The following is a 140,319-nucleotide window of genomic DNA, read 5'->3' as shown; positions in this document are numbered from 1 at the left end:
AATTTATTTTTATTTATGTTTGTTACAAAATAGTAGTTATTATAACAACATAAGTGTTTAACTTAATGTGCCTCATCTGCATAAAGGTTAGTTCATAAATGAGTGCACTGTTAGTCCAGTCAATGAATGCTTTAACGACGGTGTAGAGAGAAATCTGTGGAACATAATATCTGACCGCGGGACTTTATTTAGACTAGTTAGGAGGTGAACATAGCAAAAGTCCCCGCCCTTAGCCCTTGAGCCGCCGGGGAGAGGGGGGTTTAATGGTACTACTTTTCGGTTTTTCTCTTAATCCTCGGAAACTATGCGTCCTAGTGACATGACTACTATGAACCAAAAAAAGCTTATTCAATTTGCTACAGGTGAGACAGTCAAGTTTTTCTATATCGTTTATAGTTTTCACGGCATCTGCTCTAGAAGGTCTGTAATTTTGGAAATTTTATTTTTGTCTTACATGTTCCCATCAATAGAAAATCGACTAAATCAACATTAAGCAAATATTTTAGATATGCGGGAGCACGTTAAGCCTAGTTCTAGGGAGGGGACTGCACCGTGCGTATATTTAGACGACCCAATTGGAGCCACTTTTGACTCCTCATCACTTAAAAACTACTGTGCATTAACACTTCAAATTTGGCTCATGTGTTGAGACTTGCAGGATAAACATCAGCTTCAAATTTCATAAATATACCTCAAACGGTTATTTAGGTATTGACGTTCAAAAATCGACATTTAGAACACTAAAATCTATCTAAAAATTTAAAATGTTAAAATTTACTGGTTTTTTATTTTTTCCTTTGTATTTACACATCTACCTATCTGTATGCCAAATTTGAACCTTCAAGGTCATCTGGAAGTTGTTAGAATTTGGTCTATAGGTCAGATATGTAGATTTTTGGACGTCAATACCTAAAGAACCGTTTGAGGTATATTTATGAAATTTGAAGCTGATGTTTATCTTGCAAGTCTCAACACATGAGCCAAATGGCAATGCCAGATTTTGTATGGAAGGTGGCGTCTTTTTTTTTTCGCGCGGCCATCGACCAAACCATGTTTTTTTATTACAAAATAGTGTAATAAACCAAACTTACTATGACATGTATACCTCTAAACTCAGTCTGAACTGAGTTACGAGCATTAGAAGTTTGATGATTTTCATACTAGATTTGCTTTTTGCGCGCAAGTTTTGTAAGAAATTGCAACAAAATATTGCGCTAATTTTTTATTGCGCTGATTCTGCTGCAAACTGATGTCTGGAGCCTTTAATGGATGGTACGAGGGCTGCACTAAAAGTATCGGGAATGGAATATTTCCACTGTTCCAGTCATATTAAAATCTATTTCATTGCAAACTCCAGGGTTTTAAAAATCGTATACCATTTATTTATTTAAAAAAAGATTCTCGGTCGTATCACAAGATCTTGTCAAACTTGTTTAGTCGTTGAGAAAATGGAATTGACTTAAGAAAATTCAAGAGCGATGATTTATTATGACTTTTGAAGTGGTTTAACACAAAAACAGTGTGTTGACCGGATGATTTCTGCATTTGGTAATGAAGCCCCATCCAAAACCACAATTTATCGCTGGTTTCCTGAATTTCAACATGGACGTGTCAAGCTCAGTGATGATCCCCGTCAAGGTCGTCCAAAAACTGCAGTCACCTAAGAAAACGTTGATGCTGTGCGTAAGCTGATTGAAGAAGATCGACATGTGATATACCGCGAAATTCAGGCAACTTTAGACATTGGCATGAGTCAAATACAAATAATCTTGCATGAACAATTAGGTGTAAAAAAGTTGTTTTCCCGATGGATACCGCATTCGCTCTGTGAAGAGCAAAAAGCTTTTAATACCATGGCCGTGACAATTTGGAACGTGTCCGATATATCCAAAAAACTATCTGTGAATTAGCAGATCTTGTGCAATTATCTGAAACTATACTGCATGAGGTACATAATTATGTTTTATACAATAGCGTGACATTGATACCTACCTTTAAAAACCGTACACGGGATGGACGTGTTATGGTTGTCCCTTTTTTCAAATAAATAGGAAATAATTTTTTGCGGCTCACTCACTACGTTCAGCCATTTGCAAATCTAATAAGATGACAATGTTACTGTTCTAAAAAAACTTAGCAAGGGATGTCAATATCAAAGATAGTTTTTTACCGAGTTACGCATATTTAAAGTGGCGCACGTGGTTGTGACACAAAAACTGCTCACACAATGTTTGGTGTTCAAAATCAAAAATGGTAATTAATTATTATTGGTATAATTTTTTAATAGTCTTATATAACATGTATTAATCTTGCATAATTACTGTAATATTTATCAAAATAACATAACATCTCTTCAGAAAAAAATATTGTATGTCCAAATCCGGGAATCTCACACTACACGGTCCGTGACATTTTGGACTTGTAACTTTTTTTTAATATTCTTCTAATAGTTTTATGATAAAAATTATATTGGGCCTAGTTAATAGAGGTATTTTACTAAGTAAATTAATATACAGTGCACTGATTTTCTTTAAGAACATATGCTATTCTTACATCTCACACAAAAATGCGTAAGAATAAGAATGGCCCTAATGCACAGTAGTTTTTGAGTGATGTGGAGTTAAAAGTGGCTCCAATTGATTCGTCTAAATATCCTACACACAGTGCAGTCCTCTCCCTGGAACTAGGCTTAACATGCTTCCGCATGTCTAAAATATTTGCTCAATGTTGATTTAGTCGATTTTCTCCTGATGGGAACATGTAAGACAAAAATAAAATTTCCAATAATACAGACCTTCTAGAACAGATGCCGCAAAAACTATACAAGATATAGAAAAACTTGACTATCTCACCTGTAGCAAATTGAATAAGCTTTTTTTGGTTCATAATAGTCATGTCACTAGGACGCATAGTTTCCGAGGATTAAGCGAAAAACCGAAAAGTGATACCTTTAAACCCCCCTCACCCCGCCGGCTCAAGGGCTAAGGGCGGGGACTTTTGCTATGTTCACCTACTAACTAGTCTAAATAAAGTCCCGAAGTCAAAAATTGTGTTCCACGGATTTCCATCTATAATGCTTTATTGACTGGACTATGTAAAGTACAACAAAATTATGAATTGAATTATTCAAATTAGTTGCTAGACTTGTAAGTTTACAGCAGAATTCACAAAAGGTTCAGCCACAGGGGAACATTAAGTTTGAAACTCAGTTTTCTCGTGTAAGAATGTTTATTTAATTTATGTTCAGTCGTTCGCAACGCACTGTTTTTATGGTTTCAATGATTATTTCGCCCCTGAGGGCTGCTGTTACAAAGCAGTCTGAAAAGGTTACAATTATTTGTAAATGTTGTAGAGCTGACTGCATATCAGACTTTATCTACTACATTTACTTGTAACATCGGACCTATTAGTGTTTTACAACTTAGTTTACTTTTATTTCCTTGTAATATTTAGGTATATGCTATTTGTGTCTTTTTTTCCGTATACCTTCTTTGTCCTTAACTAAGTGATGTTCATCGTAATAAATGTTTCTTTCTTTTATTTCGATGTGACTTAGGCTTATTATTAGGTGTTGAAAAAAGTGTATTTACTAATATTTTTTATATTTGTAACGTAGCGGAAACCTATGCTCTATAAGAGTGCCTATCTACCCTTGTTTCATAGTGTCAGTTATCTAAACACGGCAGTTTTGGCTTTGAAAGAAAGAAGGAAAGAAAAATAATTTATTGGTTCAGACATACTTTACTTTGCACTGAATATGTAGTCTGTCAGTCTGTTATTATGTTATGAATTTACATGCTATTTTTGTTTTACCAATCTTGCATGATTTTTAGAAAAAAAGCAGATTTATGTAGTGGCGTACTTAGTGGGTGCTTTTGTATACGATACCTGGAGTTCCAAACTTTCTTGTGAAGTTCCGGATACAATGTACCAAGTTAACTGCCAGAACTGCGTTCAGTATGACCGCTAATTGAAGTAATTAATTGATTAAATCGATCTTAACGAATTTCCGAGAAACAATGGAAATGTGGCGATGTCCTTTAACCGCCACGAAACTAATTAAGTACAGTGCAGAAACTCTCGTGGTTCAGTTACAAGAGCCTTAAGTATTTTAGGGCAGCCCATGACGTCAGGGCCGGATTTAGAAGTCTGGAGGCCTCGAATACTTGACTGAAAAAATTTACTATTATATTTGGAAAATAATTTCAGGCCAGGTAGTCTTTGGGGACCCAAATCATTTTCCAAATAAATGGCATTTTTTTCCAGTCGAGTATTCCAATAAATAATTTTCAAAAAAAGCGTAAAAATATCAAAGGAGTAGTTAACTAGTGTTTGCTAATCTGAATTTAATTTGTTTTACCCCGTGGCTTTGTCCTCCCCTAAATCCAGCCCTGCTTACGTTGAAACTCGTAGACAGGCTCAAACAACCCTTAAGTTTAAGGTGTTTTAATTACGAGTGTTGATTGATACGAAAACTTTGTTTTGTACTTCAAAAATAAACTCCCATTTGTGCATCATGTTCCACGATTACGAATATATTAAAAAAAGGTTACAAGCTTTGCAAGGTTTTATGTTTAACCGTTAACCATTTCTGTGAAAGAAACCTCATACAAAGCATTTTCATTTTTTCTTGTGTCAGCAAGAAAGTCTATAAAATAGTATGGTAATATCGAATTGACGAGCTTTCTTTACCCACCATGTAACGTGCGTAGGTACTTTTTCTTCACTGTCTAGCGATATACAAACAGTTAATATTATAGTTGTCGTATTCACAAACGCAGCAAACGTACAGCGTTGAATAGAGCTCTGTGATTGGTTCGTGTGTCACCCTGTGCGTCCACGCGCACTGTGTGACCTCATAGTAATGTTTGTGAATACGGGCGTTAGTCGTGCTCTCTTTTGTAAAAACTCAAACATCTAGTCGTTCAAAATTAGTAGGTAAGTAAGTGAAATGTAAACGATCCCGCAGCGAGTCGTAGAGTTCATCGCTCAATCAATTGAATATCCCTCGGGGCTGTTTACTACAAAGCGGGGAACTATTTGGGTTATCCTAATTGTGTGGTCAGTTAGAAATACGACTTAATACGTTTGTTTCNTTTTAATACCATGGCCGTGACAATTTGGAACGTGTCCGATATATCCAAAAAACTATCTGTGAATTAGCAGATCTTGTGCAATTATCTGAAACTATACTGCATGAGGTACATAATTATGTTTTATACAATAGCGTGACATTGATACCTACCTTTAAAAACCGTACACGGGATGGACGTGTTATGGTTGTCCCTTTTTTCAAATAAATAGGAAATAATTTTTTGCGGCTCACTCACTACGTTCAGCCATTTGCAAATCTAATAAGATGACAATGTTACTGTTCTAAAAAAACTTAGCAAGGGATGTCAATATCAAAGATAGTTTTTTACCGAGTTACGCATATTTAAAGTGGCGCACGTGGTTGTGACACAAAAACTGCTCACACAATGTTTGGTGTTCAAAATCAAAAATGGTAATTAATTATTATTGGTATAATTTTTTAATAGTCTTATATAACATGTATTAATCTTGCATAATTACTGTAATATTTATCAAAATAACATAACATCTCTTCAGAAAAAAATATTGTATGTCCAAATCCGGGAATCTCACACTACACGGTCCGTGACATTTTGGACTTGTAACTTTTTTTTAATATTCTTCTAATAGTTTTATGATAAAAATTATATTGGGCCTAGTTAATAGAGGTATTTTACTAAGTAAATTAATATACAGTGCACTGATTTTCTTTAAGAACATATGCTATTCTTACATCTCACACAAAAATGCGTAAGAATAAGAATGGCCCTAATGCACAGTAGTTTTTGAGTGATGTGGAGTTAAAAGTGGCTCCAATTGATTCGTCTAAATATCCTACACACAGTGCAGTCCTCTCCCTGGAACTAGGCTTAACATGCTTCCGCATGTCTAAAATATTTGCTCAATGTTGATTTAGTCGATTTTCTCCTGATGGGAACATGTAAGACAAAAATAAAATTTCCAATAATACAGACCTTCTAGAACAGATGCCGCAAAAACTATACAAGATATAGAAAAACTTGACTATCTCACCTGTAGCAAATTGAATAAGCTTTTTTTGGTTCATAATAGTCATGTCACTAGGACGCATAGTTTCCGAGGATTAAGCGAAAAACCGAAAAGTGATACCTTTAAACCCCCCTCACCCCGCCGGCTCAAGGGCTAAGGGCGGGGACTTTTGCTATGTTCACCTACTAACTAGTCTAAATAAAGTCCCGAAGTCAAAAATTGTGTTCCACGGATTTCCATCTATAATGCTTTATTGACTGGACTATGTAAAGTACAACAAAATTATGAATTGAATTATTCAAATTAGTTGCTAGACTTGTAAGTTTACAGCAGAATTCACAAAAGGTTCAGCCACAGGGGAACATTAAGTTTGAAACTCAGTTTTCTCGTGTAAGAATGTTTATTTAATTTATGTTCAGTCGTTCGCAACGCACTGTTTTTATGGTTTCAATGATTATTTCGCCCCTGAGGGCTGCTGTTACAAAGCAGTCTGAAAAGGTTACAATTATTTGTAAATGTTGTAGAGCTGACTGCATATCAGACTTTATCTACTACATTTACTTGTAACATCGGACCTATTAGTGTTTTACAACTTAGTTTACTTTTATTTCCTTGTAATATTTAGGTATATGCTATTTGTGTCTTTTTTTCCGTATACCTTCTTTGTCCTTAACTAAGTGATGTTCATCGTAATAAATGTTTCTTTCTTTTATTTCGATGTGACTTAGGCTTATTATTAGGTGTTGAAAAAAGTGTATTTACTAATATTTTTTATATTTGTAACGTAGCGGAAACCTATGCTCTATAAGAGTGCCTATCTACCCTTGTTTCATAGTGTCAGTTATCTAAACACGGCAGTTTTGGCTTTGAAAGAAAGAAGGAAAGAAAAATAATTTATTGGTTCAGACATACTTTACTTTGCACTGAATATGTAGTCTGTCAGTCTGTTATTATGTTATGAATTTACATGCTATTTTTGTTTTACCAATCTTGCATGATTTTTAGAAAAAAAGCAGATTTATGTAGTGGCGTACTTAGTGGGTGCTTTTGTATACGATACCTGGAGTTCCAAACTTTCTTGTGAAGTTCCGGATACAATGTACCAAGTTAACTGCCAGAACTGCGTTCAGTATGACCGCTAATTGAAGTAATTAATTGATTAAATCGATCTTAACGAATTTCCGAGAAACAATGGAAATGTGGCGATGTCCTTTAACCGCCACGAAACTAATTAAGTACAGTGCAGAAACTCTCGTGGTTCAGTTACAAGAGCCTTAAGTATTTTAGGGCAGCCCATGACGTCAGGGCCGGATTTAGAAGTCTGGAGGCCTCGAATACTTGACTGAAAAAATTTACTATTATATTTGGAAAATAATTTCAGGCCAGGTAGTCTTTGGGGACCCAAATCATTTTCCAAATAAATGGCATTTTTTTCCAGTCGAGTATTCCAATAAATAATTTTCAAAAAAAGCGTAAAAATATCAAAGGAGTAGTTAACTAGTGTTTGCTAATCTGAATTTAATTTGTTTTACCCCGTGGCTTTGTCCTCCCCTAAATCCAGCCCTGCTTACGTTGAAACTCGTAGACAGGCTCAAACAACCCTTAAGTTTAAGGTGTTTTAATTACGAGTGTTGATTGATACGAAAACTTTGTTTTGTACTTCAAAAATAAACTCCCATTTGTGCATCATGTTCCACGATTACGAATATATTAAAAAAAGGTTACAAGCTTTGCAAGGTTTTATGTTTAACCGTTAACCATTTCTGTGAAAGAAACCTCATACAAAGCATTTTCATTTTTTCTTGTGTCAGCAAGAAAGTCTATAAAATAGTATGGTAATATCGAATTGACGAGCTTTCTTTACCCACCATGTAACGTGCGTAGGTACTTTTTCTTCACTGTCTAGCGATATACAAACAGTTAATATTATAGTTGTCGTATTCACAAACGCAGCAAACGTACAGCGTTGAATAGAGCTCTGTGATTGGTTCGTGTGTCACCCTGTGCGTCCACGCGCACTGTGTGACCTCATAGTAATGTTTGTGAATACGGGCGTTAGTCGTGCTCTCTTTTGTAAAAACTCAAACATCTAGTCGTTCAAAATTAGTAGGTAAGTAAGTGAAATGTAAACGATCCCGCAGCGAGTCGTAGAGTTCATCGCTCAATCAATTGAATATCCCTCGGGGCTGTTTACTACAAAGCGGGGAACTATTTGGGTTATCCTAATTGTGTGGTCAGTTAGAAATACGACTTAATACGTTTGTTTCATTGTAGTTTTAAAACTTTATCACTTCCTAATTTTAGAGGATAATTTTATTATACCTAAAGAAGAGTAATCCTTATTTATCTTTTGCTATAATCTGCTACGTATAAATCATAATACATTCATGATCATCGTCAGGTCATAGTGTCTCTATCTAATTCTATCTAATTTACCAGCAAATGATGGATTTGCACCGTGGGACGTCCACCCACAAGGTGGACCGACGACATCGTAAAGGTAGCAGGAAAGCGCTGGACGCAGGCCGCTACCAACCGGGCAACATGGAAAGCATTAGGGGAGGCCTATGTTCAGCAGTGGACGTCCTATGGCTGAGATGATGATGATGATGATGATGATGAAGGATTTGGCACCATCATATCATAAATACCTACTATCAAACTTTGAAATGGGATCAATACGAATAAATATTCGAAAACATTTTTGCAAATCATGCATAAATAATATTCTGTAGTATTCGTAATACCTCAGTATTTTCCTCTCTTTGAGTCCCAGAAGTTGAGAAATTTTGCTTGACTTACAAAGTCAAGCAAAATTTCTCACCTTCGTTCGTTCCATTAATACATGTCAGCTTAGTAGGTATTTTGAAATACTCTACCTTTTAGTACGTGTTTTATGTAAATCGTTCGAAAAAACTACATAGTCACTGTAGCTTTAGGTTTGGCTTCGTAGCGATATTGACAAATGATAAGCTTTTTGCTGGGATCTTGAAAAATGTACTTGAGATATCAGAAAATACCTTTACAGTAATCAATTTCGATTGTGGACTTTGCATAAGTGTCCTTTCATACCACCAGGCGAGATACAGGCCAAGAGCTTCCTCGTTTTGGATAGAAAAAACCATTAAATATTAAATTTTGTTAGCATAAAGTTTGGTATACAAGTACTCGTAGTAGAGTAAAGGTAAGCAGGTGAAATGTGAAACTGGTAGATACTTATTTCCTTATTCTATGTGCAAATCGGATCAACACATACATAAGTACTTTCACAGTTTCGTGAGAAGGATAAATCTTTGTAAAAACAAAATGGTGCCAAGTACTATACCTATTACTTTTTATTTTTTTCAGGAACTAACTACCATCTCGATAAATAAGTAAGTACCTGTTTACTTTACAAAACTGCATTCTCGTATATCTTTGGTAGGTCACAACCACAAAACTTTCGAGTAACCAACTTCATTTTCATAAAACAAACCTGAACCCGTTATGGAGCATCCATACATGCTGATGATAGCCTTAAAAAGCCTAGCACCAACCTAGCAGAGCTCCGGAAAAGTAATTTTCTCCCTTATAACTCTTTTGAAACCAGTAAATAAACCTACACGACAGGTCAGCACTAATTGGTTTTGTCGTTATTGATCGCTGGTTGTCAAAGTTTTAGTACCTACCAAGTTTACATAAAATAATAATTGAAAAAAAACCGAAAGAGTCAAGAGTTTTCTCTTGATGCTTAACAAAATCTTCGCTTGAAAAAATCATGCGTAAGGTAATAGGGTTGTGGTAAAGACAGTTTAAATCAGGAAACTAGAACTTTACCTATTTACCTAGTTACTTTCTAAGTTAATTGAGTGTTCTAATTTAAGGCTGAGTTGCACCACCTAAATTTAACGGTAACTATGACGATAACCGGTGCTATTTATATGGAATTTGACAGATTTTCGAAGTTTGTCAAAGTTAAAGTAAGATGGTGCAACCCAGCCAATGTTTCGTTTGTATTTTGAGTAGTCTACTCGTGATTTATCGTTTTACATAAATTAATGCTAATAAGAGAGTCTGTTGGCATAATTAAATAATGGAAGATTGAATTACGCGAAATTGGCAGAAGATTTTATACCTGGTGGACAAGAAGACCTCATAAAGGTTGCAGGTTGTAGGAATTAAGGCACTGGGCTGGGTGCAGGCCGCGACCAACCGACCAATCTGGAAATCATTCGGGAGACCTATGATCAGCTGTGGATGTCCTGTGGCTGAAATGATGATGATGATCAAATAAAAAACAGTAAATTGGACTTTTTGATAAGCGCCGACTAGAACGGAGAAAACCCTACTAATATTATAAATGCGAAAGTTTGGATGTCTGGATGGATGTTTGTTATTCTGTCACGCAAAAACTACTGAACGGATTTTAATGAAACTTCACAGTATTATTCTTTATAACCCAGAATAACATATAGGCTATAATTTATGACGATCTGTGACAAACTAAATTTCACGTGGGTGAAGCCGCGGGCAAAAGCTAGTTGTATTATATTTGCAGTTTGAGGACCAGTCATATAGATTCACCGCGGTCGGTCTCCATTAGGGCGTCCATTCGCCTTTAATTACTTGATGTGGACGTTGCAATGCCTCCGGGAGGGACGGGACTAAATGAATTCCAGGTTTGTCGCGAAGTCTGTTTTTTTTTACTGGAATCAATGGAATGAGCTCAACTGCTGTTGGTCTCTAAGAAGTTTGCTCTTGGAAATCTATTGAAATTCTGGATTGGATTGGGAATTTATTTCATAGAACATTTACCCATATTTACTGAGGCTCTGCTCTAGTTACGTCCATTTGGCTGTCTGTATAACTATCAGAGGGTAAAAGGGTTGTATCTTTGAAGCCGTAAAAGGTTGATGTTTGAATTTTCCACATAATATTTGTCTGCTATATGAAATATCGTAACTCTTAACATAGTTAATAATTATAACCCTCTCTGTCTCTGAATCCTATCTAACAGTCTATACATTTTTGAAGAGTCAAAGTGCTCAATGTTCTGATCAATAAATCATCAGAAGTGTCCATCTGATGAGATACAGTCCAATAGCTTATCCGTTGTGGTTTCCAAAAATAATGTGTAAGTCGACGTAAACACGCTTCCATCAAATTCTAAGTAAATTGATGTCGAGTGTACCAAGATAAGACTACCTTAAACCCCTGCCCACTGACTTCGGCACATCTTAATGAACTCTGTAGTTCTTACGTCAATAGATTTAGGATTACGGCAACCCCGCCAATACCCCTCAGGTAGATGCAATATCCCTGCCTGAACCGTAAATATCAACTAATTTAGTTGACACGAGCGTACATAAGTAATAGGCGACACCAGCGATACTCTCAATTATGGGATCAGAGGGCAGGGCGTGGTTTTAGAGGGTATGCCGCTTGGGTTATGGGACTTACTTGTAGAGGTCTGGCTGATGTTATTGTTACTGTTGTGTACTATATTTAGTACAGGATCTTAGAAAGCATCATAGAAGAGAAGTGAAATCTGTGAGATTTTTTTTATGTGACAGTAGGCAAACGAGCAGACGGATCACCTGATGATAAGTGATTACCGTCGTCCATAGACAACCGCAGTCCCAGGTGCGTTACAGGTGCGTTGCCGGCCTTTAAGGTGAAGATACGCTCTCTTCTTGAAAGCTTGCAGGTCGTATCCGTCCGGAAACGCTGTAGACGACAGTCCATTCCACAGTTTGGTTGTACGTGTTAGGAAGTTAGAAGAAACGTACTGTTGTGGACTGCCAACCATCTAGATGATGGGGATGGAAGTGCTGTCGGGTAGATCGATGGCAAAAAGTGGTGGCAGGAATAAGTCCGGCTTACTTGGCAGAAAGCTCTAATAACCCTTTATTTAGATCACACTTCAAGTCTATGCTCCACCAGTAACTGCAGTACACAGTATCCAAGATAATCCCAGGCCGAGTTTTAATAACTCGCTCTAAAGTCTGACCAGGATAATAAACTTAACGCTCTATAAAAAGAACAAACAAGTTCTGCCAAACTCCCTTAGTGTGGTTTTATATGACCATAATCGAGATGTCTAATCGCCGAGACATCGATTACGTCGTGTAAACAGCTTGTATCGCGTCTGCACAAACAGGACGGTCCATGCTCCCGTCTCGGGATGGTGGGAGACTTAGCTAATTTGTTTTTACTGGGGATAGTAAACGGCGATGGTCTCAGTTTTGTCAGTATCGGTAGGTATTGGAAATAATTGTGTGAGGCCTTTGTCCAGCAGTGGACGTCATTTGGCTGAAAAGAACGAACTTAAGAAAAGCGACAATAGCTCACGTAATAGGCAACGTAATGCCAATTTGAGAGGACACTAAACGTAAGCGAGCTATATTATAAGTCTATCCAAAATAGCTTGATTAGAATGACAGCTGTCAAACGAATGTGACTAGTGCTGGGTATGTTTCGTACGGTTCACATAGATGTATCGATAAGTTTTCGAAAAAATGATATAAAAAAATGCACCCAATTTTTCTTCATATCTTTGTTCATAAAAATGACAATTATAATTTAAATTTAAAGACAGTAAAATTTAAAATTCATGTCAAGGGTGTACAACCTAAGTCGTAGTCATTATCATCAGTGTTCTTCAGTGGTTTTTTCCTCTCGCTAGAGGGCGGTGGGCATCTCTTCTAGAGCAACGGTGCTATGAATACCCAAAAAATTACCGGTGATTAATTTCCGATGTTTGATTATTTAAGAATGAAATGTTTTTAGGTTTTTAATAGTGAACATTTAGAAAAACGTATAACTTGACTTAAATATGTTAAAAAAATTGTTAGAAAAAAATTTAGTTTAATATGTTAAAAAATTAGTTTTAATTTAATATGACATTTGTCGATATGTCCCATCATTAACATTTTTGTAACTCGAGATAACCTTGTAGAGACGTCGTTAATACTATAGCTTGTTTTTTATAATTTCGAATTACTACTTATTGGTGTAATTTAACGCTGCATTTACACGAAATTAACATTTTTATTGGAAGCACTGTCGTCGAAAATATTGTTTGTAGGTCAGACGTGAATTATTTCTTGTCTGCCAATATTTAGCTCTCATTGATCGCTACTACAAAGTTTTGTCGTTACTTTTGATGGCAGCTGTCATTCTAATCAAGCTATATTGGATAGACTTTAGTTTTCTTCATCATCATCATTTTAGCAGGATTCCATTAAATTGGGAAAATTGCCATGAAAATTTTCAGGCATTATTCAAAATCCTCGATTTTATAAGTTACGTCTAGGAATTATTTGTGAATAAAACCCGATATCCTCACGTGTGGTCCATCATAAAAGCGGTTATAGAGCAGTTACAGCTCCACGCTGCGGTAATTGTTAATATACTGCGGTTTACAGCCGGCGATGCGGCTTGACTTCAAACCGGCCGATTATTGCTCGTAATTTGCGTGTGGTGCGTTGAGGAATTGTGTAATCTAGGCACATTTGTGGCATAGTCACTTGAGAGCGAATAGTTCACTTGAGAGCGAATAGTTCAATTTGTTTGTGCCTATCAATATTTAGGTATGGCATACCGTGGTTGCGTTATGGCCTACACAAAAAGTGCGAAGTAGGTACTAACTACTGGCCGCCAAAACTTCATACCACCTACACTTTAAATTACATGCAAGGCCACATGATAGCCCACAATTTAATTTGTTTGTGCCAATCAATATTTAGGTATGGCATACCGTGGTTGCGTTATGGCCTACACAAAAAGTGCGAACTAGGTACTAACTACTGGCCGCCGAAACTTCATACCATACTTTAAATTGCATGCAATTTATTAGAAAGAAAGAAAGAAAGAAAGAAAGTATTTATTTGATGCGAGTATTAAAAGCGTTACAAATAAATAACAATTCTATTATTCAATATTATCTATAGGACTTGGAATTATTCGTTTTAACTATTAAAACTGCAATCAACACCATTATCACCATTATAACAGTCCACTGCCTGATTGTCACATAAAAAAAAATAGAAAAAATATCAATGATAATACATATTTTATGAGATTCTGATGAAATAGCATTTCTGAGAACTTTATTTTGAAAATTGCAAAAGCGTGGTACTAAATTTTGAAGGCTAGTGTACAAACAAACCAATATCAGAGATATTTGTTGAGCTGTAAACTTTTAGTGTAGCCAAGAGAGCACTGGAAGATCAGTAGTAGAACAGCACTCGAACTACCAATCAAGCGGTCAAAGTATTTGATACTATAATGACGCCAAAAAGGGAGGTGTCACACAATCAGAGCTTACATTGGTACTAGTAGCTCGTAGGGTAAGTGCGCTAGTTTTCGTCCAATTATCGGAGTTGCCAACTTTGTGATGCGAAATGAATATCTTAAAATACCCTTACTCATATGTATCATATGTCATTTTAGTCCTTATATAGTCTACTTTACGTTAATATTATATGACAATATGTAAATACCACGGGTTTTTTTATAAAAAATATTTTATGCAAAAGAGGCGATTTCACTAGTTTTCGTCCAAAAAAATCAGTTTTCGTCCTAGTGTACGCTAGTTTTCGACCACTGTGTAGAAAAAAGGGTGCAGTTGAATTATTAACTTAAAACCAATTCTACAATACAGTAACTATGGATTGTGGTATATCATTTGAAAGGTAATTTTGTTAGCTTTCAAATGATATCAAAAAGATTTAAATAAGTTTCTTACCTAAATTTAGGAACGTATTTCAATAGGTCGAAGGACAAATGGACGAAAACTAATCTACAGGAATAGCTAATTTTGGTTTTCGTCCACCCCAGTGCTTGCTCATGACGTCATGGACGAAAACACAACAACGTTTAAAGCTGTTTTTTGTTTTCGTCCACATCTTTTTAACGGTTTTTATGGGTTTATCACTGTTAAAAAGTGGACGTAAACTAAAATGTTTAATGTGATAGCAATAAAGATCATATTGGAAGAAAAAACGTAGTATTTTGTAGGTCCATTGAAGTAAAATGATTATTAAAAATATTAACTAGGTGTCAGGGTTTCCGTCCACGTGGACGAAAACCAAAATCTTGCAAAATTGTTATGCTAGTATTAGTCCACTTAATTATCTAAGATTTCTATACAAAAACTTTAATAAACCCTTAAAATAGTGTTTATTATGCTAATAATTAGACATACGTGCCCAAAAACATTACGTAAAGTAGCTAAATCAGTAATTAAACATACCATGAAAGTTCCCTACCGGCACGTTTTTTTATAACTTGACGACGTTTTCCATTCACCTGTGTGCAGCAGCAACTTCCGTAGATTTTTTTGGAGTTATTACTTGTCAAATTACATTTTCATGCATGCAGAACTGTTACTTAGATATTATAGATTGTAACAAGTCCAAACTTGCACGGATAGTTAGGTTTGTATTCTAATTTTCGGTATTTGTTTGTGGCAAGTCGGTCAAATGGACGAAAACAGGAGCTGGACGGAAAACCGGCGCAATTACCCTACCATCGCCATTCAAAGTCTAATCTGCTCATTATTTGTAATGTGTCGACCGTTAACCCCTCGATCACATGTCCCGGGTTGGTATCGTAATCCTGAGCCAGCCGGTGGACAGGAAAATTGCTTCATATATGGTTCATAGGTTAACGGACGCGTTCGTCTTGATTAACCCCAAAATAGGGCTGGCACGGCTATTGTTTAACACTGGATTAACGAGAATCTACCCTTTTAATTCTTCCTTTATATGATAGCTTCAGTAAGCATTTTATTAATTTTGTTTGAAGACTTTTGATTTTGTACGTACCTACCCACTTTTTATGGACATGACAAGGATTTTCTCAGCAAAAATATTGAATCACAGCGACGTAAAGTTACTACTTTTTCAAGGTAGCTTAATGTAGGTACTTACAAAATTTTTCATGATTTCAAGGATATTACAAACTTCTCTAAATTCATTTATATGAAACATTATTATAGTAGACTAGCTTTCCGCCCGCGGCTTCGCCCGCGTAGAATTTTGTCTGTCACAGAATAACAATATCGCGTGCGTATTGCTCACCGTTTAGACCTACCCTGGACTACGACAAACATTTTAAAACCAAAATCAGCTCAATCGGCCCAGCCGTTATCGAGTTTTAATCAGACTAACGAACATCAATTCATTTTTATTTATATAGAAGATAGATTTCTATTTTGAAAGAACTGTACCTCTAGTACGAAAAACTTTCGAGTTCGTTTCGTTGCATATTCAAAGTGTCATAAATCCTAGCTTATCTACTTTATAAATTAAATGATTTTCATGAAAGAGATAGCGTTTCTCTCATCTTTGATATATTTTTGGTTTAATTTTGTCACGCCAGTACCTCTAGTAGGAAAAACTTTCGAGTTCGTTTCGTTGCGTATTCAAAGTGTCATCGAAAAATTTTGTATGAAAAATTAATCAGCGCCCCCTATATTATAGCCGCCCTAGGGGGCGCTGTTTAATTTTTCATACAAAATTTTTCGATGACACTTTGAATACGCAACGAAACGAACTCGAAAGTTTTTCCTACTAGAGGTACTGGCGTGACAAAATTAAACCAAAAATATATCAAAGATGAGAGAAACGCTATCTCTTTCATGAAAATCATTTAATTTATAAAGTAGATAAGCTAGGATTTAGTAGCAGCCCCTACCGAGAGATATACAAGGACAATATTTCATGCGGCGGTCGACATGGGGTCGTGTGAACTGGGAAATATTTTAACTTGAGCTTTTTTGCAAGCTTTGATAATAAATCTATGACCAAATATGTCAGTAGTTCTTGTATCATTTTATTTATATCCCTTTAAGAAGTTACTAAAACTGACACTGTAGCTTATTATGCTTTTCTCGTATTACAGACGGTGTCATGCGTATGTAAAGAGGCATACAGCAGTACTTATTCGTTGTTTGCATACAACTGAAAGTCGCATAGAATGATCGTACGAAACTAATTCGATTAATCGTACACATAGTATTTGGTATCGGCTGAACATATACAGGGTGGAATTTTGCAATGCCGCCTAAAGGGAAAGTACTCTTATACTTACTGTAGGATTCAATGATTTCCGAACCAAAAATCAACCAACCAACTACACTCAACATCAAATAAATCGCACCTTCCGCGAACTTTCAAGATTTTCTTCTGACACAATCATGGTGCCCCAACAATATTGGTGTTATTTGAAAGACCAATAAATAAACTTAAAGAAAAACACATTTGATTTTTTTATAAACAATTAACAGGTACCATAAATGTGACGTGAAAAAAGACCTCAGTTGGGGCTCACCTCTGGGACCAAATAGACCAATTTTTGTGGTTGTAAAACAAAATAATGATCTTATCTTACGTGTCCTTTTTAACAGATGGGTAGCGATTAATCCTAATTTTACAGTTTTATTTTTTAAATAGGCGTAAACCTATTTTCTGGATCCTTCTAAAAACACATTTTTGGGGTAAAAATCTTTCCTTTAATGAAATTAAGTTTAGAACTAGGCTTTCAAATTGTACCAATGTTGGTGGGAAGTGGGGATGCATACGTTTGATAAGTGCTTGTCGCGGGAGGTGCGATTTATTTGATGCCGAGTGTAAAATAAAATCTGTTAAGTTACACTCTGTACCGTTTCAGCTTGATTCAAACCGGTTTATACTAAAATACAATGACTATTAACACGTTGAGTGCGAAACCAGGTCTATAGACCTTGTGCACGTCTCGCTTACCGTGCGGCTAAGAAAATTATAGTCTTCCTTGTCGTGCGAAAGGCATAACTTCAATTGGGTCCGGTGTAGGAAAGTGATGAATATATTTCTATGATGTATTCTTAAAATAGAATCCAATGATGTACCTACCTTAATACCAGGTTTTTAGACCTGGTACCGCACGGAAGTAATAAAATGTCTTCACAATGCGAAACCAGGTCGAAGCACCTTGTACCCTGCGCACCTGGTACCGCACCCCACGCTAGCTTCGTGCAGCCAGTGTTGCCTCGCATTCGTAAGAAACGCACATGTCGACATGGCGTCAAGAGAAACAAACAAAATCAAAACTGCAAATTGATTATAATTTAATTTGCTACACGATTTATTGCTAATTTAAATAATGTTTTTCGTGACAAACATTTGAAGTTGTAACTTAATGTTATTAAATAATATGTTTTCTTTAAATAAAGCTTATTTAAGTATTTATGCACGTATTTATCTTATTTGTAAAATATTTAGACTAAATTAATAAAACATCTTTGTTTGTTACTTTTTTAAATTTTCATTATAACTTAATTTAAACTATCGATATTTGTATTTCACATCCCTAGAATACCCACCAGACTTCCCTAATTCAGTGCGGCACAGGATGCATAAGCCTTGTATTTTGAATATAGCTATAATTTTTATACTAAACAAGTTATTCACGAACGGCTTCAGGTGTATGTCAATAAATGCATTATTATTAATATTCGAAGAAAAAAAACACAATATCTATTAACATGAAGCCAAAAATAAAATTAATATATCTTAAATATTACAAGGTCTTTAAGCCTTGTGCCGCCACAATGTAAGTTTTAATACCAGGTTTACTGACCTTGTACCGAAGGAATGGAAAGTATTAGAAAGTTACTGCCGCAGCAAAGGTGTTAATCAATACCTACACCTACACTTTACGCACATTATCTCCAGCGGTCTCCAGTGACAAGTTAGGACGATTTATTTGTATTACAGACGACTAATTCCGAGGAAATAAATCTCTCGCGCTTGTCACGTCGAGGACAGTGACTGTCATACGGTTTCGCCTGTTGTAAGTGAAATATAACGCGTGGGCTTAGGAACGTCAAGTATTTTTTAAATCTTCATATTTTATTAATTTATGGAAGGCTGCCCTTTACGGTACGTGGCCTCCACTCCAGACCCTTGCTACGCCAATCATTTGAACCTTGCCCACCCGCAAGGGGCACCGACGACCTCTTGTATAGCAAGAAGGCGCTGGATGCAGGCCGCTAGCCGCTACCAACCAGGTAATATGGAAATCATTGACCAGTGTACAGCAGTGGACGACGTCATATAGCTGTAATGATGGTTCGTTCGTTTCAGCCGAAAGACGTCCACTGCTGGACAAAGGGCTCTCCCAAGGATTTCCACGAAGACCGATCCTGTAATGATGGTGGTGATGATGATTAATATAACTAAAAAGCATTAAGTTGTATTCAATAATATCACCTCTGTCCTATAAGTAAACTTGTTTTCCTTAACGTGTTCAGAAAACAGACACCAACTCGGATTTATTGCAGTTATTATACCTAGTTCTAGTTCAACTATGTACAGTCGCGGAATGAAAAGGTTCGTCACCTTAGTGTCGGTTTTCGCTTGCACTAGGTACTGTAAGAGTCAAACCTGCCAACATAACAGTACAAGAAGCAGTGCTGCTAACATTTAAATAAATATGACGTTTGCTAACGAATAAGGTTTTGCTTGTTTATTTTTCTATCCCATCAGTGCAATGCAATGATGACATTGACCAATTGACAATAGTTTTTTTTATTTAAAAGAAATAATAATGGCAGGTTGAACCAACAAGAAGGTTTTAGTTTATCAATCATAATAATCTTCTTGACAAGATGAATTGTCAAACAACTTTGATCTGAATAATTTTGAACTTTACTGACGAACAGTTAAAGATTATTTCCTCTAACTCGAGATTATTCTGTAACATAGTTTCAAAAGGTAATATGTGCTCGCGAATCGTTGAAGGAATCAATTTGAAAACTGACGAACCTTTTCATTCCGCGACTGTACCTACGTATAGTTCAGCAGACAATGCTTTTAGTTAGCTAGAATTTTTCAAATATCTAGACGGTATGCGATGTTGATGCTCTCTCGAACAATTGTAATAAGAATCGACTGTCAGTCTGGAAGTGTGCGTTCGTTTTCAGTTGAGTACAGACTGTTGAAATAATGAATAGTTACTGCTTTCTTCAAGATGCTTCTTGTTTGGCTTATTTATTTTGTTTTGCTTTTTTGTTCTATAAAAGTCTAATTCTCACTTTTTGATTTCAATTAATGGGGAATTTTGCCTAATATTCACAATATTGCTTGTAATAATACGTAACACCAGTTTTGATTTTTATTTATAAATTAAGATGGTGCAACTCAGCCTTAGAACTATAAATAAAAAAAGTATTTTAAATCATGAATATTAGGCTAAATGCCCCGTTATTTGAAGTCTCCCTTCTGCCAAACGAATCTATGACAAAGACGGGCTGTCGATACCTAATCGATGATGTGTCGCGCTCTGCAAACTAATACACGTTAGTGGACTGTCTCTTCACCTTTTATATGATTAAAGGTCGTCTTTCTGCAAGGTTATCGCAAAAGTACTATCTATCTTAGTAGGTACGAAACAAAAATATTTCATAGGGTATGGTTTAAGTAAGTTGGTCTCTGTACCCATAGATAAATAAGGTTATCTATGCCATAGCTCAGTAGTTAGAACAGTCAGTCATCCAGGGATCAAGCCCAACCTAAGGGAGCGTGGAATTTGAGATAGAAAAAAATAATTTACAAATTCAAATTCTTTATTGAGATGTACTCAATAAAGAATATGTTAAGGTAGCCTCTGGAAATTTATATAGAAAGAAAGAAATGCAAATTAGTATTTGTATGTAGTTAGGTCCTTTTGAGAATGAAAGAAAAATGTTTTACCTATTCAGTGACTCAAAATACAATAATAGTAACAAAACTAAAAGAACTAGGTAGTTTTATTTTAATTTTAGTAGGTACTACTACTCGCAAGTGTCTCAAGTCAAAAATATTTGACCAGTGTGTGTTGCCAGTGATGGTGTATGGCTCTGAGACGTGGTCGCTTACTATGGGCCTCATAAGAAGGCTCAAGGTCACCCAAAGAACGATGGAGCGTGCTATGCTCGGAGTTTCCCTGCGTGATCGAATCAGAAATGAGGAGATCCGTAGGAGAACCAGAGTGACTGACATAGCCCGCAGAATCGCTAAAATCAAGTGGCAGTGGGCGGGGCACATAGCTCGAAGAGCTGATGGCCGCTGGGGCAGGAAGGTTCTTGAGTGGCGACCACGAGCTGGAAGACGTAGCGTGGGCAGGCCTCCCACTAGGTGGACCGACGATCTGGTGAAGGTCGCGGGAAGTACTTGGATGCAAGCGGCGCAGGACCGGTCTTTGTGGAAATCCTTGGGGGAGGCCTTTGTCCAGCAGTGGACGTCTTTCGGCTGAAACAAACGAACGAACGAACTACTACTATAAGTGGCATCTGTCTCTACACATCTACAACTTTTATTTTTGAAACTAAATAATTCCATATTACATCCTGCATGCACTGGTGTCAGAATTTATGAGCTTCTAACATGACGCAGGGTTTTACGATGTCCGCTTCCTGACTTTCTTACATAAAATATGGTTGAAAGCGGTCCATTCAATTGCAAATGTGACGTCACGATAATATCTATCCCTTTCTTCGTCCACTCGATTTAACTTTATTGAATTTTCCAGGCAATAGAATGGCGGAAATTATTAAAGTCTGGCTGTAAAAGCGCACTAGGTATTTCAGATTTAAAATCGACAAGAATATTATAGATATTGCATAATTAAATTCCTACAAAGATTAAAAATTTATATGCATAGTTAAAAACTAATTAGGTACAATTATTATATTTTATTCTAATCCTATACGTACGTAGGTATATTTTGTTCGATAAAAGCTAATTCTGCTGCTGAAATTTGTATAGGTGATTAATAAGTAATTTCGCAATGGTCCCTGAGGGTTAATAACAGTGGTTGTGGTAAATTTATTGTCAACATAATTATTATTATTATGTTATCGCAAAGATTATTGAAAATGTTTGCTAATGTAAAACTTTTAGAAAAAGCTAGTGAATCGATGACGAAGTCCAATCTAACTATTTGAAATTTTATTGTCTAGGTTTTCATTTTACTTCATGTAAATTATTTAGTTTTTGGTATTCTGCCTTTTACACAGTCCTACTCAAAGCAAGTACGTACAAGTGGTAGGTAAATGAAGCCTTTACAGATAAATTGGAAATGCAAAAGTGTGATGAATTTTCCGAGTCCGCGCTGGATTGATACTTTTGATACAGATTTAACTGAGAAAACATTAATAAACATACAGAACAGAGGATTCCTGTACCGTTATTGTTCACTAAAATTCAGTTCGTACATTATTCATTTTCTTTCATTCAAAATTAAGATTGAATTAAGCAATTTTTATTAAGTTAGTAACATTAATGTTATGGATGTGAAGATAAGAATGATTGTTTATGTTTTGTTTAGGTGTAAACAGTTATTTATGAATAACGATTTAAGTTTCAAAGACTGTGAAACTTGTCTAACAATTTGTAAGTTCAAAGAGAAATAGTTAAACTTTCCCATTTTGTTAAAAGAAGCTTAAAAGTAATGTAGAGAAGATTTTTTTATCTTATGCCGTGGATGAGGCTCTGTAAAAATATTTTCTTAGTTTTATATTCTAAAGCTTTAATTATATTATAGATAGCGCGTCCTAGCTACGACCCTGTGAGAGCGTTCTACTCATTGTCGAAACCTGTACTCGTATTACCATGTGACAAGCAAATCCTACTAATATTATAAATGCGAAAGTTTGTATGGATGTCTCGATATTTGTTCCTCTTTCACGCAAAACGTACTGAACGGGTTTTAATGAAGCTTTACAGTATTATTGTTTATAACCCAGAATAACATATAGGCTATAATTTATGACGATCTGTGGAAAACTGAATTTCACGCGGGTGAAGCCGCGGGCAACAGCTAGTAATTAAATAAATAAATGGGTGAATANGGGTATTAGCATCATATTAAGTATTATTATGTTCAATACAAACAATCATTAGTTACACTCACCCCAACCGCGTCTCCGCATTGCATCGAATCCTATGAAAATGTGGTTTTTGGACATAGCAATAATTACTGGTCGATAGGTTACTTTATTTTGAAGAATAAATGTTATTAAAAGTTTTTTTCTAAAACTGATAGTTTAGCCGGAAAAAAATATTTTCCATCCCATTAGTACGCCGCACGGTGGTCCCGATTTAATAAAACATGGACATTGATGCTAGAAGCACGAAATTTTTTTTGATGGTTACTGCTATGATAACTAATAAGGCAAAAAAATATTACAATCCTACGACGTCTATTTCGTAGTAAAAAAGTACGCCGGCTGCGCTCGATTCGGATATAATGACGTCACGCGGCCTTGCGTACGTTGACTTTTAGCGGCAAAAACGGCCTATGTTTATTACTTAATATCTTCGTAAGTAATGGTCCGATTTGGATAATTCAAAAAGATATATCTTTCTTATGTCTTAAAGATTAACGTAGATACTAGTTTTATTGAATTTTCTACAACAGTACTGATCCTCATTCCAGGCTATTAGAGAGAGACATTTTTCTGGTTACCCTATGTGTGTGGGAGGTCAATGCGCCCCGATGCGCTTGCGTTCCCCGGCCCGTTAACGCGCCATCCTTACACTCACCTGTCTAAAGAGTCTAAAGACACTTACCCAGCACATGTTAACTACATTTTATCATTAATGAAAAAGGATACATTTCCTGGAAAAAGTCGAGGCTTGGCGGCTGGAGGATGTCTAACGCCGATAGTACCTGGAAAGATGAAAGATACTGAATTAACTTGTTTACCTTCGTAATTAAACATCAGTCGTGTATATTTATTACACTGTCAGTTGACTTTATAACGTTAATTACTTTAAAAAGGATCTCATTCAATCAAAGCTTCGTAAGGTCGGCAAACTCTACGCCAATAAGCAGATTAAAAAGCTTCATATAAAATTCATCAAATATTTAATTACGTTAACAGTTAACGTAAAATATCTTTCTTGGAAAAATATTTTTGAATGAGTAAAGAGTTCGTGACCTCAACATTTTTTTATGAGAACTAAAGTAATTGAATGAAAACTGCGTGCGTTTAATTGTGAAATGTATGTCCCAACCGGCTAGAAGGAATGGACGTTTAAACATAATTAACTTTTAATAACAAAAGATGTTCGCTAACGATCTACAATTTGGTTCATATTTTATTGACTAATTAAAATATAACGAGAGCACAAAGACACTTCTACGAGACAGCGAAAAAATATAAAGTGCTGCATACCTACAAATCAGTTTGTCGGTACACTCAGTCCGGCTTGGATGGTAATAGGTTCGAAAATTACTTGCAGGCAAACTTTTCATATTACTAATGATATTTTTGATTGTTTAGCATGACACCTCGCAGCAGAAGCGATTATTATGGTTTTCCCACCTATTGGTTTTCCCGGAATTGCTAATTCGATTTCAGTTATTTATTAATAATAATCTGTGTTTCCAATCAAACTAGAAAACATGGCCAGTATTGGCCAGCGCATTGGTTTTTAAATATTATTTTAATGAGTAAAATAGCCAGATATTCTCTGGCCTTTCCGAATTTCTTCATGACAACCCTCAACGCGATTAACACATCATTCAGCAGACAATACCTCCGATCGGCCATAACACAACAACGGATCCAATTTGCCGTCCGAATGTATTATCTGTGTTTATACGCGACACAAACCGCTAACAATGCACCGATCGATAAAACACGAAAATGAATTAATTATGAGAGCGCACGGCGCATTATAATTACTCGTGATAAATGATAATGTCCAATCTGACTCTATTTCCATAAAGGATTTGCAACACTGGATGCGTTCTGCGGTATGCGGTCAGCTCAAAGTGAACGCAGCCCGCATCATGTATGAACAACATTGTCGATCAGCGATTTGGGCAAGACATTCTGATGTCAGCGGTCGTAACAAAGCAATCTGTCAGCGTTCTCTCCTCGTACCCACACGGCCAGATCGCGTAGTGCAAATTGTATGTAATATGTAGGTATTATGTAATTGTAGAGACCGACAATGTTGTTTATTCATATTGCGGGCTGCGTTCGGTTTAACCTGACCGCAGATCGCATCCAGTGTGATAAATCCTTAATGGTGCAACGGCTCAAGCGGCGCGTATTCTATGACACGCAATTACCAAATGACACCCGTTTTTGAATGGACACGAAAATTAGCTGTACCTACTGTAATTGACTGATAAACCTGCCAATTCACTACTAAAGCTCTACCGTAGATTACATCGGCGATCGGCAACACTCGGGGGAGATTGTTATCAAATGCAAGCACATTCATCATATAAAAAACTAAATAACTTGATAAGGAAGCTCATTCAGTCCACTGATAAATTCAGTCGCCAGTAAGTAGGTAAAGGAATAAAAATAACCTATTCCGGTCTGATTCTTGTAAGAACTCGCCTTTTTGGGTCACATAATAAATAAACACACAGAATCAGGCTACGAAAATAGTGGTAGTAACAGTGTATTTATAAGCTAAAGTTCGACATCACAACAGTTCTTTTGATAAAATCAGTTCAAGCCGTGTACTAAAAGCTCAGGCATGTTGTTAGGTATTTCAGTAATCTGGTCTTTAATTATAGTTAAGGACTTAATTAACTGGCATTACAACTATCATATATTGGGTTTGCCAACTTATTATGCATACGTTTTTGTGTGTGTTGTTAAATACTTTTTTGTGTACAGATATCGGCGCTAGTTGAGTCCCGGAGTCATCCAGTGACTTGGCCCACTTTTAGCTTGGTCCACGGGCCAAGTCGCAGGTTTGAATTTTTAAATAGTTGTTCTTCCAGTGAATGAGCCCACCTTCAATGTTTTATTAATAAATTAAACACCAAATCAACAAAAATCTACTCTAGAATCTTAGAGGTTAGCCCAGTCACTGATGAAATAAAAGCTATTTAAAAATTCAAACCAGTGACTTGGGCCTTGGACCAAGCTATAAGTGAGCCAAGTCACTGGAAGACTCGAGTCCCGGCGGTTCTCTAATTAATAATGTAAATAAATGTGTTGATAAGCTGCATCAATTTGATCGCCGCCTGCGTTCGGAGCGCGGGAATAACACCCGCGTTAATTGACGACAGTTTCCGTAAATGAACAACATTCAGCCGATCCGGCGGAATAACCATTTATGCTGTAAATAAATCATATCAATTCAAATATTCCAACACGTTTAATGTTTACTAATTGGGAAGGCTTTGCGACTTACATCGTACAAACAGAATGAACAAACAAATTGCAACTTAGTATCTGTTTTTCGTTCGTATTTCCACTGAAATTCTTGCCAAAAACAAAAGCAATATGGAGCTGTTTTGGCAGAACACGAATGCAAATAGAAATGCCCTTTGAATTAGATATTTGCCAACGAAATAGGACCGAGTGTACTTTCGTAATTAGAAAGATAAGCTAGTCCAATGCATTAACTACATCTTAAAAGTAAAATATGTGTAATAAAGTCAGCCTTGGTCGGGCATTCGCTTAAGATGATAGGTTTACGCGATGTCTGTGTATAATAAAATATTTACTGAGACATTCCACCAGACCTCTTCCACCTTGGTGGACCAAGACGCAGGTTGGCGTGCCATTTTTATGTTTTCCAACAACCCGCACAAAGTTTTCTCTGAATTTTTTGTCATGAACAGCTGGGTACTGTACTGGAACTCAATGACTGCCGATATTGTCCCAGAGTACGAACTTCTTCAAGATAAACAAGCACCTAATTACGCGGTGAAATACTTATCTATAGAGGTAGTGTACTTCTCTGTAGTGTTTTATCGGTCAAAGAAAATACCCAAGAATTGCGTATGTAGAATGTTCGCTTCATTAGGTTTTAGTCGCTGGCCACAGACTTGCGCCAGAAAATAAGAGAAGTGCGCGCGAAACGGCCAACTTAATTTAGCTCAATATGAAGTTTGCAAGCAGGAGTTTATTACCGCTACAGCATTCAAAACATAGGTGTTTTTTTAATCACATTTGTTTTTTCGGTAAAGGCGTAGTGTAGTAATGAATAGTAATGACTAATTACATTCTTCATAATTACAGTCTGGCAGCAGTTGGGACCTTGAGTCTCTATCCAATAGCCTTGTGTGGGCTGACTACAAACGACCTGGTTTCCGTGGATAAAAATCACATTACATGAAACTTGGGAGTTTCATTTGATAGCGGTTTGGTGTACAATATCCAAACATAAAAAGACCAATTTTCATTTACACGCTTAATAAAAGTTATTTAATGAGTGACTCTACGTAAAGTTACAAGCTACTGTTGTAGGCTTGGTGGTTGTATGCTTTGAACTACTTTGAAGCGGCCTACATCCAGCTATAAAGTTGCCTGATGATGATGACTCACATAGAACAGATGTTTGTAGTCACTTACGTTTTCATGTTTGAAGAAGCAGAGCATTTTGAGCTCGCGGAAGACGCGCTTGGATGACACGAGCGACTGGAAAACGTTGGGCAGCTTCTTTAGGGCGACACGCCGGCCATCGCGTGGGTCTGTTACTGCCCTGTGAACAATAAAAGAAATAAGTGTCTAAATAATACATCAATTTAAAAAAAAAAAAATAACACTTTATTACCAACACATACTCGTAACATGTGTTCAGTATAATATTATTTTTACGCTACATTAAATATTTTCTTTAGCCTATCAATCTGAATTGATCGATTTATTCGTCGATTCATCGAATATTTCAATCCCCAATTTACACATTAGACACACTATGAAATGATAATCCCATCCCAAATCCCAAATAATATTATAAATGCGAAAGTAACTCTGTCTGTCTGTCTGTCTGTCTGTCTGTCTGTTACGCTTTCCCGCTTAAACCTCGCAACCGATTTTGATGAAATTTGGCATAGAGATAGTTTGAGTCCCGGGAAAGAACATAGGATAGTTTTTATCCCGGTTTTTGAAACAGGGACGCGCGCGATAAAGTTTTTCTGTGACAGACAAAATTCCACGCGGGCGAAGCCGCGGGCGGAAAGCTAGTGTAAAATAAATGTTTTGTTGAATCGAATCTAGAAAGTGGCCCATACAAAATCCTCAACTATACCTATACCATGACAACTTTGCTTCACAAAGGAAGCCACGCTAAGCGCACTTAGTTACGAGGCTCAGTCAGAGAATTATAAACTCTTCAGACCCTAAACGCATTACCATGACAATGAAATAAGTTGGAAACTATCAACAATCGCTGCTACCAGGATCGTGACGTATTGACACAACTGCGAGCCCAAAGTTCATAATTACCATATCGATTGTTGTGATAGACACTACTTGCGAGCATCTTCGTGCGTGACTGAACAAGTAAACGAATAGTTTTCTATTGAAACTGAACTAATATTGTTTATTTTCGCCGTGTACTCAACTACAAGTTTCGTTAGACGATAATTCTATTACAACTACCTAACTTGAAACAAGATAGTACAGTGGTAACCGCCACAAGATCCCTAATATCCAAAACACATAATGGCTCAGGTAAAAGTATCTTGAAAGGAGTTCACATAACAGGTGTCTTATTAAACTAATGGCAAGCAAGAGCTGCTATGAATGGAGACTCAAGAATACGTCTACCTACGGACCTCATAATCTGCCAGGCCATTTGGACTCTCGAAAACCTTTCGAAAACATGGAGTCGTACACAAAAACGACAATTGAAGAATGCAATCGGTATTGTAGAGCCGAAGCGAACCCTCGCGTTAAAAGGACCGTTAGGGCTGCCCTTGCGATTATTATCGTTCGGAGTAGGGCCGAGATAATATCGCAAGGGAAATAGGGATGCCAGTGGTACAGCACATTCAGAACAGCCGGGGATTAAAGCGTCGCATTGAATCATTATGGGTATTGAATTCAAATAACTTTGGTAACCATGGAACTGGAATCTATATTATAGTTTTCAGATTTGTATTATCCTAATACCTATATCAATATTGAACATGTGTACTTCGTAAAGCACTTTAAGCCATTACAAAAAGCTTATCAGCCGTTTACAATAATTAAGTAAGTGTTTGGTTTCATATTAACAAATTGCCCATTCTTGTTCGTTCGCTAAACCAATTTAGAAGTTGCTTAACTGAAGATGCGAGTTTAAAGGATTCGCATTTAGTTTGAGGTAGACGTGTATGTTTTATTTTGTTTTTAACGTAGAATAGGCATAGTGACAACCCTATCTAGTATTACGTTACGGGTACGTTGAAGGGTATTCCATAAGTAATAGACAAAGACGCCTTCGCAGTAAATTCAACTGTAAATAAATATGCTACGTTCATAACAATAATTATGCGAAAGCCTTTATGCCTGAAGGTGAAGGGTTTAGTTGTTGGTCCGATTAGGTGCCTACAAGTGTTTCTCTTTTATACGTACTAAATGTTTGTCGAAATTAAAAGTAACTGGCTTAAACTGAGGCGTCTAGTGACTGAGCTAAGTTTAGTGGCTGGAGACTTGCGTGTTTAGGCGCGTTATCATTTAAAATAAGCGTTATAAATCTTCTAAGAGTTGTCTCAGAAACTGACTAATTAATTACATAACGTTTTTATAGAAATCATTTGATCATTTCGTATCCTAGAAAATATTTATTACCGTTATTGTGGTATATCCAGTTTTATGAGTACGAAATAACTGGTAATTTCAAATGGGGCCTGTGACCATTATGATGTAAATGAGCTCTTATTAAGAATCAAATCGAGATGTAAGGTACCATTGAGTATACGGGTCTGGGGTGAGTTCCCATTACGGTCGGCGTGTTTTGAAAAGGACAAGTAAAATCTTTACAGTAACCCTATTTAATTTGATCCTTGATTAAATCCCTAATTCTGTGCTAGATGTTTTACCCGGGCTGTGCCCAGTAGGTGGGCCTGAGAGCAACGACCTAGGCAGAGGCACAGCCGGGCAGGGCAGGGCTCGGGAACGTTTCAAATTAGGGATGGCCCTGATTTATCACCACGAAACACCCGAAACGAAGCAAATAACAGACGGTAAAATGAGCGCCCGGGATCGTCGCCAGGATGAAAGCGAGAGTTGATTATAATTAAGTTTGAAAGAGACATCCTTATCACAATTTTGTAAATCAATTACAAAAATTTAAAGTTAAAATCTTTCAATGAAATGGCCTTCAAGTATAATTTAAAAATTACACATTGATTTAAAATAGCCTGAAACTGAAGACAGATATTCACATGACATTGTAATATTAATAAATGTTTATTTACCATATACATTTATGTATAAGTCGTGTCTTTCAAGTTGCAAAACGCGATGTCAAAGGCTACTTTGTAAAGAACATGTCACACCTTCAGCCGTCTTCCCAATTTATAGTCCCTATAAGGAGCACAAACAATGACAGGAAGTGTTTTAGCCACTTACGACCAAAAAGCGATAATAGTGGGTTCAATGACATGTCTAAAACCTTTAATGTACACTCCAGTGCAAAAAAAATATGATCTCTTTTTAAATACCCATTGCAAAACAGAAAATTTGAAAAATTGGGCAAAGCTAAATGAATGCGACCTGCATATTCGGAGGCGTGATAATCCAGTGTGAAGTTTTTCGTTAATTAACGTTGTTAGATATTTCGAAGTTAATGATGTTATGAACACATGCGCAATGTAATTTTTAGTTTTCCAGTGAGTTTTGTTATGTTATTGAATATAGAGTTGCAAAATAGCCATTGTTCGTTTAGATTCCCATTGCACGTAATAAAGGTTAAGATGAGAGGTGTGTTGCTCACATTTATAATTAGCACTAATGTGCTAATAACGATAATTCGTCATAAAAGAATTAACAATTGACATTTAATGAAACATGCATAAGTACAAAAATCTGATACGAGAATCGTTGAAATGTAGTCGAGTGGTGTTGACGTATTGGTATGTTAAACGTTTGTAGTATTTTACGAGGCGAGATAAAAATAAAGTGACTACAAAACGCTGAAGAGTTTTTGTTGACTTCCACGTGACTTTAACATTACATAAAAAATGTGTTAAAGTATTATGAAGTCTTGGCTAAAGATGACATTGATTTATTTACATTAAAATAAGCGAAAATAATTTAACACATTTAAAATGAATCTTGTTTCACATGTTAAAATGTTAATATATTTACGAAAAACGAGATAGACTACTGCATTTTAAAACTTGCAGAGTTCCGCAACATTCTGGGCACTGTACCAATCCGAAGTTGGGATTCAAAGTCGTACTTTTCGGAATTGAATAAAGTAAAAACAAAATATTTTTCGCGGCCGGACCTGCGGTGCTGCCAGCTCCGCGTAGTTCAGGCTAGTTACCAAACAGGCGTATGAGAGATACGCCTTTTATTACTTTTTATTCAGAAAAAACAAAAAGTTTGAACAAAAATATTAAGAGTCAAGTGTTAATGTTATGGTGAGTGAGCAAAATATGATTTACGTAGACCCTTATCACAATAACGAAAACTTTCGGGTCTGCTGAAATGGGCTAGTTAGAGAAAAAGCCTAAACACAAAGCAGAAAAAATGTTATTGATTCCCGGACCGGCGTGCTTGAAGGATTACTTCGTTGGGATTACTTTGATCCCGAATTTCCGAAACTAAGAGGTTTCTGCAACGAGATTCGTTATTTTCGGTTCTTGTCGTTCTCAAGATAGCATTTTAAGATGAGTGAAGGAGACCGATAGCAACCGAGTTTAGGCAATGCGGGCAAAAATAGGGTTTTAAATAATGGATATCTATTTCCCCCAGGCCCTGAACCGGCAACGGTATTGAGCCGAGAGTCGTCCGGCCGGATGGGCGCTACTGCTCTACCGAGTGTGAAACTGGGGCTAGGTTAGCCAATAGCTGTGTACGCACAGAGCTTTGTACAAATTAGTGGTCCTGTGATATATTCTTTAAGTAAGGTTATATCGGCAACATCCTACATTTAACCATATAGAAAAATAGTGTTATATGATATCAAACCTTTGCGAGCACTAACAAAGAATAATCGCTGCTAATGCATTACTTCTATTCCGCTTTTATCCCTTTTCGCATCTGGACCGAATATAGCCCCTTGCCCGGGCCCTAGGGCGCGGAATAATGACTGTCGTAGGCTCGCGTTATCTCCGCCCGCATGCGGCCTTAGCAGATGCGACTACACTTTAATGATGTGGATACAACTAAACGTAATAAAACCAAGTTATACAACAGGCATTCGTTTCTAACATCAGATCAGGGACAGTTTTGAACACACTCATATTATAAGTGATGTTACCTTACACGTCTTGAGCATCAGGTTTAATATTGCAATCGCCGGATTTATTCAAACGTTTTCCAATCTTTTTTTTATAATATAATAGTAATTGTAGAGACGCCACCATTTTCAAGTGGTGAAAAATATGAAATGCAAGGTTTATGAATCAGACTGCAAATCGTGAAACTAATGATAGAGGGCTATACAGTTTAACTATCACTGTACGAGTATGTACAGAAATCTGGGGACTCCTTACACATAAAGGGATCTGGCGGTCGTGGCTGCATTATCCTGGGTCATCGTAGATGCAATACAAGTGGAGGGAGGGAAGGGTATGGTTGCACTTGCGAGTTACGGTACAGAGGTTATCAATACCTGGGTAGAGTGATTACGTTTCATTAACTGTTATTTGTAACTGTTGTTTCGGATTTGACGTCATTAAGAACACAAAGTTAACATTGCCTTAGCAGATAACATGTAATGAATAATGAGGCGTACGCCCACCTACATTTATGTATGTTATTTGTTTAAATAACACAAAAAGGATTATCTCAATTTGCATCGGCTGTGTACTGTGTAGGTAGATATCAGTCCCTAAATAAAGGGTTACATTGCCTACGCAAATCCTTTTTCAATGAAGCGAAATTATCGGAGCCCAGAAATGAACATCTGAACCACCCAATCTATTCTAGGCTTTATAAAGCGGTTTACGTGACTGGTTCGCGTAACACGTACCCAAATAAAGGCTACGAAATAAGACTTTGCATTCAGGGCCGGGACACCTGCGGGTAAACATTACCGAATGAATGGCCACACTTCGAGAGATAACAAAACTCTTTTTGACGCTTGTGAAAACAAAATTCCAGAGACAATGGGGAACGAACGCCGTGAAATTACGTGTTTACGTTGAGAATTCGTGGAGGAACACTTATCTGGATCTAGAAGCCAGACATTGTACTCGTAGATGCAGCTTTTGTCAGCTCTTTTCAACTCCTTGTGGAAAATAAGGGTGAACCACACTACCACCTACATAGGGTTTCTGATTTCTCGACTTATTTTTTTTCTCGAGTTTCGGGAATTCTCGAGGCCAAAGTCTCGAGTTTTCTCGGGTCTCGAGTCTTTTAATTAAAACTGTTGAAATCGGTTGAAATTTAATAAAAAACACGGGTTTTTATTAATGTTATAATGTGTCTGGGTTATAATCAATAATACTGTAAAGTTTCAACAAAATCCGTTCAGTAGTTTTTGCGTGAAAGAGTAACAAACATCCAGACATCCACACAAACTTTCGCATTTATAATAGTAGGATAATTATAACTTAGTAATTAACTAAAGGAACAAAAGTCATTAAGTCGCGTGTACTTTAAGGATAAATAACCATACATATCTGGAGCTCCAATTGAATCACTTGTTTTCCAAAGAACACAAGTCCAAATTAATAGAAAAATTACGATAATAAACCTACATTTACAAACAAAAAAAAACTTTTAAATAAATTTTTAAACTTAAAGATAACGACTTGAATAAACGTATTTACGAGTAACCTAAACTAACAGATAGTCAGCAAAAAATGTTCAGTCTTTAAATTGTTTAAATCAGTCAGTTATACAAACATAATAAAATATAGCATACTCGTAGGTGAACATTATTAGTTTCGGTTAAGATCATTACTTGCAAATCAAATTAGTTAAAAAAACGAAAGACTAGGCCAGTCTAAACGCAACGTTAACCTATTAAATAATTAAAAACTTACTTTTGTCTAAGAAAATAGGCTTTCAAGAATATTAAAACTTCAAAATCGAAACTCGAGAATTCTCGAGCTCCGGTAATTTTTTTCTCGTCTCGAATGAAGCCAAATTTCTCGAGTTTTCTCGAGTTCGAGAAAGCTCGAGCAGAAACCCTACACCTACACTATTTTAAATTATTTTACCGATAAGTGATTGGGGAGTATTCAATTCAACACTTATAATTAGGCCAAGTGACCCAAACAGTGAATCCAGAGAGAGATTCGTGAGATACGGCCGATGCTGGTATAATGCCTTTTGTTTGCATTCGGTGGTCGGCTGTAAGCTCTCTGTGTTGACATGAAATGTGAAGTGTCACAATAATCACAAAAAAAAATCTTGATTTGTGTGAAAAAAGGTCAAAATGTACGGATGATGAATTGTTTTTTGTACAAATATTACGAGAGAATGCTCTTTATTTAATTTTGGGATAAGAGTGGTCTCAAGGTCAACATGTAATGGCTCTCAATGAGTTGTTCTCTCTTCTGATATGACAGACATCTAATAAACATACATACACTATTGATCTAGCTGCCGATAAAGTGAAAAACTTTTATGCAAAAGGCTTCCATAACGTTTTACGGATCAGATATTACAAAATAGCTGCCAGTCTTCCCTCGTGCGAGTTTATGCGAAGGCTGCCAAGTGCCAAGTGACATTTGCCAACATGGCGGCTAACATCTCACGAAGTTTAGTGCCCGTGTCGATGACGGTTTATCACTATGCCACATCAACTGTGGTGAGACAATATTAACTTATATTTAACGCCTTGGGTGGTCTGAATGGGTTAGTCTGGAGTCTGGACATGGGAAACCTATTGTATAATTAACAAAACCTTTACATGCTGAGATGGGATGAGAGAGAATAAATTAACATAAAATTAATAATGAAATTGCTTTCTGCGATAAAAAAAGAAATAGGTAAATGAACATTTTTAATTAACTTTGATCGTAGCGTCAACATTCTTTGATTTGATTCATTTAGAGAACTACCTACAATATTAAAGATTTAGAAATTCGTATTTATTCTGCACAAAGGAATGTTTTCACATAAAATTAAATTTAAAAGTATTCCAACGGATATCGATTTAGTTGAAACGGAATCGGATTCGTTTCATACCGCCTTAAAATATTGAAATAAAAGCAATACCGCTGTCCCTTCTTTGCGGATGGATTTTTTATCTACAATAACTGCGAGCGCTTTGAGTCGGTAGTCACAAACTACGTGGTTACAGTAGGTTCATTCCTATTATTGTCCCTAACACTTAGAAACGGTGCAATCTTAAAGTAAAGTAACACGTTTAGTTTGTTTTTACTTTTTGGCAATTTCTGCGATAAAAACGTATGTAGTTACCTCATAAAGTCATAAGATGAAAACGAATATTTGGAGTTAGACGTCGCATCGTTGCTGCTAATGATAATGCACCAGAAACAGCACATATTTCAAAAATCATGTGCTTACAAACAAGAGTTCTAGACTTATAGGGGTGAGACTACTACATTTCATCATACTCGTATTACGTCAGTAACGAATGGTCGATCGCTTTTATAATATTTCGAACCGTGAGCGAGCATTGCAAGCCACTTTAGAGGATAACGACGACGGACTTATCATAATAAAAGTGTTTATTGCGTTCCAGTATTGTTTTATTGTGACGTTGAGCGTTGACGGATTGACAAGGATCGAGCTTTATCATCATTTGCAACGGCTATCGCTCAATCACAAACTGTCACTGATAGAAAATAGCACAATTGATGCTAGGTTTTATTTGTTTATTCATTCATTCTTTAATGCCGTACTAATTTGATACATAAGTCGAACTTAATGCTATAAGGAATTATTTTTAAAAAAGTTTTGGTCTTGTAGGAAATAAAATACAAACTGATGATAACCAGATCAATGACGTTCGGCTGGTTCGGCGCAAGACCGAATGATAACGGTCCCACAAAAAAAGATTAAAAATTTAATTAATTTAATGACGTCCTCAGCTATCCACCCCGCAAAATACCGCTCAAGGAGTCCCGGTGTGATTGGCGTCGCAAATAAACGTCCAATTTAAAGCTCGACGCTCAGTATTGACGCGGGCGGCCGTCAAACTGTCACTCCCGCACGCCTGATTGTATTTAACACGTTGCCTGCTCCGCTCCAACATCCATGGCTGGCACTCAATAGAAAAATCAAGTGCGAAATACACCTCTTTGAAATATTAAACTTTATAGGCAAGTCTCAGTCATAGTTATCACTATACTATAACGCGACCGTCGACCAAACCTATTCTTTAAATTGTTTTTGCAGTAATTACATGACTAAAGTGCCAATCCCATTTTGACAAATTAAACCGAAAATTGGCTTTGATCTGACCACGTAGGCCTACTAAAGTAAAACAGGATGGAATTCCCGCCCGATTTACTAGGCACATAAAGTTTTAACTTTTCTGGAAATTAAATACAAAATTGTGATTTATTACTAGCATCAAATACGAGTAACAATAACTAGTACAACGTAAAATGCATTAACAGAAATGTTATTCGTGGATATAGNTGGATAGCTATTTATACATCGATACCAAGCAGAATCTTAAAAACAGATGAGAATAGTCCTAAAACAGCTAAAATTTCCCTAGTCTCGTAGGTTGCAATCTATTCTGCCACTCGAGATGAAAATTCGTGAGGCTTTGGAGCTGGATTGGCACTGATCGTGGCTTAGGCTTCATCAGTCGACAGCTTTTGAGCATCTTTTATTCGGCATTCTTCTATTTCGGTGATGACTTCTTCTTCTTCCTCGGTCCCTCACTGATGAGGATCGCAACCGCAGATAGTGTTCCTTCATAGACTGCGATCATAAGCTGTGTGGTGATCGGAGAATGCAAATGTGATTAAATTGCCTGTTCGTCTAAAAATGATTACTACATTTTGATTTTTGCAGTAACTATTAGGGTGCAGCTCAGTACGCTTTTACAGTTCTGGCATCTTTTGCTAGGCCTTCTCTCTCTATGAGGCTGGCTGGATTTAGTCCTCCGTTTCTTAATTGTAGTACTTTCATCTAGCTCATTTTCGCTAGGTTTGAATAGTTTTCCGTTAAATTACCCTGTCACAAATATGTAATGTGTTAGTTCAGTAGCTGGTATAGATCTAGAAATATCTTCATACTTAATCTCCAGTTCGCATGGTCTTTAGCGAATAATTAGTTGCGTAATTCTGGGTATAGGATATGTATGATACCATCATGAAAACTTGGCTAGCCTGGACCAATATTTTTACTTATGGAAGATAAACCTAACACCAACCTGGGGCAGTTGGTCGCCCTCCCGGGACTAGAGTTGGTTTCTGGGTTTGAGAGTCATGTATGATGTCTTTGTGATGACTCTAGAATAACGGGGCTGTTGGCGGCTAGAGTCAGAAAGTTTTGGATTTGTTCTCTATGGAGGGATTTTGCCATTATCACCATGCTTAGCAGGCTGGTTGGTAGTTCCAGTATGGTAGTATAATACCCGGAAAGATGCTGCAGCCCACCCTCCAGTATTTTGATTCCTTAGTCGGCTATTACTACTCACGTGGGAAGATTTGATGCTTTTTTAGGGTCACAACACAGGCCTGAATATTGTTTTTAATTATAAACATCTTTACTGGATAAAAATACTTAATTGATTACAAATAAATAAGTAATTTGAGACAATCATCCGTAACATTCCGAAGTCCGCTGTATAAATACATTTCGGTGGATCGGTTCTTAATTCCGGTGGCTCAAATACAATTTCGGTGGCTCTTGATAATTTCAAATTGACATATCTCGAGAAGTATTAATAATATTTTGATCTCTACCATATCATTGAATAATACAAGTTATTTACTATTATTTCTGCCACAAAAAAGTTTTGGAAAGTGGAAATTAAAATTCGCCACCGGAATTAGGCAAAAAACGAGTTTGTTGATATTCACCCAAATAAGCTCCCGCCCAGGGCCCAAATGGCAAGTTTCAGATAATATGTGTGCACTGCAGACTCTTAAGTTGTGAAAACTTTTTTTTAGTTTAGGTATCTAATTGGGCCCCAGCGCGCCCGTAGCTCGCCTTAGCTCGCCTTAGCTACGGCCCTGGGAGAGCATTCAGCTCATTGTCGGAATATAGTTCCCGCACAGGGCCCAAAGCGCAAGTTTCAGATAATAATATGTGTGAACTGCAGTGTGTGAAAACTTTTTTTAAGTTTAGGTATCTCATCGGGCCCCAGCGCACCCGTAGCTCGCCCTAGTTTAGGCCCTGCGAGGGGCGTTCAGCTCATTGTCAGAATATAAATTCCCGTACAGGGCCCAAAGCGCAAGTTTCGGATAATTATGTGTGCACTGTGGACTCTTGAAAACTTTTATGAAATCTAATCGAGCATTCGAGCCCCATCGCGCCCGCAGCTCGCCCTAGCTACCGCCCTGTGCGAGCATTCAGCTCATTGTCGGAATATAAATTCCCGTCCAGGGCCCAAAGCGCAAGTTTCAGATAATTATGTGTGCACTGCGGACTCTTAATTGCCGTGCGTCCGTTAATATAAAAGTTAATTGCTTTCGTGTTGACATTTTTTGTTTGGATAGCTGTTTGTGGGAGATTATTTTTCTCACCTCTTGATCTGACCTGTCTGACCACGATATTGCAAGATAATAATTAAATAAATTAGGGGGATATGTATCGGGTATTACCTATATCAATCTAGCAGGGTCTGTGATAGAGATTGATAGAGTTCTCGCACAAGCTAGCTAATGTTACTAAGGGCAACTAAAATAAGTCTCAAGAAATATTTTCTCGGGAAAATTATACTCAGAGGAAATGTTGAAATGTCGCATGTTACTTTAGTTAGGTACTAACAACATTGCGTAATAAAAAAAAATAGGTATAATATTTTTTTCATTCATGCTCTAATAATAAACCTAGGCGAAGACCACCGAGTCGGCATGGTTTAGTCCGGCAGTTAATCAGTATGGGCATGCATGGAAGCCGATTGATCCTTCATACAAATTAGAATCGGGCCCAACTATCGGCCGACTAAAAATCGGTGGTCTGCGCCTAGGCTTAGGTTTTCCGATTTTTATTGCGATTACGTTACTTCCACATCACCTCTCCGTTCAGCTTTGGTTCGGTTGGTTATTCAAACATCTTCTTTCCGCTGGAATCGGGCTTAAAGATCTCTTGCCAACAATGGAATGTTTTCAATTAGGGCACAGGTTAGGGCTCCAAAACTAGAGCATAAATAGGCAGTTTGAAGCAATATCTTTACTTATTTCCACGCCGTAAGACGAGCAGTACATATTACTACATCTTTATTGTTGGTGCGTTATAAATAAACTTTATGGGCGTGTTTGCTGTCTTCTACGTACTGCCGTTACATTCCATCATCGCGATTCTCGGCTTTCCACGAATAATAAAGGCGGCTACGGTTACGCTCATTTATCTTATTCTTATTTACTAATCATATCATTATCATTTCAACTATAGTGGCCGTAGATTTCCTTAATGCCGATTGGTAGCTGCCTGTATCCCGCATCTTCTTGCTACCTTTATCAGGTCTTCGGTCCACCTTGTGCGTGGACGTCCTATGCTGCGCTTTCCGGTACGTGGCTTCCACTCCAGAACTTGCTGGATGCTGATGCTGCCCCATCGGCCGTCAGTTCTGCGGTGTGCCCTGCCCATTGCCACTTCATCTTGCTAATCTGTCGGGCTATTTACTCACTTACTAGTTATTTAAATCACAGTCCATTTATAAGATAGGGGCGTTTAACACGTATACAAAGGACAATGACCAAAAATGTATGGAGTGTGGTCCAAATGTCCACCACTAACGAGACCTATGTAGTAAAATAGTCTACTAAATACTGATTCATTATAACCAAACCGCAATCAAAAATATGCTGTCAGTAAAAAGTTATGACTGAATGAAAAGTCATGTTTTTTACCTTTTCATCTGAAAAATGTTCCTGATATCATTCTATCCATCACACATTTTGGATTAATCTATGTGTTACTGTAAAAGCTCGAACTACGGTTAATCTTAAGATTTAAGTGTAAGTCTTAGGAGTTACCGACATGAGTTGGTAAATGTAAGTAATTCTAAAAATACGACGATTTTTTCGAGCTTTTACCATTCGAATTCAGTATATGCTAGGGTTTACCTCTGTCAGCTGGTAGATGTTGGTTTTAGGAATAAAACAATGAGTAATTCTTAATTACCTACTTACTTTCATCAACTATTAGACAAAACAGGTAATAAGTACAAACTAATACCAACTTATTTAAATTATTTGCAATCATTTATTTTTCTTGTGTTTTGGTAGTATTTTATATGACATGATCTTAAAACAAGGCAGTGACATCATGGTTTGTTTAATTGTATTAAAATGAAAGTGAAAGATGCCGTGGTCTCTCTTTTTACTTCTTAAATTGTATACAAAAAGGCTGCGATCGTGTAATGCGTAGATAAGACCGATTGTTACCTGTCAAAAATGCTTGTTTTGTTTGTCAACATTTACCGTGCCATTAATGTAAATCCTAAGATTTACCAACGAAATGGTGGTAAGAGTTCGAATCGCAAACCTTTTGGGACATTTACCATTTGGAATTGGTAGATCTTAGGTTTTACTGGAATATCTTAGGATTTACGGCAATTCGAGCTTTTACAGTAACATATGCATGTTATGTCATGTCGCTTAGTGTGTCGTGTTAGATTCTCGCTAAAAGAAAAAAAAATAAACTCAACAATATTGGAATTATGGTCGGGTGGTCGCTGCTCCGCCCCTATTGGTTGTAAATTATGACTGAAACCATTAAGAAATGTGTGGTAAAATGGGTAAATACTTTGGAGTTCATAAGAATTGGATATTTTTGTATAGTCAACAGTACTTTAGACTACATTTATGTTACACAATCGCATCTATAAAAACTACATTTAACTACGATATGAATTTAGCTGCCCGCGTCATCTTTATTACTTTTAAAAGAATTTATAATACCTATGTTATGTACAAGTTTAATAAATAAAATCAGCATCCAGCTGTATCAATTGTTACTCTTTCAACGTTTCAACCTAGTAACTCGATTTAGGTGTTTAGGAAATTCATCTTATCTAGCATAATCTTCACATCGGAATTTCCTAGCACATCTTTACGCTGTAGCGGTCGGGTGCGCGAGCGCTGGAAGTTTTGAATAGTTCTGATTTAATAACCGTCTGCTGCGTCGGAGCTACAATCGCGTTTAGGGGCTTTTACATTGTACGACTTATTTGCCTTGTAAAAAAAAAGATGTTTTGTCAAAATTTTATAGTAAGTATTTATGTGTAGTGAAAAGAGAATAATTAATGAATATCTGTTTGACTCATTGAGAATAGATGTAAGGCACACTGTATCTAGATTTACTTCCAAGGATTTAATAGTATAAGTATTTACCGTCGCGTACGGAGAATGTATGTTAGATGAAACGAAACTGACTTTACATCCAAAAAATAAAGTCAAGTAAGTAAGTAGGATTCATTAAGGGACCGAATATGTCAATCAACACGTGCGGTTAGAAGTCTTTGGGAGAAACGGGTGAATTCTCCCGCTATTGCCTGTCTTGACTTACTTGACTTATGATCCTATGTCCCCTAGATGGGGCAGAGGGCGTCCACAACAGTCCTCCATCGCGTTCGGTCTTGAGCTATGTGTTTGATCTCGCTCCAAGTCTTGCCGATCTTCTTCGCCTCATCTGCCACAGTGCGCCGCCAAGTTTGCTTGGGGCGAATTAATATTTGCCTGTCTGGCAACATTAATTTTAACAAGATGCCTGAAAATGATACCACTGTTGGAAAATATATCCCCCAATAAATATGACCCGCAATCATTGCGTCTAAAATCCGCTTATTCGCTGCACATAACTCAAAGTTTATTACTCGGTTAGTAGTTCCGCGCCACGGTCGCATTTCGGGATTTACTTAAGCTGAATGGATTTTAGAAATACGCTACGAATAATTTCACGCATAAAACAACACACAGTATGACGTCATTGTTCTTTACGGCTTTTTAATCCTCACAGTTCTGTTAGCATGGAAAGGATTAACGCTGATTTGGCTATCAAATTACACCTGAGGAACGCGGGGAGTCGTACGGGATAACAAAAAGATATTCCTTGTGGCATTCGAACGTTGACCGCAGGCTAGAACGCCATGACCCGAGAGCCTTCTAAAATATGAGTGTGTTGTGTACCTATGATTGATGGCTTGAATTGGCAAATTATGGTATTGGTGAATAAGTTGGTTTCAGACTATTTGTATTTAATATCCAATTTGTGAGTGAGTATGTGTACGAATCTAACATATCAGAAATGAGTCCGACGCCCATTGGTATGTAAATTATTTTTATTATTATTGATGCAGTTGCATGAAACAACAAGTGAGTTTTCTGGAAGTGACCGCTCAATCAATAGTTGACTGGCAGAAAATAACATTGAGTCCTTATTTTATGCGCTTTTATTTTGCGCGATAAAGTTCACGACAAAAGAATGGAAAATACAGTGAGAAAAAGGAAACTGATATTGTTTTGGATACTGTTACTTATTTTTTTTTTTTCTATGTTTGTTACGCGATAACTCCGCCAATTATGAACCGATTTGAACAAATCTTTTTTCGGCGTATAGGTAATACCTCAAGGGTGATCCCATTTAAATTTAATATTAGAAAAAACAACCCCCAAGGGTGGAAAATTGGGGATGAACTTTTTTATACGCAATATCTCCGCCGATTATAAATCAATTTGAACGATTATTTTTTTGTTGAATAGGTATTATCAAAAGGGTGGTTTCATGCGAATTTGAAGAAAATATTTCACCCCCAAGGGTGGAAAATTGGGGTTAAACTTTTTTATACGCAATATTTTTAATTTTTATTTTTTTTTGTGTTCACGCATTTGAAGTCGGTTTTATTTTTTTAAAAAGTTAATTATTAATAACCGCAAACAAAGCCAGCACCAAATGCATTTCGCATTCATGAATTTCAATTAAGCCGCCTCCTAAGCATAATATTTGATAAATTAATTAACGTGCCGATGAATTACAACTCCACCGTATAAATTACAACTGGAAATCGTAATTGTGCCATTGCAAATCAATTGGCTGCAGTTAATATTATTGCGTACAGAGAATTTTCAGTGTCTAATTAATTGTTCAATTATTATTTCCATTCAAGAATCATGTTTGCAGTACCAAACATTGTCGATACATTTAGTCAGTTACTGTACTGACTAATAGAAATATTGACTAACGCAATAAATCTGCATACTGTCACGTCCTATTTGTTCTAGTTGCCAATACTCTGTTTGGAAAAAGTAATAAAAAGCGCCACAGCATACATTTGTGTTTGAAAACAACGATGAAAACGAACTAAAAACAAACAACGTCGGTAAGTACCGCGCGAATCGCCTCCTAATAGCCGGTCGGTCAAATGAAAATCGAAGAAAAACCCGCGGAGAGGATCAGCGAATAAACTTACAATAGAAAATAATAAAAATGGAACAAGGGAAATCCACAAAACGCAACTGAAAAGCGGTTCGAAAGCGAGTTGAACGCGAAAAATAACTAAAACGAATGGGGATTTTTGTGTGTTGGGGGGAAGTGGGGAGATCCACGCGGGGAAGTGTGTCAATGTCAACGTATCGGGTATCGTTCTTTTTTTACACGGCATTCTCGGTGAATTATTGCGCGCCGAGCGGACGTCGCGAGTGAGGTACAGGTGTGTGACACGCCGGCTGACATCTCACACGTGTACCTAATGTTAATTGCTCGAATTTTTCGCTTGATTTATGTGTGTGAGTCACAACTTCTGGTGGTGAAATTTGTAACACCTTCAATACAATGTTGTAAATCATCAAAGAATGCCTAATACTTTTAATAAATGATTACGACTTTTAACCAACTGTTATTTGCCAATTATGAAGGTAAAGTCACCACTTACCATCGTACATTACTCCTTGCGAATGTCCTCATTTCAAAATTAAACAAGTGGTCGTTGGGAACAAAGGTAAACTTTAAACGAACAGTCATAACGTCGGGGAGTGTTCCTGCGAGGGCTTATAAAAGATTTCTCGTTTGTTCGGAAACTTCTCGGGTTCCTAGGGAGGAATATTCGGATGTTACGCGAAAAAAGTTGGTGAAATGTCACGGCCCTTCGCGGCCGGGTGTATTTCAGCCGGTGCACGAATGCTCATTTATATTTAGCCGAGCACTCGAACCTGGTACCGCCCGGAAGTCGTTACAGCACGGCGCTTGGCCTATTAATTGCTGGAAAACAATGAAGCATCCAATGAATGCACGGCGCAGCGCTACATACGATGTACCTATGGACATTTTGTATTTCATATTTTAAACAGAACAAAAGTCTGTGAAAATTTAATTGTTGTTCGATTTTCACTGACATTGTATTGAAAAATTTGAATAGTGGAGAAGACCAATTAGTTTAAAATTGCTCTATTTGTTGGTATCAATCAATATTTGCATTGTTTCAATTTTTTGCTGCAATCGGTTTCGGCTTAAAACGGCAGTTGTGAATATATTCATGAAAGAATAACATAATTCCAGACCACAAATGCAAATGCAAACTAAGTAAGAAACTCATTAAATATGTAAATTAAAGAGGTTTGTTGTTGAAGGGCGTCCGAAATCATTTAGATACATTAGTAAAAAACTGAAAGAAAGTGTTAGTGTATTTTGGAATTTTCCGAGTTTACTTTTACAAAATCCTTGGGTTTGAGGTCTTTGGAGATGTGAACCCTAATGCAAATCAGCTAGCACACACGAGTATGTAGGTCTGACTCCTATTCTCGTTCTAACGCACGCCCCCGTTTTGCCTCTACGTGGGGCTTCAAACGAACTTCATGCGTGTCACATACATACTGTACATACAGGGTGGAATGCGTTAAATAAATACGAGTGACATAATGTAAGAAATTTGATTTTGAAATAAATATTAATGAAAAATTCCAAGAAAACAATAGTTTCGAAGATTACGAACTAAAACATTTTCCAAAATGGTTGAATGAAAGCTTTTTATAATTCCAACATTTTTTAGCTTTTTAACATCACATTCCTGCGTTAAGGTGCATATAACATTTCAATGTTTCATCTATGATAAAAAATACCATGACATTGTTAGCAACGAAAGGATTAACGCTGATTTGGCTATCAAATTACACCTGAGGAACGCGGGGAGTCGTACGGGATAACAAAAAGATATTCCTTGTGGCATTCGAACGTTGACCGCGGGCTAGCACGCCATGACCCGAGAGCCTTCTAAAATATGAGTGTGTTGTGTACCTATGATTGATGGCTTGAATTGGCAAATTATGGTATTGGTGAATAAGTTGGTTTCAGACTATTTGTATTTAATATCCAATTTGTGAGTGAGTATGTGTACGAATCTAACATATCAGAAGTGAGTCCGACGCCCATTGGTATGTAAATTATTTTTATTATTATTGATGCAGTTGCATGAAACAACAAGTGAGTTTTCTGGAAGTGACCGCTCAATCAATAGTTGACTGGCAGAAAATAACATTGAGTCCTTATTTTATGCGCTTTTATTTTGCGCGATAAAGTTCACGACAAAAGAATGGAAAATACAGTGAGAAAAAGGAAACTGATATTGTTTTGGATACTGTTACTTACGTTATTATTTGAGAAGATCTGCTTCGATGGTTTAAAATTTTAATTTAATTAAAATAAAAAATAAAAACGCGAAGTGAGTAATTTTTGGTATGAGGATGTCATTATGCAATTTTTGCAAAGAAAGATTTCTTTTATTTATCAAGTATTGAAGATATTTATAATTTAGATCTTCGCAAGAAACTAAGTATGAATTTGGAATGGCTAAAAGTGATTTTATAGTGAATATATTGAATTCGTAAAAGTACCATTTTACTAAGAGAAAAGATAAGTTCTCAGCAGATAGTTTATGATTAATATAAAATATATCATTATGGAGTTCATTAATTTCATTTTTTTACTCCATCATTGGTTATTAAGATTTTAACAAAATAAATTTTGTGAATTATTTGAAAGTGAAAAAGGATTATTAGAAGTTATGTGTGTCAATTATGGAATATATTACTGTGAAATAATATGGTGATGTAAATTAAGTAAATTTAAATTACCCATATAGAGTTCGTAATTATTTTGTATTCAATTAATGTAATATTACATGCTGTTTGGAACAAACACTGGTCAAACACATCCTGACTCGGATTGCGCTAGCGAAGCGAACCTGTGTTTATATTAACACCATTAAGATAAAATTTCGTGGCGAGGCCTCGGAACAATAAACACCATTGTGTGTGGTTCTAAAGGTCCAAAGTAAGTACTTGTGATTTGTTACTATTATGATGAATTTGTTCTGATTGTGCAAATATGATCTATGGAGATACACATATTTTAAGTTACTGGTAATAATAAATTATATTTTGTGTATTTTAGCCCATGGAATGGTATGGTACCTACTATATTTACAAATGGCAAATGTACTGAAATAATCATAATGATTATAATCTCCTTTGACCGTTTCAACCCGATATGAAATTAGACAGCAGCTATGTATGTATTACTTATTAGAATATCCTTAACGAGTGGAATAGCAATAAAGAATTGAATTGGAATTGAATTGAGTCGGATTGAATTGGATTGAATTGAATTAAATACCTACATAACATTCGATGACTGAACACATGGCCGATGAAAGTTGGTAATTAACAAATCGATAATAAGTAGGTAAGACTACCTAATTGTCGTAGAGATGTGAACACAAATGATAAGTATTTTGATTTTGACGTTGAAGAATAAATAAGATTCGGTAATTATTTCATTACCCCAGTGAACGGAGTTGTTTTGAAGATAAGTAATTAACACTGTCAGAGTGGTTAAAGATTGGTCAAAGTTTACAAGTTGAAAAGCGACACCTACGTGATTGCCTAAATGTGTCTGCGTTACATTTATGTTACCACACGCAATATATTTGAAAATAAAATCGTATCTGAGGTAAATGAAGTGATAAGTAATTTGTTTTCAACCATTAATGTGGGATTTAACAGTTGGGCTTTCAGTCCTTGACCAATGATATGAGCTCAGATTTGGTAGCCGTTGTGCTAGAATATTTGTGATATTATATGAGTAACGTATTGGTTATTGCATCACTATGAAAAATTGAACTTGAGTTAATAATGGTTTGATACCTAAGTGTAAAGATCACGAAAGTCCGGTGATGTTGTGATGATAACTGTGATTTTACAGGTATAATGTTTACAGATACTGATTGAAAGATTTGAATTAAATGATGTTTTGTTAACCGGAACAAGGTAATTGATACATAACTGATGTATAATAAATCCAGTGCAGCTTATACAGCCATGTGTAGTGAGCGATATCATGTAGTATCGATGAATATGATTTTAATCAAATTACTTGTTTTTACAATAGTTATTTAGAGTGGTTTAAAGTTTACGTTTGTTGAAGCGGATGTAGCGAAATTAGAGCTAGATAAACTGTGTACCATATGGGTAACAGTATCTTTTAAGGCATACCTACAATGATTTACCAAGAGACAGTTTATTGTGATTGGTAGTATAACCAACTAGCGGTGAAAATAGATGCATCATTGAAATTACTTTATATCAGTTCGAGTGTAACTATCCCATTGGGAAAGTTATGGTGTGTTAATGCTGTAATTATTATTATTATTATTCGATGACTGAGTATGAAAGGTAGGCCGAATAGCAAGCAGCGCTCACATAATTGTGAAATGGATGCTGAAGCTAAGCGGTGCTCACTCAGTAGGTAGATAGATACCTGAATTATTTAGTAAGGGAAATGCTATGAGAACAAGTACGAGAGTGCCAGAGATTATTCTTATAAATAGACAAATTACGCATAATAATTGATGCAAATCGAACTATTTGATTCTAGTAATTAGTAATAAGTAAGCTATAGACCTGAATCACAGTTGTTATGAAGAAGAGACAAATATACGAGTGGTACTATGTGAAAAGAATGTATGTTTATTGAAAATCTTTCAAAATATCCGTTACAAATGTTATCCGAGTTAAAAAAAAAATAAAAGAAGCAACCTGCTTATTTGCGAGACGANAATACATATTATAATTAGGAAATTGGTAAAGTGAAAGCAGTAGTTCCACAAGGTAGTGCCATGGAACCTACACTGTATCTATGCCGCCTAAACCTGTTAATAATGAAATGAAATGAAATGAAATGAAATGAAATGAAATGAAATGAAATGAAATGAAATGAAATGAAATGAAATGAAATGAAATGAAATGAAATGAAATGAAATGAAATGAAATGAAATGAAATGAAATGAAATGAAATGAAATGAAATGAAATGAAATGAAATGAAATGAAATGAAATGAAATGAAATGAAATGAAATGAAATGAAATGAAATGAAATGAAATGAATGAAATGAAATGAAATGAAATATTGAAATGAAATAATGAAATTAATGAATGAAATGAATTAATGAAATGAAATAATGAAACGAAATAATGAAATGAAATAACGAACGTCAAAGCGAACGTGACAAAATTAGTTTCGATGAAGAGATATTTACATCTTGGCATGTACTTGGATGAAACGTAACGTGGAAAAAGCATATTTTTACCAAACGTCCAGCAATAGGACAACAATAACGCAAAAAGTCATAAGAAATGGTCAACCTGCAGTGGAAAATAAGGTCTTGTTATAGTATAAGTGTATAATGAAGTTTAAATGGATACTGTCGAAGATGCTACCTGAATTGTAAATCTTTATGTGAATGCACTAATGTGGTAAAGTAGCAGTATACGATGGAGTATTGAGATATTGTAGAAGCACCGTGGTACGTCACGAGAGACTTTACCGAAAATTCGGTATCAAAACAGTGAAAGAAGAAATAAATAATAAAACTAAACATATCATAATGAAAACTGGAGCTACATAACAGTTTATTTGTGGACGATATATTTTCAAGTATTCGTTCGTAGACTAAAGAAGAAAGTACCTCAGGACTTACTGAAAGAAGATTGATTTATGACACTGGCCTCGAAGACCGCCAGAATTATTATTATGAAAATGGTACTGAATATCGCTCAGACAGAATGATTGCAATAACAGAGAAAAAGAAAATGTAACGAAGACGGAAGATGTAAAATAGAATGTTTAATTTAAGGTCCTCGGGTGAAACTATTCACAAGGAAGGTGTTGACACTACACTGGTGTTGTCAAATGCGAATCGAATTTCAGCTGGATGATTGATTCAACTGTTGATTAAGGTGTTGCAGATGATAATTGATTCTCAAGTAATTAAACGATATAGATAGCATACATGTATGGGGACATACATCATAACGTTCGAATGGCCGAAGCGGAATGGGGACATTCCGGCATCAGGACGGCCGTCTGTTAGCAACGAAAGGATTAACGCTGATTTGGCTATCAAATTACACCTGAGGAACGCGGGGAGTCGTACGGGATAACAAAAAGATATTCCTTGTGGCATTCGAACGTTGACCGCGGGCTAGCACGCCATGACCCGAGAGCCTTCTAAAATATGAGTGTGTTGTGTACCTATGATTGATGGCTTGAATTGGCAAATTATGGTATTGGTGAATAAGTTGGTTTCAGACTATTTGTATTTAATATCCAATTTGTGAGTGAGTATGTGTACGAATCTAACAACATCGACATCCTGTATGTAAACGAGGGTACTAATATGCGGACGTAGTTAAAAGTCGCCCGAGAACAAGCCGTACACCGTACAGTGAGTATAGAGTTACCAGTAATGAAATTATTCTAACTAGTTTCCGCCCGTATCTTCGTTTGCGTAACTTTGACGTCACGCGCGGGTAACTGTGTACATAAAATATGTATTTAAGCAAGCATAATGTCAACTATGCACGACTCTAAAACCAATATTTTTTTAAATTTTGATTAACAATTATCAGAAATAAATAGTAACAAAATGTATGCGTTGTAAATAAATACCAGACCTAAGCTAATCTATGATTCACAGAAAACTAACACATAAACATAACTTGGAAATACGTTTGATTTTACAGCGCTGAAAATTGAAGAGTAATTGAGATGCGTTGAAATTGTAAAATGAGTGATGTTATTAAGTGAATACATACGTACGTAGGTAACATACCTATTTGAATAATAAATTATGTTTCAACTTAAATGTCGCAGTCTTTATACGTGTTTGATGATTTTCTCATTTCATAAACCAATAAATTACGTTCGGGAGTGTACACGATCCAGCCTTGCTATTACAAATGTTCAAGAGCGTAATGAAGATTTAATAGGAAATGGTATAACAGCGTTCCAACTTACACGAGCCAACTTTAAGCACGTTGAGCCAATATGCTTACAGTTATTTATGTAGTTAAGTGTCATGTTCCTTAGTTCCTTGGAACTCGGGCACATGTTGGCTTTTCTTGGACCGTACGAGCGAAAATGCACGACGCATTCGGTTACGTACTCGTACCCCGCTATCATAAACATTTATTTGCCGTAACAAACGAATGTGTACACAAAGGAAAACGTAAAATAAATAGTTTTAAATAACGTTTGTTATGCAAACGAGCGCAGTACCAATGACGTCCCTTATGTATTTAAAGCGCGATACGTGTTAAACAGCGGGGCCATTATTAACTTGTTATTTTAGAATAATAACGTCGAATTTATCAGCAACGTGATAATTATGATAAGAGGAAAACGCATAAATTAGATTTTCCTCGTATTAATTACGTCCAACGAATCAATATCAATTTTAAATTCCATTTAATTAAATATTTTTATCTCTTGTCATTATTTATATTTAAAAATTAAAACACCTGATTAACAAGTTCAAGCACACACGCAATACAGGATATTGGCGTCAGTTTTTTATCTTTATTTTGCCTTTGAACGTTTCTTGCGGCATTATTTTATCAAACTAACTCAATAAAGCCACATCTAGTGACTGTAGATTTTCCGATAGCGTTCGATCAACCGATCGCGCGCGCACTGCGCGTCATCGCTAGCGCTAGGTGACGCGGCGGGCGCGGCGAGACGCGCGTCAGCGCTCAGCTGATCGCGTAAACAAATCATAGTAGGCAGGCGGCAGACGACTCCCACGCCCGCCCGCTCCGGCTAGCATTAATATTTATCATAGTTCGCCAGATTTTTACAAGCTTAGTTTTACGGCGAGTCCAGATTGATGCCCCATTCATTTATTTTGTTTGGCATGCATAGTTTTAATATTACTTCGTTCCTCCGACATACAATCACGTTAGGTTTTTTCCTCGTTTCTTTAATTAGAAATAGTTTCCATTATAATGGCTTTCTGCTTAGAGACAAGAAAGTATTTATACATATTACCATTGCGTAATGCGGTTTTTACGATCTTCAAAGCGGATTTACTTAATATATCATTCGTTTAAGTATGTAATTGAAGACTGACATACACAATTCACGGACACTACGGACAAGTGTTTAATTAACAGTTCAGAAATCAACTTCCTTGATTTATAATTCCTACATGTCTAAAGTTGAAGTGTGTGCATCTATTAATTTTATATGTGCAGATATTTTTAACCGTGAAGTCACTAAACCAATTTATCCTATTAAAAGCGGTAATTTTGTTAGAGCCGGGCAATTAAATACCGGTTAATTCTATTAGAAGCTAAGATGCTGACTACTAAGCTGACATTACTATTGTTTTAACACCAAAAACATCAAGTCAGTCACCACACAAACTGGCGCCAATGTTAATTTTAATAACTAAGTTAATTTCCATGGCGGAAGCCATGCCGCGCAGCGAAAAATGTAGGTTAGTGACCTCATTACTTCAAATTGATTTGGACGGAAATAGCATAGGTTGTTCACCAAAAACTTATTTGGGGCAATTTTAATGAACATGTATTAGGATCAGTGAATACTAAACTAATACATACCTAACTATGGCAAGAAACATCATAATAATATACGTAACTAGCGGCCGCCCGCGACTTAGTACGGCAGGATCCTGTTTTACCCCCTAAGGGGTGGAGTTTCGTAAAATCCTGATGCCTACGTCATAACATCTACCTGCATGCCAAATGCTGGGCTGTGCGTTGATAGATCACTATGTCAGTCAGTCAGTCAGTCAGTCAGTCAGCCATCTTTGAGTTTTTTTGTAGTCAAAAATGGTTTTGACCGATTATGATACTGTGTGGCTTTAAGCAATATTTCTAACAAAATATAACCTTATACGAGTAGTAGAATTTCGACTCGGGTCATTGGATTGCATAGAAGATGCATAAGATTACCGTTTAATCCCACGATGCGCCAAACGCTGCCGTGCCAGGGGATAGCGTTTTAATTGGCCCGGACAAAAATAGCGTCATTAAACCAATATTAACGGGGTCAACTCCACCCGAGAATCGAGATGCTGTCGATATCGCCTTCTGCTGGGTTGTCGACCTACTTATTATAATCGGATACTCGGATAGGGTTAAAATTTTGAAGTTGTATTGAAAATATTTGCCACTCAATGATTAAATTGACGTTCGCATTATAATACACCGTTAGCACATAGCGATTTCATTGAGACAAGACGCTGCATTGTTTCTCACAGAGACTCGGGTGCCATTTTGCGAATTAGTCATTATGCGACTTAACGGTCTCAAGGTACAGTATGAGGAGGCGCCGTTGCGTGTACTTTATGAAACTCGGCAAATCCCGACCAAGATTTTAACATTCATTCTAAAACTTGAGAAAATAGACTGAGGTTACTTAAGACAAAAGCAAAATTGAGTGCAATGTAACCAGTGAGATCCTTGCCCGAGACACATTAGTGTATTAGAGGATCTGGAGGCTGGAGGTTGTAGGGGGAAGCTACCCCTCCCGTGGGGTGTATTCTGCTAAGTTCTTCGACTACATTGTATTTTACTTCGGTTTTAAATCTCTTGGGCATTTTAACTGTTACGTTTCTATCAAGAAAGTTCCTATTATAGGTTTGTATATTCAAGCTGTAGGACTACACGATGATACTGATGGATTATGTTTGTCATACCGTATGAGGCGAAGGTTTCTTTTACAACTACAGGGTTCTTAGACAAAGTATCATACGTGACAGTTTCAATTAATATCATTTACAACTTTTTAAAGGGAGGCTTTTTATGGTTCTTTTGTGAAAAGGTTCAATTAAGCCCCCGGCCCCGTAAGGTTTTTCTACCTTATTGTATTCTTAAAACCGACCACAGACAACCCTACTGGTGCACTTAGACTATAGCAACCGCAGCTATAGTTAGGCATGTGGGTCGGACAGCTGTTTAGCATATGGCGATAAGTGACTCACGTGGCGAACTGGCGAGCCGGCTCTGCGCTGCAATTGCACGTTTCAGTTTCGTTTGTGCCGAGCTATCAGCCGAGTGCCGACTACTAGGTACTTTGGGACTGAAAAACATGTCGATATAAATAAAATTCAATGACTTTAAAAGGTAACATTAATTTTAAACGTATTCAGCTGAAGGTTTCATAACATTCGAAAAAGTAAGGCAATTTATTATTAATCGCAGTATTATTATAATCGAGAGCGTAATAATTAATTAGTATGCAGTACTTTTATGAATATCTTAAATTGTTAATAAACTTGATCAGGAAGTCACGTAGTATCTAGAAAAGGCCTTCGATCGAACCATCGAATGTGTCAATTACACACAACTATCTAAATAGGCTAACATTCAATCAATTATTTCTGAATGAACATTCCGTGTGATTCCGTTTTGACTTTAGAAATCTTATAAAAATACAAAGTCAATTAAACTTGAAGGCTTCAGAAATGATTACAAAAACCACCGATCCGGGGCCGAGTCACGGTGGAATTGTATTAAACCGGCGCTCGCGCACCTGCTATGCGGGCACACCTGCGCTAAGCTAGCTTCTCCAGAACGATCTGTGTGGTGGCAAGGGATTTGGATAATGTACACTACGATCATGAATAAAATAATTTTCAAAAATCTTCCTTGAATAACGCGCATTTCGTTCCCACCGCTGCAACTCCTGGGTAGCCAGGATCTACATCTTGAGAGCCAATAAAAACCCAATCAATGAAGGTCAAGTCTGTTTTATGAAAAAACTTTTATTGATTGTATCCATATGGTAGTCTTGTCTAGCTAATTAAATAATTTAGCACCTGAACGGAAAGCACCGCCAAAGCTAATAAATAACTCAAATCATTTATGTCCATTGATGAATAGCTCATAAATTGTTGCAAAGGATTAAACCGATATTGATTGTCACCTCAATCATGGAAGAGAAGCTCTCTTGGAGCCCCATTTGTCACGATCAGGAATAGATGACTTCCGTAATATGAACCGCTGAACACAAGGCTCTGTGGGAATATCTTAACTCATCAGACCGGAACGATGCCGTGGTGCAGTGCTGCTGTTTATTTAATGGGTGCAAGCAAGTATAATGCTTAGGGAACGCTGGATGGGGTCAAATCCATTAGCACAGCCTTAATTCGAACGGAACATTACGATTACGGAATAACCTAACGTACCTACTTTAGTTACGGAAACCACGAAACAATTTCACGCCAAAGTTTAAGCAAAGCCGGCGAATAAATTGTGTGAAACGCCTATCCGAAGAATTTCCACCGTCATATTTCATAATCAAAATCATATTTCAGTGGAGGAAGGCGGTAGTGGCGAGCGGGAGACGCGACTCGGAGAAGAAATATTGCGGCGGCGCGCGGCGAGGCGCTACGCAAGATATCTGCCATCTCCAGGCCTGGGCCTTGTACGGTTTATCTCGCGCCGGGCGTAACGCTGCTCTTTGGGAAATTGCGTACACAGCAAACAAAGAAATTGCACGACGCGATAAGGAACCGTAGTGTGTCACGCTTATGAACGCTCCTCTTTGCCGAGCGCCCGGCCTCCGTAATAAACCGGCAAACAGCGGGACGTTATACACCCCTACTTTTATCACGTAAACGAATCATAGACAAGAAACGAATTGGATTTCTTAGACTGTACAAAAAAGATAAAACCACAATCAATAGCGTTGTCAACTTCCAGTATATTCGAACTCATTTATATTCATAGCTAAAGGGTGTATTAAAGCAGTTAAACAACGAACTTTCAACTTAATATAATGCAGGGAAAGTCTGATTTAAGTTTGATAATCCGCAAGCCGCTGGCTGTCAGAGATAGGCCCGTTTAAAACGAGGGTTTTGGGATTCCGGTCGAACGCGCCTTGGAATTCGACAGCCTACTAACGGCTTAGGCGTGCCGACAAAAGAGAGGACTTCTTCGAATTCGTCTTGGCGTTGCCGCCCACTAGGGCATTAGCTAGTGCCTCTGGCTTGGGGCCATTAATCGCCGCCAGAAGTGTTAAGCCCAGAAACTGGTCACTTCCACAAGTCTAATAACTGTAGTCTCGATGCGTTAATTTGATAGTGCATAACATAAAAAGTGGTAAATCGGATGCGTTCATTTTCCTTCATACTATAATTACAAAAAGATAATTTTCTACATCTTATGGGCACGATTTAAAGCTTGGAATTGAGTGGGTTTTGACTTCTGGAATCGAGATATTCGATCTGGGTGTATCGAGCTACGGCACGGGCCCGCGCACGCTCGCCATGGCGTTCGATAAACGCTGGTCCGTCCAATACTAATATTTTATCGTTTGCACACGCAAACGTGCCCATGCCGCCATTGTGTGTAAATCTGTGGGCTCAACGACCCAAACAGATTAATTCGAAACGTGATGCATAAAAATCAATAACGAAACCAGCAGTAATAAGGAATTAATAAAGGTTACAGCGTCACTCCCTAAGCAGTCAACTGTATTTCCCAGGGGTGGAAATTCTCAATAAAACTGGTTGAGCCAAAGCTCGTCTTTCAGCGCGCCCTCGGAAATATCACAGCTTTTGGAATTTCGGAGCTTTGAGTGACGTATTAATACTTTGGCAGCTTTTAGGGTGGATCGTTACGTGCGGTACTACAAGTACTACAACCAACACGCATAAGGTCTGGATGTTACGGCTGTTATGTGTACGTAGATGGCGTGTCAAATGACAGAGCGTGAGCAATTCTTCCCAGAGGTAGAATTTCATTTTGTTTCGTGCGGGATAAATAAACAAGGCAATAACGGAATAGATCTTCGCACACAGGGACGTAACGTCCAAACTATCGGAGTGTACTCTAGTGTTTACGACCACAGCGCCAGTGGAATATAAGGGGGGAGATGAAAGTTTGTGGCGCACGTATTCATCCACGGCGAGTGTCACAAAGCCGAGGCAAGTTACCACCAGAAGAACACGTAGCGGTCGCCGAGCGTGGAGAGGGGGGCGGGGCTCGGCGACGTGACATTTTCGCAAACAAGCGCGGATAGGGGGTGCCGTGAAATTTGCAACCTCGGCGCCGGCCGCGCGACGCACACCACCTAATGGGGGAAATCGATGAATAAATTCGGCTATAGTACGCGCTCCCGCTTTGAAAGTTCATTACCGCGGAAATTCGGCCATTATGAGCCGCTTTGCATATTTGCCTTGCCGCGAATACATTCTATTGACATCGGATTTCAGCGAAGCGAGCTCCGGCCAAGATTAAAACGCGGTAATGAAGGAAAGATCGGCGACATCACAAACCGGAAATATCGCATATTTATCTACATATAAATTGACGATTAATTAATATGTATCAAATATTTAGAATACCCATATCGCAGAAATATCTTAAGTTTATTTATTAAACTTCGATGACCGGCAAACGTGACTAGACAACAACGTCCAGCATATTTAACGTGGCATTACTTGAATGTTAATTAACGAGATCCGCAGAGCGACCTGCTTTCTTTAATACGGTTTCATTTTATAACTTATAGCAATTTCACAAACTTTAGGACCTGTTTAAGGTTTTTGAATATGCAAGGCACCAATATCCCTGCGTGTTGCCAAATACTGAATAATTTGGGGTTAATTAAATTAAATTACTGACAATCAGATATTGGTACCGCATATTTTAATCAACACAAGGCCAGGGGACAAGTCGACAACGATAATAATTAACGAAAAGATCAAGGGGCGACCTCTGCCGCCACGCGTGCTCATACTGCGCTCCATAAAGTTAGCAACTTAAGTGAGTTAACATTTAAATTAAGCAGCGAGAGAGAATAAGTTAATTCCAAACGTTCGAGATAAGAGCTGGATGGAAGCAAGATAAAATGAGCCCGCCCGATGGCTAATGACTGAGTGCATTTCGCCACTTAAGAACGATATATTCTCTCAAGTAAAATTTTGCATTGACTGAAAGAAAATACTTTGAAGGAAATCTACCTAGTCCGACAATATTTAATTAACGGCATTAATCTCTATCTTAATCAGATATTAATTCGCAACTATATGGTTATTAGTTAATGACCTTATCTATCGATATTATTGCGGTACTAGGAGCTAATATCATGTAATATAGTATCAGTATCTTTCCCTTCAGCTTCCTATACGATGAATTTTAAAAATAAGGTTTTATTTTCATTTTCACTCTTTCTTTTCGATTGGGAATGATGATTGTCATACAAATACAATTTATTTTATTTGTCCGTTCGATGAGGCTCGTTACCGATGACAAAATCGAACCTTAATCGCTCCAAATATAGGATCTCATTGACAGTTAAATGTTAAAACGGCACATTCGAAACGATTTGTCACACACAAAGAAGCACGATTTCTCTGTTGACATGAGGCAAGGCAAAAACACGGGCAAAAACCTGAATCTGCGGTCCGGTGAGCACGTTCTAAGCCATCTGAGCCTGGCCATTTGCGCCCGTCGTTTGTGACAAATTCCTGATTAAACTTGCTTTTTCAATGGCCGGCCGTATATGGGGCTTTTTGACTTAATATGAGCGCGCGTGTTGAAATAAGATGCAGCGTTATGAGTTCCTATTTCATATTCCCGCTCTGGAATTCCAGGGTGAATAACAGAGATGCAAACAATAGAGAAATTGTTTGACGGAATGTTGTTTACTTCTTCTTTATTTAACCTGGTAGAGTCATAATATTTTAAGTTTAAAAATACTGGTTAACGAACTGAATACAAAATCTAACATCAGTGATCCATTTCAGCTAGGGCATTTTAAAGATTTAAGGAAGTTTAGAAAGAACGTAACTCTAAAATATTAAACTCATTTTATGCTGAGATTTTATGTCATTTGATTTCGTGGTCAAATACTGCGTGCGTTTGCCTTTTATTGCAGATTTTTTTTATCATATCAATCGTCTGTTGTTAGACACATAGGTACTATCAAAAGATTCAATTATAAAATGCGGATATACCTACATTTGGTGTAATCGATATCAGAATTGAATGCATACAATGACTGTCACACAGGTCAGAGAGAGGAACAAAACAAAAGAATAACTAATGAAGAACCAACCTCCAGCCACGGTAATAATATCATACAGTATTATAACTTCATATAAACCGACGAAACGCGAGCTTTCCTTCGAATTTCAAATCTCGGGACGCGGTCGAAATCCAAAAGTTAGGGTTAGGGGTGTCGCGAATGTGCCGAACGTACGTCGATGGCCTAGCTAGTGTTGAAAATGACTAAGGTGATTGAATTTGACTACCGTCATTTACGGTCAAATTTGTCAAAAACAAGTTATTAACAGTCAAAAATGGTCATTTTCAGTCAGTTTGATTTGAAATAAAAATTATATTGTATTAAACCAGCTTTTGCCCACGACTTCATCCGCCTGAAATTAAAGTAACAGGTCATTAAGTACTCATTATGATTAGTAGATTCAAAATTATTTTGGTATATTTTTTTAAATTAAATCTACTAACACAAAACAACACGCATTTTTATCCTATTCCATTCACAAAGTATTTTGTTTGTCTAAATTAAAAAAAAATATCAATCACAAAACTAGATAGAAATTCTAAGTAGACAGATGTAATTAGAATGGGTACTGTAGGTGGGCAGCCCTATCGCATGTTGTCATACGGTGACGTACCGCGGGGCTGTTGACATTTATTTCAAAAATATGGCCGAGTTGGAATACTGTATAGATAGTATTACCGTGCTCCAGCCGAGGTAGAGCACAAAATGAACCTTTAAATAAATCACGTTATTCGTATTACTCATTTTGTTCATTGAAGACACCGGATCCCGCGCAATTTAAGCCCAACGTAAACATCAAATTGGAAATTGAAAGGAAGGTTCGTTCCCACACCCACGGCAGTATTTTTCCTAAAATCTACAAAAGCCTCGGGCAAAGGGAACACGTGCCATGATTCAGAATAGGGTTGTCTCCGCCCCTTCGTTACTACACTACAAAGTTTTGTTAGTGGTGTTAATTCATAAGTTACCCTTGTTGTCTATTGAAATTGTGAAGAGGAACGATTCGAACTTCGAACCGTAAACGAAAAGTTAGTTCAGAAGAAGTGATAAAACCTTTTTGGCAAGCAGAATAATTTTTTTAGCTTGAATGAAACATTATGGCATGCTATACGCTACGGCCGCGTCCTCCACACTTATTTATCAAGATATATGATTAACATTTAAATACTGTTGATAAATTGTTGATGATTGATAAGATGTTGAGTCATTGCATAGCTCTATGGGAAGTTACAAATTACAAATGAAATTACTTCGATTTGAAACATTTTATAAGTTCACCATCACCTTTATTTTAAGAGCTTCCAAGGAGCTTTTCTCTAGCCACTGATAGATATGTTCTTGAATTCGTCGAACGATCAAGCATAGTACCTAGTATCTCACACAATTCTTACAGGTCTAGCATAAGATTCATTTAAATCGTTATATTGATATCATGACGTAATTATCACACCTATCATCGTTGTTAACCCTAGTCACCCGTTCCCACGTGCGCCCCGGCCAAACGGTTGTACGTAACGGGACCGTGCGGTGCGCACCCTTAGCGCAGTTGGCCAGATAATCCGTGATTAATTTGTAAATCTGGATGCGTCGGTGCTACTCGCAAATGTGTGCCTTGAACCGGGAGGGTTTAAGCCAATCTGACGAACGATATGTTACAATTAAGCTATGGTTTGTTAAAAAACTATTGAGTATTGAAGTTAAAATTAGTAATGTTGTTTCGCATGGTAGAGATAAGTAATAAATTCGAAAAATCTATCTTTAATTTTATGCTTGATGATTGACATTAATGGTTATTTGGATTCTGCTTGTCAGATCACAATGAATTATTTCCACTATAAAGAATCCAAAGTCTTGTGATGTACTGGAATTACAAACAATGGGATTTTTTTGTGATCTCCTAAGTAGTTGTTGTTCTATGTAAGAGATCTAAGCTTTTAGGAAAATACATTGTGCGAGATAAAAAATACACAAATTATTTGTACGAAGTACTTAACTATATCTCATTTCATATAGGTCAAGGAATCAGACCCGGCAGTCCGTAGTCAGTGTCAAAACTGCATTTTATAACGGGACATCCCGCTCGGGGGAACAGTTACCCAGATCGCCGCGACAATCGCTGCGCCCGCGCCGCTTCCGTCTCGTGACCTATCGACATCGATTCGCCCCCGATCACGACTCACGAGGACGAACCGGAACGTTCTAAACGATTTGCTAAATAATTACAGCAAAAACTTCGCGAATGAACACAAAAAATTACAGGTTTCGACTTAAAATAACACCGCATCTGACGGACACATTAGAATATACATTTGGACAAAAAGTATAAATAGACAGCAGACTGTTATAATAACCGTAATATGTCAGGGTCGATAGACGCACTACGCACAAAAACGTAACTGCTCTATCATTGGGTACAGGGTATAAGAGTTAAGTACTCCATAAATCAGTGAAGTTTTCATTTAGGTGTCACAATAACAGTCGTGTGAATCAGGAATAGTTTCGGATTAGGGTGAGTCACAGCCCGTGCCACACCGGAGGACCGCGGGCGGGCGCATGGCACCGGCTGGCCAAAGCATTAGTATAGCTACAGCACTAATGTGACAGCCAGCACATTTGGTAAAGATATTCTCACAGAAGCTATTATAAATAAATCTGATCTATTCTCTTTTGTCTAAATTCTAGATGAAGATCATATCAATGCCAAACTAAGACCCTAGTCAATGAAGAGACTTATGACTTTAGTGTGGATCCACTACATTATTTGGAAAATAGCAGGCTTCATTAATATTATTGAGATCGTTCACACTTGTATGCGATGTTAATTCTTTAGTGTGTTATATTTACACTCGACTTATTTCAATCATGTGTCTAATTCCAAATTTCATTGCTATGGATTAGTGTCTAATTCCAAATTTCATTGCTATGGATTATGGATATTACATTTATTTCGCTAAATGGTAATCCTGGCTAATTTCTCCGGGCTGTGCGCTAACCGACGGGCATTGCATTAACCGCTGGGAACAAATCGATCCGATTACACGACGCCTCTATGTTTTCGGTAAAGTACACTTTGCACAACATCTTCGCGATAAAAGAGAAGATTGTTTGAACTTCTTGCTTACATTTTAAACATCGCAACACAGTATTGTTATACAATGATGTTTTAAGCGTATTTATTTAAGTGCAGAATAAATTTTGTTGCAGTGTAGTTGAATAATATGGCTAACCATATGTAAATGGTATGGAGGACAAAAAGTCACTTGTTGTAAAAGAGTAAAAACATAAAGGCCTATTGTTCTGCGTTTTATCAACTGCAAATTACTCGGCATAAAGGATTGTTACGAGTGCGCGATTGTGACGCCAATATTTTCTCAATAGGATATTCGGTCGGCACGCAAAACAACCGTTAGGCACATATTTCGACACGGAAGTGGAGCAGAATAGCTCGTGCATTTCCATTCTGGATATTAGTTTCCGACGTTGCCAAATGGAATCTTATTCCATGTGGGTCGTAAATCTGCGGCGGCAAAAAGCGAACGAATCCAGCGCAGGTGTCTGGTGATAATGTATGGGAAATCCTCAAATCCCAGGAGTGGCGGTGGCCGTGAGAACAGCAATTTCGTCCCGGGGCGTCAGACGTTGCTAAATTGCCGTTTCAAAATCGGCAACGCGACCGGCCGAGCGCTCGGTCATCTAACAAGTCGATTGTTACCAGAGATATTGACGTGATAACTGTGAGAACTCGAGTGGTTTCGCATTTGATCATATCTTGCAACAAATGTGCAGCAATATCCGCCTTTATAGCCACAGAAGTGCTAACGACATAAGCGGACCTTTTTTCGCAAAAACAAACGTTTTCATTTTCATCGTCCGCACGGAGCAAAACGACATGACGCATTCTGAATGCGCCACTATATCATGCGGCGAGTCCAGAATGCAAAACTGTATTGATTTTTCAGCCATTACCAGTTTTACCAGCATCTATTGTTGTTTGAGTTGTTACTAATTTTGTATCAATCTATGTTTTTTAATGCCTTATAATTTCTACTATGTATTTGTAGTATTAAAAGATTTGTACGAAAAAAGAAAGCGACCAAAACTTACTGATTTTTTATAAAGTGATTTTAAACTTATTAACAATTATAAACTTTTTGATTTTGAAGATCATTTATGTTATAAATCTAGCCTTAGGGATGTATAGGTTCGGTTCTGAGTTAGCCAGCTTTTATAATGTTAATCAACAGGCTTGAGCGTAATTGTATGTCGATCTCAGATCTCACTGCTATAACTCCGTAATAGGGTTAACAAAACAAGCTCATTTATAAATATCTTGATTGCATCCCACTAATAACAAACAGGATGCATACCGACAGATGGCAGGTGAGCCGCGTGCCAGCTGTCATAAGCCATTCTCTACAACACCTGGCAATCACGATTCTTACATACAAACTCCACTAGCAAGTTGCGCTCGACTGCTTATTGGAATCTATTTTTTACATACATACGTACTGTACACTTTTAGAAGCCAGATAAATGTTGTTTTAATTACCTGAAACAAAAAAAAATATTTCGTTAATTTAATGTTTTTACAAATTAATTTGTTTGGTAATGGAAATTGGAAAGTGGGGGAATGATTTTGAATGGTAGCCGAGGGTAGCTGGGTAAGTACAAAAGCACCAATGGGGCCTGCCATGGACCATTCTTGCTGAAATTCAATGGGCGGCCCGTACAAAAACAAGCTGAAATGATCATAGAGTCAGTAAAAATAAGCACAATATCTACCATCCACGAAATGTCAGATCAATTTTTACATCCTGCCCTTCATAGCGTTTGAGGTCAACAAAATATATAAGATTATTTTGTGTCTGTACTTATACAATCCAAAGAAATAAGTGTTGTTCTGGGACCACAACATGACTGCTGCCGTGGGAAGGAAGTCGAGGAAATCCAATATCTTTTTAATGTGTTTGTGTCTAATTTACGTTTGCATCCTTTCCGTTAATACTTGTGCCGCGGCTCTGGTAAAAGCGTTTTCGTGTATACGACGACTACCTACTACTATTTACTATCGCCCACCTGCGAAGATGTGGATATAAGATAAAATAAGCCAATAATACACTCTGTAGTATCTTTAAACATATCACGTGTTATAATAAATTGAATTCTGCTTGTGATGTTATCAAATTGCTAAAGTTATCCAAATAAAAAAAACGTTAAGTACTTCGATTTCCAATAATACCCATCATGAGCTGATTACTCGTAATCGTAAGTGTTTTTATGTGTGCAATAAAGATTTTAAATAAATAAATAGTAAATAAGTACGGAAGGTGAATGTATTATAAGTTCACAGATAAAATTAGATTACCTATAGGTATGCCCCCTAGGCCACAATGGTTACCTGTTTATTCACTTAGGTGCTAATCCTGTTCTATGCTAGGCCCTTACAAAAGTTCAGTGCCGTAGATTGAATATCGCCGATTCAATCTATTTCAAAAATATTGCGTTGTAGTATTTATTTGTGGTCCTGAAGCAGTGGTAGGGTTAATATACTGAGACGTGTAAAAGTGCTTTTTTAAAGCCTATTTGCATAAATAAATGAGTTTTATGAGTATATTTCTAGAATGGTTTCACTTTCACGGGGTTTCATTAATTATGTACATAGTACAGCACAAGGTTAACTCTACATACAATATAATACGAAACAGCCATGGAGTTAATTAAATCTTTAGTGAGGCATTGCTACCGCGTCTAACGTGGGTAAGTAAACATTACAAACTATGAAAGTATCGAGCGCGGATATTAAACGTCATAATCGCGACTCGGGAAATAATAGGTTAACATCAAAGAGGATTCTATGTAGGTTTTTTTTTTTTAATTAGAGTGTATAGGTACAAATATTATACTAGCAAATCTAAAAGCGATAAAATCAAATACCTAAAATATAATAAACTTTTAAAAGCATGCATAACTAAGGCTAAAATAAACTCAAATAATAAGATTGTATTGGGTAGTAAAAACAAATGTAGAGCCACCTGGAATGTCATAAAAAGTGAAACTACGGCAAACATTTCACGGGAACATATACGTGAAATTTTACACAATAACCATGTAGAGACTGATCCTACTGCTATTGCCACTGTGTTCAATGAACACTTCACCAGTAGGACCAATACTGCTGACTCCAGAATAGAACTGCCCAGTAGTCAAAAACAAAATAGCACAATATTTTTGACTCCAGTGGATGCCCAAATAGTGGAAAAAATAATTTCATCTTTAAATAGCACCCTTTCGGAAGGTTATGACGGTATTTCCACAAAGGTTATAAAAGCTTGCAAAAAAGAACTAAGTACTACTCTAGCCTACCTAATTAACCTGTCATTTGAAACTGGTACATTTCCGGAAGAATTGAAACTCTCAATTTCTAAACCACTATTTAAAAAAGGAGATAGAGTAACTGTGACAAACTATCGTCCATTAGTATTGATACCAGTAATATCAAAAATTTTTGAAAAAGCCATGCATTTTAAACTAATGTCATTTTTTAATAAATATCATATTATAAAAAAATCTCAGTACGGTTTCCAAAAGGGAAAATCAACGTCACAAGCAATGTTTGACATGGTAAACGAAATTTTGCAAAACACCAACCAACGTAAGCATACATCGGTGTTATTATTGGATATGACCAGTGCATTCGATTTGGTACCTCACGACCGCCTATTAACAAAACTTGACTACTATGGAATTCGGGGACCAACCTTAAAATGGTTGCAATCATACCTGAATAATCGACGTCAATTTGTAGAAATAACATACCTAGATAAATGTAATGTAACGCAAATATGTAAATCACAGGTAAAGTGTAACCCACTTGGTGTACCTCAAGGCAGCGTGCTGGGGCCGCTCCTATTTCTTCTTTACATAAATGACCTACCAGATATCTTGACACATAAAACCATTCTGTTTGCTGACGACGTATCGGTCATAATCACTACAGAAAAAACCTTATCTCTGGACGAACATAATCTTGACATAATTAATACACTGACATTACTTAATTCATGGCTTAATGATAATAATTTAATGATAAACTTGACTAAAACAAATCTAATTAATTTTAATAATTTAAAACAGAATCATGACAATATACATTTTAATAATCAATTAATATGCTATAAAAATCAAGCTTCATTCTTGGGAATTACACTAGACTCCAAATTAAATTGGCAGACACATACAGATAAAATACGCAACAAATTGAATGGTTTCTCATACGCGTTGTACAAATTATCTAAAGTGACTAGTAAGGAAACAGCCACCGTTGCGTACTATGCATACGTAGAGTCGTCACTTAGGTACGGTATCATAATGTGGGGAAACAGCCCTGGAGCAAAGCAAGTATTTATTGCTCAAAAACGCTGTGTTAGAGCTTTATGTGGGATTGCCCCTGACGTATCATGCAGACCACACTTTTTGACTATGGGAATATTAACACTAGCCTCCATCTATATTTTGGAGATAGCAAAATTCGTAAAGTCAAATCATGAACTATTTACTGAAGCAAAGGACTATTATAGGACTAATACAAGAAATCCACATAGACTCATATTAGACATAACACCTAGAACTGCATGTTTTCAAAGAAATTGTTACGCAATGTGCATTAAGATTTTTAATAAAATACCTGCTTGCATGAAAGAGCTTCCTTACACTAGTTTTAAGTCGACATTACGAAAATGGCTCATACAAAATGTCTTCTATACAATTGACGAATTCCTAAATAATCAATCTCTAATGTAATGTATTTTAATAGTGTGACATTTTATTAATTTTGTAATGAATATTTGTATGCTAAAATTTAGCTAAATGTGAAATGCTCAATTAAACTTAAAACACCTATGTATGTACCACATTTATTACAAATAAATATATTCTATTCTATTCTATTCTATTCTATTCTATTCTATTCTATTCTATTCTATGCAACGCGCGGGAAATGAAACCATTATCGTCGCGGTATGGTAGATTGGGACGCGCAGCCGTGACATGGGAATTCCTATACTAAGTTGATGTATGGAAATTGATATTGCGACTGCAGACAAATATTACGATTCGATTTTATATGCATAAAGATTCGTGTCAATAATTCAATATTAATTCAGATGTTATGTCAATCATTGAGGTACGAAAACAACCGTTATCATACAAAGACGCACTAAGCTACGTAGTGTCAATAAATGAGTGCTCAATGTGCTTTTTATATCACTTGCCCCTGTAGTTACTTTGTATCATATCTGTGACATTTACGTATTAAGTTATTGGCCACAATCGCTCAGCCACACCGGCAATGCAGGGAGCGTGTATAGCATCATCGTTATCTTTTCAGGTGTCACGCTAAAACATTACATTAGTTAGTAACGCCACAGCGTAAGTGAGAACAGCAAGCACATGTATCATAAGCGAGACATACACCCGTAATACTTAACAACTTCACAATTCACTTCACTTTGCCTACGAATCTAAATTTGTAACATTAAAATGTTACAAATCATCTCCTAGCTCCTTGCTCGTTGGTGTGACAGTTAATCAGAAACGTAATACTCCAGATTACAAACGAAGGACGTTGCAAGCTTGAATAGACAAATTAACATGTGCTTGTTACTCATTAAGTCTATACTTGCACCGGGTTATTGAAGCGTGAAGATAGGGATGAGATTAAATTTTAATAGGAAATAAATAATAATAAATAAATCTTTGGACAATTTCACACAGCGCCAGCTAGCCCCAAAGTAAGCAACTTAATGCTTGTGTTATGGGTGCTAGCTTAACGGATATACTACTTATATACTTTTTTTTTTAAATACATAAATATTATACATAGTCACACCCAGACCCGTCACAGAAATTAAAATTCATCATTTCAATTTCTGCCCGGCCGGGGATCGAACCCGGGACCTCTCGGCATAGTAGTCCGTTCTGAACCACTACACCAAACGGCCGACAGGAAAGTTATTAAAACAACGCAGTAGAAACAATTTATTGGGCTAGCGAACGATTGTAAAGTTTGCATTTCAGTATGAACGACAACTCAATAAATAAATTGGCCAATTTGACTTTTTGAAGAAAATGTAAATTAGGTAAGGTAACTTTCATTAATACATAGGTCAATAATAAATTAATACAGAGGCTTATCTTGCTAAGCTACAGCATTGTTAGCCGGTCCGAACACGAAACTCCACAACGTTTGCTTTACACACACGGCGCGCGTTTAATATGTAAAACATTTAACTGCGAGTACTAACATAACCATCGGCTCATAAAGAGGTTTTTAATACGAGTTGCATCAAAATTTCGCAATCCTACATAGGTAATTGTAATTATCGTCAGCAATTAGTTTAATTGCGTGTGTTAAAATGACAAGTTATGTTTAACTGCATTTCGTGTTTTTGCATACATGACATATACACAAACCATTCGTTGGTAGATATGTTACGGTTAATGTGATAAATTGAAAATTATTAATAATAACCGGTTATTATGAATAATTACCGACAGTCGCGGTGAAAGTGATAAATTAATCACATTTAACAGTGATTATTTAATAATTCAACCTTAGTACTAACAAATTTCATAAAAGAGAACTACATCTTGTGTACGTGCTCGTGTACAGCCAAACTTTAGAACGTTTTGATATCATATCTAATCTAAATATATAAAAGGAGAAACTGACTGACTGACTGACAGATCAACGCACAGCCTAAACGGCTAAACGTAGGCACTTGAAATTTGGAAGGGACGTAGTTTAGGTACCGTAGAGGTGCACTAAGAAAGGAATTCCCGAAATTCCCACGGGAACGGGAATTAGCGGAAAAATCCTTTTGTATGAAAAATCTAAACCGCTTAAGTTAGATGCTTGAAATTTGGTGTGCAGGTACCTTAGTAAACTTAAAGCTTAGGTACAACAGGATATCGTAAAATTCCCACGGGAACGGGAGTAAGCGGGAAAAAACATTTGTATGAAAAAATATACACCACGTAAGATAGACGCTTGAAATTTAGCATGCAGGTACCTTAGTAAACTTAAAGCTTAGTGAAATTCCTACGGGGACGGGAATTAGCGGGAAAATCCTTTTGTATGAAAAATATAAACCGCTTAAGTTAGACGCTTGAAATTTGGCATGCAGGTACCTTAATATTTGGCATGCAGGTACCTTAGTAAACTTAAAGCTTAGTTACCTACAACAGGATATTGCAAAATTCCCACGGGATTGGGAGTTAGCGGGAAAAAACATTTGTATGAAAAAATCTAAACCGCGTAAGATAGATGAAGGGGGTAAAACGAGATCCGCGTACGAAGTCGCGGGCGGCCGCTAGTATTATTATAATTTGGCATAATGAGTTTGGAATGTTTCTTGCATAATATTACTTTTCCATAATGCCTATAACATAATGTTTTGATTTAAAGTGAAAAATAGGTTAAGGTGCGGCGGGGGTGGCCCTTGGGCCACCCCTAAACCGCCTATTTAGTTTTATACACACATAAATGACCTCATATTAATCACATTCACCAAATCATGCGGTAATTATTCATAATAACCGGCGATTATTCATAATTTTCACATTTATCACTTTGACCGTAACAGATACACTCTATTTTAATCAGTCTATTTTTTTAAGATTTAAAGATTAAATAAATCAATGAAATTCTAAAGTTACCTTTAATGTTCCTAAATTCAGTTCGGATTCAATTATAAGACCCTGTCTTATAATTTTGGATATGTGGGTAAGAGTTACAATATTGTCCGATACAAAGGAATCATTATCTCATCACATCTACTCACATCACATCTCTCTTTGTGCAGATGATAGCATATCAAGCTAAACATTTTGGTATCTTCTGAAGTTGTGTGTTATTTTGCAACTAAAAGGTATTGTCCGATAAGCTATACTTTTTCCCAATAATGTCCTACGTTGAAAGACCCATGTCTCTAAGGTTTACGGTTGTGAATTCTGGTATTTATCTTAATCAACCGGCTCTACGCCCCGCGAGCGAGCGCCGGGGCGCGCCCTATCAATCATACGCCCCGCGTTGGCGAGCCTCCGATATTTACCTACCGATTTAAAAGGTGTGTTTTTCGGCGTACCGGTTTTTGGCAGCGATATTTTTTACATAGAGACGGCACTTTAGCTGGATTGGTGTTAAAAGGCTAACTTTCATTTACAATTGAACTACCTATCTGGGAATGGCAAATTAACTAGGCTTACTAGGCCCTATTACCTAGTTACAATAACAATGACAAGAAGTAATTAGAATATGGAATTACCTTGACCAAACATGACTTCCAGATTCTATAGCCAAAACAATAGCTGCCTATCGAGTTAAAATGAGACTCTACCTTTTAATTTGCCTTCCCGAGCAAATTATCTGCAACCTCAGAACCAATTATTTGCTGACCTACTATTTTTACCGGTTCTATTCGACATAATACCGATAGCGCCCTCCACTGCCCACGCCTCAAGCAATATCAGCTCCGCGAAGACGCAATATTTCCGCGGACCATCTTGCTCATTCGCCATCGCGCAGATGTTCGCAACTTTAATTCGGCAGAGCCTCGTAATGTAATTGGGTACGGGCTGTAGCGATGTCGACAAGGATAAAGGATTCTGTAATGACTAGGAGAGCCCTAGATGGACGTTTTGACTCAAATATTTCTCGAAGGTTCTGGGAACAATCAATTGAATTCTTATTAAAAAAAATAGAGCTACATTTTTATTATGTAATTCTTGAAGAGTTAAAATGAAAAAGATTGAGCAATATTTAAAATATTTTTTAATATTTTCGCAAGGTAGGATGTTCGCAACGCAACGTCAGTTCGGTAGAGCTTCATAATTTATATGGATAAACGATGTAGCGATGACGATAACCCTTTATTACGAGAATATAAATAATAGCGAAGGAAACCTTATTAAAATTTTCGATAAAGTCGATTGGAAGTTTCATTAACAGGTAGCGACTTTAATAACTTTACTTTTAGTTTTTAATTAAGCTAAAGAGGGAAGTCTTTTTAGATAATTTATGCTTTGAGAATAAATGTAATAATTCAAAGGTAAAGATTTTCGCAACTTTATTTCTTAGATCCACGTAATGTAATCGGGTACAAGTTAGCGTTGGCTTGTTGGCTAGCAACGAAAGCCTAAACGAACTTTCCGGCTCAAACATTTTTCGGGAGCTTCCGGAAATTAAAAGGGCCTGATGGCCCAATTTTAAGGACCTTAAAATCGGGACTTTCATCGAAGTTTTTAAATTAAGGAAAAAAATATGTGATAAAGTAATTATATGACAACGATTCATGCGTGGGTCTCTTATTTTACTGAAAATGGCTATCAGGTTTAAAACGCAAAAACTATCAAAACATTCGGCCAAACGGAGTAAACAACAGAACGTTTACAGACTACGAAGTCTTCATCATTTCAGCCACAGGACGTCCACTGCTGAACATAGGCCTCCCCCAATGACTTCCACATCGCACGGTTGGTAGCGGCCTGCATCCAGCGCCTTCCCGCTACCTTTATCAGGTCATCGGTCCACCTTGTGGGTGGACGTCCCACGCTGCGTTTTCCGGTACGTGGCCTCCATTCCAGAACCTTGCTGCCCCATCGGCCGTCAGTTCTGCGTACTATGTGCCCAGCCCACTGCCACTTCAGCTTGCTGATCCGTCGGGCTATGTCAGCGACTTTAGTTCGTTTACGGATCTCCTCATTTCTGATTCGATCTCGTAAAGAAACACCGAGCATAGCCCTCTCCATAGCACGCTGTGCAACTTTGAGCTTCTGTATAAGGCCTATAGTGAGGGGCCACGTTTCCGAGCCATAAGTCATCACAGGTAACACACATTGGTTGTAGACTTTCGTCTTCAGGCACTGGGGTATTTTGGACGAAAAGATGTTGCGTAGTTTCCCGAACGCTGCCCAGCCGAGTTGGATTCGACGATTGACCTCCTTCTCGAAATTGGACCTACCTAGCTGGATCGTTTGTCCGAGGTAGACATACTTGTCAACAATCTCAAGAATCGAGCTCCCAACCGACACCGGGTAGGGCGCAACATGGACGTTCGACATAAGCTTCGTTTTGTCCATGTTCATCCGAAGGCCTACCTGTTGGGAAACTCGATTAAGGTCTTCGAGCATGGTGCCGAGGTCCTCCAGCGATTCTGCCATGACCACGATATCGTCGGCAAACCGAAGGTGAGTGATGTACTCGCCGTTAACGTTTATGCCGTATCCTTTCCATTCCAGGAGTTTGAAAGCGTCTTCCAATGCCGCGGTGAAGAGTTTCGGAGATATAACATCTCCCTGTCTTACGCCTCGCTGTAGAGGTAATCCAGGTATACGCACCGACGTCAGTCGAAGTCGTCGTCACTCGATGTACCGATAGGCGACTAAATCCTGTAGCACGAGATGGGCAGCAGCGTCTACGTGCGAAACCTTATAAAAAACTGCGAACTTCTTACGAAGTCTTATTTTCGCACAAACTTCGAAATACCATCGCAATGAAACAAACAAGTTTTCAATAATTGTTTCGAAACAAGTTCTGGAGTTTGTTTACTTAGCAATGTTCGGCACACGTTCGATAGCCGCGCAACGTATAATTAGTGTAACGGCCGCGATTAACCCAGAGACCTTTGTGGTATCGCGATCAGCTGAGCGGCACTTGGCGGGCGAACCCGGCAACTTGGCTCGGCCGCCGGCCTACTTCGCGGACCTCTGACATGTGCCTGACGTGCCTGGCAACCATCTATAAGCGGGCGATGCATTCGCACTGCGGCGAAATATTGATGCGATTCACGCGTGAAACGTGAGAAATTTAGTCCCTTACAATCACAAATGTTCAGGCGCCCGATCTAGATGGGAGTCAGTGTTTTGCTGGCAACAATTTATTGCTAGCTAAATAAGAAGAATGTGGATGAATTCGCGTTCCGTGCTGCGAACCGAGCGGTCGCGGGACAAAAAACCGACTTGTATAGGGATAGGGAAACATTGCGAAGCAAGGGCGAACCATTTTCATGCACTTGCGTTCGCGATGTTCGTGAGCGTTCACGGCTATGTCTAGTTATGATGGAGCTAAAATGACCTCTATTAGTAGGACTACTGATTAAAGTATGTAACTCGATTACCTACTCCTGAGAAGTGACTCAGCTCTATCACAAGCATCTATTTTTAGACCCAAAATGAAAGTAGATGATAATATTGTCAATTCTGTGTTGCTGCAAAGCACCTTATTTAAACTTAAAGATAGTTCATCTCTTCATTGAAAAGGAAAGTGCTGTACATGGCTGTCGAATTATAAAGCTGTCAAACAGCAACCACAGCAGCGTAAAATGCATGTCAAACCATCAAGATTATATCGATTATTATCTTTTAGTCATTATCAAATTTTAATGTCTTATTATAGTTTGACAATACTAAATTAGATTTGAGTGTCCCCTTTTATTTTAGTGAATGAGTCAACATTAATGTCCTCAATATAGAACAGAAAATGTATACGAACAATAACTTACAAAATCTTCTTTTTTAAAAGGACCCATCGCCCTCGGCGGCACTTTTGCATATAATATCGATCCAGACACAGTGTAAAAGGACGATTTAATAAATAAATGATGAGAGTTCACTCGTCTTTATCACCCCGGGGAGATTATTGTCATTGGGCGACCCGCCCGCGGTGATTGGGTAGTGGGTATGTTAAAAGAGTTCTTTTATTCGGACATACAAGTACTTTCTCGTATCTACACCCTACTAGACCCTCTTTTTCATTTAAAATTTCATTTTTTGGGTTCATGTGGGTTTAAGACGTGTTAAAACCTTTAATTTCGCAAGTTTAAAGATAAACCGTAATATATTTCCCCAGATTTGTGTTACAAGTTAGGTGCAGTTCTATTAAGGTGCAAATTTTACGGGCAACGCGTAAACTGTTGTGTCACTAGGGATTACGCGTCGCTAACAAACACGGGGTTATTTTGAAACTAGCTCTTTACGCACACAACGAGCGTGTCGCGTATCTCCAAACAGCGTCGTAGCAGCGAAGAGAACGCTACGAGCGTAGAATTCGTGCATTCAAACTTGGAGATTGTTAGCTATCCTCAGTCCAAAATGTTTCAAAAATTGCGAATTATTTTTGAATATTATCGCGCATAACATCTATGACTTTTCAACAATGAAAGTTACTTCAGGTTATTATTATAAAGAGGAATATAACAATGTGCTTCTACGCTATCGTCGTAATCACACGCTAATTGCGAACGGTGCCAGTTCGCAGCTGTTAACCTATTTTAGGTCTGACCAGCCCTTGTACGGAAACCGAGTGCTCGAAAGGACAAAAGGAAAGTATTTTTTGTAACAACATTGCATCAGCGTTGTTGGCTCTAGAAATATGTTTTGCAAACATAATGGCCATTACTGAATCAACTGTGAAGCAACTCTACAAAGGTATTTAATTCTTATTCAACGAAAATCAGTAGATCATTTTGAAAATTAAGTAAGGTTACGAAAAAATACTGTAGTTAATTGGTTCTAAATTGAATGATAGTCAGTTTCATTTCCTTTGCCGAAGAAAACATACGGATTAAATATGGATTATATACCCTACAATTTGTGCTGTGTCATCCGTCATAGGCTGAGTTGCACCACCTAACTTTGACCGTGACTTTGACGATAACCGGTGCCATTTGTATGGATTTTGACAGATTTTTGACGTTTGTCAAAGTTAAAGTACGATGGTGCAACCCAGCCGTAGAGCTGAGAAAAAATGACGGTAACATGCATTTATAATGGTTAAAACTGTCTTTAGTGGACTTTTTTTACGGCTTCATGGTTTGCAATACACACACACCTTCTACAGTGTCGTGTTGGGTAAAATAATGCATTGATTATATTGTTACTTATTTATCTACCTAGTTATCTAGCCACCATAATAAAAACTCTATGTTATTGTATGTATTTTTGTTATTTAACCTAGTTACTTTTATTTGTAAGTTTATGCAGTAATAACAGTAGTGCTACAGTCATCACTATTTGGCGTTCACATAATTACTCACCTAATGTATACTAGCTGTAAGTCACACCAGAATAGCCGCGCAGTGCTAATTAGGAAGCGGCTCATTAATTAGGTGACAACCTTAATTACTGCCGGTTATCAAGCCACATCAAATGGAAGGAAACGAGCTCTCATTAGACTGCATTGTGATTTTGTCTTTGCTTTATTACAACTTGGTATGTACAAAAAAACATAATGTTAAAGCTTGAACTCTAACGGGTACGATGCTACTTATTTTCATCCTTTCCATTACTGTTTTAGGTCAGGACCACAATAAAATGCTGCACAATAATAATCATATTCTATGTAGAAACCGCGAAAAGCGGATAAAATTACATGATTTCATGAAATATAAGACAAATAAAATATAAGAGCTTTCAAAAAAGAAACTAATTAAAAAACACAGCCTGGGAAGTAAAAAAATTATGGGTAACAAATGAAAACAAATTAAAACAAATAATTGGCCAATCGCTAGAGCGGAATCCGGAAGTATTTAAACACAAAGAACAAAAGCAAAAACAAGAAAATTAATCATTCGCACAGCTTCTTAATTAAATGTCACTAGAAATGTCAAGTTGATATTGCTGCTCCAAATAAGAGCAATATGAAGCAATATTACAAAGACGATCGGTTTCGATGGGCTGACCTTTACCAGGGTAAAGTTTTAGTACGAAATTAATTTAATGAAGTGGTATGGTTAGGCTTTAAGAATATCAAGTCTGAGTGATATTAATAAGGGACCTGTTTACCGATAGGTACTTATTTATACCAGTGTATTGCGTATACCAATTAATCTGTGGTATTTCTGCTATTCATTGCATTAGCCTAATGGTTTGTGATACTCAGATTCCTAATTAGGATTTGGATTAATACGATGAGCTGATAGTAACATAACCAAAAGCATATTATCCACAGTCAATTTGAGGTTTGAGGTTGGTTGACACAGCAATTGGGGCAAATCATCCACTCAAGATCTTGGAGCCTAGTTAGGTTAGGCGAGACGCAATCGTAGCGTATCTCGAATTATCGTGTGATATAACCACACGCCAGTAGACCTAAGATGCGCGCCGCGATAAGCGGTTATCACGCCATTTTATCGATTTTGCCCATACATTTTGACGTCGATAAAAGTTATCACGGCGCGCATCTTAGGCCTACAGGTTATCGTTCACGCACTCCAATCGATGTTACAATCGTATGGGTTCCAATCTCACATTACGCTCTCATAGAACCACGTGTAACGAATCGATTATTCCTTCTCAATTAGCCAGACTGCAGTCGCACTGCTCTTCAGACCGTTAAGAATTGAAAGTAGTAATGAAATCTTAAATCTGAATAATTAAACATGAACAGAATTCAATTATAAGAGTAAACTCAATAGAATAACACACGCTCGGTATAGCACATTAACAAAGGAGTAATTTAATGGCCTTTAACCCATTATGCAAAGCGATTGAAAAGATAACAGTTTGTATGCGCGCGTTAAACTTATTTTCTTTCTATTCTCAGTTAAAGGTCACGAACTTGCGAAAGGCGCATTTGCCAATGAATGAGGTGGCTCGGGCGGCGGGGGCACCCCACTCAGCAGATCAACAACCCCGAAACCGTAATCAAGATAAGCCGGTGGACGCTGTGAGATTTTCAAGACGAGTTTTAATTAGTAAAAAAGCCGCGAAAGTAACCAGCGAACTGTGTTGCGTACACTTGACATGACAAAATTTTAATGTCACGGTCGGCGGTGTAGGCCGACTTGGTTCGCTACCGTCCTTAGTAATATTTTATCAGCCGCACGCACGTGCTCGTTCCAAAAGTATTACACACGGGGAGATAATACAATCAATAATACTAGTCTACACTACAGCTTGATATAAATATTTTACTCGCGAATGATTGTTCCTTTTTTTGATAAAACAAAGTCGGGATTTTAAATTACAGTATAACGAAGCATCAGTCAAATAAAACAAAAGCGAGCACGGCTCGATGATCGTTTCGATTTAATTTATTCAAATGTGCATTTTTCGCGGAGCGGCCGGCGACTACCGCGGCGCGGCCGACAGCCCGACATTTTATTCGAGTTCATTGTGCACTACCTGATGCAGTTTCCGGCGCGCATTCCGACCGCTCCTCGCCTCTAAAAGCCCACAAAAAACCTCTACCCGCCGATAGTTGCTAGTTTACGACTTGCAAAACTGAAACTCATAAAGCAAATGAACTCTTGCAACCGTTGTTGGGAGCTATTTCTTCTGTTTGAGACGCTTTACTCATGCTAAAGGACCGTTAAATCGACATGAGTCGTGCGTAACGAGCAATTTATGGACGGACATTAAGGAAAGTTATTAAACAGCTAGCTTTGTTTGAAATCGATATTGCCGACACCTTTAAACATTTACGAGGGTAACAAAACAGTCACAAGGATAGCCAAGTCAATAAGGTTAAAAAAACACGTAAAAAAACCAAAATGTTTTCGGACATCAGGTACCTGAACAACAAATGTAGTTAAAACAGGAATTGAATTTAAGCGGTAATAAGAAATAGAAGTAAAAGCAGACATAAAAAAACGAAATGCAAGCGATTTGTACAAAAATATATCGGGAATTCGGGACAGCAGAGCGTGACTCGTGGGGCACGACGGAAACGTTATCGATTCGTATAGTCGAGGGGGATGGTCAAATACACGAATTATCTAGCGACATGCTTTCGGGACACGAACCGACGTAGCCAGATAGAAATTCACAAAATAAAAACAGAATCAAACAGTCTCCAATGACAAAAAGGTGAATGATACATGAATAATGACGAGAGGCTAAATAATAAAGTCGAACTATAGCCCCCACAGCCCTAAGGCATCTCATTTTTACAGAAAGCACATTTCGGGTTCCCAGGGCAAATACAGAGTACAATGCTCGGTCGGCAATATGATATTTTACAATATACCGCTGCGATATTACTAAGCTTTTGTGTTAGGTAAGGGCGATGCTCGATCGGAATGCGTCTTTGTCAAAGGACCTCGGCGTGGCATGGTGCCGAATTCGGGACCGCTCAAGAGTCGAGACGGCCGTTTTGTCTACTATAATTTTTGGCCGCGTACCTGCAGCAAACTGGTTTAAGGTTGGCCGTTCGTAGAACTCCTCACCAATCGGTCTTTCATCTCGACCGCACGATTACAGAATATCCTCCTTAACATCACGCAGTCGATCAAAAATAATCTCGGCGAATTAAACACACGAAAGCGTTCACACCTTCGGTATCGGTCGATCGATGAGTAAGCCATTTTATGATCTTTGTTGCACGCAAGTGATGAAAAGGAAATTTAGTGTGCGTCGGAGCGTGGCGTGATGGGACGTACTTAGAGCGTAGACAACTAGACACCGCGGGCCGAAACCACAACTTGATCGGAATAATGGACGGCACAGCGTGTAGAGTGTAGAACTGTGGGAAAGTACGCGCGGAGGACGCTTCCCAGCAGCCACTTGAAGGAATAAAGCATCTGAAACAAATGCGTCGCTTTTTTGTCATAAAATTAATAGATAGCTGTAAAATTCGATGTGATATAACGATAGGGATGATTGTGAAGTGCACAGTCACGGTTGACAGGAGGGAGCCCTCACAATGGATGGTTTAAATGGAAACAGACGTTGGTAGGTGGGTGTTTGTTGGCCCGGGGCCCGCATCGATCGCGGTGAACGTCCCGGCCGCACCCGGGCGCGCTCCGTGGGCTCAGGGACCCCTCGGAGCTAAAAGTATCCAGCTCCACCAATAAAACTTAATTAAAACGCCTTAAAATTGTTATTTTTTGGCATTATTCTTAGTTGAAATGGTGTTCGATAGCTCAAAAGAGTTTATGTTCAAAATTCGCATTAATCGAAGTTATGTACTGGCTAGACGTGAAACGTGCTTCATTTACATATTATTAAACATTTGCCTTGGCATGAAAAACAATGCCTTACCAAAAATAACGGAGAATATTTAACTAAGTTTATCAATGACCTTCGCTCGCACACATTTCAGGGGTCGCGTGTTCGAATCTCGGCCTGCAGTTGGGGTAAACGTATTGCCGGTGTATGACAGTAACATATTACACCGTTCTGCGAACACGCAATAGGATCCCAGTTTTATGAAGTTATTAAGACTTTGGAAAACATAAAAAAGTATACTGCCGTTGTAAGTTTGTAATTAAGTTAGTAGCGTGAGATAAAGTGTTATCTTTGTTTCATCAAAGCGGGCGTTTTAATTTGATGAACTATGTTGACTTAACGTTAAGTTATTGAATGCTAGCGAATACCTAAAACTTCTTTAGCGTGAAGTTCCAAAGATCTTAATTTAATTATACAGTACGCTCTACATGTTTTTAAATAATATTAGTAAAATACAATTACTAATAAAATAAATAGTCCCGTTAACCTCTCGTGGTAAGCTAAATATGCTTGAGTGTTAGGAATCTTTACACTACCGACGATTTAGTCCTATTATAACACACATACCAGAATAAGTTCAATAATATTATACTCATACATAGATGTAGCGGGAAAATAAACAGTTTTGCGGGTAATATATCATTTTGGACGTTTTCCATTAACATCGTCTACATACAGAGCAAGGAGTGCGCATCGAGATCCTTAACCCTGTATTTACGGTAAGCTGGATAAGAGCGCGGCCAAACTAATCCCGACTGGCATCCCTAGCATGCAGTAAAAGGCCATATTTCTGCAATTCAGGAGTTTACGACGCCACCGTAAAGGAAATTTCGAGCGGAGCGTCATGCAAGGATGTGTTTTTGTATCGCTATGAATCTATGGATAGGATCTCAAGCGGTCGACACGACTTTCATTCAATTCATTGATCACATTGAAAATAAACCACTTAATCATTTAATAGACTGAAAATAAATAAATACTTATTAGGTATTGCATGTCAATGTTAGCAATTAATTTGACGTGATTGACACTATTAAATGTAACCTAAATAAAAAATTGCATCTGTGTTGATTTGAAACAAATTGCTAAAAAAATGAAGCAATCGTACTGTTGGCTGTTGTCACATAAATAATATCAGTACATAAAGAAATGCTCAAGTGACAACTGTCTATCTGACTATCACTGTCCGAGAAAACAGACTTATAGAGAAATCACGAAATACATAATGATAAGCTAAATGTTTAAATCAATCTTCACACAAATCAATCTTGACTCAAGCATATTGATTTATCGGTTTGTCCAATCCAAGAATCGCTCGAAATAATGTCGCATAATCGCGATAAGTTTTTCGGAAACACCGGGGCATCCCTACACCCAGTTATGCGTGTGCAAGTAACGGGCGCGTTTGATTTTAAAAATAGGTGGACATACGATCGAAAGTCATAATTTCACCGAAACAAAAATTGTTTTGGATAGCATTTTGAATGCTGATCAACATTTGTCATTATACATTTTTCGATAAAACGAGCCTTTCATGCTTAAAAAAAATATGACAAGAAAATTTGTATGGAGAAAAATCATTTTTATTTTTTTTCTGGCTACTGTTGCAAACTGTAGCGGTCAAACCTTATGTAGTCGTAAGTACCTATGGTGCCGAATATTACTACATAAATACTTTTTGCGGGCACGCGCGGCGAAGCGAGTAATGGACATGCAAAATTTTAAATATTTTTATTTATGGATTATTGATTTTAATGCACTTAAAGTAATTATTAATAGAAAAATATACTTAGTCTAACTTACTACAGCCCCCTATTACCTCATTTCACGCCAAAACCTTTCAAACTAGAACCTACGTTTGTAGGTACTAGGTAGCCTAAGTCGATCATTGACAATAAAATATTCACTACTGGTCTACTGGTTATGGTGTAAGGTAGATTAGGTAGATATCTACCCTTTACCTAGCTATATACCTACTTCTTGGCACTTATAATACCGACAGACATGATTAAATAAGTCTTCAAGCAAGAACCCTTGACTTCAATGGTTATGAAAGATTTTTTTACTTTCTAGAGTAGTCCTGAATAGATCCCTTAAATCATTTTGACTGACATAATCGATTACAGTAGGTAGTGGGTTCAGTAAGAGTTTCAACCCATATAGTAAACAATACATTTTTATGGCTCTTTATTCAAGTTAGTCGAATAATTCCATCATAAATGGGAATATCCGTAACCCTCCTCCACACATTATTCATCATCCATCATCATTTCAACCTTAGGACGTCCACTGCTGAACATATGCCTCCCCCAATGATTTCCACAATGGCCGCTTGGTGGTGGCCTGCATCTAGGGCCTTCCTGCTACTTTAATGAGGTCGTCGATCCACCTTGTGGGTCCTACGCTGCGCTTTCCGGTACGTGGCCTCCAGAACCTTGCTGCCCCATCGGCCATTACTTCTGCGTATTATGCCACTTTAGCTTGCTAATCCGTTGGGCTATGTCAGCGACTTTAGTTCGTTTATGGATCTCCTCCTCATTTCTGATTCGATCTCGTAAATAAACATCGAACAATCTCTCCATAGCACGTTGTGCAATTTTGAGCTTATTTATAAGGCCTATATTGAGAGGTCACGTTTCCGAGCCGTATTGCAGATCCATTATGTTCACATCTACCTATAGTTTTATATGCCAACTAACGTACACAAAAACTGCTGATACATGATGCAGATAATGTGATAACATTTTGGTGTACTGCATAACTGACTATTGGATTCTTTCGGAAAAAGTAAGTATGTGAGTGACTTTGATTATTTTGAACACTCTGTTCAAGATAAGTGAATTAGGCTAAAATATCTTTTTTGATTGTTTTTCGAACGAAGATAATAATTGAAGACATGAATGGAAGAAGGTGATTAATGTCGGATTTCAGATTTTTCTCAGTTTGATGATGTGATAAAGGTGTTATATTTCAAACCTTATGTTTGAAAAGAAGGTGACCTACTTGATGAAGGTGTTATGTTCGTTATCTTTTTAAAAAGATAAAGGGAAAGGAACTCACACCTCTTTAAAGAAGCCAAAAAAAAGAATACGTTTGCGAAAGTACAAGACTATTCAACAGAAGAACTGGAAATTATTACAGTTCTATCAAAATTGAAACTATCTCGCTACCTACTGTAATCGATTATGACAGTCAAAATGATTTAAGGATCTATTCAGGACTACTCTAGAAAGTAAAAAAATCTTTCATAACCATTGAAGTCAAGGGTTCTTGCTTGAAGACTTATTTAATCATGTCTGTCGGTATTATAAGTGCCAAGAAGTAGGTATATAGCTAGGTAAAGGGTAGATATCTACCTAATCTACCTTACACCATAACCAGTAGACCAGTAGTGAATATTTTATTGTCAATGATCGACTTAGGCTACCTAGTACCTACAAACGTAGGTTCTAGTTTGAAAGGTTTTGGCGTGAAATGAGGTAATAGGGGGCTGTAGTAAGTTAGACTAAGTATATTTTTCTATTAATAATTACTTTAAGTGCATTAAAATCAATAATCCATAAATAAAAATATTTAAAATTTTGCATGTCCATTACTCGCTTCGCCGCGCGTGCCCGCAAAAAGTATTTATGTAGTAATATTCGGCACCATAGGTACTTACGACTACATAAGGTTTGACCGCTACAGTTTGCAACAGTAGCCAGAAAAAAAATAAAAATGATTTTTCTCCATACAAATTTTCTTGTCATATTTTTTTTAAGCATGAAAGGCTCGTTTTATCGAAAAATGTATAATGACAAATGTTGATCAGCATTCAAAATGATATCCAAAACAATTTTTGTTTCGGTGAAATTATGACTTTCGATCGTATGTCCACCTATTTTTAAAATCAAACTACTGTGGGGCGTGCGAGACGGTCTTTGGTTAGGTATATCCAAAAATCGCTCGAAACCACATCGCATGGTCACGATTCGTTCTTCGGAAACACCGGAGCATCCCTACAGCCAAGTATGCGTGTGCGGGTTACAAGCGTGCGACAGACAAAGTCCTGCACGGACACTAATGACCGCTCGGAGCGGGAAATTACGCGGCCGGGACGAACGGACCCAGTCACGAAGTTGAATACAACTTTAAATTTTGTGGTTTTTAATTCTATGCGTGACGATTCTGGAATAAGGTTATCTACTGTGCTAAGCAACAAAGAAATGTAAGGCTTATCCTATGTCTCGTTATACTACGGCCACAACAAATACCTGTTCTGTGCGACGACTTTAAAATTAACAATAATATTGGTCGCTAGATCTATTAGCTTGAAGTTCAAAAGTGGTCCCCCTTAGAGGTATTCTCAAAATTATATTAGACAATAGTCTTACTATTATAAGGACTAAGTAACTGTATAATTATAATTTATGTAAATAATTCAATTAACTCTATGCTCTAAGTAGATGTTGTCAATATTTATTCAAATCTTTTTCTATCTAATCTTAAGCAAATGAAAATGTGTTTCCTCTTTTAATACGCTTCTAGGTAATAGCATACAGTTCCCGAAAACCACCGGTCCGTTTCATTATCCACCCCCGCAACGAGTGGTGGCGAGATTAGAACTCGGGGGGAAGTTACTAATTACTCCATAGCAAGTTCTAATTATTGTTCAAAACTACGTTATTTCATTACCGTACGTTCCGCTGGATAATAAAAAGCGAGAAGCGGAATGCGCTTGAGATACAAATGTAATGGATGTACGGAACGAAAGGTGTTACTTACTTGTGACGTATAAGATAAATGTAAGAAAGACCATGACATTGAATAGAATTACACCACGACGAAAGCACTTTTGAAATATCACAATTTATGCTAGGTAACGGTAAAAATAAAATCTTAGGTCGAGACGAAGATTTTAATAATGGAGTCCACCTACCAATCTACCAAATCGACATGTTTAAGGCAGTGGGTAATTAATCTAATGTGAACACACAATCTGTTAATTAAAATAAACAACATTCAAGGTAAGGTAAGGTCCGTTCCGATCTCTATGTAGTACCTAGGAAGTTGTATAAAAATCCAGTATTCACAATACTCGTATGAATCTACTTCAACATACCATACATTCATGTTATTCAAGTTATCTACGTTAAATGTATTCAAGTATATCATACATTCATTAATCTTCGGATAAAAGAGAAACCGGTTTTGAATGTGGTTCATTTAGTAAAGGACCGTCAATCACAGAATGGCCCTATTTTGAGCGGGAGTTTGAAGTTGGCCCCTCTTGTGCGTGATATACAAATAACCCTGTATTAATGCCCTGGATGATCCATCTACAGGACAGATTTTTCTAAGGCTACAAGATATTATTTATATTACCGCACACAATTTTGGTAATAAGAGCAAGCTAAAGACTAATAAGAGCAAGCTCTACTACAATATTGGATAGAAATAAAAAAATCCTTAAGTAAATTCAGAACATCAGAATATGAAATATGATAAAGCTGCCTTTATGGAAACGCTTGCGAAATCGTGGGCAAATGTTAGTCAAGTCAAGATGCTGTTATTAAACAAAAACAATCGCTAAACGATTAAGCTAACGTTAGCCACTAACTGAAATCCAAATCAATCTAAGCAAGTGTTGTTGTTGCCACTTGTTGGGCAATTGCACGAATAAATAGTAAATGCATTTGTGTGGTCTGCCGGCAGGTATTCTGCGAAAAGCGTCTGTCTGCTCAATTCCCAGAAATCCTGGAATATTACTCGGAATTTCCATTTACTGTGCATCGGTTTCACTTTCACATGATGTACAGTCGAGAGCACATCAGACTATAGATTTCTGATGTGAAATAGCAACTACTGCAACTAGATAGACGTCAGTTATTTAACTTGATATACCGTCTGTACACAGTGTATCGAAAACAAACCACTTTTACTACGGGAACAAGAATTCTCGGAAAAGTTTATCAGCATTCGAAACAAACCTTCGCTCTACCTTAGCAATAATATTTACCAATTTATTCGTGGTGCTCCTATAGTAAACTGTTCATTTTGATAAGCATAATTGACGATTATAAAATGTTTCTCTCTTATAAGTTTATACACAATCATGTGACTATCACATGCTCAAAGTAAACAAATAACCGTATTAGCAAACAGATTAGCATTCCATTCTAACTGTGCAGCGATTTACCGATCAATCACATTACACAGCAGTTTACTACAAACAAACAAGAAATAAAGCAAGACAAATCGAAGTTATAACCGTTGTCCACATACATTTAACTACATTCCAAGTATCACCTGACTGCATCGGAATAATTTGTATACTATCAGTGGAACTTCACACCGCAATAAACATGATTCAAGAATTTATAGAATTTAAGCTGATTGGGTTGCCTAGTCAATACGGCTTGACATCTTTAACTTAGTTTTCTATTGCCAAATGAGATTTTTTCAAGGTTTACCAAGGGTTACTCTACTACTTCAGTCTTGATGAAAAGAATTTAAACGTCTAATAACCATTTACACCATCAATGACTATTTTTAAGTGACCCCTTTGAAAACAAAATTCCTTTTATGTGTTACCATAGAGAACACTTAAAAATTAGGGATGGATGGTGAAAACGGACATTAAACTCAAAGATGGAACAGGACTTAATACACCTACGACGCAGTGTTTGGCTTGACGTGCCGTTCCAGTTCCACACATCCCCATCCCGCTGGAGTGGCAGCATCGATGTAGGCATGCATCGATCAATCACACTCCGGCGCGGTCGCACGGCCCTATTATTATTATTAATGGCGCGGAGCCCCCGACCGCACAAATTCTATGGCGGGCGACGTGATGCCTTTGTGCCGCCGTACAGAAGAATAACCACATCTTGCTTATTAAATGTATTTGACGTGAATGCACTAGCAAATGGACTGGTACAATTGAAATCTCTCTGATGGTTCCTTGGCAACGAAATCTAAATGCTTTGGCTCTGCCAAATTAATCCCTTGTCTCAAAAAAGAGTGCTTGAAAAATTAGAAATTAAATGAATGTTAAATTAATTCCAAAACATATCCGACAACAAAGAATACTCTAATATCTGATATGTGAATCATAGGTTAATGGCACAGTGAAGTGGTTCCAAGGCGGATACAAAGGCGATTTAATTATAACAGTACTGTGCGAACTAAAGTACACGTCACAATAAAAGCGGTAGTTATCGCAATTATAGTACAAGATCCCTTGAACAAAACATTTAAACTACAACGAGGAAGCAAAACAACATACAGGAATACATCTGAGGGTCGAGCGTGTGACAAAGACGCATTAATCATATCAATTACATCCAGTAGAACTAGCCGAGAGAGCAACTGAGTTTCTATTGTGGACAGCGGGCGCGTCCAGCCGACGCCAACGAAACCCAACACCCTGGTAATCAGATAGTTGGCACTGACCAAGTCCTACGGTTCCGAGATACCGGTACTAATAAAGCCGGTCCAAGAACACATCCCTGCGGGACCCTGTTGAACTAGCTTTTATAGAGTAATGAGTGCCCACGCCGGAGGTGGAAACAATATTAATTAAACACCTGCTCATCTATTAAATTAGCGCACGCTAAAGGGGTAAAATTTCTAACGCTCAGCAAGATAATAAAACGCGCCTTGTAATTACTCAAATTGCTGCTCGTTAGGCTCAGGACGGTAAGAATGACGGCATTCGTGATTGTACTGGTGTAAAAACGAAAGCCGGTTTTTTATTATTATGTACTTACGTAGTAAGGTTCTTTACAATTTCTAAAATAATTCCATGTAGCTTACCTGAAACAAAAGGAAATACATTATTAAATGACAATGAAATTAAAATTTCTACCACAAGATAAACAAAAGAAAGTTAAACAATACTTGTGCTTTTTTGGAAAAAATATGGTCCTAATTAGAAATCGATGTGAATGAGAAATGTCCTACGGTCATAGGTATAGGTAAGATCTGGCATTAATTTGAAGTCACGAAGCGGGTGCGATGCAATCACGGGAGGGAAGCTCATTCCGGCTGCATCTCCGGTCGGCAGGCGAGCTCCGAGCTCTTAAATTAAGGATTCCGAACGTGCCGCGTCTCGCCGGGGCATTGCGCATCTCGCCCGAGCCCCATATGATCGCTGATTCGATTTTAAATTTTTCGTCATACCGTAGACATCTTATTGGACATGAATCTTCTAGTTAGGGCGTATAAGTTTTTGAATAATTCGCGGATTTTTTCTGAAGCACGTTACTGGCTGGAAATTCCTCCGCTCCTGGAGAGCTAGCGTGGGAGCACGTAAATTAAGGATGCCAAAGTGCCGTGTCACGTCAGGTCAATGCTCGACACATTCCCACATGATTAAACGTTTAAGCAGCTCGATTTCTTCTATGGAAAGTCACATGCTATGTTTTCTCGACATGTTTCAATAACTTAGCTTTCAGAATCACGTTTATCCAAACGGTTTGCATTAATTAAGCAAACAAACCTGAACCGCGACCACGACTATAAAACTCGAACGCAATCTCGAAGGTCGGGGGAAAATCAACAACCGCCGCAAATAGAATGAAAAATCCTCAGGCACTTTCTTTGCGGTGCACTATTCATTACAATAAAGTAAAGAAACCTCTAGAGTCGCCATAAAAATCCGGATAAATGTAGTTTATAGCTGGTGCAGGAAGGGAGATCGGTGTCGCGCGCGGAATATTCAATATCTCCCAGTCGGTATTGCGAAAATTACAATGGTTATTCAGAAAAACTATCACGACGGGCGTGCTGTGACGAGAAGATATTGTAATGAAGCACATTCGCTGAACAGACTTAAAAATTGTGTCTCTAAAAATACTTTTTTGTCAGCTGACTTAAATGCGTCAGAAAGTCTTCAAAACTATGTCCTTGATGATGTACGACACGTTAGTTGTTAAACATTCTGATGAGAGCCCATGACGTCATGGTGCCCAAATGATACACCGCAAGCGAGCGATGACCAACGTTTCCGGTCCACATAACGGTTTATTAGGGTTCTACCCTACGAAGCACAAACACAGAACACGATTAGGTCTTGTCAACTAACTACAAGTATGTTCCGTGAAGCATTGCCTCAGCAGCTTCGGGTTGATATTTATACAGGTGTATGTGTTTCACTGATGGTACAGCTGCATTTATTCAGAATCGATCCTGTTTCGTAATGTTTAATGCTTTTGTAGACTTTGTAGTGTCAGTCAATAGTTGTAGAGACAAATTCTTCATCTTGCCAAGCTTTTGCTGTTATTCATTTATGGACTAACAAAATTTGGTTTAGTGTAAGGTCTGATATGTTACCGGTTATGTTATACTAGGTAACACCCAGTTCGAAAGCAACATTTTTGTGTTTACCAAAACAATATTTTTCAGTGTTATTGACACGTTACCAATATTAACTTGAATACAATCCATGCGTGCGTGCTGATGCTCCGACAACGTTTGCTATCAAGAATGCCATATTTGTAAACCGAAATTACCTTGCAACACGTACTGAAGCTGTGTTCGGATTAAATCGAATCAACAAGCAACGATTACACACGGCATTAAATTATAATTAGACTCATAATAACCCAGATATTACTGCAATCAATAGTAGAAAAGAACGGAACGCTTGAAATGCAATAAATATTATTTTCAATCGACTGGATGTTCTAGAATTGGATTAACTGGACATTTAAAGCGTTAATTGCAAGTTGGGCCCAATTTTGCCAATTATTTGCATTGAATGTATGAAACCTCATAAATTGGTATGCTGTCTTCTTTTTTTATTCTAAATACAGGAAAGTAGATCTGTATTTCAAAGTGTAATAACAGCGAAAAATTGGTAATAAATTACTGGGTGTCATAGCTAAATATTTTGTTATTTTAAGTCCGTCGAGAATTATTAACAGCGGCAACACAGCCATAGCAACGACCGCCTGGACAAAGCCCGCCTCGCAGGAAGGTCGCGTTTTGCAACTACAGGCAGCCAATTTGACATTGTGTAAACGTTTTCACATGGGGCCGAAAACGGAAACTTGGGTCACGCTCCTTGCATACAAAACAAAGCGCGTACCGCTTTACGCGGAACGCCATTACGGCCCGAATGCACTGTAAGAAATACGAGTAATGCTAACTTTTGTGTTGAACGAAAATGATAATAATTAAACCAGCATGGCATTAACCTCTTTCTTTGAAAGTGCGTTTAACAAAAAATACGCTATTATCGAAAAGAATTCAATAGCCCTAAATTATTTTATAATTATTACATTCCATCAAGGTTTTCTCTACATTGTCCAATTATCGTTTTGAAACATTGTTGCGATCGGCCGTTTTTTCTTGAATCTATGTTCATTGCCTCCGATCGCGTCTTGTAACCACACAATAACATTTTCTTGGCCAGTGACGTTATGAATACGCATATCAGTTCCGCTGGGTGCACACAAATTGGGAAACAAGCGTGATCATGGATCCACGTTTCCTGTGTATAATATCTCACTTTCTACACCGAGGTAACGATCTAACTAAAGCATCAACAACGCAATAACGAAGCTCACACCAAATCGTGACTACGCATTATAAATTACATACGTGTAATTAATTAAACAAGAGAAAGAAGCTATTCAAAACTATTCTTCGACTGTGTAATAATCAGATTAGGCATCGTAAGGCGATATTCTTTATGCATTAAAAGTTACCTTTACAACAGCAGGCGTTAAAAAAGTTTCGCATCGCTATTTTGTAACTCGCAACGCTGAAGTTTGAAGAAACTGGCAGCGATTTATTTGAAACTTGGGTTTAACGATTTTGCGTTAACTTTCACAGTGGACATTGAAGGCAGAATCCTTTGTCATTGAGTTCACCGAGGCAGGCGGAATCTTTTATTCCGCCTGCCCACTTTTATCCGCTTTTATCTGCGTTTTTCTTGAGACCGTGGAAAATTTGCTAATCACTTGCCGCTGTATCGGCTCAAATGTGACGCTGCTGGCTCTACGAGCACATCAAGATAATAATTGACGTAATCAGTCAGTTTGTTTATTGCAAACAGCACTGAGCACAACATTAATAATAATAGAGGAAATTCCAACATCACTTTCATGTTATTGTTGAGTCGATAGCACATCAACTCAGGTACTTAATGTCAAGTTCAAACTCTATAGTTGTTGGTTGATAAGCTGTCGACAATGGACATGGCGCACAATTTTTGTTGAAGATGCCAAAAAATACTACAAAAAATTAGAATGAATACTGTATTTTTACTTTTTTGATATCTTTAAAAATGACTGAAATATTCAAGCTCAAAGTGCGCTCTTCTGCTAGGAGCGATTTTCCGCGCGGATTTTGAAAATGTGACGTAGTAACATGAAAAGCTGCATGTAAGATATTATCTGTGTACAATGGTTAGAATGGTTAGTAGGGGAGCCGAAGCGGGGATTTCGGGACTTACTAAAGAGTGGCAGACTAACATACAAGGAAATACTTTGTACCTGGTTGCCGGAAAACTTTCCAAGTAAAATTAACAAATAACTGGACTATTTACTCGTTATTGAGCACAGAGACACAAACTTGGTTATTTTTCCAGAAAATTTATATTTAAGTGCATAAATGTAAAAATGGCTTCATAGTGCACAAAATTGGCAATAGGTGGCATAATAATGGTTACTTTTTTAGCGCCTAGTTTGAAATGTGATTGAACGATGACAACTAACAACAGTTGTCAGTTAGGTAAAATTTTATTTTAGTTGGAAAAAGACAAAAAGTGGTAAATGGGTTAACGTGCGGGGGCTGCAAAATCATGTTGTGACGTCACGCGCGAATATTGGAAATTTTTGAAAATTTTAAAATGTCCGTAAACTTCTCGAGGCTCTATCTTCGGTAATACTGGATGGATTGAGGTGAAATAAAAACTAGTGTAATGTGTGTGATCTAAACTTTAAATTAAGTCATAATTTAACTTAATATTACAACTTATGCGTGTTGTCCATTACACGTCAATTAATTATTTTTCAGAATCATTACTCTATCTAAAATATAAACTAAGGTCAATAATTGTGTTTTGAAGGTCCCAAGATAAAGCATGTTTTGCCCTCAATACCCGTCAAGTAATAATCGTTTAATAAGTAATAAACCACGAAGATCTTAGTGCACGCGCACTAGATTGAGGTAAGGTCTAACAAGCGAGGTTGTAGCGTTAATAAATTCGATTAGGAAGTGATTGATGGAGGCGATCGCAGGGAGGGCGTGCGGTCCTCGCAGCAGGGTTGCTACTTCATCATCCTAAGACAAATATTGTTTCATTTTCTTTAAAAATAAACAAACAACGTAATCTTAACTAGGAATATCTACAGCACACCGTTCAAAGTACACAGGTCGTGGTTACTTATGTTTCCAGCGGAATGTTAAATTTAATTACAAACAAATCAATGCTAATGCTTTGTTTGAAATCCAGAAATAGAATTGAATACCTACTAAGTAAGTTATAAACGTAGTGTCTAGACATTCGACAAAAACATTTAAAACTGAAAACATAAAAGTTAAAAATTACTAATTACAATTAAAATTACGTGTCTCGTTACTCGCTTCTAAAAATTATACACAAATAGTGATTAGTTATTATCATGATAAGTAATTAAATAACAAATTGTGATTGACCTGCGAACTTGCGTAGAAATTCCTATCAATAAATAAAACCCAGCTCGACCGTCAAATTCCGAAGATATTCGTATATCTCATACACTACTGTCATATAACTTATCCTCGTAAGGTGTCATCTGGAGACAGCCAGCCCTGGCCACCCGGTTCCCTCTGGGGTAGAAAGAGTCTAGCGGGGGCGCGTGATCAATACGGAACGTAGGGTACACAGAGCTAACTCATTTTATGTTATTCGATATTAATTAACTACGTTTTACTACTACGTATGTTTAGCTAATTGAATTCTGAAGCAAAAGTATCTTCCCCAATCTACAGTATAAGCATTAAAGTGCTATGTAATAATAGAACGTATGTACATGTACGTTTGGTTTCAAACTCCTGCAGGGTAAAGCCATAACCCGACTTAATAAATAAGGTAAAAGTCCTCTCCCGGTTTGTATCACGAACTTATCCAATTTAACAAACAGCTCTACGTCTATCCCTACGTCAGTGAAGCGTGATGGAAGGATCCCGCTGACATCTGACGTCACTCCTAGAGATGCATAGATATCAAGAATAAAACATCGACGAAAAGAGAGATTAAAAATACTAACTACTTAAACGTAAGTTACGATACCATTTTACTGATGTGCAAATCTTTCCAATCATTTTCAGTTTCTTATGTTTACAATTATTCCGCAGTACATCTTACAAGCTTCAATCAATCAATACTAATTGAACCTTAGTAACCTTACATACCTAAAGATTTCAAAATGCTATAAGAAATGTGGGTTTTAATAAGACATGTTTCTAACAATTGAGAACTACTGTTTATTAAACTTTTTTTGCTCCGAGTTTACACAATACAATACACAACATTTCTGCATCAAATCCGATTTGATTCCATTTCGCGTTGCGTGTATGGTATCACATAAAATGCATGAGAAATGTACAAACACATGATTTAAGTGTAGTTGTATTTTAAACCAACTGTGTCAACTACGCTACGGTACTCGTGATTTCATTACTCAATGGATTTTTATTTTTCGAACGAGTAGACAAAAAACTGGAGCTGTAAAAGAAAGTGTGTGCAATAAATTTTGCAATGATAGATAAACATCACTGCAAAGAACACTAGAATGAGTACAGCAACTTGGTGGTAGAAGTTTAAAGGTGTACTAAACACGAATGTGGGGTTAAACAAAGTACACTCACATTAGCGAGAGCCGTAAAAATAAAAAAATGGCATCGATGCGAGATAAATAAACCGCGCGTCAGGTTAAACGCCGTTTTTACACGTTATCGCGGCAATTAAAGGCGATAAAAATGTGAAGCCATATTTACAATAAGAAATGTTTAGGAATTTAGAGGCACAATTTACTACATTGTTTGCGTAAATTGAAATCGACTAATAATTCAAATAGGTACTTGTTTGATTACGGTATTCAGGTAAAGAGGTGTGCGTGCATTTAGGCAATATATTTACACAACAAACACTTTTAATACTCTTAAAAATCACCGGCATCCATGAAAAAGAATGAAAACTGTATATTTACCAAGTACGAGTCTACGAAACAAAAATAATGCCCTTCGCTTCGAGATTCGGTAGAAGTAAATTTTTTTTATCGGTTTAATTTCGGCACACGTTATGTTTTGCAAACACAAGTAAAAAACCAGTAACTTGCAATGGTTTGAAAAGGTATGTAATACACAAAAGTATATTATGGCTCATAATCCAGTTTTTAAACAAGTTAGAAAAAGTAAAATAAATTGGCGTAACTATACACGAGTAATACTGTCATGAAGCGAATTTCACATCAGTTTCTTGATGTAAATCCGTCGGAGTAACGCATCGGTGCTATTGGCGAATGCTATTTCGATCGCTGCAACCCGCGCGAATGTCAATGGCACGTAAACGACGCGGTACGCATCTGTAGGGCTGGCTGAAACGGCGCACGCTAAAAAAACCTAAAGCGCGCGATATTTGTGGCGCGACACATTTTAAACTATGGTCGCGACTCACGATGAGTCAGAAAAATTGGGCTATAATATTTTCGGAGTTATTTTGCTTATCGCAGGCGCGGGTTTCCCGAGCGAATTTGATTTTACATAATTTTTATCAGTGTAGTGTCATGTCAATTGTTAATTGGAAGCAATTACTATTACATACAATGATTATGATGATAAATGCTACGAAACGTGAGGAGATTGGGCGTTCGAACTAGGTGATTAATTCGTTTAATTAATAAGTCATCGATTTTAATTTGTAAAATTTTATTATACCAATGATTCATAAATTGATTAGTTAGAAATATTTTGAGGATTTACTAGAGAACATAAAAGATAAATTTTCTTTTTAAAGATTGTATGGCCTTGAGATCCCACCTCGCAACTCTGTCACAACTTACTGCTAATGAGTTGCCAAGAAGTTGAACAAATTCCAAATAGGTAGGAGGTACCTAAGTAATGTCTAAAACAATATTTTATTTTAAAATCCACCTTTTTCTAATGAAACCAGCCAGTTAGTCTTAGCACCCCTGCAAGGTTACCACCTACGCGATAAACAAAATCGCCCGGTTGATTGAACCCGACGTGTGTACGGGACGATTCCGGCATTTGCGCCAACATTCGCCACCGGCTCCATTCAGTGACACGGTTTACAATTGCGCTCTTTTGAGGAGATACGGCCGAATTTGAACGTCCGATTTCATTGTGAAAAAGGGAAATAAAAGAGACGCAATCTTTGAGTTTAAGATGAACAAAGAATTGCATCAGAGGACAAGGTCGCAAACTTTTTCGATGTTATGTGAGAATTCTTACAAGACAAAATTACAAACTGGACTATTGCCACAATTTACAACTGGGCCGCCGAAAAAGCCCTAGGTTACAAAATTGAGGCAATTAAAATAGCAATTTCGTAATAATCTGATTAGTGAGAAATATATTTCAGGATAACCCATATTAAACGTGCTGAACGTGACTACAGAAACTTAAACCAACTATGTATAATAAATTTGGCGAAATGATAGCAGTTTTGTTATCAAATCCCCGAATCCGATGGCTTAAAGTATTCACAACATTTCTGTTTGATCACGTACTGTTTTTATTTGGGAGAAAAATATCACCACGGTAAGTTTACCCTATGTCCAGAAATAGGAAGGTCGCGAGGTCGAGTATACTCTATGCCAGAAAAGTCTCGCTATTTTATTATTCCAATCGTTGGTCGCGGTCGGCAAGTGGTTTTGCGATTAACCTAATTACGCAACGTCGGCCCGCGGTCGAACTGCGGAGCGTCGGATTGTTATCGGCGCCGGTGAGCTGGCGGCAGCGGTACCTTGTCGGCTTCTGGCCGATAACAGCCTAGACACTTTTAGAACGAGCGACGATTCGGGGACGACTGTACCGAGTTTTGATGACTCGTTATACAACGCTTTGTAATTAAAGACTGGTTTGTATAAATCGAGTAAATTCTTGGAACACGCGGCGAGTTCTTTCTAAAAACGAGATTATGTACTCGCTAGTTCACTCAGTAGTATTAAAATATGATCATGTTTAATACAGGTCACTTGTGGTTATTTTAAACGAATGTTTGACCGTGACGTTTATTGCTCAAAATAAACTTGCGTATATTTTCCTTTTTCAGTATTTGCTATCTATAGTGAGTGCCCGCCCCCCGCCGGTCTCTACAATGCGCCTGATAAGAGCCTGGCCAAACAAGACACCGCACGCCGAGATAAAACTATTGCGTGCGACTAAAACTAATTCGCATTTCAGCGACTGAAGCAGTTGAATCGAAATTTGATATCACAGACCAAGATATTCTGAATTTGGAAAGATTTGTAGTTATTTGCTGGCTAGAATCAGACTAATAAAGTCTATTAAGTCTATAAGTTAATGATATTAGCTGTAATATCACTACGTAAGCACATCGAGATAAGAAAAGTCACAAAATTCATAAATAAATAATATCTAAGAATTGAATGATCAAACGAACTTACCAAGTGAAGTTCGATCTAAATTATCCTGTTTTCGCCGAAGAGATTTATTTTACCACGTAGTACCCCTGTACGACAACCCAATCCGCACACAATATTCAGCGTAGTAGTAGTAAAAAACAAAAGAGCGGGCAACCCCACCCCTACCACGCTGTGGGCTCGGTGTCCGAGCGGTCTCATTATATTTAGAGAAGAGATGACATTGACGTTTACCTCCAGGGAAGAAGATATAGAAATCTTCGGGTTGGGAGGGACCTTAAATCTCTTCGGCGAAAACAGGATAATTTAGATCGAACTTCACTTGGTAAGTTCGTTTGATCATTCAATAAAAAATGGCTACTGGGTAACATCTCGCATTACCTCGGAGCAAAAGAATGGCTACTGGGTAACATCTCGCATTACCTCGGAGCAAAAAATGGCTACTGGTTAACATCGCGCGTTAACTTGGAGCTAAAAATGGGTCAAAGTTACGCGTCGTGTCACAACGCTTATAATAAAAATGTACGAGCACTTGCACAAAATAGTTGTTAAAACCAACCTTGTGTTGGGTCTAATTCTCGTCACTACACTGCACAACTTAAAATAATTACGTTTTTTGTCGGTAAAAACGTCCTGGTGACGTCACTTAAGCATTTTTCTTATACTGCGTGCGGTCGTTGCGCGTGCGCACAAAGGAATGAGACCGCTCGGACACCGAGCCCACAGCGTGGTAGGGGTGGGGTTGCCCGCTCTTTTGTTTTTTACTACTACTACGCTGAATATTGTGTGCGGATTGGGTTGTCGTACAGGGGTACTACGTGGTAAAATAAATCTCGGAGGCGAAAGCAGGATAATGGTTTTCAACTATAACATTTTCCTGGAAGGCACAATAATTACCTTATACGCCGCACGCTCTATCCCCAATCAACTCTCTCGACTCCTGTGGAGCGAATTATCGTAATACCAGCTCTTCTAGAGTCCGGTCGTCGATACTAAAAGCATCGCGTGTGGCTGGGCAGGCTCTAACTCGACTAGTGTACACCAACTCGATTCACTGATCCTATTTGGAAGCCCCGTGCAGTTTAAATCGACGCAGTTGCTGAGGTTTCGAGCGGGCCACTCGACAAACGCTAAGTAAACAGTCAACAGTGAATAGAACAGTTTCACATTCATCGCCTTTTCTTATAAAATGTTAGAAATATCTTCAGACGAGATAAGAGTTTCAAAGTATTTATAGCCACAGAAAATGCCGGTATGAATCTGGTTACTGCTAAGCTCCTTGTTATTTATTGAACACGGTCCTTTCCTTATCGACTTGAAAAGCCTAATACCTACTTTTGAGTATACTTGTTATTGAGTTGCTTAACTGTTATTTTTAAATATTGCCTAATATAATACGGTATTTTGCATTTAATTATTTTAGTTACTCGTTAATAAAGACTGAAAAAGGTTGCGTACACTAGTAGTTAGTTGTTCTGAAAAATAACAACATAATACAGGTAATAAAGCCCCACGGCTGATAATAAAATTTAAATATTCCTGTGTAGTACATGAATCCATGTCCACTTTCATATTCATGGATGCTTTCAAATTTTCATTGAAGCTAGTCAATCAGCGATACTTTCTCACGACACCAATTATCGAGCGATGCCGCTGGTGACGGCGCAAGAAATAATCAGCCTAATGGCTGACTTGCATCTTGGCCGAGTTTTACAGACGCCTGGGAGGACGATCGACGGATTCCTACTTCACTCGATTCAGGGCTTCTGGGTTTTATACCCACCCAGTGAATCCCAGTGACAAATCACTTTAAATTGTATTTGTCCCCAAAAACTAGCTTAAATTTTCTGTGCAGTGCTTCGGAAGGAACGCTAATCAATCGATACGATTCTTGTCTGACGCATTAAGACTGACAATATTATGTTTTGTTATAAACCAGCAGAAGAACTGATTCTAAAAAAAATATTTCACACACTATCTAGCTGTAATAGGTCAGGCAGATATCTACAAATTAGATGTTTGAAGGAGTATTTTATAACTGAGGAATTCGCACTTATTCTAGTCGCTTCGTGTATTCTATTCTCGTTATTTTTGTAAACAAGGCGTATGAACATTAAACAATGCCTCGACGATGACCATTACAAGAGTTATTCGAATTAGAGCCGAGGTTGCGGACTGGCAAAAAGCTGCCGAGTCGTTTCCGTAACAGGAATTGGCGATGCATTAAGATTTTGTACAAACCAGCTAACCTTGGTGCAGCCTACGACCATGTTAAATGCAGATTTGTCTATCAACATCATTCCTACAATTTGTACCTGTACCATTCCAAAAGGCGACTTTTGTCCTGATTTTCTAAAGAATCTCTAACTAGAACACGAAAGTGAACCAATTCGATATCCCAAAAACGGTTTATCGATGATGAGCCGGTTACCTAACGCGCGAGTTGATGACGTCACATAACGCACGAAGCCGGTGTGACCTGGATCAGTAACCGGGCCGCTCGACTGTGCAGGCGCCGTTATACCGGCTTGCTGCATCTGAGGTGAACATCGAGATCACTGTTTGCGTTTTAAAAGCATTTTTACGGTACGCGCGAAGTATTACTTTTTTTTGTAAGGTATAAAATAAACTCCTCGGCGTATATCCGTATTGATACTGTATTGGTTTCGTATCAAAGAAAAAGCATTGATTTAGCGTTACCTAGCCTCAATGCTAACACCTACCTATCTTCTTCAAGGCCATTTCATTAATGAATTATGAATGGGTCTTGGAATAATTGCTTTTGATAAAACATCTAAGAGTCTAGATTTGTGATCTTGGCCTATTGATGCCTGAACTAACGAGTATGAGACCTTGAATTACTAAAAGTTGGCATAAAAATTGACAGGGAATTAGCATCAATGCTCTTTGATGTGTGACTTCAACATGGTATTGCAAAACTTTAATGAGAAATCAAACAATGAAACCAGGTAGCAAATCATAATCAGGTGTCACTGAACTCATAAAAATTAAATTAAATAAGCGTAACCAAATTATGCCAGTTTTCATCTAATATGACTTTTGCTATCTAGTTTCAGTATAAATATTTGTGTGACGGTTGCAAAAATTGTTTGCTGAACAACACAACCACTAGCCTCAGATGGCAAAGCGTGGAATCTGCAACAAAGCTTTGCTTTGAGACATTGCCGCATCCTGCCATCGCAGGCTCCATTGCCTCCGCTCGAGAAACTCCACGAAATATTCCTTGTATATTCCGAGACTGCTCTCCGTGGGACTTATTTGAGAACAAAAGATAAAGAATGATAAGATAGTCGCAACGATTTGCTGCATTTCAGGAACGTGCCTTCATTCACGTGCACGCGATGCTACTCTTTATCTAAAATATATTCACGAAACGACTAATACCTGCATTTTGCTTCCGTTGTTTATATGTTATTATTTATCCTGTCTCCGTCTTCTTTTATTTAATTTTGATGGGGAGAAAAATTGTGTTTTAGGCTCAATTTTGCAACAAAAATATGAAGTTTGATGTGCTGTCAGCTGTATAGCTACATACAGTAAAATTGGCTCAGTCACTAAAGCATTTAATTACCGCGTCAACATTATAACGGTTGTGCCTAAAAAACTCGGCAACAGCGAAAAAAATGGCAGGTAAAAAACTTTACTGGCAGTATTCGTATTTACTGTGCGTTGTCACTTTATCAGGCTTTCCTGACCTAGGCAAACACTTCACTGATAGCAAAAAGGAGTGTCGTTTGCTGCGTTGTTATGAGAGTTTGATAAGACGTTATGCTAAAAAACACAATTTTAGGATTTCTCACACTGCGGCCAGTTTTGGGTAGGTTCAATTACAATAATGTAAACTCGAGTTTTAGACGTAGGTGTGAAATATGACTGTAAAAAATTAGCTACCTGTAAATTCAATAGGTTACATCTTGACCAAAAACAAAACGAGTTTGATATAACCGGACATTGGACGTTAAAGTTACTTGAAATAAAATGTGACGCACCATTGATTTTTTACCAAATCGTTAACAGTTAAAATGGAGGAAACAACCTAAATGCTGGACGAGTTAAAGGCGAAACTAAATTGGTGTTCAACTTTCGAAAGAACAGTTTTATAAAAAGCGTTCGAAACTCCTTTCTGGGCTGAACATTGAACACAAAGGCGGAGGATCGAGTTTTTCAACATCGAGACTGGAACAATTAGATACGGGTAGGGAGGAGCGGGAGAGCGAGGGCTCCGCCGATCAATCAGACCTCGCCGTGGTAATTAATTTACTATTGGGACGACCTGGAATTAGACGCAGAGGCCTACGTCACCTGGCACGCATACAGGATGATCGATTATGCTCAATTGCCAGCCCAGGCTTCGCGGGGCGTGTAATTCATCAATAACTCCCAAAAGGTTATTTTTACACGTGCTTCGCTATGGCAACCTTTTTGCAAAGTGCGAACGCGTACTGTCATAAGTCATAACCCATAACGTAGTGGTTATCAAGGACGGATCTTGTGCGGAGATAGATAAATAAATAAATCGACATTGATTGATGCACCTTTCTTTCTGCCTCTAAGTATGCAATGTCATTATTAACCGTGATAATGATATTTCCTCTCTTATTTTTTTATTTGTTGTCAATACAGAATACATAGTGAGAACAATTAAAAAACACAGAGGTAGTTTTAGTATAAACTTCAATGCTTTCCCAGGTCTCTTTTATGTGACAACATAACATAATGCCAGTTTCTTTACGTTAGTTTTTAACTTTTAAACGATACGATTTCTAGCTGGTAATATGTACCGACTGCTTCAACTATCCTTAATTACTTTCCTAAATGAAAGAAGAAAGAAAGAAAAAATGTTTATTCAGTATCATCGACAATACACTTGCAATACTTAACATTATTTAATGAGAAGGTAATTACAATGATACTGAAAAGGTATCCACTCAGCATGGTGTCGTAGCATCTCAGTAGATAATGCCACGACGCTGGTCTTCCGTGGACACCCAAAACAGGGAGAGCACTACTGAGCACAACAATTTCTTATGAATCATGATACATAATAATATAAATACCTCATAAATACGTTACATATTGTACACCTTATACAGTGTGTCCGGGCATGTAGTGATCAAACTTTAAGGTCGTAATCTATGGGCAATTTTATCGATGAAAATACTTCAAATTTGGGACTTGACCCATTTCTCACAAAATTACGAGGATTTAAGTTTTTAATTTTTAGTTTTCACCTCTTCCTTCAAAAACAAGTGAAAACGTGGGTAACCTAACATTAATAAGTAAATATTTTATATCATACGATAGCCAATAAAATGATCTATTAGTAGAAGTAGAAAACGGACACAAGTTTCATACATTTTAAGGGAGTAATAATGGATTTAATTAGAAAAAAACATGACTTTTTTCACTTCTTTTTCAGTTATTTTCCAACACAAGAAAAACCAGGTCGTTAAGGTATGTTTTATTTGCATTGTATTATTAGTATTTGAGCTATTGTACAAATCAAATGTAAATTTATTAGTCTACGTCTATTAGTTTCGACGTAATTGTTGAAGAAAGATACCCCTTCCCAGCGGTTTCCATAGCGCACGTGACATGCGAAAATGCACTGCCTGAAAGAATCACACAACCTATTCCGATTACTATGGAAACCGCTGGGAAGGGGTATCTTTGTTCAACTATTACGTCGAAACTAATAGACGTAGACTAATAAATTTACATTCATTTTGTAGAATAGCTCAAATACTAATAATACAATGCAAATAAAACATACCTTAACGACCTGGTTTTTCTTGTGTTGGAAAATAACTGAAAAAGAAGTGAAAAAAGTCATGTTTTTTTCTAATTAAATCCATTATTACTCCCTTAAAATGTATGAAACTTGTGTCCGTTTTCTACTTCTACTAATAGATCATTTTATTGGCTATCGTATGATATAAAATATTTACTTATTAATGTTAGGTTACCCACGTTTTCACTTGTTTTTGAAGGAAGAGGTGAAAACTAAAAATTAAAAACTTAAATCCTCGTAATTTTGCGAGAAAGGGGTCAAGCCCCAAATTTGAAGTATTTTCATCGATAAAATTGTCCATAGATTACGCCCTTAAAGTTTGATCACTACATGCCCGGACACACTGTATATAACTCTTTACATAATTGTACAAAATGTAGTCCATTCACGGCTAACTAGGTACTCGTGCGACCAATTATGACAGATTACATCGCGATTGTCTTGTCACACCACGCCGGCCGTGATGCGGATCATTACGCGGCGACGAGAAGCCGACCGTACTATGCAACGTAGGTACCTTACCTACTAATAGCTGAACAGGTTCATATCGAAATGCGAGAGCACAGAATAAATTAAAGACACCTTAGTCAGAAAATGCTAAGGATTCCTTATTTGCATTCAACGGCCGTGCAGGAAGGACCGGGAGCAGAGCAGACTACGGACCGGGTTTTAGGGCCCTCGACCGGCGATCGGCGCGGGCTCGGTATAATCAGGCGCGCCTCCCCTCGCCGCGGTCGTTCACACACAATCGACGCGGCAAGCGCCATCGGAGCCCTACCTACGCACGACAAGTCCACACAAAGCATCCACCCATACCTAACTGCCGCTACCCCCGCTGCACTACTTCAGAACTCACTTCCGTCGCTACCGAGCACAGCTTCGACCTTATCGCCGAAGCACAAGATACACTTTTGGTACGGCAAAGTTGGCGGTGCAATGCATCTCTGTCTCTACAGCAGTTGGCTTCGCTAGTTGAAAACCAAACTAAATATTGAGCAATAAAGCACAGACTTGTTTGATGGGTGCTGCGGTCTGTGGACGCAATGTGCATTCGATTGTAAGAAACATGAATATTGAAAAGCACTCTTATGTCGTTGACGCTGGATCCAATACACCGCGACAACCGATACCAGCACCACGTGTTTACATAGGCCAACTGGCGCAGATTAGACGCATGGACTGCCTAACTCGCACATGTTACAAACTTTTAGATGTCAAAGTTTCTCGGGGCCAATATCACGAGATTGATTCCGCGAAATTGTGGCGATTCTCTTTCAAATAACTTCTTACTTATTGATCTCAATCAAAGTAGTGTATGTCAAAGATTATAAACTTTATAATTGGTTCCATGCTTTACATTAAAATAACATAGTAGGTAAGTAGAACTAGAACTCTAGAAAGTGCTTCAACTATTGTATGTGGGAAGTTCTAGTTTTTATAAAATACATAGTATTATGTGTGTAGATATTTATAATACTACAAAAAATACTACATAAAACCCATCAAGCAATTCAAAGTAAGAAACAGACTAATACATCTACACCAATATTATAAATGCGAAAGTAACTCTGTCTGTCTGTCTCTCTTTCACGCCTAAACCACTGAACCGATTTTGATGAAATTTGGCACAGGGATAGTTTGAGTCCCGGGAAAGGACATAGAATAGTTTTTATCCCGGTTTTTGAAGAAGGGACGCGCGCGATATAGTGACAGACGAAATTTCACGCGGGCGACGCCGCGGGCGGAAAGCTAGTTTATCATAAACTAGCTTTCCGCCCGCGGCTTCGCCCGCGTGGAATTTTGTCTGTCACAGAAAAACTTTATCGCGCGCGTCCCTGTTTCAAAAACCGGGATAAAAACTATCCTATGTTCTTTCCCGGGACTCAAACTATCTCTATGCCAAATTTCATCAAAATCGGTTGCGAGGTTTAAGCGGGAAAGCGTAACAGACAGACAGACAGACAGACAGACAGAGTTAATTTCGCATTTATAATATTAGTTGGGAAGTTGGGATAAAATCATCTGTAACAAATACCTACTTCTTCCAAACCAATATTGTGTAATATCAATTAGCATTATTGTCGGCTAATTACTCATGCATTTTTTCTATTCCATGTAGGATCCTTACTCTTTTTGCAATTTGATTCTGAAAATTGTGAAAAACTGATTGCTATACCAATCAGCAGCACAATTAGTTACAATAATATTTATAAAATTAAAGAAGCATTGTTTATTATTAAATACCTGCATGATTATGTAACTTAATATTGTTAGCTAATAATTGCAATTGAAGAAACTTAATTAAACTTGTAAACTTTTATTATAATATGAATACAGATTAGTTTGATCCTGGATATGTATTGATTTTATTCTACCTAAGATGACTGTGTAGGTAACATATTTTGAATTGCTTTAGTAGGTAGGTAGGTATATCATTTACTTCACTTTTGGATTGTGGAATGCTAACAAGCTAAATTTCATTGATGTCAGACTGGCTAACTTAGGTAGGTACCTACCTACAAGGCTAACTTAATTAAAAACTGAACTGATAAACCCAAACGGAGACAGGATAAATAAATGGTTACCAGTTTAATCAGCATTGTGAAACTTTAGTAGTTCTACCAGTTGTTTCAACAGACGTGATCCTGAGCAACAAATACTTAAATACAACTTGAACTAAATGTTTGTAGAGTTCAGCATAACAAGTATCAAAAACGTTAACGAATTTGAAAACTTGGCGGGTAGATTTGCAAGGTTTTCAATTTAGATCAGGATGAAAGAAGGTAGATATAGGAAAGTGACTCACCATACAACCCCGAAGGCGCCGTAACCGATGGGGCGATCAGGCTGGACGTCTGTGGGTATGGCCGGCGTCTGGTAGTAGGGCGCCGCCGCCGCCAGGATGGCGCCCTGCGGCGCGCTCTGCGTACCGCCCTGCATCAGCGACATCGACACACTCATCGAGACGCGAGAGTGCCGCGCGGGGCCGCTTACAGCCGCCATCCAACCGCTCCGCGGCCAGCCGTCACCGCTGACTCTCCACCATCACACGCCTGACCCTGCGACGTCGGCACTTCGCCCTATCACCAGACTTCGCCTCTCAGAAAACGCACGACAATATCACCGGTTACTTCTTTATTATTCATGCTCGATCGACTATGCGGGAATCACTGAACGCACACCACACGGAACGGGATACACCTCGAGATTTCACCAGTAAATTCACCTGGAGCGACAAGTTTTGTAGCGGAAATAATATGGGAGACTGTTTATCTTTGGCTCTGGCTTCTTCCTGGACAAAGAATCAAAGCAATCCGTAATTTTTGACGACGCGACAAGCAGCCGTCCGCACGCCACGACAATCGAGCGAAACTGGGAGACGAGGGGAGGGAGGAAAGACGCGGCGGTAGAGTGAGACAGCAAATAACAATGGCGGCGACGCGGTGAACAGCTGCTTGCTTGGGTTTGGGTTGGTTGAAGAAACAAAAAAAGTTTGTTCTGGTCTGGGTTCACGTAGAGGTAGACATTTTAAATACGTTGAACTCGACACTCACTGCATAAAAGAAAATAATACCTACTATACTATTACCTACGTTCATAAAAATAATCTTCAAAGCAAAACCAGACAACTTTTAAATTAAAACTTTTTACGGGTTAATAAACTTCAAAAAAACTGAAATATGACAAAGGTGATTTACTAAAAAGTTTGATTGTATGAAAAATAATGTAGGGTTACTTCTTTAAAAATTCTATGTAGGTATGACATGGTAGGTAGGACTATTTGCGACGCATCGCCTTATGATTTTTTTGTTTATTAATTGTAAAATTTAAAAGAATATTATGAAAATAACGTTAAATGACAGATAACCCCGCTTTAGTAATTTCAGCTCGTTTCAAGAGGGTAAGTAGGTAGGAGGCAGCTACATACTTACCTATATTATAATACCTATTTGTTGGAGGGATGTTGGCATGTTCCATTTTTCTATTTTTACGTAGGTAAAATTCATTGTTTCATAATCGACCACAAAACTGAAATAATAAAACCAATCATTTTCCCGCCAAAAATACTTTTAAGTTGATGTAATGTAATGTCAAAGTTCTTTGTATCACGCCATCTATTGGCCAAGCGTGGTGCTGCATTGTATTTCTAGAGCCCCAGTAGAACCAAAATGAAACGGATCTATCAAGTTAATCTGCATTATGATGATCTTAAATTATTCTGTGCTATGATGAACTGTTCATCATAGCATAGCACATCATGTACACACACATAATTTTGTGGTTGTAGTCGGTGACCCGTGTAGTGGCGATCTTATGGCTCTAAGGGTTGCTATCTTAGGGCCGGTTAAAAAAGAAACTCAGTTATCACCTTTGTTACCCAACCACTTTTCCACTTTAATATACATACCTACCTAACATCTGCCAACTACTATTAAAATTTTCAAGATTTGCAAAAAGTCTTACTAGTCCAGTCAATGAATGCCTTAACGACGGTGTAGAGAGAAATCCGTGGAACACAATTTCTGACCTCGGGACTTTATTTAGCCTAGCTAGGTGGTGAACATAGCAAAAGTCCCCGCCCTTAGCCCTTGAGCCGGCAGGGAGAGGGGGGTTTAAAGGTACCACTTTTCGGTTTTTCGCTTAATCCTCGGAAACTATGCGTCCTAGTGACATGACTACTATGAACCAAAAAAAGCTTATTCAATTTGCTACAGGCGAGACCGTCAAGTTTTTCTATATCTTGTATAGTTTTTGCGCCATCTGCTCTAGAAGGTCTGTAAAATTGGAAATTTAATTTTTGTCTTACATGTTCCTATCAGGAGAAAATCGACTAAATCAACATTGAGCAAACACTATAGACATGCGGGAGCATGTTAAGCCTAGTTCCAGGGAGGGGACTGCTCCGTGCGTATATTTATACGAACCAATTGGAGCCACTTTTGACTCCTCATCATTCAAAAACTACTGTGCATTAACTCTTCAAATTTGGCTCATGTATTGAGACTTGCAAGATATACATCAGCTTTAAATTTCATAAATATACCTCAAACGGTTATTTAGGTATTGACGTTCAAAAATCGACATTTAGAACACTAAAATCTATCTATCCCCTGTGAAATGTTAAAATTTACTCGTTTTTTATTTGTTCCTTTGTATTTACATAACTACCTTTCTGGATGCCAAGTCTGAACCTTCGAGGTCATCTGGAAGTGGTTAGAACTTGGTATATAGGTCAGACATGTAGATTTTTGAACGTCAATACCTAAAGAACCGTTTGAGGCATATTTATGAAATTTGAAGCTGATGTTTATCTTGCAAGTCTCAACACATGAGCCAAATTTGAAGTGTTAATGCACAGTAGTTTTTGAGTGATGAGGAATCAATAGTGGCTCAAAGTGGTTCGTCTAAATATACGCACGGTGCAAGTCCCCTCCCTGGAACTAGGCTTAACATGCTCCCGCATGTCTAGAATGATTGCTCAATGTTGATTTACTCGATTTTCTCCTGATGGGAACATGTAAGACAAAAATAAAATTTCCAATTTTACAGACCTTCTAGAGCAGATGCCGCGAAAACTATACAATTTATCAAAAAAGTTGACTATCTCACCTGTAGCAAATTGAATATGCTTTTTTTGGTTTATAGTAGTCATGTCACTAGGACGCATAGTTTCCGAGGATTAAGCGAAAAACCGAAAAGTGGCACCTTTAAACCCCCCTCTCCCCGCCGGCTCAAGGGCTAAGGACGGGGACTTTTGCTATGTTCACCTCCTAACTAGTCTAAATAAAGTCCTGAAGTCAGAAATTGTGTTCTACAGTTTTCCATCTATAATGCTTTATTGACTGGACTATACTTAATAATTAAGCTGCATGGAAGAGATGGCTTTATTTATAGTTATAAGGCCGCCAACATTTTCTCTATTTCCTATCTACGAGAATCTGTCTAAATTGTTATTTATAGGCTAGATAGGCATAACTCTCATTTTAAATACTCATAAACCTTTTATAAATAATTTTATTTTAACAAATAAATACATAATTGGAAAAGGTTAATGAAATAAAACTTCACATTAATAAATATCAATTATTTTATCACAGAGAATCACATTGTGTTATACAACATATTTACGTGGCTAGTACAAAATATTCCTCACAATGATCCATGTTTATATGTAAGTAAGTATAATTTAATAGTAAATACTTAAAAGTTAATCAAAACGGAAACACTACTACAAAATACTATCTTTGTTCGAGTTTATGTAGTATGAAACCCGATTATGTTACAATGATGGATGACATTATATGGCATAAAAGAAATTGCACTAAATAGTAACAAAATTAAATATAAATCGACTTTGTGAATAAAATATTTGTTATTAAACTATATCAGGATTGCAACAGAAAGAAAATAGGTTTTCATGTGAAGTCGGTGCTTAATCTTTAAGTTATTAAATAAATATAAAGTAGTATAACCTATTGATGTTGGTGGACATGGGAATAAATTCACTTCAACAACATAGAAAAACGTTCTCTAAAAAGCTAATAAAATCAATTTAAAATCCCCACCGATAAAATGTATAATACACACGATTCAGCTGTTATTGAATTTATTGATAAATACAAATAAAAAATAGCTTTTCTCAACGACGAGAGGTGATATTTACGATATCCCATGACCATAAAATTGTTTGGTAAACTCAAGAATAAAATAATAACACTTATTCGCAGGGCATAAGAAAATAATTATGTAAAACATGAAGATTTGATCTACTTCTAAGAATTTTATCAGAGTTGATTACTCTATATAATATTAAGAAAATAACAAGAGCGAGAGGTTTGTACTGTACATAAATGGGTACGTAAATAAATAAATTCAATATTCGTATAACGAACTAACACATTATTGTCTATATACACCTATTTATAAATTGGACTGGACCGAATCATTTGGGATTCGTTTGATACCAATATTAAAATGTATAGGTAATACGTACACAGCATACATTCTAAACATTATCATACTTCTATTCATACAACTAACGGACACATAGAACAGCCTGTTGTTACTTGGTTTGTTGTAATGACATTAATTTGATGATTCAACGCTCGTAAGTCGATTCTAAATACTAAGATGATTGAATTTAATCAGAGGCTTATGTATTCTTAGTTGGAACCAAATGAGCGTGGTCATTTTAAAATTTATACTTGATGCCGGTATTGTGAAATGAAGCTCAAAGCGCCGTTCAATTTCAAGTTTAGATCTAATGATATCTGTAATTAGTTGAATGCCAATATTTGAACCAATCACAAGATTGTTTCTAGTGTATGTAGATTCATATTTGAGTGTCGTTTCACAATAGGAGTTTGAATACGCCAAGAGCCTATTCCATGTGTGCGTTGTTCTTCTATGTGATACTGAATAAAATAGATAATTCGTATCATTATTTTAGGCTTTTGTTTTAACCTGATTCTATTCATACCAGCAGTCATGCTAGATATTTAGGCCTTAACGAGAAACTTAATCCATACTGCAGTTACAAAAAGAATTTATACAAGTATAATAAAGTAAATAGTCAAGTTATTTATATGACATTATTGCATTAAGTTTAATCTCAGATTGTGTTTCTGATATCAGTGCATTGTAATACAAAATTGCGTTTCACTTGTAACGTTTTACAATTTAACGCATTCAACAACGAACAGTTTAATAGATACATAATATTTCTAATTCCTAAGTTACTGGCCGAGCTCGATATACCGCAGAGCGTTCAAGTATGTACAGTATTGATTGCATTGGTATTATTATTACACAACTACTCAAGCCATATCATATCCCATTACATAGCAACACATTTACTAAGTAATAATGGTGCAAATAAATTTCATATCTGGATGTGATACTAAAACGTTTTAACAGAATTTATCTTTAATTAGCTAATTATAGTACACGTAAAGAGCCCATTACACAAATGAAGCCAGTGGATATACAATATAAAAGTGTGAAAATGTACTGAAACCTGTGTTGATTATTGCAAACATAGGGCATAGGACTTCTTATGTGGAATGGACTCTGCAGATATAACAAATCTACCCTTTTCATCCGTACTCTATTGATTCTTTACATAAATATCTCGTAATTAAATTCAAAGTTGACGTGCAACAAATATGGTGTGGCTAGCGCACGTATGATTATTTTAGGACTTTTAGGAGTGCGATTAAGAGCGCTTTCACATTTAGGCGATTTAGCAGCGCAACAAACGCGCGTCAGACGCGCTGCCGAAAATTTCATACTATGTGACAGCGGATGCCTGCCTTCACATTATAAAAACGCCGCTGCCGCGCTGCTGTCGCGCTTCTAAAGCCCTAATGTAAAAGCGCTCTAAAAGTTAATGACAAATTATAAGTCTCAGTTTTAATGTCATCAGAATTTTTGTGGTCTTCGTTGATATTCTTGAGTACACAAAAGTATATTCCGATGGCACAGGTGATTTATTAAAGGTATACCCATATTGGGAGGTGATATAATATACCTTATAATTAACACAGACAATTTTGCGTGAAAACTTAAGAGATCAACATTATTTATAAAAGGATGTTTTTTTGACCTAGAACTTTTGATAATGTAATGTGGCACGTTTAATCCATCGTTCAAGCTATCTATGAACTGCCCCTTCAAACAAAGTAACATTAACACGGATTTATTGTTTCACAAAGGGATTTTAGAAACTGAATCTTTCAGATACGCTACTTTGTCTAGAAGGGTGTTACTTTAAATAGCATCGAAATCAATATTATTCAGTCGACTGCTTCCGAAAAGGAGATTATGACACCATAGTCAAGTAAAGTCGATGCATAACCCACTTTTTGAAGTCAAAATCAGTGCACGCACTATACAAATCTTATTCCACTGATCTCAAGTTCAACAAGTGACTTATGATGTTCTGATTGTGTCACGTTGTGTGTACTCTGTGTAGCGGAGTCCACTCATTAATTCGATTATGACTATATCGCGAATTTGCGTTACCAACCTTCAGTGCTTGAAGAAGCTTACCAGTTTAACTTAGATTTTTCTGAAATGTTCCTAAAGTTGCCGCGACTGTTGCTTAATTTTCTCAAACATTCGGCACCGTTCCTGAATCTGTGGCTGAAACATTTGAGCCTACGAGAGTTCGAAACCGGTATTGCTGTTGACGGCATACCGCAGCTTGTCGCGTAGCGTGCTTCGCTTCTGGTAGTTGGGCAGCTTCAGTAGATTGAAGCAGGTGGAAGAAGTCGGCAGTCTGTTCAACGGGTCCTTCTTGCGAATCGTGAAGAAGCCACGGATCACGCTACCTGTGTAATCATAATTAAAAATACGGTGAGAAAATATGTAGGTGATATTCTACGATGAAATAATTGAAGCTTCTTCCTATCTTCCTACTCAAAGTAATTTTTTACTCTTCGATATTTTTTGGGTGAAGTTCAAAAGACCTTAATTTCAATCTAGTTTATTCAAGTTTTTACAAACACTCATAATCAACATTTCAGCCATAGGACGTCCACAGCTGAACATAGGCCTCCCCCAATGATCGTGTGTATCTGTCGCAGTCGGATTGTATAATCCGCCGTTTTACATTACCACTAGGCATTTTACATTACAGCTCTGTTTTGTAATACGCCAGTTCAACGTTTANGGCTATCCACTGTGATTTATAAATATACAAAAAAATTACTGAAGCCAAATATAATTTAGTATTACTTACAGTAACGAAGATAATAATTCTTACTTAATTACTAAGGAATATCGTGAGAAGAAATCTGTCTTATTAAAATTTATTTTCATTAAACATTGTTTTATTTTGTAAGTATGGTCACCCTACAATCTAAACAGTAGTACGATGCTGCTAAACGTGGGCCGCCGTATTGAAGAACGTATCGCAATGACAATCCGCCTAAACGTTGAACCGCCGTATTACAAAACAAGAGCTGTAATGTAAAATGCCTAGTGGTAATGTAAAACAGCGGATTATACAATCTGACTGCGACATATCCAGCGCCCCAGTGGCGGCCTGTATCCAGCGCCTTCCTGCTACCTTAATAAGGTCTAGACCGACGACCTTGTGGGCGTCCTACGCTGCGCTTTCCGGTACGTGGCCTCCATTCCAGAACCTTGCTGCCCCATCGGCCGTCAGTTCCGCGTACTATGTGTCCTGCCCATTGCCACTTCAGCTTTACATACAATACGATAATATTTTGTTTACGTTACGTACCTATAGTGTCGCCAGTGTCCTCGTCATCGCCAACTTCAACGCATCGTATCGAGAACGGCGGCTTCAGGTGCGCGAACCCAAGCACGGGAGGCTTGGAGCACGACGTTACGAACTGGAAAATGAAATATTGTTATCAAATCTACTTGAGTCAACCGAAGAATAGCTTGATATTTAATATGTTGTGTCTTTATGGAACCTCATTTCAAAGCCACCCGCAGAAAACATTGACTTTTAAAATTTTTGGAATACTCTCCAAATTGAGTTCAGTAGGTCAAAAATGATAATTATATTGTGTATAGCCCAGTGCTGTATTATTCCACCTATTTTGAAAAATGTGGCGAAACATTAACAGGTAATGACAGTACGCTGGACACAGGTCGCCTATGCTCAGCTTCAACAGTGGACGTCCTATGGTTGAGATGATGAATGACAGTATGTGTTGTCATCAACTGCATCGGTGGGGGCAAGCGATTGCTTTCGCACTGGAAATTTAATTCGTTTTGCCTGCAATGACGAAATTCTATCTGCTCGGCGACCGGATTAGCTGTTAGGCCCAGAACAGACGGTGAAACGCAACTGCAACGAAACTGCAACTTTGTGATGATTGTGATGAATGAAACTGAAACTGAAAGTTTCAAACTGGTCGCGTCATGTGTGGTCTCTCAACGGACGCTATGGCAGAAACTTAAGATGCAACTCAAAACTAGCAGTTGCAGTTTCGTTGCAGTTGCGTTTCACCGTCTGTTCTGGGCCTTATTGTTTTCAAAATGCTACCTTGAGGAACATGGCGCGTTCATTCTCGCTGAAGTCGCGCTGTAACACGTCCCACAGCCAGCACACGACGCGGTGCGAGTCGTGGAAGCCGCCGTAGTACTGCGTGTGGCGCCGTAAGTCGCGCAGGTCAAGCGGCACGTTGTCGCCGCTGATCAGTCGTTGTAACTGTTACAGCAGAAGGTAGTGTAAGTTTACATCAAACGTATTCGATATCGACTGCGTAAAAAAGTGACATTAAATGTATGACGGATTGTACAGCGCTCCTAGCAGATACTTTCAAGAACTAAAATATTTTATTAATACTCTCAGCAACATGAATTTGGCGGTTATCACACTGCGCCGCGCTCCGCCGCGGAGCGCGTGATTTTCATATAAAAAATCACGCGCGCGGACGCGTTGTCAGTGTGAAGTGCCGCGCGTGTTTTCTATACAAACTGAGGTACTTGCATACAATAATTAAATCTGTCGCCCCGCGCTCCGGGAGCGCGGCGCAGTGTGATTACCGCCTTTTAGTTGATAGCAATCCAGGGATGGACGTAAGGTTTTTAAAGCGACGCCGAGAGTGCGCGCGAGTTATACGCGTCACATTACTTCCGCGCGAATCTGTTTTAAACTTTTGGGAATTGTTGCTCATCATAAACCAACACTTGTAAGGACAAAAAGAACACATCATTTTATGTGTGAAAAATTCAGTTTTCTTCAGAGAACGTTAATGTAAGGCCGATTTGAGGCGGCTGCTATGTTTAGAAATTCATAAAAATATCCGACAATATGGACCAGATTAAGTTAGTTAGCTAGTTCTAAATAATTAATTTTAGATTGACTAAAATCAATTTAATGAAGCTTACCTCAGGAGTAGAAAAAAGCGATAACCATTCTGGATTTATAATCGTCCTAAAGCCTTTGATAAACGCGTTGGTTTGGTCCTTTATTTGCGTGTGCATTCGGAAATGTGCCATAAGGTGGATATAATTTATTCTGAAAAACAACAAACCAATTAGTATTCCTCACTCTTGCACAATAAAATAAATAATTAGACAATTTAAGTAAGATAAAGATCCAATAGTTGAATGACCGATATCTTATTCCACGCAAACTTAAATGTTTCTTTAATAAAATGACTTTCCATTGTCACGTTAATTAGGAACATTTGTAAAAATTAGTAAGTATGTATTGTATTCTCACTTGTTTTCGTTGGTGACAGGGATGGCCTTGCCCCCCGGCACTAATTCGTGTGTTACTATTTCCCCAAGCCTTTCTTCGTCCACTGAGAATGTCAACTCTAACGACGATATGTCACCCTGAAATAAAAAATACATATTATAGTCACCGTAGTAATACATTATTATATCACTCAGTCGATTGAACAAATTAGATCATATCATAGTAAATTAGAAAGCCGTATTCACATTGACCAGTTGAAGTAAGTTCAGGGAATTTTAAGAAATGATGAATACTTAACTTCACCTATTCGTAAAAATGAAGATATGATGTGACAAGAAAAAAAATTATCTATACTTATTATAAATCTGTAGAGAGGTCAATTCTGTACATGAAATATATTTTCAAAATAACTATCAGGGGGTGATTAGTGATCGATAATGATGCCAAAAATGCAATCAGTGTCTGTCTGTCTGTCTGTATGTTCTTTATAGAAACAAAAACTACTCGACGGATTTTAACGAAACTTGGTACAACTATGCTTTATACTCCTGGGCAGGTTATAGTATACTTAGGAGTATCCCACGGGATCGGGAATTAGCGGGAAAAAACATTTGTATAAAAAAATCTAAACCGCGTAAGATAGATGAAAGGGTAAAACGGGATCCACGCGAACGAAGTCGCGGGCGGCCGCTAGTATTTTAATAAACTCTGTTTTACTGACTAACGACAGTTACCTGGAAGTGTTTAATGTACGTCAGACTCCGATAGAGATCGCGATCGAGCGAGGGCAGCTCGTCGATCCAACTGTACAGCGCTTGCTGCGTCTGTCCCAGTACTTGGCTCAGGAAGAACGACGCGAATGGCACGTCCACCACGATACCCTGATAAAATAATAAATAGATAAAAATAGCTTTATTTGTTCCACATAAAGATACAACAGTTGATAGCATACAAAGTTTGACATCATTCATTATTTCATGAGACTAGTTGTTACATAGTTGATAAATCTCAACTCTCTCTTTTTTACAGTGGGATGGGTTATGTGTCAAAATGACAATTTAATTTTTGAAATAAAATATATCTCACTGTTGAAATCGGCTCTAAGTCAAATAAGAGGAGTACTGCATCCCGTCAGAATCCAAGAAATGTTGATCCAAAGATGTTGAGTTGAGTTGATGTTGGAACAGATTCAGCGATGGGTCGAACACGCGCTTTATGTCTCCTCCAGGAACACTACGGGTGATGAGTGCGAGCTTGTCTCACCTCGTAGACGGCCTTGCCGAGCATGCGGCCGATGAACTCGAAGAGCTGTAGGTGGTTGTCCTGCAGGCAGGACGTGGGCGCGGGCAGAGTAAATACAAATGAGTAGGTCATCTTCATAGAAACGCCCGAGCGCGGTTTGTATGTGAGCGCGCCAATACGACAAAATTTAGCGTGGATTAGCGGTGAGGTGCGCTGAATTTTGTCAGTGTGTGCGTGCGCGCCGCATACGTATTGGCGCGCTCACATACAAACCGCGCTCGGTGCGTTTCTATGAAGATGACCTACTCATTTGTATTTACTCTGGCGCGGGGTACAGGCGCTCCTCGCTCGTGGCGCGGAACAGGTTAAGAGACGGGTCGAACACGCGCTTTATGTCTCCTCCAGGAACACTACGGGTGATGAGTGCGAGCTTGTCTCACCTCGTAGACGGCCTTGCCGAGCATGCGGCCGATGAACTCGGAAGAGCTGCAGGTGGTTGTCCTGCAGGCAGGAAGTGGGCGCGGGCAGAGTAAATACAAATGAGTACGTCATCTTCATAGAAACGCACCGAGCGCGGTTTGTATGTGAGCGCGCCAATACGTATGCGGCGCGCACGCACACACTGACAAAATTCAGCGCACCTCACAGCTAATCCACGCTAAAATTTGTCATACGTATTGGCGCGCGCGCACATACAAACCGCGCTCGGTGCGTTTCTATGAAGATGACCTACTCATTTGTATTTACTCTGGCGCGGGGTATAGGCGCTCCTCGCTCGTGGCGCGGAACAGGTTAAGCGACGGGTCGAACACGCGCTTTATGTCTCCTCCAGGAACACTGCGGATGACGAGTGCGAGCTTGTGTCTCACCTCGTAGACGGCCTTGCCGAGCATGCGGCCGATGAACTCGAAGAGCTGCAGGTGGTTGTCCTGCAGGCAGGACGTGGGCGCGGGGTACAGGCGCTCCTCGCTCGTGGCGCGGAACAGGTTAAGAGACGGGTCGAACACGCGCTTTATCGTCTCCTCCAGGAACTCTGTAAGAATTTGTTGTTATTTAATAAAATCACATGATATCCATCCACGTAATGTGTCTGTCAGGACATTGTCTAATATCAATATGTTCAGTGCCAAGACAAAATTACATACAACATGTTAATAAGATAGGTGCTATCCATGCCCGCAGAGGTATAAGACACTTAGAAGTGGGCGTAGTCTGCACGAAGACCACTTACAAGAGAAGAAGAACTATTGGTGTATGGTGGATCCACACAGCTCGGCCAGCCAGTGACTTGGCTCTCAGCAAAACTCGGCAGATTGCCGGCGCAAGCGCGGCTCTGTTACTATTCATTCGCATTCTTATTTAAAGCCACGAACGAGCTGTTTTTAGGGTCCCAGTGGCCTTGGTGGCAACCCTGATCGCCGGTTTTGTTGCGACTGTAGCACACAAAGGCTAGTGATCTTACTGTGTAAATCTAAATAAAAGGAGAAACTGACTGACTGACTGACATATCAACGCACAGCCTAAACGGCTAAACGTAGGCACTTGAAATTTGGAAGGGACGTAGCTTAGGTACCGTAGAGGTGTACTAAGAAAGGAATTCCCGAAATTCCCACGGGAACGGGAATTAGCGGGAAAATCCTTTTGTATGAAAAATCTAAACCGCTTAAGTTAGACGCTTGAAATTTGGCATGCAGGCACCTTAGTAAACTTAAAGCTTAGTTACAATAGGATATTGCAAAATTCCCACGGGAATGGGAGTTAGCGGAAAAAAACATTTGTATAAAAAAATCTCAACCGCGTAAGATAGATGAAGGGGGGTAAAACCAGGCCTGTTCATCTCCGCGAGTTTACATCGAAAACAAAACACACACGATGGCCCACCTACAGGATACTTTTTGACAAGGCCTTACATACGAGCGAACATTGACTCACGCACGCGCATTCTTGTGTATGATGGAAGAAAATGGTATACTAAATACTGTGCAGTATTTAACTGCCTAAATAATAATAAAAACACAGAATGTACTTTTTTTAGTTTCCTCAAGACACTGAGAGGTAAATAAGTAGTTAATATTATTCATGATAATTCATGCTAAATCATGTATTTCCTCCGCCATTTTCCGCAGTTTGGCACCTCACGTCACATCATTTTACCGAAGTCAGCCCTATAGCTTCAGCGCAGTGCCAATCACTGACGTTTGTCAACAAAATGGTGCTTGACCCTTGAGACAGGCTAAATTACACAATATTGTTAATGACATTGAGCATACATTTTTTAAATACCTTCGCGAAGTAAAACTTCTGTACGTAGTACTTATTATCTAACATCTCCGCCATGAACAGGCCTGGTAAAACGGGATCCACGCGTACGAAGTCTCGGGCGGCCGCTAGTCCACTATAAGAGGTACCACCAGTATTAAACTACCTTTGAACACGCCGTCCTGGTCGATGCCGGCCTCGTCCAGCCCTGCTCGTTGATGAAGCGCGCGGCTGGGCAGCGCCGGTAGCCGTCCTCAACTAGACGCGCCCTCTAGTGACTAAAGCCTGGTCCGTGAGTACGTAGAATCCCGTCCAATGACCCCAAGCTACCCATCCTTATCGCTCGCGCGTAATAATATTGCTGTCGCGACTGTGCGACGCGCGCCCGCAGTGAGTGTGCGAGCGCGACAGCAACATAATTACGTGCGAGCGACAAGCATGGGCAGCTTGGGGTCATTGGACGGGATTCTACGTGCTCACGGACCAGGCTTTAGTGTAGACCGCCGCAGCGCGCTGTCCCTGACTACAGTACCTTTGAACACGCCGTCCTGGTCGATGCCGGCCTCGTCCAGCCCCTGCTCGTTGGTGAAGCGCGCGGCTGGGCAGCGCCGGTAACCGTCCTCAACTAGACGCGCCCTCTAGTGACTAAAGCCTGTCGCGCTCGCACACTCACTGCGGGCGCGCGTCGCACAGTCGCGACAGCAATATAATTACACGCGAGCGATAAGGATGGGCAGCTTGGGGTCATTGGACGGGATTCTACGTGCTCACGGACCAGGCTTTAGTGTAGACCGCAGCGCGCTGTCACCTGACTACAGTACCTTTGAACACGCCGTCCTGGTCGATGCCGGCCTCGTCCAGCCCCTGCTCGATGATGAAGCGCACGGCTGGGCAGCGCCGGTAGCCGTCCTCAACTAGACGCGCCCTCTAGTGACTAAAGCCTGTCGCGCTCGCACACTCACTGCGGGCGCGCGTCGCACAGTCGCGACAGCAATATAACTACGCGCGAGCGACAAGGATGGGCAGCTTGGGGTCATTGGACGGAATTCTACGTGCTCACGGACCAGGCTTTAGTGTAGACCGCCGCAGCGCGCTGTCACCTGACTACAGTACCTTTGAACACGCCGTCCTGGTCGATGCCGGCCTCGTCCAGCCCCTGCTCGTTGATGAAGCGCACGGCTGGGCAGCGCCGGTAGCCGTCCTCAACTAGACGCGCCCTCTAGTGACTAAAGCCTGTCGCGCTCGCACACTCACTGCGGGCGCGCGTCGCACAGTCGCGACAGCAATATAATTACGCGCGAGCGACAAGGATGGGCAGCTTGGGGTCATTGGACGGAATTCTACGTGCTCACGGACCAGGCTTTAGTGTAGACCGCCGCAGCGCACTGTCACATGACTACAGTACCTTTGAACACGCCGTCCTGGTCGATGCCGGCCTCGTCCAGCCCCTGCTCGTTGATGAAGCGCACTCGCACGCAGCCTTTCAGCGCGCGGCTGGGCAGCGCCGCCAGTTGCCGGTAACCATCTTCTACTAAACGTGCCCTTCGTACGGTGACTAGTGTAGAACGCCCGCCGCAAGCTCGCTCCGTTAGGCCTAGCACCACCTGTGAGGTTAACAATTCATTAATAACATGATAGATCATCATAATCAGCATCAGAGGTGGAATTGTGTAAAGCAATCGTTATCATTTGACAGTTCATAACGTACGATTATTCTGTCAAACGCTTTGTTTAACTGACTTTATCGTACGTTATGAACTGTCAAATGATTACGATTGCTTTACACAATTCCACCTCAGGTCTCTTCTAAAAATCGCGTATCAAAATCGACATCGAAAAATAGTAAGCGTGTGACGCGTTTCCACACGAACGACGGGGAGCGGACACTCGCTCTATGCGCCCACGCAAGAGTTAGCGAAGACCCTTAGAGTATTCTCCACTGCAGGAGCATAGCTGGTAGTTACCAGAAGCTTCGCACTTGCTACATTGGCCAGAAGAGTTGGAAAGGCCTAATCTTCGTCCATTTGTCCCATAGATCCTTTTTAAATATCCACGAGAAGAGTGGGAGTGGACTTAAGCTACGCTGCTGGAAGCATTATTTTTATGATAGAATCAATCTTTTTACCCTTACCTTTTCATCAGCTACAGCACGCCTGAAGAGTCTGACTCTTTCTCCATGAGCGATCATGTGGGGAGTTTTTTGCACCAGAACCTAAAACAAAACAATAAGGTCGTTGATAAAATGATAAAAGTAATGCAATGCAGATGCACAATACGTAATATGTGATTTTGCATGACTTTTTCCAATAGTTTAAGGTCATTTGGCTAGTCCAGTGACAAAACGATCGGAATTTGACGTTTGACTGAACAACTTGCATGACGTTTCTTGAATATGAAAACTGTTGGCAGTAGCTTTGTCTTCGGCAATGTGACACCTGTCTACACTCCTACAGGTTATCTTCTCATCGGGTCTCTCTCTCCGATTATGATATACTAGCATTACATAGCTCACCTACTGCGGCTTCTTGCCCATGTCCAGGCCGGCCATGAATTGCTAGTCGCGGATGTCCCGCAAGAGCCGGTACTACGGCGGCGTGTGTGGATGGAGATTAGATGACCTGATGATGAACTATGATGATGATGATGAGTAGGTCTCACCCGCTGCGGCTTTTTGCCCTTATCCAGGTCAGCCATGAACTATGAGTTACAGATGTCCCGCAAACGCCTAATGTTAATATTTTTGGCATTGAAGTATAAATAAATAAACGCCGGTACTGCGGCGGCGTGTGTGGATGGAGATTAGATGACTTGATGATAAACCATGATGATGATGAGTAGGCCTCACCTGCTGCGGCTTCTTGCCCTTGTCCAGGTCGGCCATGAACTGCGAGTCGCGGATGTCTCTGACTATAGTCTGGTCTGCCTGTGAGCACGTAGAATTTTGTCCAATGACCCCAAGCTACCCATCCTTATTGCTCGCGCGTAATTATGTTGCTGTCGCGCTCGCACACTCACTGCGGCCGCCCGTCGCACAGTCGCGACAGCAATATAATTACGCGCGAGCGATAAGGATGGGTAGCTTGGGGTCATTGGACAAAATTCTACGTGCTCACGGACCAGGCTTTAGTCAGTATTGCGAAGGCATATGCGGAAACTAAAAGACCTAATGATGATGCTGCGGACGATGATAGATCTCACCTGCTGCGGCTTCTTGCCCTTGTCCAGGTCGGCCATGAACTGCAAGTCACGACTCACGAATTTCTCAGACCAGCCAGTGCTGCGGCGGCGTATACGGAAACCAAAAGACCTGATGATTATGATGAACTATGATGGTGATGATGAGTAGGTCTCACCTGCTGCGGCTTCTTGCCCTTGTCCAGGTCGGCCATGAACTGCGAGTGGCGGATGTCTCTGACAAGCCAGTGTTGCGATGGCATTATGCGGAAACTAAAAGACCTAATGATGATGCTGAGGACGATGATAGGTCTCACCTGCTGCGGCTTCTTGCCCTTGTTCAGGTCGGCCATGAACTGCGAGTCGCGGATGTCTCTGACTATAGTCTGGTCTGTAAGCACGTAGAATTTTGTCCAATGACCCCAAGCTACCCATCCTTATTGCTCGCGCGTAATTATGTTGCTGTCGCGCTCGCACACTCACTGCGGCCGCCCGTCGCAGTCGCGACAGCAATATAATTACGCGCGAGCGATAAGGATGGGTAGCCTGGGGTCATTGGACAAAATTCTACGTGCTCACGGACCAGGCTTTAGTCAGTATTGCGAAGGCATATGCGGAAACTAAAAGACCTCACGATGATGGTGATGGACGATGAGTAGATCTCATCTGCTGCGGCTTCTTGCCCTTATTCAGGTCGACCATGAACTATGAGTTGCAGATGTCCCGCAAACGCCGGTATTACGGCGGCGTGTGTGGATGGAGATTAGATGACCTGATGAGGAGATGGTCTCACCTGCTGCGGCTTCTTGCCCTTGTTCAGGTCGACCATGAACTATGAGTTACAGATGTCCCGCAAAAGCCGGTATTACGGCGGCGTTTGTGGATGGAGATTAGATGACCTGATGAGGAGATGGTCTCACCTGCTGCGGCTTCTTGCCCTTGTCCAGGTCGGCCATGAACTGCGAGTCGCGGATGTCTCTGACTATAGTCTGGTCTGTGAGCACGTAGAACTTTGTCCAATGACCCCAAGCTACCCATCCTTATTGCTCGCGCGTAATTATGTTGCTGTCGCGCTCGCACACTCACTGCGGCCGCCCGTCGAACAGTCGCGACAGCAATATAATTACGCGCGAGCGATAAGGATGGGTAGCTTGGGGTCATTGGACAAAATTCTACGTGCTCACGGACCAGGCTTTAGTCAGTATTGCGAAGGCATATGCGGAAACTAAAAGACCTAATAATGATGCTGAGGACGATGATAGGTCTCACCTGCTGCGGCTTCTTGCCCTTGTCCAGGTCGGCCATGAACTATGAGTTACAGATGTCCCGCAAACGCCGGTACTGCGGCGGCATGTGTGTATGGAGATTAGATGACCTGATGAGGAGATGGTCTCACCTGCTGCGGCTTTTTTCCCTTGTCCAGGTCGGCCATGAACTGCGAGTCACGACTCACGAATTTCTCTGATCAGCCAGTGCTGCGGCGGCGTATACGGAAACCAAAAGACCTGATGATGATGATGGTGAACTATGATGGTGATGATGAGTAGGCCTCACCTGCTGCGGCTTCTTGCCCTTGTCCAGGTCGGCCATGAACTATGAGTTACAGATGTCCCGCAAACGCCGGTACTGCGGCGGCATATGCGGAAACTAAAAGACCTAATGATGATGCTGAGGACGATGATAGGTCTCACCTGCTGCGGCTTCTTGCCCTTGTCGGCCATGAACTGCAAGTCGCGAAAGGTCTCGCACCAACAATTGCTGCAGCGGCGTATGCGGAAACTAAAAGACCTCATGATGATGGTGATGATGAGTAGGTCTCACCTGCTGCGGCTTCTTGCCCTTGTCCAGGTCGGCCATGAACTGCGAGTCGCGGATGTCTCGGACCAGCCAGTGCTGCGGCGGCGTGTAGGCGCGCCGGCAATCGCGCCGGTATAGCACCAGGAGTAATGTGTGAACACAGCTGAAGAGCTCGTTGCTTTGGATAGTCTTGAGGTCTAGAGAGCAATGTTTATTGAAATAACTCTACAAAGTTTTTATCCAGTCAAGATCTAAAAGAGCGTGTTGGCCTCAAGGTAGTGACTAACGTTGAAACCATGTAAGTATGTATATTAATTTGTACTAGACTATAGATAGGACTGCATAGTGAGCTATACATGATAGGTCCATTTGAAAGCACTGTTTGCCCGACCACTACTTCGTGACGGCATATCAGCTGGTGCTGAGAAGTGGCCGAAGAGACACAAGCCCGTTTTCACCATCAATCCCTATTTTTTAAGTGACCCCTATGGTAACATATAACAGGAATTTTGTTTTCACAGGGGTCACTAACTATGTGTCTAATTTACATTCTCCTTCAGGGTCTACTTCCACTTTGATTTACATTATTATTGAAATAAAAAAATATACTCTGGCACTAACAGTTAAGGCTCAATATCCTTTTTAAGGCACGGATGCTCACCAAACAGCTGGCCCATGATGGACTTGTAGACGAACATGTTGAGGAAGTGCGACATGTTGACGAAGTCCTGCAGCTTGAACGGCTCCTGCTGCTCGTACATCTCCATGTCGTCCAGGATCCTGCACCATAACAAGCCATGTTAATATATGAAAGAACAGTTAAAGAAAATAACTTTATTTTGGCCACAACAGATTCTGGCAACAAAGACATACACAAAAAAAAAACTAAGTTGCCCAAAAAGGTCACCCACTCAGTAACATCTTGACAGTGTGACTGCCAAGACACTGATTTTCAGACAGTTGACAGCACATTACACAATACACCTCTCGACCTCTCGATTATATTCGTGCATCGGTTGCAGATGGACGTGCCATCTGCAATAATTATTGTATAATTTTCACAATACAGTCTATAAATCTGTGTCAGAATAAAGTTGTGTCAGCGTATGTCCGTCATGCACGCTCTGACACACTTACTAAGTGTTACAGTGTTGTTTACTGAATTGTAATAAAACAATGGATTGTCCCTTCAATAGAAGTAAAATGACTAGCCGAAGCCCGCCTCCACCGCAGAGGAGATCAACTGAGAGAGATTCAACCCCCACACCATCAGTCGTCGAGGTTGTATCAACCCAAGAAATCCAGCAATGGATATCGTCCATTGAACTATGCCTTAAAGAAATATGCAATATTTCAGCAGAAGGCAAACTGAACTCGGACCAGAAACTGAGAACCAGCAACAACAGCAGAAAAGTGATAAGCGGCGTGTCTCAACTAGCTGTGCAATATCAGTCCCTGAAACAAAAATACATATCAGCCCAAACAATGATCAATACTTTAACTGAACAAAAGGAGTCATTTNGCTTTTTTGCTCGACTTGGTGGGGGCACTGCCGTGCCCCCAGATTCTGGTAGAGAGAAATAAGTCTTTCTCGTCACAAATATTAGGCTTAGGTATTTCTTCAAGGACAAAATATCAGAGTATCCTTTGTAAATAATATTAAAATAGATCATAAGCCCTAACAGGTAGCATTTAAGTAAACAATAAAGCCGCTGTCAAGAAAAGGAGAATTTACTTTGGGACTTTAATCAAACATAAATCAGTTAGCAACAATAAAAGGATGGCCAACACTCGGATCTTAAGCGAATATCTGTTTCCTTAGCAAACATTTACCTCTTGAGGCATACCTACGGAGAGCACTCTAATGGGTATGGACTATGGACGGAACAAGGACACTCCATTGTGGACCTTACTGCTTTGATTTACAATCTAACGGATGGCAAGATTAATCTGAGCCTAGAGCGCTCTACCTCGCTAGTAACCGCTTTTAGCTAACTAGTTACTTCTTTAAGGCAAGTTTACACCAAGTGGCGAGTGCTGCTTGTTTTTTATTGTACAGGACTTTGATACGGTTACTGAGTCTGGAAGGAGTATTTTTTATTTATTTTAGCTAAAAGCTTGTTTTTTTTATAGAGCAGCTAAAAGGTAATTGCAACTTTTTGAATCTCATATTAAAATTTAGCCTAAGTAGGTAAAACGAGGTGCATATTGACTTTAGCTAGCCAAGGTCGCTCTTATTACGTACCTTGTTGTGGTGTTTTTTTTTTATAAAAAAGGCTGAAAAAATGTATGGTAAAGTTTTTTCAGTAACTGCTTCTCATTACCAGCTAATAATTATGTTTTCCAGAAACAGTAGTAGGGCAAGGAGAGATAAATATAGAGTTAATAATATTATATTGATAAGCCACTGTAAGCCAGCAATGAGACACTGTGAAGCTGCCCTCAGCCTTAAGTTCTGTTTGATCAGTTAATTAGACGACCCTGGCGATGTATTTCTGTTAAATCTTAAGTAACTATTAATTGGACATTAAGCTGGCATTTTAAACATTCTATTAATTTTATACTTAATTGTTTTATCTTAGTTTAATTCTATTTCAAGAATTAGTATTAAACATTTCGTTTGTTACTCATAATTTATTAAAAATGAAAATTAAATGTACTTGTACTCGCACCTATTAAAGAAATTCAGAGCAAACTAAATTGTGATCGATGTTTCTCGTAAGTCACCTATTAATTTTTTCAGCTAATAACTTGGAAATTACTACTTCTGATATTATTGTTGTGGAAGAATCTAATCACGTACTAACGAGAACATTATAGGGTATCCGTTTGATGGGGCGGCTTATTATATGTAGTGACTTATAATAATTGAACTGCTTATATGATACTACTGCCAAGGCTCTTAAACCAGATCGTTAATTAGATAGTTCCAACTACTCGAACTATAAAACCATAACCTTGAATAATAAAGATTTTGATAGTGATTATTTTAAATTACGCGTAAGAGAAGAATTTACCTCGAACGTTTCCCAAAGATGTCTTAAGAGGGAACAAAGGAAGAATTATGCGAATATCAGGTCGCCCCAGCCAATCTGGCCAGGGTGGGTAGTGTGGGCGAAATCCTCCATTTGCCTTTGGTAAATTAGAGCTCAATCAGCCTCTTGTAAATTAGATTAGACAGAGTAATAAAATAAAGCGTGAACGGCACACTTATAATAATCATCAGATCACAATAGTCTCTATCTCTACTGCTGGAGAATTATGCCCGTTTTCACCATCAATCCCTAATTTTTAAGTGACCACTTTGAAGACAACATTCCTGTTATGTGTTACCATAGGGGTCATTTAAAAATTAGGGATAGGGATGATGACTGGGTAATGAAATCGCAATTCTATTTAGTCCGTCAGACTGATAAGTAGGTACCTAATTAAAAAATATTAGACTCATATTTTTTTTTCCATAACCGAATAATTACAGTATTAAATTGAGTTGAAATGTCGCGAGACGTCACTTTTGAGTAAAAATTCTACTCAAGCGTGACGTAACGCGCCACTTCAAATCGATGTAGCACTGTTATTATATAATTATGAAAGAAAATACAAAATATGAGTCTAATATTTTCTAATTATCTGTCTGACGGACAAATAATTGAAATTTTGTCATCTGGCCTATTGATGGTGAAAACGGGCATAATTTATTCTCCTGTAGTGGAGACTATTATTATCTGATGATATAAGTATAGCGATCACGCTTAACATATGATCGTTAATTTGTTTTCTCCATGTCCAGTCGAGCCTTCGGTCTGGGCGGGTCGAGTGGCCATCAGGGCCCCGGCAGGCGGCGCTGTGACCCTCCAGTGTACGGTGGAGGCCTACCCCGTCCCGCAAGTGTACTGGACTTTGAATGGAGAGCAAAGGCTGGTTAATGGTAAGTATTCAACTTTTTTACTCACTATTAAATCTCTTAGGCTGGGTTGCACCATCTTACTTGAACTTTGACAAACATCATAAATCTGTCAAACTCCTTACAAAAACCACCGGTTTTCGTTATAGTTACGTGCAAAGTTAGGTGGTGCAACTCAGCCTTACACTTTTCACTTCATCGCAGATCGCATTCGTACTACTTTGCGAATGAAATTTGAATCATCAGCAGATAATCCATTAAATCTAAAAGAAAATTCAATTGAAGAACCGTTAAAGATTTTTAAAGTTGCAAAAACTCGATTCTCAATTCTAAAGTAGTAAAGAATCTCTTTGAACTCTCATTAAAATAAAAGATAAAACCTTTTACTTAAAAAGGTTGTGTTTACCTTACACCCGTATTTAGTGAGACTATGTTTTAAAGATCTTGTTTCGTGCTCGTGATTTGGGATCGACTAAACGTACTTCACCGTATATTGTTTCACCGTGTTTCTTTCTAACGATTTTTCGTTCCGAAAAGCCCGTATTACATTCACAAACATTACTATGAGGTCTCACAGTGCGCGTGGACGCACAGGGTGACACACGAACCAATCACAGAGCTCTATTTAACGCTGTGCGTTCGATTTGCTGCTTCCCTTAAGCAAGCATCGTTGTGAATACGCGTGTCAATCTTCCTGTTAAGTTGACTAGTTTTCATCGAAGTTGTAACTTATCGAAATATATTGATTTGTGACGTGTAACAGCATAAATGCTCTCGAAAGGGCTCACACTCTACGAGTACATACAAAGATTTATAGTTTATTCGGGTACATAATCAAGGTTTCATTCTCAGGTACAAAACACAAACTCAGCATGTCGAGTCGAGGGTACCGGCACACTGTGAACATGCTGGTGTCAGACATGAGCCGCGAGGACGCTGGAGCCTACCGCTGCCACGCCGAGAACACGTTAGGGCGCGCGCACGCAGAGCTGTTCTTACACAGTGAGTTACATTCAAACAGTAGTCTTTGGCTAAGAACTCACGGCGCGATTTTCACCCGCGCCCGCGGCGGTTGCGGGCCCGCAGCTTCTGTAGAATGCGGATAATATACTTATGTAATAATCAACTTTTAAAAAAAATAAAACCGACTTCAAATGCGTGAACACAAAAAAAAACTAAAAATTAAAAATATTGCGTATAAAAAAGTTCATCCCCAATTTTCCACCCTTGGGGGTGAAATATTTTCTTCAAATTCACATGAAACCACTCTTTTGATAATACCTATTCAACAAAAAATTAATCGTTCAAATTGATTTATAATCGGCGGAGATATTGCGTATAAAAAAGTTCATCCCCAATTTTCCACCCTTGGGGGTTGTTTTTTCTATTAATTAATTTAAATGGGACCACCCTTGAGGTATTACCTATACGCCGAAAAAAGATTTGTTCAAATCGGTTCATAATTGGCGGAGTTATCGTAACAAACATAGAAAAAATAAACATACGGGTCGAATTGAGAACCTCCTCCTTTTTTGAAGTCGGTTGAAAAGTAATGCATAACTCACGACGCGGTTTTCGTCCGCAGCGGGCGCGGTTGTAATCGGGTCCCGCTCGGCTGTTTTCTTCCGCGCGAAAACCGTACCATTTTGTACCAGTGACTTAACACGTGGCGCGATTTAAAATCGCGCTGCGAGTTCTTAGAATAACCGCGCAAATAACCACTCCCGTGAGTTTTGAAATAAAACCGCAATTCCACAACCGCCTCGGGCGCGGGTGGAAATCGCGCCGTGAGTTCTTAGCCTTTTCGACACGTCGCAAGCGGCTATCTTCTTAAATCGATATATTTAACTCTATGTCAGTCATTATTAACGTACTGCATAACTTCATGGGGAGGTACTCATAAAACCACAATGCTTAGTCTAGAGAGAGCACAAAGAGCCGTTCTAAAAGTCAGCACTTTCCGACCTATACGCTTTCCGACTGCAGAGCTCCTTGCTGAATGCGACGTTCTTTCGGGGCGGCAGCTCTTTATCCTACTAACAGTTACTAAAAACATTCATTAACACCCTACAACCCGGCACTCCAAACCAGCAAACGACAAGCTGATATCGTGTGTTCTACTGAACAAATCAGAAGATCACATACGATGAAATTCTTCTGTTATCTAGGTAGCTTATTGTACAGTCGCGGAATGAAAAGGTTCGTCAGTTTTCAAATTGATTCCTTCAACGAATCGCGAGACACTAAGGTGACGAACCTTTTCATTCCGCGACTGTACAATAGAATAAACCAGTCTCTATGTATTTACCTTATGAATAAAGTCGCATGCAAAAAAATCATACAAGATTGGCTAAAAATAAAACCTATGACGAAACTGAAAACCTGTTACAGATTTTAACTTAATTTAGATCAAGATAAAAATAATGCTTATTAAGAATATAAATGTATTTATATTTAGTTACACACTGTTATTGTGATAATGTTTAGTATGCACTAACCTACTTTTAATAAAATACCTAAGACACAGGCAAACAATTTTGCTTAGTTTAGGTATTAATAATTTTACCTTCACACACTAACCTTAATTTAAGTAAGTGAAATCAAATGTATCTAGGCTAAGTTTTATTAAGTAATAAATTTATTCTTATTCTTCTTATTCTTTAAATCCAAATTAATCCCTCCCTACTAATATTATAAATGCGAAAGTAACTCTGTCTGTCTGTGTGGCTTTCACGCCTAAACTACTAAACCGATTTTGATGAAATTTGGCATAGAGATAGTTTGAGTCCCGGGAAAGGACATGGGATAGTTTTTATCCCAGTTATTGAAACAGGGTCGCGCCCGATAAAGTTTTTCTATGACGGACAAAATTTAATTTTACGCCGGCGAAGCCGTTTTATTCTCAGATCTCTGGGAAGTCAGCCCTTAATTAGAAGTTCTCCTATGTTCATCATATTAATTTCATTGCGGATCCAGTAACTCTCCCACGGGACAAACTTAGCCTTCATTATACTGTGTTTCAGTGGTTGGATTTTTATTGGCGGCCAAGTTGTAGATCCTAGCTACACAGGAGTTGCAGCGGTGGGAACTAGAGGTGGGAATGGTCTTGTTATATTCTCTTATCTCTCCCACCCTTTTTTGTATCTTCATGACCCGTTTAGATTTCAGTATAAATTAACAATCAAGGCTAGACTGAAGCTCACGGGTTTATAAATTTTCCAATGTTGAAACTTAGTTGAAAATTCAAATACAGGTTTAAATCTACTATTTACATACTTTATTGTGCATTAAGCGATATTTCATAATATGGGCTTAAATGTCTCGAGTGAAAAGGTTAAAAAGGGTTCTAAGGCTAATTCTGTCAGATTAATCTGTGCTCTAGACTATCGGAAATTCCCGGGAGTTCTAAACCCAATTATACGTGTGATCATACATTCGTTATAATATAACGAATTAATTCGTTATAATATATCCCATCAAAAACAATACTTGTCAAAAAAACCAAGTCTCGCAACTCAGTTGTTCTACGGTAAAAAGTTGTGAGATCCATGTAATACCAAGTCCAGGCCAGGAAATCTTTAACGTTTTACATAAATTATTGACTTGGCCATCGCACTAAATAATTTAATTTACACGTGTTTTCATGCGATGGCCAAGTCAATATATTTATGTAAAACGTTAAAGATTTCCTGGCCTGGACTTGGTATTACATGGATCTCACAACTTTTTACCGTAGAACAACTGAGTTGCGAGACTTGGTTTTTTTGACAAGTATTGTTTTTGATGGGATCTCATTTCTTTTTGTATTTTGTAGACAGCAGTTATGTATCTAGAAAACTGGACCGAAATTGAAAAATTTTACTCGACTTGGCGGTTGCACTACCGTGCCCCCAAATATTTTAGTTTTTCCTTGATTCATACACCAAACACTACTTATATTCCAAATTTGAAGCTTCTAGGTCTGCTAGAAGTGCCTTAGAGTTTTGATGATCGGTGAGTCAGTGAGTCAGTGAGTCAGTGAGTCAGTCAGTGAGTGACAAAATTAAGTAACTTTGACCCGTTATAATTCTTAAACTACTGGTTCAAATTGAATGAAATTTTAAATATACCGTGTCTTTACAATGCCTGCATAGCTAATGAAAATTCAGCCTTCTAGTTTTATCCACAACGAAGTTACAGGCGGTCGAAAATGGCCTGAATTGCTTCGAGAAAAGGATGGTACGGCCGTGCCGCTTTTTTGCTCGACTTGGTGGGGGCACTGCCGTGCCCCCAGATACATAATGCTGCTTATTGAGAGTTTCGAAGTAGTGCCTGGTTCGGAACAAAATGTATTCGCGCCATGAGATGACTGTCTTTTGTACTCGTATTAGACCACGAGAACTGTCAAGGATAAGTTCGATCAATTAAGTCGACGAAGTCTCAAATTAGTAAGTTCCTACCGCAACAGATTGAGACAAGTTTTCTACTTACAAAGCGACCCCACTTTTTAGTTGGCTATTTTCTCGAGTATTCGAAAACAAGCTCATTAAAAGAAACCGCAGAATACTTTTATCAAATTAAATATTTATAAGAAACCCAGTCGAGTGGGACCGAAAGTTCTCATTCAATTTGGTATGTTTTCTCTCATTAAAGTCTGGCTCGAGTAGTTTTGGGGTAATTCTCCACGGAATAGGTGTTTTAAGTGTTCTTTTATTCTTCCAATTTCGTGTGTAATTTCGAACGTTCCAGAAAACATGCTGAACTGAGAACGGAAAATAATTTATTTTCTTAGAACAGATCTTGTTAGTATATGGATTTTCATGCAGTCACAGTATATTAGGTACCTAATGGTACTTGTGTTATGCTTGAAAATAAATACTTCATATTTACTTATACTGTAACTGTAACTGTAACTGCAGTTGTAGAGGAAAACATGTAAAACTCATGTTTTCTTTAGACGCGACGAAAGATTCCGAGAAAAAACAAGACAGTATTTGCACAACGAAATCACTACCAGAGTTATAAAATTAAAATATTTCTTATTCATTTAGTTATAATCTGAACTTATCCATGATCTAGCCGTAAAAAATGTAGAAAATCTATACTCAAAAAGGTTTTACTTATCAAGAAACACCATTTAACCTCATTTTATTTCGCAGTGCTAACGACAACGACCACTACGACTACAACGACGACAACAACAACGACCACCACGACGACTACTACGCCGACACCGACCACCACACTGTCGCCATGTGAGTTACAACAATATTGTGATTTTGTTGCAAAGTAGAACGTATTGCAACTACATAAGATACCATAGTCATCAAGGTATACTCTACTACGGTATCTTAGGCGGGTTATAGAATCGCGCTGACCGCTCGCTGATCGTCGGCGCTGACAGATCAATATGTATGTAATTGAAGGGAACGTTCCAGAGTGACGATGATCGCTCGGCGCCGTCGATTCATACATTTCAGCTGTCAACGCTGACGGTCAGCGTGCGTCAGCGTGACTCTAAAACTAGCCTTAACTTGGGTTGATAAATGTGCCTTTATTCGTAATCTGCACTGCATAAAATATTTACACGGTACTAAGCTTTATGTATTTTCTTTCGTGTAGGTTTTTAANGGAGAAGAAATATGAAATAATGGTTATAATCAAAATAAACCAGCAAACAAGCCGATTTGACCGCTTAAAATTACTGTGTGTTACAATAGAGTCAAAACAGCCTATAGCAAGTGCCTGAAAACACTGTGCTAAGATGGAGAAGACTTTGCTCAATATGACTCATAAGCGCCCATTGTACAAAACTTAGTACACCCCTGAAAACCTAACTTCTGATTTTGTTTTTGGTTTTCTTTCTGTTTAGTATTATTTCTGAAGTATTTTTATAAAGAAAATAAACATTGGCTATGTGAAATTGACCGTAGTTTTCATTTGGGCGTTAATGGGTTAAAAACTCTGTGTTCGTAATATAAAGGTGACTTTAGAATTCTAGATGATACGTATGTATAACCTAAGACGTTTGAGGCGATTATCACACTGCGCCGCGCTCCGCCGCGGTACGCGGGACGACAGATTTAATCATTGTATGCAAGTAGGTACCTCAGTTTGTATAGAAAACACGCGCGGCACAACACACTAACAACGCGTCTGCGCGCGGAATTTTTTATATGAAATCTCGCAGACCGCGGCGGAGCGCGGCGCAGTGTGATAATCGCCTTAAAGCAAATTTAAGTGTGAACGACGTGTGTTAGTAATAATACAATTTACATAACTTGCACACACCATAATAATGTTACATTGCTATGACGTGTTTTCGTCGCTTTACTTGCGCCTCGTAATTGAAAATTAATTTCTAGGTAGGCTAACTGTCTATTTTTAGCAGTATTCCAGTCTATTTTTACACACTTTGTTAGGCTTTAGGACGGAAATTTCCTTTTCAAATATACCAATTTTGTAAAAGCTGAACCTATAATAGAAATAGAAACTCTTCATTGAATTTTATTGCGAAATAAGTTTTAACTTCGTCCCATTTTTTTATAGCGTTTAAACTACTTAACAAATTCTTGGAATAAATTGTATAAAATTTTAGTTTTCTAATTTTATTGAAAAACGAGTACTAATTGAATGAAATTAAAATATCTGAGTACCTACTTACGAGAACCGTTTAGTGAAATTAAATCGGATGGGAATGCAGAATCAAGAGTATGTTTTCAATTTGAGTTCGTGTTATTTATTATGTACGTGCTTCACTGAAACCTCTTAGAGATAAACCGAGTCATAAACGTCTAGAGGTCGTCGGAATGACCTTATCTATTTTTGTTTTTATCGTTTATTAGATTTGAATAATGAAGTAATCTAAAAACGGCGCAATTATTGAGATCTCTCACAATATTGCTTGAAGCTCGAAGCGGAGTAACTCAAGTACGTACGTGCTCATTACTATAAGCGATAAAAAACAAATTGACGTCTTTCACTACAATATGATAATGGTATATGTATGTATGTCTAATTACGATTGAGTCCAAGGACTAGATGTGCATATTAATGAATCAGAGAGCCTGTTCTATAGTTCTATAGATATTACACTTTAAACATTACCCATATCACCTATTTATACTTGAAGTGTATGTTACACTTCAAGCATAAATAGGTCGATCCTAGGGATCTCCCGTTTGGTTCAGTGTCTGTATAAGCTGTATAAATCTACAATGTCTCGATAATTCTTTGGATATTTATTTTATTTTTGTTTTGTTGCCTAGTTGACAGCGACAGCCAATTGGAGCAGCTCCACCGAGGAGTGCTCCAAGATCCGGACCTGGACAACCCGTATATCGTGCTAAGCCAGCACCAAATGCAGAATCTTGGTAAGTATGGTAAGTGTTCTAACAAAATCTGCAATTTAAAGCTGTTGAGAATCGGATACAGATTTAAGCGATTATAAAAATAAACTTGTATTAAAATAAGGCCCAAATTAGATGTTATTTCTTTCTTTTATGTTATTTCTAATTTCTAAACCCTGCAGTTTCCCAGTAATGTGCCATGAAATATAAAATATTTTACTCTTTTTACATACCAGCAAACGCTTAGCGTAGCTGCGGACAGATTTTATAGAAACACTTTTCCTGGAATTCCAATAGAAAAAGTATCAGGTGGTACTTCTAGAAAATGAGTTGTGTAAAATGCAGAATATAATTATAGGGCTTGTGAATAGGGTTAAATACTAATAAAGCGTTCCAAATTATACAAACATAAACTGGTGAAAGATTTATACATACTCTGTTTGAATTTGCAACTCAGAAATAACAGGCTTTTGTTACCAAGAACATCCTAAGCAGGCTCGTTATTGCGAATTTTTCGAATTTTATCAATTTTTAATTATTATGTTCTGAAAACTCTATTTAAATGTTTTCACATAATTAGCAAATACCTAATTGAACTGTAGGTATATTCAAATCTATTTTACTGTCAGCAAGTGCAGCGTGAGACGTCCACTCAAAAGGTGGACAGATGACCGTTTAAAGGTCAGTACAGAAATCATTGTTACATCACATCCATTCCAGAACATGGTCTATGGAATGGATGTCCTGTGTTCGAGATCTGAAGAAGACGATACTGCAACTATCTATCTTTCTGTGGTACAGAAATGGTGACAACAATGTGACCCGACGCCGGGCGCGGCCACTGGTCGGAAGGCTGGCCGCCCCTGCACGGCGCCGCGCCCGCCGCGCCGCCCGCCTGGTGCGTCTGGGCGGCGCTGCTGTTGTACCGCGCGTGATAGTGCTCGCACAAGGATTGCAAACAAGGTTGTTCTAGTTTATGAAGGTTGTATATAAAATGGTGGTACCTACATCGAAGTGGTGTTATGCACATAATTTGAATCTCGGTAATATTTTTTGTAACACGTTCTTTTTTGTCTTAATTCGTCCCTCGCATGACTAACTGATCTTATCTCAGTTTTGCCACTTTCTCAACACCACTGGTTTTCAGTTAGGTCATTTCGAATTTAGTTTCTGTTTATACTTTACGGTCCTTGTGGAAGGAAAAATAGGTACATACATATACGTGAGTTAGAGAAAATCGTAGACAATGGAAGCAGGAAAAAATTTGTAGTCCTAACGGACTTTGTCCTATCGAATCCTAACGGATTTGATAACTCAAGTCCGTTAGGAAATCGCCAAAAGACTGAGATAGGATAGTTAGTCATGCGAGGGACGAATTATTCAGATAGTCCATTAATTAAAGTAGACTTTATACACATTTTAATGTTTCTTTCGGCTTTGTTTTTTGATGTTGTTTTTTTGTAACCAGATAACAATATGACAGTGAAAGTAAGAAACATACTTTAACGCCAGAAAATTAGTTTTTTTTTTCATGTAAGTGCAATTTTTAATTCAATTGGTTATGATGAAGTATGATTTCATTAATATTTAGGATATAATTATGTAAATATTCTCTTGCGTCCAATTTCCGCAATGTTTTTCAGTCACTACAATATAGAGTTGTATGTAGCATTGCGTTAATAGGGTTCTGTTTTCATTTCACAAATGAAATATTAATATTCAATAAGTTATTAATTTTATAGTGCGTTGTTTTTTTAAAAGGACTGCTACTAATTACAGTTTTGTATCATTTATTGTATATACTTTAGACGTATTTATTATTCTAGTATAATGTAAGGTCTGCTGTAAATAATTTTGCACGAAGCTAGCCATATCAAAATATAGGACACTGGCAATGTGTGTAAAAACTAAGTAAAAATAATTAATTGTTAGTATGTACTCTTTCACCCCCAATTTGTGTGAAGTGACCCTTGAACGACTGATTGGTGTTGAGAAGTGTGAATAAAGGCGTTTCTCTTTTGTTTATAGCTCTAAGGCTGGGTTGCACCATCTTACTTTAACTATAACAAACGTCAAAATTCTGTCCAACTTCATAAAAAAATCACCGATTATGGTTTAGTTACTGTTAAAGTAAGATGACGAAACTCAGCCTAAAAGTTTTCATTTCAAGAGTGATCCAGTGAACTAACGTTAAGGACTAGTGCTATTGTAAATTCTAACTCTCTCTCAAATCTATAGGATACGGTACTACACTCGGTTGTTATTCGTCACAGTTAACCATTACTTTGTCCCAGACAATATTATTATTGTTACATGTAAATGAAACCAAAATTATAAATTGTATCGAATGTTCCGTTGTGAAAAATAAACATTTGAAATTATATTTGGACTTTTTATTTTGAAAAACTTAATACCTATTAATCGAGACCATAATTAAGGACTAAAATTCTATTATTTTAACGTATTTTTTATTAATTTACCTTAACATTTTGTTAACTTTAACAAGGGAAACATTATGACTAAAATTCTAACATAATGAAAGAAGGCTGCAAAGTATCGTCATACGCTAGACCCGATTTGATATAAAAATTTTATACGTAAGAAAAAACACAACAATTCTAGGTTCAAAATAATTCATGATTAATTTAAAATTCATGCGCCAACAAAAACGCCGTAAAATCAAATATACCTTTCCCCACAACGGCGTTAACTCAAACTTTGCGACCTACTATTAACCCTCTGAAATGCCCCTCAAAATTAATAGGGACCATCATAAATTAGGAAATACAGGTACTTACGTGCATTAAGGGGTCTAAAGTGTCCAAGCGGCGTATAAACGCGAATGGCACCATTTTAGACCCTTTTTAAGGCCGTTTGCCACGTGCGGGCGGGGACATTAAATCTTTGACGGCAGTGGAGGGTTGAGCCTTTTTAACTGTATCTTGTTACGTGGTAATGTTTGGATTTTGCAAACGGTGACAGTTTGACTGATATTTATTTAAAAGAAAATAATTTATTTGGAAAAACCTAAAAAACTTTAAATTCTTCTTTCAAATAGCGTTTTTATGTAATTAAGATAATATGTACAAGTTATTTCGAAAGTCACATTAAAGAACCCATATAAATTGCATATTAAATCGTGTGCCTTTTGTAAAGTAACACAGAAAGGGTAATTTTTTCTTTATTTTTTACACATAATAATATATTTGAAACGTGAGAGACGTTAAATGGCTTCTTGGAACGCCATTTCTGCTTGTAAATTGAATAACTTTATTTTACAGAATAAAACAAGATGCAGGATTCTATAATATGGCTCATTAGATCTTAATTTTCTTTACTGGAACAAAGTGCAAAATTACTTTCAAGATTTTTCGTTGCACAACTTTGCATAAATAAAAGTGCAAAAGGAGAAAATAAACTAATTTATTTTTGCAAATAGGCTTTTTGAAAGTCCTTTTACACGTCCCAATATTAACCCTACCACTGTTTCGGTACAATAAATGGGCCAGTGCTGAGAAGAAGCAGCGCAAGAAACTCAGTCACTATTGTCAGCTATAGTAGAACTTTAATGTGATAATCACTTTCGTCTATCGTCAACAGATCAGAACAGTTGTCAGCACATTATAATTCCGAGCCTAATGGTCATACTTGGGAAACCAAAGCGCCAAAACACATAGAGGAATGTTTAGAGGGGGGATGTATGGGACCTTTCGGGACTTTGTTCCCGGATGTTTATGACGGTGATTAAGGAGGGTCTGCCGCTATCTAAATAGTTCGTTGTCACCTATAGACTTATTTTTATTAAAAACTAGCTTTTGCCCACGGCTTCGTCCGCGTGAAAGGCATGATTCTGTTGTATAAGTAATAACTGTAAAGTTTTATCGAAATCCGTATAATGAAAAGTTACTTGTTGATCAATTACTTATTTATTCAGGATACTAATTTATACATTTCCAACATTATAACACCTTAAAGTTAGTAGTACTTCTTGCTTCAAATACTCCAATCGAACTGCCTGTCCGGCGGCATGCCCGCGATAAGGCAACTTCCCCTTCCATTCGTCAAAGTCAACCGGCTCGAAACGACTTATCGACAGCATGCCCCGGAAGTAGTCAAAATCAATACTTAAATAACAATTTATTTCTAAATTACTAAACTGTATACAATAAAAATTCTAAAATAATTACATTAAATAATAAACATGAAATATGTAATTGAATATAATACAGAATAAATTCTGAAACCATTATAATATCTGCAACAATGTCCAGGAAGTAATCAAGTAAAGTATTTAATTTTAATAATGGGTTTTTAAATTCTACCAAAATTATTACAATAACTATCTATAAGCAACTAATAATCGTATAAAATACAATATTAATTCTAAAATCATTACAAGCAAAATTGCTGTTTTCAACTCACTGGTTCGGTCGGGATTAGAGTATGGTAGTGTCGTTTGGACTCCTTTTTATGAAATACATAAACGCAGAGTTGAATCAATACAAAAGAGATTTCTTTGGCATTTGTCATATCAACATAAATTAGCTAAACAGCTCCCAAGCTACAATACACGCCTAAATTATTTTAAACTGTATAGCTTGGAAGACCGCAGGAAAATATTGGATAGTCTATTCCTATACAAAATAATAAATGGTTACATAGATTGTCCTGATCTCATTAGACAGATTAAGTTCAATGTTCCCTTCAAACTAGCTCGGTTGTCCAGGTATCTGCCGTTTAAAGCAAATGGTTTTAGGACAAATCTGGGTCATTTCTCCTCTATCAACAGGATTCAGTCACAATTTAGCAACCTGTCACGTTCGTCCGGGGCCAGCGTTGATATGTCATCTTCGCTACGTAAGTTCAAAAAACAAATTTCTGAATTGTATACTCCGACGGTTAGTAAATAATTTATTGTTTTGCATTCTGTCACTTTGGCAACGTTACTATTTTCCAACATTCTGTGCATGTCGTTTAATTAAGGCAACACCTTAGCTTAATTTATTTATAAGGATACTGTGAATGTATGGTGTATGTTTTGTTGGTTGTCCTTAAATAAATAAATAAATAAATAAATAAATAAATAAATATTTATCTTGAAATAGATACAAAAAGAGTTAGTTGCGCACGGTGTAGATTTGAACACCCGACTCCTGGATTTAGCACGTCGCTGTACACGATACGCCACCGAGTCCGTTAAGCGAGTGTGTGAAATTATCAGTCTGTAGTTGTTTACAAACAAACGTTTACTGGTACGTTTTGAATTGGGAGTTAATTTTTCGTACACCTTCACTATTAATACTTGTTGAGTTTTTCTTGATTATAACAGTTTATTTTATTTATTTTGACTTTGTTGAGTAGCAATTAGTAATTTATCATTGTTTTAGCACTATTTTACACACTTAAGAGTTTTATTTTAACATTCAGTATTTTCGTCTTTATCCCAAGAACACTATTATAGTTTTCGCCACAAACACTGTCACTGAATATTTGGTCAATGTTTCACATGTTTTTCACATTTTTTCGTCAAAAAGATAGCTTTAAACATTCATAAGTGCCACTTGTGGTCTAAACTGAATAAATATTTTTTGATTTTGATTTTGATTTTGATTTTGATTTTTAAAATTTAAAAGTTCACGGAGCTTATGTTTACTCTGGCAGTGGCGCCATCTCATTTCTAAGAAATTAAGAATAGAAATGTATTTATACTTAGTTACACACTGTTATTTTGATAATGTTTAGTATGCACTAACCTACTTTTAATAAAATACCTAAGACACAGGCAAACAATTTTGCTTAGTTTAGGTATTAATAATTTTACCTTCGCACACTAACCTTAATTTAAGTAAGTGAAATCAAATGTATCTAGGCTAAGTTTTATTAAGTAATAAATTTATTCTTATTCTTATTCTTATTCTTATTCTTATTCTTATTCTTATTCTTATATTTACAGTGAGAGAATCAATATACAATGCAATTCTTAGTAAGCCCGGAGTGCGTCCAGATATTAACTCATTGCCTGTAATTGGAGGAGGAGGAGTAGAGTATATTTGGGAAGATAAGGGTGGCATGATTCTATCTAGTACTGGTTTGTTAGTTGAAGTTATTAGTTTGAGACAAAAATTTGCTGCTAGTTGAATACGTCTCAGTACTAAAGGAGGAATGCATGTTTCACATTGCATAGCATTGATAGGTGTTGAACACATAGCTCCTGTTATTATTCTAAGTGCTTTATTCTGAATAACATCTAATTTCTTTAATAGGGTTGGACTACAATTCATATATGCTAAAGTACTATAGTCAAAATGACTACGCACTAAACTCTTGTATAACATTGATAAAATCTTAGGATCAGAGCCCCAAGTTACACCGGCTAGTGAGCGTAATAAGTTTAAAGCCTTAGAAGAGTTGCGAATGAGAAGCTTTATATGACTTTCAAATGTGAGTTTTTTATCTAGACACACTCCTAAAAACTTTTTTTCCTGAATCCATGGAAGAGGATTATTATTATAATAAATATTAGAATTACATTCATTATATTTTTTCGAGAATAACATAACGCCGCTCTTATTGGGACTAATATCAAGTTTTAATTTACCAGAATAAAAATTATGAATTTCAACTAAAGCTAGGTTTAAACTATGCACAGCAGTATTTACATTTTTATTTACAGTATAAATTAATAAATCATCAGCAAATTGTAAAAATTTTATATCCCTTTGTGTTAAATACTTATTAATTTGACTAGTGTATAAATTGTACAATAATGGCGAGATCGTAGCGCCCTGCATTGTGCCTTTATATACATATCCGGGTCCATGAAAAATGTTATTAAATTTTATATACATTATTCTTTTATACAAAAAATTGAAAATCCATTTACAGACTACCCCGGGTACTCCAATATCACATAAGATGGCTATTAAAATTGAGGGGACCACGTTATCGAACGCGCCCTGTACATCAAGGAAGACACAAGCATTTATGTAAAACGTTAAAGATTTCCTGGCCTGGACTTGGTATTACATGGATCTCACAACTTTTTACCGTAGAACAACTGAGTTGCGAGACTTGGTTTTTTGACAAGTATTGTTTTTGATGGGATAAATTTTGTTCATTCCGACGGAGTTCGTAGCAAAAGGAATTCGTAGCTAATTCTGCTACAAGCCGTAGCAATTTGTAGCACTGGCAGGTTCGTAGTACAAAACACTGTTCATGACGTCTTCACGCTACGAGGATTTCTGCGTAGCAAATATTTCGTTGAACATAGGCCTCCCCCAATGCTTTCCATGTTGATCGATTGGTAGCGGCCTGCGTCATGTTCAGCAGTGGACGTCCTGTGGCTGAAATGATGATGATGATGATGATGATGATGAAATATTTCGTAGTCAGCTAACGAGATACATTCGTCTGTACACAAAGGATGCGGGTTTAAAAGAACCTTTACACTTATGTTTCGGTTGATATTACCAAAGGTGAATAGTTTTACCGAATATCTAATATCTATAGTCGCAAAAATATTATTATTCTTTCGAAAAATTAAAAACGTTTAATCTACATCTATCTTC

General features: G+C 38.1%; 3 protein-coding genes across 3 annotated transcripts; 1 reads left to right on the top strand and 2 right to left on the bottom strand.

Moving 5' to 3' along the window:
- Window positions 1-23,651: 23,651 nt before the first annotated feature.
- Window positions 23,652-104,257, bottom strand: LOC114360155 (serine/threonine-protein kinase NLK-like). The gene is made up of 3 exons (XM_028314736.1): window positions 103,667-104,257; window positions 27,422-27,551; window positions 23,652-23,757 (listed from the first exon to the last, which is right to left on the bottom strand). Exons 1-3 carry the CDS (start codon window positions 103,861-103,863, stop codon window positions 23,668-23,670), a joined length of 417 nt encoding a protein of 138 aa, XP_028170537.1. The 5' UTR covers window positions 103,864-104,257; the 3' UTR covers window positions 23,652-23,667.
- A 3,793-nt stretch (window positions 104,258-108,050) lies between these two features.
- LOC114360156 (ubiquitin-protein ligase E3B-like) lies at window positions 108,051-122,304 on the bottom strand (the record flags this gene model as incomplete). Its single annotated transcript, XM_028314737.1, has 11 exons — window positions 108,051-110,192; window positions 111,110-111,221; window positions 111,884-112,048; window positions 112,732-112,861; window positions 113,069-113,184; window positions 113,782-113,928; window positions 115,159-115,322; window positions 117,954-118,152; window positions 118,680-118,760; window positions 121,544-121,716; window positions 122,181-122,304. Coding segments are annotated over 11 exons (1,584 nt in total), but the record flags the coding sequence as incomplete, so codon positions are not given.
- A 7,399-nt stretch (window positions 122,305-129,703) lies between these two features.
- Window positions 129,704-133,680, top strand: LOC114360154 (C-type lectin domain-containing protein 141-like). Its single transcript, XM_028314734.1, has 4 exons — window positions 129,704-129,737; window positions 130,562-130,657; window positions 132,671-132,775; window positions 133,553-133,680. The coding sequence occupies exons 1-4, from the start codon at window positions 129,704-129,706 to the stop codon at window positions 133,570-133,572; spliced, it is 255 nt and encodes an 84-aa protein (XP_028170535.1). The 3' UTR covers window positions 133,573-133,680.
- The last annotated feature ends 6,639 nt before the right edge of the window (window positions 133,681-140,319 follow it).

The sequence above is a fragment of the Ostrinia furnacalis genome, unplaced genomic scaffold (assembly GCF_004193835.3).
Source record: "Ostrinia furnacalis isolate ACB-3 unplaced genomic scaffold, ASM419383v2 OfSCF4909, whole genome shotgun sequence".
Taxonomy (NCBI): domain Eukaryota; kingdom Metazoa; phylum Arthropoda; class Insecta; order Lepidoptera; family Crambidae; genus Ostrinia; species Ostrinia furnacalis.
This window is presented reverse-complemented; position numbering and strand designations above follow the sequence as displayed.

What these genes read in the sequence shown, in the direction of transcription:
- LOC114360155 (XM_028314736.1), bottom strand. Translation starts at nt 103,863, where the DNA reads ATGGCGGCTGTAAGCGGCCCCGCGCGGCACTCTCGCGTCTCGATGAGT. An exon ending in GGCGCCTTCGGGGTTGTATG is followed by an intron (nt 27,552 to 103,666) that starts GTGAGTCACTTT and finishes TATTGTTCACAG; the next exon opens with GGCAGTAACAGACCCACGCG. An exon ending in GCTTCTTCAAACATGAAAAC is followed by an intron (nt 23,758 to 27,421) that starts GTAAGTGACTAC and finishes TCATCTTTCCAG; the next exon opens with GTACTATCGGCGTTAGACAT.
- LOC114360154 (XM_028314734.1), top strand. Translation starts at nt 129,704, where the DNA reads ATGCTGCTTATTGAGAGTTTCGAAGTAGTGCCTG. An exon ending in GAGTTTCGAAGTAGTGCCTG is followed by an intron (nt 129,738 to 130,561) that starts GTTCGGAACAAA and finishes TTTATTTCGCAG; the next exon opens with TGCTAACGACAACGACCACT. An exon ending in GCACCAAATGCAGAATCTTG is followed by an intron (nt 132,776 to 133,552) that starts GTAAGTATGGTA and finishes TCTGTGGTACAG; the next exon opens with AAATGGTGACAACAATGTGA.